The 144179-nt window shown below is 34.8% G+C and overlaps 1 pseudogene across 1 annotated transcript; it reads left to right on the top strand.

Annotated features, from left to right (window-relative positions):
* The first annotated feature begins 31358 nt into the window (after positions 1-31358).
* On the top strand, positions 31359-104345 carry LOC150100113 (transient-receptor-potential-like protein pseudogene; annotated as a pseudogene). Its single transcript, XR_016549292.1, has 4 exons — positions 31359-32035; positions 33433-33683; positions 75484-75645; positions 103655-104345. The product of XR_016549292.1 is annotated as a transient-receptor-potential-like protein pseudogene (transcript).
* Positions 104346-144179: the final 39834 nt, after the last annotated feature.

Here is a 144179-nt window from a genome sequence, read left to right as displayed (position 1 = left end):
ATGCTTTTCTTATTCCCCGTTATCTGTAGAGGATAATGTATGGATAGGGTTTTATTGATCTATAACCTCTGGCCATGAGTAACGGCAATAGTCGACCTCAGTTAACACTTCATTGGATACAGCAGCGTTTACCAAATGGTGGGTCACATTCTTTTTGTTCGCGGTAAAGTAGCTCAAATGATGGCGAGGCTGCCCGGTGGCAACCCCCCCCCACCAGCCGAATCGTTTTGCGGTCTAAAAAAGCAATAAAATTTCGAATGCCTTTTGTCACAACCTATAAGTGTGAAACAGGCTTTTCAACACTGGTTTTTCTAAAAAAATAAATATAGACATTGTTTGGAAGTCGAACCCGATTTAAGAATAAAGTTATCATCTTTTCCTCCAAACCTGAAGTTCCTAGTTAACAAAAGCAGTATCACACTTCTCATTAATAAATTACTCGGCTTTAGTTTAATTTCTTTATACATAGGCTGTTCAATAAGTAATAAGACTATATTTTTACAGAAAACAGATTACCTTTAATCGTCATCATTTACATGGTCTTTTTCGAAGTAACTACCGTGAGACGCGATGCATTTGTCCCAACGTTGCGTCCACTTCTTAAACACATGTGAAAGTTCGTTTTTTGAGAGTTCTTTCAAAACCGCCTCCGCAGCTTTTACACATGCTTTGTTTCTTTCGAAATGGCGGCCTCTTAGTGGTTTCTTGAGCTGAGGAAACAGCCAGAAATCGCACGGTGCAAGATCTGGACTGTATGGACGGTGTGGTAGGATATCTGTGTTGTTCTTCTGCAAAACGTCCACTACACAACCAGCAGTATGTGGCCTTGCATTATCGTGGTGCAATAAGAAGCCATTCTTCAGCAATGGACGCTTCCTTTTGACGTGCTTGATGATAATCGCTGCTGTGTTGATCATTGTCTCTGTGATGGACGTTGAAGGTCTTCCCTCACGTTCAAGATCTTTTACATTTTGCCTTCCTTCTTTAAAAGTTTTATGCCAGCGAAAAACACTTGCCTCCGCCATTGCTTCATCGTGGAAAGCTTCGCGCATCATGTTAAAAGTGTCCCATGCCGATTTTTGCAAACGCACACAAAATTTAATCGCATAACGCTGTTCCAAGGACGCTTCCATTTCGAAGACTGGTTGCGCCTCGGAGGCGCGCCGAAACAAGCTTGCGTTTAGTCACGTGACACTGTGGCACATCGACCCGTATACGCCATCTATCAACCTCTTTTGTTAATACAGACAGCAACATTTCTCTATTCCACAGAAATTAATATTGTAATGAGTGGTTTCGCCACAGTAAAATTAGTCTTATTACTTATTGAACAGCCCACGTATTTTTGTAAGAGTAAATGCTTCTTTATTATAATGATAATAAATGAAAAAAACTCTATGAACATTCAAATCAGTTTTATTTTACCTATTGGCCATAACATTTTTAGTGGTTCACGAAGATGAAGTATTAAAATAACCGTGCCAAGGGGCAAAAAAAGTTTGGGAAACGTTGAGCTGCAGAACTGACATCTGTTACCCACTGGAATTCTGTAATAATGATTTCGATTTACGTCTTACTATACGTAGAACGTTGCTGACTTGATGGGTGAAGCATAAATGCTTTTCATATCCCCCTTTGTCTGAGGGGGAGTTCTTTGAGTGGAGAGTTATTGAGCGTTAAGCTCGCTCTGGAAGGGCAGTGAGATTAGCTGTGTTCAGCTGAGCATAGAATTGACTTAGGTCTTTTTGTATTTGTAGAATTCTGCTTCACTGTAGTCTGAGGCTTGCTTGATCAGCGGGTTTAGATGATTGTTTGTCTTGGTGAAGAACCTTTCTGCTAGGTCATGGAGGAGGGATGAGATGTAGGGAATACAGGGAATGTTAACTTCTCTGTGACCGTCTTACTATAAACTCTTTCCGTGAATTATATTTAAAATCGACCTTTTTTAATAAAGCATGTAGTCATATTAATATATATATTTTAATCTAAATAAAAAAAATATTATAAAATAAAATCATTGATTTCTTATATAATTATATATTACACATTATTTTATAGAAAAGAAGTTTCGAAAATATACTTATTTCACAACGATTGCTTTGCAATATTTAGTGTCCATCTTCAGATTCCACCCCAGTCTTCCTCTCTCTCTCTCTCTCTCTCTCTCTCTCTCTCCAACTCTGTTCTATGCCAAACCCTCATAATGCAGGTTTATGTATCTACCTGAGTATAAGGATGTTTCATGACACGAATTTCTTCATACAAGAAAATTTATATTCAAGTTTTACTGCAGTCTCAAATTCCAGCGGACTGAAGCAATCGATGATGTGTTTGATTAACAAAAACTAGAAATCGGCTGTTCAGTATTTTTAGATCCTGACGTGAAGTGAACGACCGCAAAAACTGGAACTGTCTTCATGTGCATTAAACCGCTCTTCCAAACTGTATTTGTTTCTGTATTTTTTGGAATAAACTATTACGTTGGAGCTGTAGTCCATCATTTTAATCAGTCACCTCTCCCCTCTTCTGTGTTTTCTTGCTGAGTTAGCGATACTTCTGTAAGCTTGAAGGTTGAATTATATTTAGTACGCCTTCCTGACTGAGAGCAGCGTGTCCTCTGTCCTTAAAACAGCGGACAGACCATTGTCATTCAGAAAGGGGAAATAAAATATAAACTAGAGCAAACAGAGATTATTTATTTTCCTGGTGGCATTTAACTAAAAAATCCATCCTGGTATAAGGCAGTATTTCAAAGATAAAGTCCTGCTGAACAATTGATTCTACTTTAAACGGAGGGAGGATCTTCTAAATTTATAATTCATTTAAGGCAAATCACTTGAATCGTGTGTATTAAATAGTTGTTATCGCACAAATAATTTCTCTCTCTCTCTCTCTCTCTCATTCATCCAGAATTTTAATTTCAGATTTAAGTTGATGATATGTTCCAGAACATTATTCGGAATATACCTTCATTATTATTTAAATTATATTCGAGTAGAAGGTTACCAAAATGCTTAAAATTCGTAGTTTTCTGATCTTTTTTTGCGTTAAGAAATTTTGTCATTTCTCCTATAAAAATGTAATCTTGAGGAAGCATGAAGTAAGCCTCATAATGTAGTACAAAATGAGGAAGCAAATAAGTTCTGAAAATATAATGAATCCTTTTCCGGGCTGTCATAAATACTTCACTGATTGGAGAGTCAATTGTTGAGGTGTAGCTATTTAATTTAGAGGGAATGGACTGTATTAAAGATAATTTTTTTAGGAATGAAATCGACTGTATCTACATAGTAATCTATATAAAAGACATTCGACGTATTGTAATATAGTATTGCATAATAAGATCTCGGTAGAACTCTCAAACAATTCTTCCAAGATCATCGGAATTCATAGGCTCAATTGGAGGGTGCTAAGGATAAAGACAGGCTGCCCACCGATTTCCAAAAGGAAGTTAAGACTACAGGAACAGTACCTACCCCCTTTGGAAAAACTAATCGTTTTACAGATATACGAAGAAAGGTTGTTAGATGTAGCTATGTAGTAGAATAAATTATGAAGAAAACTGTGCTGTGGTTTCTGCAAAATTATGATCTCTATATTTTATATTTTAATTAGAATGTGGGGGAATCAGATATTAATATCGATTTAGTGATATTAGGTTCTGATAATGATGGCCAAAAATCGAAGACTTATTCCACAAATATGCTAAAAATCGATGTTGTATATATTGAATGTCTTTTTGAATTCGTAAGAAGGTTTTTTAAGCTAACAATACTGGAAGACATTCTCGGTTGAACTTCATAAGGTTATACGATTCACATCGAAGATTAATTTCGATGTTTGTATTAAACGCTGTAGACTTAAATATTCTAGAAGCTTGTTCATTTGAAGTGGAATACTTTCTTGCAAGAAAGTAATGGGATGTATTGTCATCTGGTGTCACCACTGTTGATCCGTTTTACGGATCAACACTAGAGAGCACACTTGCTGGTTTACTATTTTTTTGGAAGAGGGAAGGCAGCAAACTATAGTTTATGGAAAACCTTTGTAAAGTCGGTATGAAATCCCTGTAACCAACCTTCAGTTGAAACGTTGTTATAGATGGTTTCTTACGCTCCAATAGAATTGAAACTACGCTAAGGAGCCGCTTGTTGAACGAGGATTGAAAATGTTAAGATACTGAATTCAAGAGACGTTCCCAAGAATATTTAAAATAATCTACTCATGAATAATGGCACTCTGCAACTTCTGGTAAGGAAGCCAATGCACAGCCGATACAAATCTGTACAGTGAAATTCTGAATGGCAGACGTGAGGAGATCGATAGAACAACAACGAATTTGAAAGAATGAGAGAAAGAGACATTGAGTCGGAGAAGATAAAATCAACGGATAATTGACCAGTCTATTATCCGTATCTGAGGTTCGATATCAGAATTAATGTATTAAAAAAAGTATATTTTTGGAGACAGTAAGAATAAGATTAGCAGTAGCAAAATTTTGATTTCTTCAGTTATGTAGGATGTTTAATAAAACGAATGCGTGCTTTGCAATATGAGATATTAAGACAATTAATGAGAAGTCATTAGCTTCTATCAACAAGTATCCTAAACGTGAAGAAACTTCACGTGGAAGCGAACTTTTTTTCTTACACTTGGATAAAGGATTAAACAAGAATATGATTCTTGCCATTTTTAATTTAACTTATAACCAATTTGAAATCTTTCTACAGGATCTATATATGTGAATTCTATTTTTTTTTCACAATCCTATCCACAAACCTAAACTTTTAGCATATTAACACTGCAAATAAAATGATAAATAATTTGGAAATATTAATCTACATATTGAAGTTGTTTTTTTTTTCAATCCACTCAGTAATATTCCCACACCATATAATGAATGCTCTCTGTCATATTCATATATTATATCCAGATATTCACATACTTAACTGGATTCATTCAATCCAATACTCCTTGGAGGGTAATGGATGGCAATGCTGTAGCCAATGAAGCTCTAACTGAGGCTCGGCTATTGCTGTTACCCTCCTGCCATGATCAGAGCTTTAATTGCTCAATAACGCCTTATCCCTACACTGCCCTCTACAGATAACGGGGAAGATGAAAAGCATTCTTGCTTCGCCCCTTTAAGTCAGTCCTTATAAGGATAAGGCACATACTTAACTGAGTCCTTTTTAGGACTTCCAGGGTAACGAATGGCAATGCTGTAACCAATGAAGTTTTAACTGACGCCTATCGCCGTTACCCAGCCATGATTAGAGCTTTTTAGCAAAATAATACCCCAGCCACACAGAATTTCTTCATTCAGATGACGGGATAAAGAGTCAAGGACTTAGTCCATCTCCCAGTTCTTTTTAGAACACATACTTAACTGATTGAGGGATTAATCGACCGTGAGATGCGGTGATTGATTTTATATGAGAAACCCATGAAGGGTAACGGATGGCAATGCTGAACCAATGAAGTTTAACTGAGGTTCGGCTGTTGCTGTTATCCTGGGTGATGAGTTCGCTCTCTTAGGTTTTGCCCTAAGGGAGCACTTTGAGTCTCCGGGGAAAGTGTTCTCCGGCACGGCCCGCTGAGGGGTACTTGCCGGTGAATTATTTTCTTCGGAATGAGCGGTTCTGCTCGGTGGTCGAGTTTCACTGAGTAGAACCAACGCGGAGATTTGAACGGTCTTTCGCCCACGAATGAGTGGCCTAGAGATCGTCCGATTTTTTGAGATATCACCTTTACTTAAACAGTCGGTGATTGATTCATTAATGCCCTGGGATGTAATGGATGGCAATGTAATGCTGTACCAATGAAGTTTAACTGAGCTTCGGCTTTTGCTGTTACCCCTTTGGGCGATGAGTTTTTGAGTTCGCTCTCTTGGGGTTTTTGCCTTAAGGGAGCACTTTGAGTCTCCGGGGAAAGTGTTCTCCTGCACGGCCCGCTGAGGGGCTTTGTCGGTGAATTATTTTCTTCGAAATTTGATCGGTTCTGCTCGGTGGTGGGGGGAGCCCGTCACTGAGTGGAACCAACGCTGAGATTAGGACGGTCTTTCGCCCACTATGGAGTGGCCTAGAGATCGTCCGATTTTTTGAGATTTCACCTTTACTTACATAGTCGGTGATTGATTCATTCAATCCAATACCCTTGGGGATAATGGATGGCAATGCTGTAGCCAATGAAGTTCTAACTGAGGCTCGGCTATTGCTGGTACCCTCCTGCCATGATCAGAGCTTTAATAGCTCAATAACACCTTATCCCTACACTGTCCTCTACAGATAACGGGGAAGATGAAAAGCATTCTTGCTTCGCCCCTTTAAGCCAGTCCTTATAAGGACTATTGACTTTATTGTTTAATTTATGTATGCATTCTTTCTGAAATTAAATGCATGTAATACAAATAGTTTGCATATTTTAATCTTGTTGGCAGAAATGAAATATTTTTAGACAAAACCAAATGAGATAAACATGTAAATGTTTCCAGGCAACACTTGTTTCACAAAATCATCGTTACCATAATGAACGGGGAAGATGAAAAGCATTCTGCTTCGCCCCTTTAAGCCAGTCCTTATAAGGATAAGGACACATGCTTAACTCTGCAATCATAATTGTTGTGTATTAGTTGTTTCCTTGAGGTTCGTGGATTTTAGTTGGTGAATACCATTCTTAATTGTTGTTGTTTTTTTTTATGTAATTTTTCAGACATCTCAGATAATCCAAAACTTTCGATATCGATTAATCGTTTTACTGTATTTTTTGTTTACTAATATTGGGTTTATATTTTTCTTCATTTTAAAAGACATGTTTCGCTTGTATAAATTTTAACATTCCTTTATTACTTTATCGTGAAACATTCTGACAGAGAAATTGCATAGTTGAGTTTAGCTTCTTTTTTTTATCCCATTCTGTATGCTGTTATTTCTCCATTTCGTGTTCGTGTGTTTTTCCTTTTAGGAAAGTAGTTTTTGTTTTATTGTTATAAGATTACAGTTTTTCTATAATTCATTTGCTGACCTCAATGGAGTCCACTCGATGCTAAATTACCTTTAACTTTTTCTTATTAAAATGCAGCAAACATTTTACGTTTTCTTAGCAACATTCAATATAGTATTAGAAGGAAAAAGAACAGCATATACTTGGGGAAAAAATTTAATTTTATAATAAAAAATAAACAACGAATGTTTAAACTTTCTGAACTTTAATCCTTGCAGAACAAAAAAGAAGCATCATCAAAAGCATACCGTAATTCACCAAATGAATGTCAAAAAATATTTTTCTCTCCGTATAATTTGACTTAATAATTCTGTATAACGGAATGTGCCAAATTTTAATTTCTGTGTCAATTTCAAATTGTTTGTTGTTGTTTTATATTCCTGAGGGCGCTTTAGTAACAAGCGGTCGCAAGTACGCTATTTCGATGCTCCCATATTTTAAGTTGCAAAGTAGATTTTTTCTTGTGAATTAAAATTTAAAGTATATCAGTGAATTCCGTTCTTCAAGACGAACATATTGATGCAAAAACTGTAAGTTTCTGTTAAGTAATAAATAAATTATAAATATTCAAAGTTCGAAGTATACGTTGGTCAACTATGCCAGAAGAGAATAAAGGAAGTCGCCATATTAGAAATTACAGCAAGAGCGTCAAACAAGAAATATGAAGTGCTACAAATGCCAAGAAGACTTAACGGGGGAAGAAAACCACATAACATATAGGAACTTCCAGAGAAACATGCATTTTCTATGTTCGGGATTGTCCGAGGCTACTTTGCAGCGAAAATCAAACAAGAATTGTGACGAGTGGAAGTCTCCCCATTGCAGAAACAACAAAGGAATGTCGCCTTCGACCACAGGCGGCAAACAGCTAATGCAGAAAACAACCGAAGGCTGTAAACAGCTATCAACAGCAGAGGGAATTAAAAACAAAGAAAACAACAACGGAAACTCAGGTGAGCCAACTTTAAATGCATTACTTGAAAATAGATTACAAAACCTAAAAGACTGTTTAATCGATTTTGTTAGAGAACTATTTCAAAAACATACCGCACAAATTACAGAAAAATTCAACCAATATGCGGAATTTATTAAATTTAATAATAACTCGGTTGAAGATGTATTACAGACAGTTAGAGAAATTAAAAACTGCGTTAAAGCAACAGTACGAACTCTTAAACCAATAGCAGTACAAAAATGATCTCCTCATAGATGGTCTCCCAGAAATTGCTACGGAACATCTAAAAGACACCGTAATACAACTAAGCCAAAAAATTGGCTCTCCCATTGAATCAAAAGACATCCAGTCAGTACATCGGTTACCACAAAAAAGGAAAAGGGAAAATAATTCCTGTCCTTCTCCCGTGGTAGTGAGACTCACCAACAGCCCAACAAAAACTACACTTATAAAAGCTATCAGGATTAAAAAAAACAATAATCAAGGATATGAGAGGAGACAAGGAAAATATCCCAATATATTTGTCCGAATACTTAACGCATATTATTAGAAACTATTCTATTAAGCAAGGAAAGTAAAAACAGAAAAACAATTACCAGTTTATATGGATAAGAGACAGCAAAATATTTCTTAGAAAGACACAAGACACAAAACCAATCGAAATAAAATCCGTAGAAGATCGCAACAGGCTGCCACATTGAAAGGAATATTGACAACTCGTAAAGAACGAACAGCACACACCAACCAACATGAATGCCAAACACGATAATTGCCACATTCTGAAATCAATAACAGAATGGAAACAAGTGACAATCCCCAAAACAGGACTATCTATTCACCACATCAACATCAGAAGCATTCAAAAATACTGGCTGACCCTGCAAGCTTATCTGAAGGAAGATATAGACGACACAGACATTTTAATATTGACTGAAGTATCTATGACAAACGAAGAGGCATCCACCTACCAAATGCCACACTTCCAACAACACAAACACTGCAGACAAACAAAACGAGGCGGTGGTATAATAATATTTACCAAACATAAACTAGAAGTAACAGAAATAAACTATAAATTAGAATACGCAGAAAACATATGCATCGAAATTAAAAACATCGAAAAAGAAAACTTGATATTAAACGCAATATACAGACCACCCAACTTAAGCACCACAAAATTCCTAGAGTAACTAAACAGATGGCTTTCATCCACGGAAGTAGGCGCCTCAGAATACTTGATAATAATAGGAGACATGAATATAAACATTAGGAACATAAGTAACAACACTGAACAATACCTAGACCTATTGTCGGCAAATAACATAATCCCATCCATACAGTCGTAAACACGAGAAGAGATAGTCGGAAATACAACAACTCATCCTGCATTGATCATATGAATATAAGGGCCCCTCCAAACAGCCACACAGCAGCCGTCATAGCATGCAAACTGGCAGACCATTATTTCACAGCATTATAGTTATACACTAAACCAGAACCCATAAAACTCACTGAGACAACAAAACAATATTAGAGCATTCTAAACGAAACAATAGAAACGATGAAATCAGAAAAACAGACTGGATGCAGATAGCATCTTTAGACTCTGCTGAAGCTGTATATAATAATCTTAAACTTGCATTTAACAAAATATATAACAAAGCATTAACAAAAAGAAAAATATTCCCCCAAACGAAACAAAATCCTTAGGGCATCTTTATGTATGTATTCTGTTCCTGTATGTATTTTGTGTGTGTGTGTGTGGGTGGGTGTGGGTGGGGGGGTATGTGTGCGAGTGTGTGTGCGAGCGCGCGAATTTCTCAATCATAGATTTCGTAGCTTCCCAACACAGCACATAAACCAATAAATAATAACCAACTGGTGTCATCCTCAAATAAGTTTACATATAAGCTTCGAGGATGAAAGCTGAGAAATTACTACTCATCCAAGATAAAAAAAAAAAATAATAATCAAATAAAAGGAAAAAAAAAATTAAAAAATGTAAGTATCATATGTAAACAAATGTAAGTAATTTTGTATCATATGTAATCAAATGTATGTAATGTATGTACTGTAATAATTTAAAAAATATGTAAATAATGTGTTTACACTGTATGTTTGTAAGAATTAGGAAATATAATATTTAGATAATCACACCTATTCAAACTTTCAAAAAAATATAGTCAACTACAACATGTAATATTATACAACTTATATAACTCTGAACAATATAATTGTAAATTATTAGGATGATTGTTATTTAAAAAAAAATTATTATTATCCATTATTCAAAAATTCCGTGTAATCTTCATTGTTATATTATAAGAATACGTGTTGTAAATACAGATGCAAAAAAGTATTATTATCAAAATTTTAATTGAAATGCAATGTAGAAAATGAATCATATATGCAGCACTCAGTGCTGAATTTTGTTAAAATTACAAGCTGCAATGTCACTAAAGATGATTATTGTAACTGTGTAAATATTTTAGAAATCAATAAAAAAAATTATTATTATTATTATTATTATTATTATGTACTCTACATTTTGTAGTGAACAAAAATTGTAATAGTATGCTTTATTGTATATATATAAATGCTCTGCAAGATGATAAATAAAATCTTATTACAGTTAAAAAAAAATATTCAGAAATTCGCCAAAATTTCTGAATAATCTGAACAATATAATTTACAAATATATTGTTCAGAGTTACGTAAGTTGTATAATATTACATGTTGTAGTTTACTATATGTTTTTGAAAGTTTGAATAGGTGTGATTATACAACAGTATTTACACATATGCAAAGAAAATATTATATTTCCTAATTCTCACAAACATACAGTGTAAATACATTATTTACATTTTTTTTTAAATTACAGTACATACATTTGTTACAGTTACTACATACATTACATACATTTGTTACAAATGTATGTAATGGAGGTGTTTTTTAAAAATAAAAATTTTTAAATAATAAATTTAAAAAAATTATTATAGACCCTCCGTAGTTCAGTCGTTACAGACGAAGCCCTTTGGTCGGAAAGACTTTCGTTCGATTCCCGTCAGTGACGTGAGGAACCTTTATCTGGTCTCTGTCGACGAAAAGTGAGTTAGCAGGTCTCATACAGAAGTTGGTGGATTTTTTCACCAGCAAAATTGGGTTTTTCATCCCACAGAACAAGCAAACTGGCCCCGTGAACACACATATCTACAGACATAGAACACACCGGGAGGTATAGGGCCAACTACTTTATCCTCGAGACGGTTACGGTTGTAAGAATAAGAAACCTCGACACTGTAAAAGGTAAAAGAGGAGGAGCAAGAAAGATTATTATTTCTATATTCAGTCAAGAGTAACAAGAAACAGCAAAATGAAATCTGGAACTGGCAAATTAGTCCAAATAGGGCTCCCCGTCCTGCCTTTATTTATAATCTGCGTGAGCAATTTTGGTGTAAGAACTAATTAGATGGTCTACTGTTTCTTTTTTTTTATCTCTGCACAGTTGGCATTTGCTATAGTTAAAGAACTTTTCAATTCTCGCCTTTCTTGCATACGTATGCAGTGCTTGTTCTTGAGCAACAAGTATCAAACCAAAGTAATCCAAGCGACAACATATGTGCGCTGTAATCCAGATGTGGCCTTATAAAGGGGAACTAGAACTGAAACAGGGTGATTTCTCTATCCCTGTTTGTCAGTATGTCCCTAGACAACCACGTAATCTGATATTGCTTCATTTGGTCATCTTTGCAATATGACCTCTAAACTTCAACTTTCTGTCCACAATCACCCAAATATCCTGACCTCATGAATTTACTACAATTTAATACAGTCAAAAATATACTACAATGCTTCTAATCTATTCTTTTTACAGAAGCGCATCACCTTATGGACAGGTTTTAAAGTCTAACTGAATGGACGCGAATCTGTAAGAGCAATCAACACAGTGGGCCATCCCTGTAATCAGATACACAACAGGAATAATTACGTGGATATGAGCCGATTTGGTAGCCATTTAATTTTGCCTATACAGACAGCTTATTTTAGTTATCTTACATAATCGCTCCCTTTCTTCATTAACTAGAACTCTTCCCAAATATCCATAACAGTTGATCTTGTTCAATTAAATTTAACCGTGTGTAACGTACAGTTTTATTTAGTCTAACCAGATTGTTCACACAACTTGAACGAAAATACTGAAACCCATTTCACAAGAAAATTTTGCGAATTGCTTGAGGATTTGTGTTTTCGACAATTTGTTATGTGATGTAGTGTGTTCAATTATTTTTGGTTTGAATGTTATAATTACTTTTCGGTGAATTGTTAATCAGGCTAATTGAATTTCGGCTAACTGCCTTTTGACGAACTAATTTTGATAAATGTTCATGCACTCACTCCTGTGAAGTCCGATTTCTTTAGCTGCTAAAATCTGAGCTATATGCCTATTATATAAAAAGAAAAATGAATAAATTATGTTTTGAATTGAAAGCATATAATATTTATACAGTTTTCAGTGTCAGGACAATAGTTTTAACGCTAAGAGCGATGTCACAGAAATCTCAAATTCATTTAAGCATTTTTTTAAACTCGTTTCCTTATACAAGTTAATTCTTTTGGGAAGAATGCTAGAAAAGCCAGTGCAAATAATTCGTTTTCATTTCCATTCATTTTTACTTTTTTAAAACCTGCTTGGGGCAGCTGCTACATTCGATATCGACTTTGGTGTCGGTAACAGTGAACAAAATAAAGCTACAGACAAACACAAATTTTAGATTTTGATATTCCGCACCTTAATTATTAGCTATGGGAATTTATCGAAGCCAATAGAGGTTTATAAACCTTACAGCAATATCTTCAGTAAACGAATCTCAAAATCTGTCTTGTACACGCCGCATATTTCGCATGTTTGCCTCAGAATCCTAATATAAAAAGTTCATTCACATTAGTTGAACTCTTCAGGGATAGATCAGTAAACATGGGCGCAGGTATCATTGTGTAAGGTGACGTCATCTTTCATCCATACCGTTTTCCGTAGACAGGGCGCACTACGTCTTAATAGTCGCTCCAGGATAGATTCTGCTGCCGTCATGTCTTATCTCATTTGTAACAAAGTATCGGAAAGGAGAAAAAAAATCCAATAGTAAGAAATCTCGACAAAGAAAGCGAAAGGTCGGAACCTGATGTATGGCTAGCTAGATCGACGCGTTGAGTCCGATTTTCTTAGATGTTCTGAGAATGACACCCGCGGATCACATATATTTCTGTGAATGATGCGAAAACTTGTTTCTAGTAGTAATCACGTGGGGAATGGAAAGAAGGGGAGATAAGCGCGTTTATGGCAGTACATATCTAGGAAAAGTAATCTACGTTTGTCATAACCTGTTGTATGTAATAATTAACTGGGTGAGCTATTGACAGTAGTTAAAAACAATTTCATGTAACAAATTTTCTTAGGTAGGAATTTAAAATATTTAAAAACCATATTACTTACTCATTTAATGCTAAATTGTTAAGCATTTAACCAGTAGATTTAACTTCAGCTTCTAACTTAACAATGCCGAGAAAGATGCAACGTTGTGCTCGTTATAAAAATACATCGATCAAGGACACATCAATAATTATCATCATTTCCTACCAGCATCTAATTTTATTATTTATTATATTTCATTTTTGCCTCTTTACCCAGGAAACATACAGAAACTACCCTCTAGTTCATTAGTATCAATGGTAGACCATGGATGCGATAATGTGGAGGAAATCGGCTCTTTGAGACTATTCATGTGCTCTTACAAGCCCTTGCGGACTTCTGGTAATCAGTATAATGGTCTAACACATGGTGATGAAAATCATAAATTTATTTTTTAATCTTAAATTGTTTTGCCGATTGGGTTCCACCTCCATCATCTTCAGAGATTAAGGAGAACTCGCGTTGGCATGCCCAGAAGAAACGCAAAATTGAATTGAATCGTGTAGTTCTTCGATCTTTCTGAGTGTGCGAAGTGGAAATCTAAGTTGCTCAGTTTCTGGTTTGAAACAAGCCGAAGAAAATTTCATGTAATTAGTGGCCATAATTCGTTTATGATCTCTTTTTATGATAGTGATGTATTTTTTTTTAAATATTTTCATGCTCAAATAAAGCAAAATAACCATTTTAATTGTTTATTTGCTTCTGCGTGGTTTTGAAGTAACATGAGTTTGTTTTCTAGTGGTTATAATAGACATTCAACTGGAAAGATATTCCAGTGAAATAATCAAATAACAAACTAACCAATCACAAGGAAAATGACTTTCTAAATATCTTCACAATGATGTCAACATCTCAACATTTATTTTGCACGTTCCATCACTCACTCTATTGAGAATTTCTTGCAATCTCCTCTCGCTTCTATCGTGCAATAGAAGTGACTGAGTCGAGCTGTGAATGTGAACATCTTAGGGCAACCTGCTCTACAATAAAAAGACTTCGATCGACAAAGTTCGAAGTTGGCCACCTTCTTGGGAGAAAAAAATTACCTTTCACGTTGGCCACAGCTGATGCTTTGCTATTCAAATTTGAGACGCACACAAAGCTTTAAAGAAATCTCTCTTTTCAAGTGGCTAGCTGCTATGCTCAAGAAACTGCGTGTCACGGAGCTACAATGCACTTCACCTTCGTTCTCTCTCTCTCTCTGAGAAGTAATGCAGACCTACGAAGGATGTTATCTCAATAAAACTAAACTAGCAAAATGTGTTGCCCTGGATTTCTTCAGATTCCCCTTGAGATTAGCGACATTTCTCCTGAAAACAAAAATCACTTTTATTTGTATACGAAGCGCATGTTTCAATGATTTTATTTTCCTTTTCTCTCTCTCTCTCTCTCTCTCTCTCTCTCTCTCTCCCCTGTTTCTATGCTTATCTGTCTACCTTCAGTGTTGGTTTGCCTTTATCTGATTTTAGTGTTGGATCGCAGCTCTTGTTTTCCTCTATTTTATTGCTTTCCGTTGTGTGTATACCGTCCACTTGCTTTGCCTTACTCTTTTTGTTCTTGCTTGTATCCTTCTAAGAAATAGAAAGTGATGATTCTGAAAAACTCCTCTGTAGTTCAGACTCAATTTTTCCAAGAAATACTTTATTTTTCATCAACCAAAATACTTCGTCCCAATATCCGGATGTCTTGTGAAACAAGTGATGATAATTTCGATCGTATCGTGGAAAATTCCATGATATAGCTGCTCTCAGGGATCATGTTCGTGAGGAAAAGATCACGGATTAACCGATCTCCCTCCTATGGACAGCAAAACTAAGCATTTTACAGTAGTTTTTGGTGCACCATCCGATACATAAGAATAGTATTCTAAGGTAGGTGGATTTGGAATTTATAGTATTAGGAATTGTAAAGGTGATTGATAATGTTTTTTATCATAATTTTCGGATGAAGAAGAAGAAGTTATGGATGTGATTTGCGTTTGCTATGAATGCCTACGTGTTTTGAGGTGATGTCCTTATGCTAGGAAAGTACAGAGTGATCTTTTTTGTGTGATATGGGACAGTGGTTTGTTCTGATATGATTGAATTTGACAAATTGTGCTGACCATAGTGAAATAAAGCAAATCGATTTAAATATAGCAATATTCACAAAGAATATTTTATTTTAACGTATAAATACTGGACGCTAGTGATTTCATAGTATCCAGTCTGTAGAATATCATGGTGTCCTGGAATTAGTTTTGGAATTGTGGTAAAAGAAGCAACCAAAGGTTATTATCCAAGTTTATGTCTGTTAATTGTTTGAGTTCCTCTTTGGTATGCTTTTTTTTTGAAAAAGAAAAATGATTATGAACCTGATCAGAACTAAAAACTAAGCTAGAAAGCGATACCGCAACACAAGAGCACCGCAGGACAAAAGATCCTTAAACAACTTGAACAGACAGGTTCCATAAGTTCTGCAGAAACACAGGAATTCCGAATGAGAATCTAAATTTACGGAAATCAACCCAGAAGATAACTTCATATGAAAATTTTTAAAAACTCTTCGTACCAAAAGACAACTCCTTTACCCTATGAAGACGAAACATGGAATTGCACACTCAGATGAAGAAAAAGTAGAAGCCCTAATTGACAACCTGGAAAATCAATGCAGCCAATCTTACAAAAACTTAAATATTAATATCATTTATAAAATTCATCGTCAGGTAAGAAAAGCCTTAATACAGCCTAAGAATAATTCAGATCTCACAACTCCAACAGAAATAATCAATATTATATCCCAAATGTAGAATAAGAAGGCTCCTGGTCCCGGCAGCATCACCAATAGAATAATAAAATTACTCCAAAGGAAGGCCAGAATTCATCTGGTTAATATAACCAGTTCCATACTAAGATTCCAGTACTTTCCCACAGCGTGGAAAACAGCCGTCTTTCCTGCCTCGGCAAAGTAACAGAAAACGTAATCCTAACAAGGCTACAATCAGCAGTGAACAAACATAAAATAATTCCAAATGAGCAATTTGGTTTTCGCAAAGCTCACAACACGGTGCAACAAATTCATCGATTAACAGAACACATCATCCAAGGTTTCAACTGGTACCTCCACACTGATGCTGTGTTGTTGGACGTTGCCAACGCCTTTGATAAGGTCTAGAATCAAGGAATTATTTTCAAACGTATTGAAAACAACATCCCAATTAAGCTAGTAAAACTTATTAACTCGTACCTTAGCGAAATATACATGTAAGTAAAGCTTAACGGAATTGTTTCATCAAGGTGCAACATTCTAGCTGGTGTACCTCAAGGTTCCCTTCTAGCCCCGCTACTGTTCACAATTTACGTATCAGACGTCCCTCTAAATTCAAGAACAACCATTACGGCCCTTTATGCCGACGACACCGCTATACCAGCAAGGTCTCTTAGCCCTCGCCTGGCAATCAGTAGACTTGGAAATCAGTAAGTATCAACGCACAGGAAAAATGGTTCACCAACTGGAGTATTCAAGTGGCAAATACCTTGGGATAATTTGAGGTAATCTGTTTAAGAAACTCCTATTTAACAAGCACATCAATCTCATTGGCTCCAAGATATCCAAAGTAATAGCTCAACTCTACCCAACGATCAACCGCAAGAGTAAACTGAACTTACAAAATAAATTACTACTTTACCGAATGCTTATACGTCCAGTTATTACCTACGCCTCACCAGCATGGAGTCACACTTCACTATAGATCATTTGAAAACTACTAAGAATCCAAAATAAGTGCCTACGAACGATTATAGATACCCCATGGTTTATCAGAATTCACAGATTCATCGAAAACACGACATTCCATACATCTCATCCTTTCTTCGTGATCTCGCAGAAAAATTCTTCGTCAAGTCAAGTTCGCATTCAAACCCGCTGATTGTACAGAATAATAAAATTACTCCAAAGGAAGGCCAGAATTCATCTGGTTAATATAACCAGTTCCATACTAAGATTCCAGTACTTTCCCACAGCGTGGAAAACAGCCGTCTTTCCTGCCTCGGCAAAGTAACAGAAAACGTCATCCTAACAAGGCTACAATCAGCAGTGAACAAACATAAAATAATTCCAAATGAGCAATTTGGTTTTCGCAAAGCTCACAACACGGTGCAACAAATTCATCGATTAACAGAACACATCATCCAAGGTTTCAACTGGTACCTCCACACTGATGCTGTGTTGTTGGACGTTGCCAACGCCTTTGATAAGGTCTAGAATCAAGGAATTATTTTCAAACGTATTGAAAACAACATCCCAATTAAGCTAGTAAAACTTATTAACTCGTACCTTAGCGAAATATACATGTAAGTAAAGCTTAACGGAATTGTTTCATCAAGGTGCAACATTCTAGCTGGTGTACCTCAAGGTTCCCTTCTAGCCCCACTACTGTTCACAATTTACGTATCAGACGTCCCTCTAAATTCAAGAACAACCATTACGGCCCTTTATGCCGACGACCCTGCTATACCAGCAAGGTCTCTTAGCCCTCGCCTGGCAATCAGTAGACTTGGAAATCAGTAAGTATCAACGCACAGGAAAAATGGTTCACCAACTGGAGTATTCAAGTGGCAAATACCTTGGGATAATTTGGGGTAATCTGGATAAGAAACTCCTATTTAACAAGCACATCAATCTCATTGGCTTCAAGATATCCAAAGTAATAGCTCAACTCTACCCAACGATCAACCGCAAGAGTAAACTGAACTTACAAAATAAATTACTACTTTACCGAATGCTTATACGTCCAGTTATTACCTACGCCTCACCAGCATGGAGTCACACTTCACTATAGATCATTTGAAAACTACTAAGAATCCAAAGTAAGTGCCTACGAACGATTATAGATACCCCATGATTTATCAGAATTCACAGATTCATTGAAAACACGACATTCCATACATCTCATCCTTTCTTCGTGATCTCGCAGAAAAATTCTTCGTCAAGTCAAGTTCGCATTCAAACCCGCTGATTGTACAAGCTCTCAATTAGAACGAAACAGAGTACTACAAATACAAAAGACCTAAGGCTATTCTACTCCCAGCTGATCATAACTAATACAACTGCCTCCAGAGGGCAAGCTTAAAGCTCACAGGACTCCCTTTCCCAAATAACTTCCTTTACAGACAAAGGGGAATATGAAAATCATTTTTTGCTTCACCAATATTGACAATAGCGTTATGCGTGATTTTCTTTCTTTTTTTCTTCTGTGTTTATGTTTATCTATTATAAGTAATTTTTCATTATATTCTTTATTTCTATAATTTTATCGTCATCTTGTACCATACTTGTACTGCTTGCTCACGGGGTGGTGAAAAATCATTCCAATGCATATTTTACCTCTCCCATTCCCTCGCTGAATATGTCCACTCTGGAAGACTGAAAACATTAGCCTGATGAGAACCTTTATGCTCAACAGTTTGCGTCTCTAAGAGGGGAATGTGAAACTCCTACAAAACAGTTTTTCTCTTTTCCTACTACCTCAGTCTGTATTACTATGTAAGGTATGCAGCATTCCTGAATCGATGCTACTGTCAGTACAGAGAACATAAATCAGATATTGAGTAGCACACGTGTTTTATAGCTTTGGTGATGAATTCTTCTTAGAGGTTCCAAGGATTATCAGGTCTACAGAAACGTAAAAAATGGTAACAGGATTATTTTAATGACCTAGTTTTCTTAAAGATTTTGAAGTATCTTCTTTTACCGCTTCGTCCAGTTTTATCAATACTCCGGTTCTTCTCAAAAGAAAACGATAAAAATAAATTCTTCGGTGTTTCAACGATAAGTTACGCAGTTTGGAGATGACATTACGGATAATTGAAACGCTTATGATGCTATATATGCGGAGAATTAATCAAATCGCGCATCCCTAATTTCAAAGACATAAAGAGTATTAAAAAAGTAATTTGAAAATCCGTTGGAGGTATTTTAGCTTCTTTAATAGCAAAATCCAATTAATCCCGTCTAAAAAAGGATTATGTTGAAGGTAATTTCAAGTCTGTTGGAGAAATCCAGTTATCAGATAACATCCGGGAACATTTTACGGACCAGACAGATATGTGAGGAAAAATGTTTCGCTAGGTGGCACAGGTGTTAGGAATGACTGCTATTAAATAAAGCTCATAGCATTGAAACGTGCAACAATAGGTAGAACGTGCCTTATTTCATTTTTAGGGAGTCTCGATCAATTTGCTAGATAGTGCTAATTAGGTGCAGCGCCACCAGCTGGCGAAACATTTCAACTTATTCTACGAAATGTATTGCATCTTTCAGAAACCGCATTTCACAGGAAATTTCGTCAAAAATTCATGGTTGTATTTATTAACTTATAAGCGTTGCAGCAAAAGGGATCTTAAGTAATTCTCTCCGTCCTGTTGATCACACAATCACAAAGTAATTAATTATTTTTTGTGTGAGGTAATTTATGACAATCCCAATAGTCTGTTGTAATTATTTTGTCGGTTATTACGTCGACAGAAAACACGACAGATCAACCGCATAGTATCTTTTATAAAGACACTAAAAAGAAAAAAAAAAAAAAAAAGAAGAAAAACGAAATCGACTGAGAAAAAAACAAAAATAAATGAAGCGGAAAGTAAATTTTAAAAAAGAGAAAGATCTGAAGATGGGAAGGAGAATAATCAGGCAAAATGTTAGAGGAAAAAATGTTAAAGAAAAAGATTAAGCATCATCAAAGCGGTTTACGCGATGAGTAGCTGGCCTTTGTTATACTTAATTAACTTCGTTTAGCTTACATTGAAGTCTTAGCTTACGGCAATTAGAGATTACGATCACTTCGGCTAAAGCTCCGCTAACACAATCGATTTACAATATCCACTGTCATAGCTATTCAATAGATAACGGCATTAATCAATTCTTCGTCGATTCGTTAATTATTTTGAGTTCTGTTTCACTGTTAATGTTTCCTCTGTATTTGTGTAATGTTTTACTCCAAAATACAGAAAAGTTTAGTAATTAAACTTATCTTGTGCCAATTGCATTTAGTAGTTCTGTTTTTGTAATTGTTTAGCAAGTATGTAGTACATCGCATTTTATTGTTTTGACTGTTTTGTTTTCCATTGCCTACTCTTGTTTGCCGGCTACGAACAATTAAGCAATTTTCGGAGAGACATAGAAAGAAAGAAAGAAAATACAGAACGAAAGAGACAGTAAGAAAGGTAAAATGTAAATAAAATAGAGAATAAACGACTAATTACCAGAGTGAAAGCAAAGAATGGAAAAGGAAGATAGAACATAATAGATTGACACACACACACACACACAGAGAGAGAGAGAGAGAGAGAGAGAACGATGAAAAAGAAAACAGATAAATAGAGAGAAAGACTAAGTGATAAACAATAGCAAAAGGTAGGTAAAAGAGAAAGAAATAGATTTAGAAATAAAAATAATTTTGAAATTTCATGTCCTTTTCCTTTTATCCTCTTTTACCTTGCCGTGTCGAGGGTTTATTCATCTTCACACCTAAACCATTCACAGGATAAGGTGGTCAGCCCTACACCACGGGGTACCCTATGTCCGTAGTGTTTGCCTACTTTGCGAGACGAAAAACCCCAGGATAAACTGTGGGAAAAACCCTACTGCCCACGCACAAGACGGGCTAACTTGGCTAATGCTGAGGAAGATCCTTCTGCTCCTCACGTCACCTGACGGGAATTGAACTTAGGACACTCCATCCCCAGGGATATGGTTGCAAAGAGCACAGCCAATAGGCTAACCGCGCGGACATTAATTTTGAAATTATGGAGAGAAAATAAGAAATACGAATAGAAAGATAGCAAGAAAGAGAAGGCGCATGAGAAATAGAGAGATGGTTTTTCTCATTTTGTCTTTCAATCTAGAGAGCTCCCACAACACAACTTAAAATAACTTCCACGCTGTTTTAAAAGTTTTTTTTTTTTGTTCGTAGAGTGACCACAAAGGAACTCCAGACGTGTGAAACCAACTTTCAGATTTAACCGAAAAAGAATTGAAGTCACGGAATAAGTCATGACCTTCTTTACAGAAGCAGTAACTTATCCAGACAAGTCACAACGACACGCACCACCGGGCAGCATACCTTAAGAGAAAAACAAAACAACAATACTCTCTCTCTCTCTCCGTTTCTTACATCTATTATTTCTTGGCTTCCGCAGCACGGTTCTCCATTTCCGACAAGCTTCAAGTAGCATTGTACCGCGCGTGATATAATGTTGGACGACATTGTGACAAGTCATCAATCAGAGCCCAGACAGCCAATTTGCTGAACTTCTTTCACGCAAGTCTCTTCGTTAGTGGCCTCATTCATGAGTTCATTTATTTTGTCTACTGAATAATTATTTCTCGTATGGCGACAAAAGTCTTCACCACCCTTTCAGAATACTGTGCCAATAGCGTCATTCTTTTTATCAACAACGAGTCAAGGACATCCCCGGCTGCTACCTTTCCTCCCCTAAGTATCTACCAACTTGCTATTTATTCTTTTCAATAGATTTCTAAAGTTTTCCAAAGAAGTGTTTCATCACAAAAAATGAGTAGCGGGATTTGTAAAAAAACCCTTTCAAAACTTAAGAATTTGGAGAAATTTCGGATACACGAAGATAAAAAAAAAACGCTTCTTTTCTCCCAAACTAACATCATCGAGCCATTTGTCTTCTGGATACTTTGTTATATAATCTGAGTGAAGAATTTGTTCGGTTTTTCTTTATTGTGGCCTTCTTACCTACTCGTATAGAAACAGTATAACGGAGAAAGTATTACACTTGCATTGCCTTATACTGATATTCTAACATTTAAAAGGAGTTCACATTGTATTAGCAGATCAATTCGATGCATCTAGAGAGTAAACATCAATTCAGACAAAAAAAAAAAAAAAAAAAACAGAAGCACAGTCTAAAAAATTGAATCCGCGCGGAAAATATAATTATAGTATACTCAAGAAACTATACTTATATACATACATGTCACATAAGATAAACGAGCTAAAAGAAACCTAAACAACCTGCATGAGTCCTTATCCTTATAAGGACTGGCTTAAAAGGGAGAAGCAAGAATGCTTTTCATCTTTCCCGTTATCTGTAGAGGACAGTGTAGGGATAAGGTGTTATTGAGCTATTAAAGCTCTGATCATGGCAGCAATAGCCGAGCCTCATTTAGAACTTCATAGGCAGCATTACAATCCATTACCCTCCCAGGGTTTTCATCTCCAACCCAGATCCTATCTACAACCTGCATGAGTTCTTAAAAAAACTGGGAGATGGACTGAGTCCTTGACTCTTTATCCCGTCATCTGAATGAAGAAAATCTGTGTGGATGGGGTGTTATTGAGATAATATAGCTCTAGTCATGGCTGGGTAACGTCAATAGCCGAGCCTCAGTTAAAACTTCATTGGCTACAGCATTGCCATTTGTTACCCTGCAAGTCCTAAAAAGAATTTATCTCTAATCCCTGATCCTATTCCATAATCTGCATGACCTTATCTTTATAAGGACTGGCTTAATGGGGTAAAGCAAGAATGCTTTTTATCTTCCCTGTTATCTGTAGAGTACAGTGTAGGGATAAGGTGTTATTGAGCTATTAAAGCTCTGATCATGGCAGCAATAACAGCAATAGCCGAGCCTCAGTTAGAACTTCATTGGCTACAGCATTGCCATCCATTACCCTCCAAGGGTATTAATCACCGCATCCCACGGTCGATCTTCCAAAATCCACCACAACCTGCATGAGTTATTTCAATATATTATATATAAAAAGGAAAAGACTTTTTATGAATGGTGTATAAATATTAGAATTAAAAATTTTGATTTTAAATATATTTATTCTTAATTAAACACTACTATATATTATTTAATATATATTGTTTAATTTATAATTTACTATTAAATATGGTTTTAAATTTAATGATTAATATTTTATTATATGATACTTTACCAATACAATTACATTCGTTTCGAATAATCATTTCATTTATGGTCATGCTGGAAACAGCCACATATGAAACTCGGAGAAAGGTCTTAGAAATTGTCATTTCAAACATTACGTAATTCCGTTAGAAATAGACCCTGTTATTAGTGGATATTCTACATTACAAAAGAGAACGGAAACGTCTCTTTTCATCATATCACATGACGAGAGTAGATTATGAATTCACAGATGTGCGGTTGTCTTCTGCTATGCAAGATTGATTATTCGTAGTTATTCGAATAACGAAAACGACTAATGACCGAAATGTCTTGTGTGGGCGACCAAGAATGTTTTTAGAAGGAATAAAGAATAATTATTAATGGAACGGTAGATTTTGATAGGCAACAGTTTTTGTCTGTTTTCAGAGATTAGGGTTGCAAAGGACTGTGGGAAATGACAGTCATTAACGTATAGATCATGCTTACTATAAGAGCAGCAATGGTTCGAGAGTATTTCTATTCTGCCAGCTTAATAATGAGAACTTTTTAGTATCAGGTGTAGTTCAGATAGCTGTTTCAATAAAGATAAACGGTTTACTCATTATAACGCACTGCGGATTGAGCAGAAAAGTTATAAACGATGTCAAAAGAAGGTAAAAAAAAAATTCATGAGATGAATTTATTTCAGTTCGAAGCATATTTTCCTCTTTAAGATAGTTCGCCTTTATTTTATTCAAGAAAAAAGTCTTCGTGTTTAAGAAATATAAGATCATAATAGATTTAGTACGATTTGATTGTAATTGACTAGACTCAGACATATATAAACCGAAGACTCTTTCTTTATTTTATTTTATGCTTATTTATTTATTATTTTTATTTCTGGCCTTTATCAAGAAAAGTTAAGTTACAGTCACAGAGTGAATCTTGATAACTCACTCTAATTTATGAAGTCATTTTTTTTGTAAAAAATTCTCTAGTTTTTATTTTTATAAGTCACCAAATCATGATATAGTTTAAACCAATTAATAATAATAAAATTAATCCTGCATTAATCAAGTATACTTGACTTTAGACCTGTTTTCCCATCTACTTGAAAGTGTTTTCATGAAGATTTTTCTCATTCTCGTTTACCTTGATTTATAAGATTATGATCGAATAAACATATCTGGAAATTATATATTGTATAATCTTCCTTTTATGTTGGAAATCCAAGTGACTCCCTTCAGCAATTCTACTCACTCACCAGACTATAGAGAAACGGAAGTATTTGCTTAGCTACGTACCAGAATACCCAATAATTTTCTCCACTCATCAAATGTATTTTTTTAAACTAGTCCGCCTTCTTCCAGGTGTGCTGTCGAAGTGACCTCTCCTCTTGCTGATTCGGATGAGAATCTCATCCAAGTGTTTCATCTCTAGTGGAAAGCCACCCCTCAAAAACATGCCTTTTATCGTTTAGCGCTGCAACTACAACAATTGGGAAGATCTTGGAGGCGTTTACATCTCTATATCCATATATCTGTTGCATTACAGAAATTATATACACTGGAATGATGGCTTTTGTGTATGTGTGGGGGGGGACTACTGAGATTAAAGCATACCTTGAATGGTACCACTTTTTTTAATACCAGTGTACAACATTTGAAGCTCAACGACTAGGTTATGCTATCAAATGTATAATGATCATTATGAGACTTTCAGAATAAATTGTTTAATTCTGCAAACAGACAAACTGGCAAGAAGAAGAACAGACGCAGCAGAGATTTCATGAAACTTGAGTGTGGAAGAAGAAAGTAAGGGAATGAATTAGTGCATATACGGAAATATTTAGACTATGAGATGTATAATATACCGAATTCCTATGTGGGAAGGGGAACTGTATGCATTTCCACATATAATATGATATCATATTAAGGATATCCCAGAGCGAAAGTCAGCGCAGTTTTATTAAGGAGTGCTCGAATATAAACATACCTACACATTTTTTTATAAAGAGATCAAGAGGTCATCGATCGTGGTAATGACTTTAAGGTGATTTAATCAACTTACATGAGAGCTTTTGATAGCGTTCAGCTATCAAAAGCACAGTTTTGTTAAGCTGGCACTTAACGTTTATAGTTGGCACACAGATTGCAGATGTAATAGTTGTAACCACTTGAGAAAAAAAATGTCACATTACTCACATTTCTTTGTCAAGTGTTTCGCGTCTTATGCTAAATACTGCTTTGACTGCATTAAAAGCACACAATGCTGTTTAATATACTAATACCCTCATTAAATACTGAATCAAACACATTTCAATCATTCGTTCTCTTTTTACGTAAACTCTCTCGTCTGATGGCATCATATTAGAACTACTCAAATTCATCCACTTTCCCGTAATAAATAAGAATGCCAGCAATGTCAGAATATACCAAACATGAATAATTCTCAGGTTAATTAAACCATAAATTATATTCACAAAAGCGTTTGCAGTTAAAATCCTTGATAATTGCATTCGTTTATGTTAAGAGCCTAATTGCATCTGTTTCGCATTGAGGTTTTCATTGCCAATAAAATATCTTCACGACGAAACAGCAGTCAGAAGGATAAAATTAATTGGATTACGTCTAAAAAACAGATGGTTAGATGGAGTAGAAAGAACTACCTTCGCTATTACTAAGAGCTATTTATTCAAGAGTACATAAAGTGTAGAGTCATTTCTTGTTAATAATTAGTAATAATCAACTGTACTGCATTAATTAATTAATTAGGCAATTATTAATTGATATTTTCATTTTTATAGGCTGGTCGTTGAAGCGTTTTCCTTATATTTTCTCTTTAATTCAGTCAAGTCAAGTTAAATTACAACAAACTCGTTTTGTGAGAATCCATCTTGGTTTTAAAATTTTATTTAAATTTATGGTAGTCTGTCTCTCTGCAATAATCTCGTTGTAACTAGAATTCTAATAATATAGTCTCAAAATATCTCGAGCTGTGCTGCATTAAGAATGAACATGATTATGTATCTAATATTTAATGGATTTGTGTATCGGTCAGACTAATTATCTAAATCGAAAGCAGAAAATTACGAAAAGAGAAATGAAAAATATATTATTCATTCCATATAAATTAGTAGAAAAGCATTAGTATAAGAATATAAATGTGGAATCCCTTGTGTCTGGAACATATACCATGATCTACAAGTCCTGATTTGTCTGAGTTATAATATTTGATTTTTGTGGATCTTGATTCACTTATCATTAGCAGACTCTAGAGATTAACGAGTAGGCAAATGTGAGGGAGCTACATATAGAGGGTGAAGAGCAGTTGTTAAATGTAGTGGAGTGGTATCAGCTGAGGTTTGTAGCATTCAAAGGTCTGAGTCAAGAATGTGGGATGTAACCGACTCTGTTTTAAGATTTACCTTGATGCAGTTCTGGTAGGTTGGAATGTTTCATGTGGATCTATGAGAATTGAAATTGGAGACAGTCATTCATACACTATTGTTTGCAGACCATCAAGTTGTAATTGCACAAGATCAGGATGACTTTGATTTTATGATGAGGAAACAGAATGATGTTTACAACATGAGCTGTACATTTGAATCGCTTACGACGAAGTATGTGTGTTTCTCTCCTTCAATGAATTCGGAATGAGACCGTCATTATGAGATTGAATTTGCAAGAAAATGTGATGGACGCTTGGAACGTCGATTTTTACTGTGTCATGGACATGTTCAACGGAGGATACAGAAGAGATGGCCCAAGAGAAGGATGAATGGTTACCACCAGGAAGACGGAACAGAGACGGCCTTGACTTACATGGACAGGAGGAATTGTGCAGGTGATGCGAACTAGGGAGTTGACAAGCAAGCTTCTGGGATGACCGTTCGCAGTGAAGAAAGGGATTGCAAGGCAACTGCTGAAAAAAGTAAAAATAAAAATATTTAAACCCTGATTTTATTAATCCAGAAATATCAGTTATTACTGTAGGGATATATGCTAACCATCATGTCATTCCACCCAGGATAGACAGTGTCCAATAATAAAATTCAAAACATTATAATTCTACTGACGTAAAGCGTGAAGCCTTTAACTATTAATCATATCAGATAAGTCGAGAACTCTGTTCTGATAATAAAATATGTTGTTCTCATACCACTTCAATTGCATCTGGCAATGGAAACGATTTGTAACTGAAAGTCAAACACAAACATCAGTGCGATAGCCAGAAGAACAAAGCGATACTGGTAAGAATGAAGCGATACTGTCAACTGGGATAACATAGTGATTTATGCACAAAAGCCTCTTCATTTCAATAATGACAACAGCAAGATATATATTATTAAATATATCTCCTACATGTCTAAAGAACAAGGAATTATATTACATAAAAACAAATTTCTTGTTCTTATCTACGGATTCATTCTAAAGATGCAATCCTACACGTTCATTTATTTTTAGAATGCTACTAATGTGATATATATATACAGACCGATATGGTCTGGATTATTTTCAGCTTCCTGTTACATTTTATTACCAATGCCGTCACCACAAAGCCTACATACTCTCCGATATGTATATATAGTCAATACCATGCAGCAACAAGAGACAGTTTTATTGATGGTTGCATGAAAAATCCATCGGAATTACCCTCGTTGATGTCTGTGCAATATTCAAGAACGTAGCACCGAAACTATTTCCACTTGCAGGGATCATAGCATCTATTCAATCACCGCTGTTTAACTCGATGCGTCCGAAGTGTTCCTCTTCAACGCACGCGCACTGACGTGTGCTATTCTTACCTATCGAAATCAACAGGAATAAGTCGAATAAGAATACAAACATTACCGTATGCCAGGTGCGCTATTAGAACTATTTTTAAATGCATCCTTCCCATAAAATGATAGGCACGTGTCTGACATGCTTAGCGAGAAAGAATTTACTGCAACAGTAAATATAAAATCTAAAACACTAATAAATAAAGGGTGAAACGCAGCTATTTTATTTTTACAAGGCGTTCTCTCGGCCCTCGAGTGTTGATGGTAATAAATATTCCTCAGGAGAAATAATGTTTTGAAAGTGGATACGGAGAGAAAAGCTGTCGTTTTTGAAGCATTTGAATTATTTTTCATGCTGTTTCATTCCTAAAAGTGAAAAGCAGTTTTATATGTATGATGGATTTTGTGTATTAGTGCTTTCTTTTTCCTTTTCAAGTTTTTAGAAAGTATTTGATTAATGGAAGACTGTTTTTCAAAAATAAGAAGTTGTTTATTTTCTTGCAAGTTACGTTGGCTGCCTTTCCATTGAACCATAAAGGTTCTTATTGGCAGTCGTGACTCGTCTATTTTGATTATGGCATATGTGAACTGTGACTGTGAATTAATTTTGGGTATTAGACTGTGTCTTGAGTATTCATCCCTTTATCCGAGTTCTTGATTGCGGGTGAGGGTTTTAGTGTGAGTATTTTACCCTGTTTTTGTGAACATTTTGCGTAGTTTCAGCTTTCTTTTGCTATGAAGGATTTCGGTCTTCTATTTTTAAAGCGGTCTGATGACGTACTCAGCTGCCTGTCGAATCAAGTGATTTGAGAGATTGTCTGTGAACAATTTTTCTGCAATGCCTATCATGTGGGTCTTGATATCTGGCAGGTTAGCTCTATGTGCCATAAGTTGTAGATAGAGCTTATGACACTTTGTGTTTGCGTGTGTATGTGTGGGGGAGGGAGAAAGAGAAAGAGAGCGAAGAATGCAAACTATATTATCAAGATGCATGTCACAAAAGGAAACACTGTCCAGGGAGGACTTACACCCATCAGTTTGCCTTACATAATACTAAACCATCACCAATAGAAAAAAGTACATCTAATTCTCAAACTTAGCAGATCAAAAAAAAAATAATAATAATAATAATAATAAATAAGTAAAATAAAATAACAGACGGTAACTGAAAGTTCTCCTGATTTAAAAGGTCATCTGAAGAGATATGCACCGCATATTGAAGAAACTTTTTTCCGTGGTGACATTATGGATACTCAAGTAAGTTAATCGTCTAGTGATGTTTCGATGGCTACGTAGGAAGTGCTAGCAGAGGAGAGAAAATATTGACATCTGCGGAAATAAATAAATACACTCCTGATATCTCCCCTTTAGATAATGAAAATGTTTAGGGTAGCATCATCTTTACAGTAATACATTTATTCCAGGAATGATCGAAATGATGGAGGAAATCTATATCCGGTCTTCTATCTACAACTTCTAAAGTTTATTGTTTTGCACGAAAGATATTCAAATTTCTCGTCCCCTCAGCATTGCAACGATCAGAAAGTACAAAAAGAATGTGGGTGCTTCCAAGTGAGATCAAGTAAGCGAAGGTTCCTCCAGAACTAATGGATAATCTACGATTTGACCAAGAAAATTTCTGCCTTTTAAGAACCTAAAAAATCTAATATAAAATCCAAATTCAAGAGTAACATGTCTTAGGGAAAGTTTCTCACTTGGTATATTTACAGAGTATTGCTGATGTACTAAGTAAAGAACAAATGTACCCAGAATCATCCACTAGTTCTTTGATGTACTTAGAAAATTAGTAACTATGACGATAGATAAACAAGGCCTCATAAATGTGGAGACATCCTGAACCATTAAGCTGAATGATGCGAAAACGTTTGGGGATCACTGGATTACGAACTGGATATTTCCGATCATCCAGCTTTATAAGAGAGAGAGAGAGAGAGAGAAGTGAGAGTATTGCATAATGTTTAGTAACCGTCCGCGTGCGAAGTGCAAACAGCAATTTCGAAAAGTATAAATGATCTCACCCATTTTGGGAACGTCTGACTTAATCCTTCTCCTTATCTCAAAGTTTTAAATTCTTTCCACCCTAATAAATATGGGAATCATCATTACAATTACGAGATGAATTGAGTTTTAGTACCTTCCATGCTATACGTTGAAGTCTTCAATAAACATATCTCAAATTGAATAATAGAATTCTGTTCCTACTCTGCACGTGAGTGAAAAAAAAAAAAAAAAAAAATTCCAGAATAGCAATTTATGATTATGCAAACTAAATCATTGTTGTGTTTAACCCATATAAACATATCTCAATGTTCATTGACATCATTTTTCATATCGCTGTCTTCTTGCTAAAGGAATATCCCGAATCGTACAGACGAGTTTTTTTTATTCCTTTTTTTTTATTTTATTTTAAACTGACACACGATTTGAGCTCAAAATTAGATACTGCCATAAGTTTATCTGATACAAATACAATTCAATTGTAATTGGCTCTTAGATGTAACTTTGAACTATCTGTAAGTGGATTTCTCACAAAAACGAAATGTCTTAACTTTATTTATTTATTTATTTTTAAAAAATTCAATTGTTTCTTGCAAATAAAATGTCGGGGAAAAACTCCCAGAGAACTCATTATTTTTGTCATTTCGTATAACTCGCTAAATGATCAGGAAAATATTTATAAGAAAATAGCTGCCACACTGATGGAATGTTCTCAGAATACTGTGGTAAACAGCGATGAATTAAACGCTGGGTAATTCCTTTTTAAACAAAGGCTATTAATACTATTCCTACTAGTAATTAAGATCAAAATTGATTAAATAATCGAATGATAAAAAACAACAACTGAGAATTGCATTCTAGGAAACTTTTCTCTTTTTTGAATTTATTTAATTCTGTTTTCAAAATAAACACCTGTTTAAAAAAGCATTTGTTTTTTATAATACTGCGCATTGCATTTCTAACATAATATTACTTTCTAAGAATCACATCGTTGAGTAATAGCATCTGTAAATTATAGGTCAAAATTCTTAATTATAATTCATTTTTTTTCTTCTAGATGAATCCAAGAAATAATTTTTACACTAGGTGGAATCACCCACCAAAGCGTCTTCCACCTTTCTGTTGACCACACTGCAAAAGTTTCGAATTAGTTTTGTTGCAACTTCATACGCTCAGCAAAGTGCACAGCTGATGCGTCCCGTGGTAGCGGAGGGGATTGTCACAAGATGGGCAAACAAAGTAATCGAAGTATGAAGACTACCAACCAGTAACGAATCCGAATTCCTCGAGAACCCCTAAAAGACGGTCCTAGTATGGATCCCAAAGAACAAACAGTCCTTGAAGCCGCAGAAAGAGGCGACAGGCCTACTATGGTTAGGTGCCTCAAACAACCCAATCCCATCAACGTTAACTGTACCAACATTCTGGCACGCAGCGCCATCCAAATTTCCGTCGACCATGAAAACGTGGAGATCGTGGAGTTGTTGCTCGAACAGGAAAGTGTCAAAATTGGCGACGCGCTTCTCTATGCAATTCGCGAATGTGTTTTATAAAATCTTCGAGATACTCATCAACTATCCCAGTATAACCAGTGAAATGTTAGCCAACGACTAGGCCAATACCCGACAACCAGAAGAGGAAAATTCGGACCACTCACCCGATATTTCTTTCATGATTCTCGCAGCCCACTGCAATCAGTTCGAAATTCTTCAACTGCTCTTTTCTAGAGGGGGCCATCATCGACAAAACCCATCAACTATCTTGCGCGCGTCAGCGATGACAAGAAGGCATTTATACAGGTTGTCTCCGGTATTCCCTCCGCAGAATTCACACCTACAGAGCACTTTCCAGTCCAGCGTGGATGTCTGTAACTAGTGAAGATCCCATCTTGACAGTGTTGAAGGTATGATTAATTTATCTGTATAAATTTTTATCTTTGTATGTGTTAAATTATATTTGTTTAAATTAGTTTGAAAATTTACTATTATTCGATAAGTATTAAGTATACTCAATTATTTTCTTTCTTCTCTCTTTCTGTCTCTTTTTGAGTAGTGGCGTGACGATTTCATTCCGATATAAATGGTATATTTCTTAATTCCTCTGATTTGAGGCTTTTTAAAACAATTCAACATAAACTATGCTTAGATTTACCGTTTCAATATCTCAATAATGCATTTTGATAATTTTTTGCGTGCGGTTTTCTATAAAAGCTGAATTACCACGCATTCCAAACTAATATGATCAATGATAATCGTTAGGATCAATAGTGGATTACGAATAAAATTCAAATCTAGTTTAGGTAGTTACTCGTTATCCATTTCGCACGGTATATTGTCCATTCTGCCCTATAGAGAGTAACGTAAGTAATTTTGTCAGTTAACTCTCATTGCCGTTTCATAACTGAATACGAGTCTGTCTCCTTTGAACTTTTTAAGCTCAAAGGAGACAAACTCCATTGATGAGATACTCAGGATCTTGGACATATCCGGAACTTTCAGAATATTATAATAGGTTATAAAGACAATGAGACAAAATTTTCTTTAAAAAATGGGATGTCTCCCAAAAACGCTTAAATTTTATAATCTTTTACAAGGATTAGGCTAACCACACATTTTTTCAAGTCTCTAATTATAGAACCGTTTTACTCCTACGAATATGATTTATCTCTAAATTGCATCTTTGTGATTTAGCAGGTATTGCAGCTACTACAATAGTGACAGCTTTGCTTGCATTAGGCGTAAGTGATAACAGTCGAATGTTAGATGGAGCAGGTAATGTGTTGCCGTTCTGGACATTATTATATAGTTTCTACAAAGGCCATACAAGGGTCATTGCGGTACAAGCAAATACTGCGAATGATAACTTGGAGTCTGAAGATTTTTATTCAAGGCGAACAAATTCAGTGTGAGGATGATGTGTAGCTCTGCATGTATTCAACTTTGAACTTAAATATTTGCGCGCATGCTCGAAAATAGACTACGTAATGTTACAGGGTCTTCATTTTTAAACAGTAGATTCGAAGTTTCTCACATTGCTTTGAATTGAATATACCATCCATTGCTTTTAGAAAAATGGTTTGTTAAAATTTTTACTAAAAATCTTTACATAAAAATTTAAAAAATTACTAAAAAACTTTTACTAAAAAATTGTTTAACAAAAGTTTAGTTAAAGCGCCATATTAAAATATAGACTTTCTGTTTCCCTCCCTTTCTTTCTTGCTTTTCTTACTCTCTTTTCTGTTCCAGATATAATTTCTCTTTGTTGTCTGCATTTATGCACCTCTTTTCTTCCATCACTTAGTTGTCATGGAAACTCGAGCTTCTGGCTATGCGGGAGAACGAATTTAAGGAGATCTATGTGGAACTATCGAATCAATGTAAAAGGTATTTCTGTGATTTGCTTGACCTCTGTCAGAGTAACGAAGAGGTTATCGCATGCTCAACACACGTTCAGACTCCGACTCAGAAGAAGATGATGTCGAACATCACGATGACTCAAACAAATTAACTTTGTCTAGGTTAAAGCTGGTTTTAGAGTATGAACAAAAGCAGGTATGATCTTTAAAAATGTCATGAAATATTTTTTTTTAATTTAGCTATTAATATAATAGGAGATGGGGGAAAAAAATTAATATCAAGTAAAATATTAATCACAATGGTCATTTACTCACTAGAGATGCTTATAAGGCTTTCCAGGCCACCCAAGTATGTTTGGCTTTCATAACCATCATTTTAATATGAGATGGTTTTATAGAAATTTTTGTATGTAAACTGAATATGCTCCCTTGGGCAGTTTGTCTGATTGCCAGATGAACAACATCAGTTTCTGGGAGGAGGTTAAAATTGCCTAAACAGAGAAGACAGAAAAATTTCACTTAATCAAATCGAATTGAAAACATTTGTTGTTTTTTTTCTGGGGGTACCAGAAAAATTGCTACATGATAAGCATTTCTCAGTTTCATTCTCTTAATATTTGAATTTTAGTAAAATATAATAAGCTTCTTGATTACTTAATTACACCCTGAAACGTCTTTCATCCCTTAATTATAATATATTTACATAAACAGTTATTGGTAAGAAATATCGCAAAAATTTTTATAGTTTTTTTATTATTTTTTTTAATAAAGAAAGCTAATCTTAACGATTTAAAGTGTTTGATTATATGCGATGATTTTATTATTTCTTGTTGAAACTTAGTGTTCGAAAAAAAAAAAAAAAAAACCAGAACTCATAATTAATCCTGGGAAAAGGTAAAGCGAGAATTGGAAGCGGGGATTGCCTGTATCATATCATTGGATACATTAGCTTAAGCATTGTTAAACTACAATATATGCAGTCATATTAAAAAAAGTCTTAGAACACTTCGTTCCATCTATTAATATATTTATCTTGAGCCCTTTGCGAAACGGCCGCAACTTCATCTCTGATCGTATGTATTTGGCTTCCTCTCTTTAGATTTTTCTATAAATACAGTGAAATTCTAAGATTCCGTGATTTTACCTACACTCTTCCTCCTTTATTTTAACGACATACAAATGCTATCCATAGTGACAATTGGTGACAATAAACTTCATTCCATTCCACTTCTTCATTCGGCAAATGATGCAGCACTGAAACAATTTAGCTCCAAGATATTCCATAACGATGTCTTAAACTGTGATCTTCGTACCATCCTCCAGCGTTGGGAGAATACTGGCATGAATCTCAATTATGGTCTCCTAAGCTTGCTAAAAATACTTTTTCGAGACAATACTTTTCACCTACATCTCCTAACACTGCATGAATCCTAAATCCGCTCAACTTTAGAATATTCTTCTCAGATTTGGTATATTGTATTTAAAATATCCCTGAAATGATTGAATACTATCCAGAAGAGAGCCTCCCGCTTAATAAATGTCTCTCTCTCTCTCTCTCTCTCTCTCTGTCACACACACATAATCATCTTCTCAAAACTCCGTGCTTCTTATTTTGATCATTTAACTTCTAGAACACATGGATATAGTTCCAATGTTTTGATTAAATTCCACAATGGGAATATTTATTAAAATATTATTCAAAATTTTTGAAGATATATCAAAGTCTTTACTTGCCCTTGATGCCATGTGATTACAATGATAGAAAAGTCCGAAAATATCCAGAATTATATACGTTTCATCATAACTACCAACTAATTATGTAGTGTCATTGTTTTATTTTTTTGAATAGTGACGGTAAATTCATTGAATATCATACAAAATTTATGCTGTGAGGCTAGTTGTCTTTTAACTCTGTGTTCTACGGCGAGTTTGTGCGTTTTACAGCATTAAAATCTCAACTTTCTTAGAGGAGACATTCTGATGCTTCAATATACCTCTGGCTGATGCCACCTTCAGATGATTCAGAAGAGTCCTTATATAAACATCTCGTTGAAAACGGAATCTATATCTAGGTATTGCCATTCTCAGGCAATTAACGCATGCCAGTAAATGTCAATGCTCATATTTATTTTTCGTTAGCGCATTCATTTTTCCTCGATGAGGAAATACGAATGACAAAATTAAAAAGATAGATTTAGGAATGTAATTTGAGAGTTTTGTAATTAAGAAAGCACCCTCGTAGAGAGTAGTTGGGAAGATGTGCCTTTTACTTGGAAGAGCGTGGTTGTCCTCCCATCTAGTACGTGAAGGAATATTTATCAGGTCTTTCAGGTTAAATCTAATATTGCAGAAGATGTTTTCTCGCGAAGTATTGAGGACGACACGGCCATTTCTTTTCGGATGTAAAGCCCGAGATGTCTAACCTCTTTAAAGGAGTTAGAAATAGTTATAAAGACTTTTCAACTGAAGGCGGGTTAGTCAGTCTCATACGAATGTGGCAAAGGTCTCCTCCAATAGAGTGTGATTTTTCACACTCTACTGGAGGAGACCAAAAACACGCAAACCAGCTTTAGAACACACGCAAAGAGATATAATGTGTTACAGAACCTTGAGTTTTTCATTCCTCCAAAAAATATAAAATGTAAGGATATACACGTTGGTTCTTTAAGAAGATATTATTGCAGACAATCACTTGATGATGTAGTATTATCGAAAATCCATAGCTCTCTGTATGCAAGATAGTCACATGATTACTTTCTGTGATTATAAAATCACTATTCATTTATTATTTATTAATCTAAAATAATGCTTTTTAATATAGTCTAAAATATTTAGTCTAAAAATCATTAGTCTAAAATAATTTTAATATATTGCATTTAAATGAAAAGGTAAACAAAACAAACCATAATTAAGTATTTGCCAATTTCCTTTAGTACTAATGTCAGTTTATTCTTAATATTCCTAAAATATTTTACCATTGTTGAATTTAACTATGAAATTCCATTGAGACACGTATTTTAATAATACTAAAACATATTAATGACAAGTAAATTCGATTTTTATCGTCTGCAATTATTGTTGCATTTCTTTTTAATTTTCGTTTTTTCCTATTTGCTATAGAGAAAATATTTTCAAATATGCTATATTTGCTAAAGTATGGTGTTTATTTTTATTTTATATATATATTTTTTATAAAACATATTGTAAAATATGTAGAAAAAGTCATTATTTTCTGACTAGACATTTGAAATATATTTGTATCAGGAATGACTTGTTCGAGATTGTAATAGACATGAAAATGCGATCCATAGCAATGAGGAAGCCTTTAAGAAAAGCCCAGAGGGGAACAAATTTAACAGAAAAATATGAAAGGCAAAATGCTGCATTATTTTGCGGGTTAATAAAAAATAGAGTCATGAAATTAGCATAAGAATAAAATCATAAAAAGATAATTCTCAGTGCGAAATTCCCAGCCAGGTATTAATCGGTATTCAATCAGTAAGCAGAGTGCTAATGTAGAGACACCATCTATCACGAGATTGACAGAAAGATAAAATTTCGAGTTTATTTTCATAGACAAATTTCAATGTCATTAATACGTGAACTGAGATCAGTTAATGTAACACATGAGCCAAATTTAAAACAAGATCCAATTGAAGAAGCATCTTTTGTAAGTTCGAAGTTGATGACGTCACCATTTCTAATTCTGCAAAATGTGATTTTAATCTCATTGATTCTCAAATATTTAACATTGAATTCCATGCATTCGTTATATTCAAGCCTTTAGCTAATCTAGGAGAGATAATTATAGAAAGCTATACTTGGAATTCACGATAATTATCGCTGAACAAGCAATGGAATTGAAATATGAATTGTAACCATTTTTTATTTCAACAATCTCTCAGCAGATAGCGCTATACGTTATTGGGCTTTAAAGTATTCCGGGCAGTACAATTTAAATAACATTCCTGAAGTGAATTAAATTAACTTCCATGGTTGCTAGAGATAATGTTATTCATTTATGAATGATGACGTCACAATTAAAACAATTATTTTGCCATCATTCATCATTTAATGTTCGTCATTCTACTGATGAGCATTAAACCTCTAATAGGACCACAGTCCCATACCAATTCTAATGAATTTTGACGAAGATGGCCTTCTGACAATCGTTTCCTCTCAAGTCTCTATCTACCTCAACACTAACTTTGGATAAATAACACAAATTATGAAAAGTTTGTTTCGCAGGTTGAGCAAATTATTTTAAGAAATTTACATAGATTATAAATAATTCTACTTAATTTTATTGCAAAAAATAATCAAATTTATATTGTTCTTATATAAGTTTAATAGAAATTAAAAAATTCTTTTTAATATTCTAAAAACAATTAATACACCTTTAAAGTTTTTATATCATATTCTTATAATAAAAATTTCATGAAATTTTATGTTTTGTGGTATCAACATGAAATTGAGAATTGACCGTGAGATGCGGTGACGACATTGCCATCCATTACCATTGGAGGGTAATGGATGGCAATCACGTAGCCAATGAGGTTCTAACTGAGGCTCGGCTATTGCTATTGCACTCCTGCCATGATCAGAGCTTTAATAGCTCAATAACACCTTATCCCTACACTGTCCTCTACAGATAACGGAGAAGAAAAGAATTCTTGCTTCGCCCCTTTAAGCCAGTCCTTATAAGGACTTATGTTTCTTCATGATCCAGCAAAGTTCTTCACCAAGACAAGCAATCATCCAAACCAGCTGATCAAGCAAGCTTCAGACTACAATGAAGCAGAATTCTACAAATACAAAAGACCGAATATTCAATTCTACGCTCAGCTGAACACAGCTAATCTCACTGCCCTTCTAGGACGAGCTTAAAGCTCAATAATTCTCCACTCAAAGAACTTCCCTCTCAGACAAAGGGGAATATGAATAGCATTTATGCTTCACCCATCAAACCAGTAACGTTCTGCGTTATCTTCATGAAATCTTATCATTCAGAAGAATGAAACAAGGTAGTCGAGTTTTGATTACGAATTGTGAATTCGGGTTTTGATTATGTTTTCACGATGGTTAGGCGACGGATTTGACTGGAACGATTTTGCTGATTGGATTCGTTCAGCGCAAGGTAAGGTTCTGGCTTAAATGCAACTTTCCCAGACCCTCTCCTGTTTCCTACCCTGTGCCGGTCAGTAGTCGTCCGCCTGTAGTAGGAGATTTCGACTGCCGGTCTACACTTGGTTGAAAAAAAAGGTACAAGAAAGGTGCTGAATCACACAAGCCCCCATTAAGGTTGATTTAATTTAAATCATTGCCGCTACTTTGAGCGTTTTGCTAACGCTCGGTTTTGCTGGCAGTCCTTTGCGGCTGCGGGATTCTCTCTGCCAGTAGACCATTGATTGAGTCTACGGGACGTACGCGGACTTAAGTGTAAACAGTCCTTTTTAGAACATCATTTCTCAAAATGAGTTTCTCTGACAAAGTTATTCTTATCAGACTCGAAGCCTCCGTATACAAGTTAAACATTATTCCTAAAAGAGCAGTTGTTTGGATTTGGTCAATTCCATAGTACCACAAAACAGATACATAGACTACTCCAATACATATTCATTGGATACAATAGGCATCATTGCGCTGGGGCTATTTTCCTTGACATACCTGTGCATTTGATAAAATTTGGCATTTCCGATTACTGCTTAAACTGATCACAACTGGAATATCATTGGAAATGGTTTATCTAATTAAATCATAGATTTGTTTGACAGGCGTATGCAAATCAAGATCAACGGCATAGAATTAGCACAGAAAGGTATTGTAGTTGGAGTCCCACAACGATCCTTACTAGCACGGATTCTGTTTTTCACATACATGACTAATAACACACACAATCCATTATTATCTATTATGGCCCTCTACGCCAACGATACAGCAATATTAGCCAGATCTCTACAACCATATCTTGCCATCAAAAAACTGCAAGAAAACCTACTATTGATTGAAAAATGGTTCTCGTAATGAAGACTGCAAGATAATCCCCAGAAGATAATAGCCATGTTATTCACCAGAAGACCGATGCTTCCTAAAGGTGGACATCGTCCTGTTTAACACAAAAAAATCTCATGGCAAACAGAAGTCAAATACCTTGGTGTATCTGACCTGATTTGGTGTATTTGATCTGATACTAATATTCTCAAATTACAACGAATGCAAAATAAATGTCTACGAATGATCCTAAACGGTCCATGGTTCGTATGAATTATGCAACTCCATTGGGACACAGATGTCCCCTATATTTGCACTTTCCTACAAATTATAGCAACAAAGTTCTTTTCAAAAGCATCTGCACACCCCACAAATTGGTTCAACCAGCTGCAAATTACGAAGCAACGGATTACTTCAAACATAAAAGACCAAAAGCCATCTTAAACTCCAATTTTGATGTTTAATCTACAAGCTCGCTCAGGGCGAGCAATTGGCTCATAAATTTTTCCACTCACTGTTTCCCATCAGAAAGCGGGGAGTATGAAAAAGTATTTTGCTTCACCCTTTATGTCAGAAACGTTAATCTTATCATTCAGTTGAATGTGGCTGTTCTGAGCTCCCTGGATAACAGATGGCAATGTTGTAGCCAATGAAGATTTTAACTTAGGCTCTGCAATTGTCGTTATCCCGCCATGACCAGAGCTTATATAGCTCAATAATACGGCATTCATAGATTTTCTAATTCAGATAAAGGGATAAAGCAAGCTTATCAAGGACTCAGTCCATATACAATTTTTTTTTATCATTCAGTTACGCTACCAACAGATGAATTTCCAGTCAGTCTCTTCCCATACACACAGCAATGCGATAGCAAATACGTTAAATGGTAACAACTATGTCACAACTGATGTAAGGATGTTAATTTTTCTACCAAACTCAAATGTGCTGAATTAAGAAAAGTTAATGATTCTTTCTCTCTAACGATATTAGAAACATAAAAAAACACGATATTACAACCAGTATTAATTTTCGTCTAAGAGCGATGTGTCTGATGATGTCACAAATAGATGGAAAGAGCGATATAAGACATACACGAAAATGAAAGCCATATCCGCAATCAACCGTTCTCCGCAGACGAAATTAATGAGAGACCATATTGCAATGAACCAATGAAATGTATTAAAATGACTTGAAGAGAAACAGCTGTATGCGTCACTTGTAAACACGTGAATATGATCTTAGTGCAATGAAACCGAACATCAAAGTTGCTCGAAGTATTCTTGATTGCGGAGTGAGAAGGGGAATGGAGAATATCTGTGTGAGTCTGTACAATGCGTTTTATGAACGATTTATGTTTTAACATTCCTGGGGCGATATTTAACGGGAACATAAATCAATCAGATAGTGGATATTGCATATTTTATGTACTTTTTAGTGATAATAATAATAATATCCTAACGAGGTAGGGTAAGGGCAAGAAAAACATTTTTCGAATGGAACGAAACCAGTGTCGATGATTCGAATGAATGTCTTGTCGAAGAAGATAAAGATGCTCTGAGCAAGACATGAATGTCGAAGGTCATGTCAGCGTAACTATCCACATCAAATGAACATCAGTCTCAAGGATCAAGAATTAACAGTCTAAAGGACGATCCTTTTGATGGTCTTGGAAAGATCAAAAGGCAAACTCACCTAGGAGTCAAAGGTCAATGAGAATCGATGCATACGAATCATAAAATACTCGATACTAAAGGTCAGCGCATGACAGATTATAAAAAATAGGAATTTTATCATAATAATAAATTAAACAGCTTGTTACAAAATAATGCTATCTCTCTCTCTCTCTCTGTGTTTTCTCTCTTCTTCCAACTCTCTTCTCTATTACTTATGTTTTTCACAGGTTTTAAAGTTTTTTCATAAGAAGAAAGAACTGAGTATTAGAAAGAGAAGGCTTTCTTTTTCTTCTGCGATTCGGAGTTACGCTTGGCCGGTGTTAGTAACACTGCAAACGAAAGGAACACGTGACTTCCAACGCCAGCTCGAAAAGCGGATTTCTTGCGTAGATTAAAAGTGTCACAACGTGGTATATCAAAGTGATTTCCACACAGCAGACTGGATAAGCATCCCTGCAGGGGCGTCATTTAATATGAAAATGCCTCCTGTTGCTTCTCTATTATCCCATTATTTATTCTCCAATGAAAACAATGATCGCTTGCGGATTTTCGACTTCTCGTTATTCTTGGACCATGTCAGCACTTTTTTTTATCAGAGATAATAAATATATGAACATTACTAGCCGTTTGGTGCTCTAGGTTTATATCGAAAATTCACAAGCGATCAAAAGCTTTCATTGGAGAATATATATAAAGATACAAGAGTAATGTTTTCTATAAATAATTCACTGTCTAATATAAAAGGAGAAGAAATAGTTGTAATACGGGATGTAATACATCAATACAGTCCTACAATATTTCCTATATGACCGCCGTAGTCGCACTGTTAAGTACATTTTCTGTAACGTGATTGTTACATTACGAAATCAAGAACTGCATCGATTTAATCTCATAATTACCAACAACAATGCGATGCTAACCAGAGCTTCCCTCTGGGACAATGCGCACTGTAGTAAACAACGTTAAATGACATTTTCATTGTTTAGAAATATTCGTTTGGAATATTGAGCACAAGAAAGTTGAATTTAATAGTTTAGTTAGAAGGTCAGTGGCCCTGTTGAAAGATGCTTCTGTTTCGTTAATTAAGGGACCGCAAACTGACATTCGGGGTTAATCCTTTTGTGATAATGCACTGATTTAATTGCATCACATGAAAACAACTGACCGATAGAATATGAATTAAGATGCAGGCATTGTTTCGAACTGTACGTGGTCTCGTTTTTTTTTTTTTTTTTTCCTCATCGGCTTCATAATCTACCGTTAGTGGTAATCGAATAGTTTTGATTAACTTATTGTTCAACTGAATTCTGTTTAGATTTTTTTTCTTTGGATTCATGTTTAATTTTTTTCCTTCAAAATACTTTATGGTAATCTAATATATGTTAAGCATTTGTGGTAATTTTCATTTCACTTCTAATATGTTTGCGTTTCTTACCACAGCTTTATGGACTTTGTGGACTTTGGTTTATATCCTTTTACTTCATATTTCATTTATTTCATTAACATTTTCATTTATGGACATTTTTATTACATATCTGCATTTTCTCAGTCGCTACATTTTATAAACTTGCACCAAGCAGCTTTATTTTAATTCTCTTGTTAATACCGTGAATGGTATCGGAAACTACTTGTTACGGAATACATGATTTTTAGATTTCTTGTTATTAAAGTTTGTTATTTCCTCCTGGTTGCTATAATTTAATTATGATAGAAGTAAATTACAAATTCATTTAGTTCTTTTTTCTTGAACTTGCGAGAGCTGCGAATGTTTCTTAGCATAAACACATCACTTGTGTAGAGCCCATGGATCGAAACATCTGAACTTTTTTTCTGAGATTATTTCTCACGAGAAAAATTATTTAGTATTTGTAAATGAAATATCGTCATTCTATTAATACACTATCGAATCGCTGCATTTTTTGCTCTCTCTCTCTCTCTCTCTCTCTCTCTCTCTTGCACCGTTTGGTCTTTGTTTCCATTATCTTTCCTTCTTATTCACTATTTCTATTAATATATCAAAATGACTTTATTGCCATAGTATGTGTGAGAGGAAAAAAAGAAAGAAGATCTAGAAAGGGCAAGGGGAGAGAGAGAGATAGACTGATAGATAGATAGAGAAAGAGAGAGAGCATATTATTATCCCTTCATTCCGATTTTCTCTTAGTTTTTTTTTTCTTTTCTGTTTTTTCTTTCTTTAATATCAAGAATAAATGAAAAGTAAAAGCATTTTAAATTAAATCTAGAAAGATGAATCTCTTATGTTTTTTAAAATAGCTTTCTTGTTTTTCCAAATGCTAGGCAAACTGGAAGAGCAACCCTTGATCGCACTGAAATATGCGCTGCTCTTTTTTTTTTTTTTTTTTGAGAGTACGAAAATGGAAAAGTGCAGTCACATGGCGCAAGATCTTAACTTCAGGAATTCAGAAGTTTAAGAGAAATGTTAGACACACTAATATTTCTCTTAAACTTCTTAGCGCTTTGATAACTCGTAACTACAAAAAAACAAAACAAAAAACTGATGACATTCATCCCTTTCGACTGAACGAGACACAATGAACACAGTCAATTGGGAAGACATGTTTAAACATTGAAAATTTGGTAGTTTCCTTAGCGCTGACAAAATGTAACATTCTTACAAATAATGTGTCTTTATGTTTTTAATTTCTCTTTATATGTCGCCATTTCTTCACTATTTTCAGCTCTTTCTTTCTTTTTTATTTCCAATTTGATAGTTTTCTTTTCCTTTTTTTCTTTTTTTCTTTCTTTCATTTACTCTTCTTTCCCTGTTTTTCAGTAAAACACGAGTAATTCTAGCTGTTCACGTGATTAAACTTACAGCCAATCACTTCAAATTATTGTTTCTTATGTATTACGTATAGTATATTTGTTTTTCGTAGTATGAACAGGGTGCGCATATGTTCACAGCCATACAGAAGTGTGTCATTAACAACGAATTGGGGTTTTTGTCAATGCATATCCTAATGGATTTTGTTGATCTACATCCTAATCGATGCTAATCCGGGTTTTGAAGGCTAGAATGGTCCTACACGCACGGACGTACGCGCTAACGTATTAAGGGGATAATTACATACAAGATGTTGAGGATGTTGACTCAGTTGCGGAATTTCTTATATTAAGTTTTTATTTTTCTTTACTTTTAGCTCAATGCGTCTTCAACATCTGACATTCTTCAACGATCTTTTCTTCATCTAAACTCGTTTATACTTCCTCTTCTCGATTTAAAACTGATAGTATTTTATGATAGTTTAGTTCCTAAACTCCAATATCCACTAACAACAGACAGATTTTCCGCCATTTTAACTCAAATTTACGACTGAATCCTCCAACGTCACCAACCGTCAGAAAAAAGTGTCGGAAAAATTCTCCGCCTTCCGTTGCATACTGCACCGCATCTTCCATCTTTCCCTCCCTTGTACATCACCATCCTGGCGCGAGCGTCTTGTTTTCCGATTGGGTGCCACATTCGGATTCGAGAGACAGAGCGGCTGTTGTTGCAGCTGGGAACGAAGGATGGAGATTCTCCTCGTGCGTGTGTGTGTCCGATAGAGGAAAAGATAAGGTGGACGTCACTGAACAATCTATTTTTGGTCCGCACCTGCATTTTGTGTTCGCTTCCTTAAACGGAAGAGCAAAGCCACGAGTTGTACGTTTAAGTGATTGCGTATTGCTACAATGAGGTAGTGTTGTTCCACGTGACACTGTACTCGTGTTGAGTATGATATTTTGATATTTGCTTGTTCTTTGAAAGGATGCACACAGCGAAGATTGACAAAGTAAGGTTGGTTTTTTATTTATATAGATACAATGAAGAGGTTTTTAGCATGAACGCGGTAGTATGGTTACAATTATGAGAATTAAAACATAAAATATTAAAACATACGACTTGCGTAAATATGTTTGTCTACATGCACATTACACGCCATTGTTAAATGCGGACAATAATTATATATATTCCAAAATCAAAATGTTAATTTCAGACATCGTTCAGCGATTTGTATTATTATTATTATTATTCAAACAATACATTGTATTTGAGTGCTTTATCTTCAATAATCAAATGTTAATTTCAAACATGGCACTGACATCTACCTGACTATTCCAATAATGCGTTGTATACGAACAACAATGTAGGGTATTCGATTGTATTTTTATTCCTAGATATGGAATTTGCAGTTTCTGCATCTTCTGAAAATACCATATTACTATTCTTGATAATGTCGTTGTCGTCTTCCATAGTACTCATTGTTTGTCCACTTCAATATGAGCAATTTATTTTTATTTTTATTTTTTTTTTTGTTTATTTTCATCAGCAAAATTTGAATGATAAATTGGTCAATTTAATTCGCTGCGTGATAGTAGAAGAATAATTCGATTCCATTCTTATGACAGATAGCTTTTAGATGTGTATTGCAGATATCTAATTTATCTCCAACTGGAAGTTTGCTTACCCGTGATCCCAACTTATTAGACTGTTTGTCAAGATTCGATAGCACTTGCCAAGCGAGTCCGAATGTAGTCATTTTTATTGATTATTTTTATTCCAGTCGTGTTGTCTTATAAACTTGACCAAACATTTATTCCATAACGAAGTTTGGTATTAGTTTTATTTGTGTTACAAAGTCTTTCTCAACATTTTTGTTCTGGATTTAGCGAAAAATCAGACTGTCCAGAACACATAACACAAAGAAAATGTGAAAGAATATAATTAATGTCTGCTACATTAATTATATAATGTACTCAACAATCGAAAAACCCCATCACCTAGACAACAAACATGGTACCAGCTACGATTACATTGTCTGCCATTCTTATTCAATTAATTCATTTTCAACTTACAGCAATAACTTCAACAGACAATAATGCAAGCCCTTTAACAATCAAAATATTCTACTGCACAACAATGTGCTACTTTTATAAGAAAACATCAACCGCTGAACATCAAATTGACATTCTCGAGTTAATTCTAAATATATGCAATAATATATTCAACGATTTTTGGATACTTAATCATAATAGCCGAGATTTACTGATTTTCTGGCATATGCACTTCTTAAATAATTAGTTACCTCTAGTTAATTATAGTGATTTAATTCAGCTATGCTAAAATATTTGAATGCAGTCTGGTCTCCACCTAAATCTAAACTATATTCAATAGCCCTAAAGGATTTAACAGACTGACTTTATTTAGCCTTAACCTAATTAATCGTTTTCGTCAAGATGAATCCTCCCTTTTTAGCCTTAAAGGAAGCCTAAACCTACTTTAACAGTCTGAAAGTATTTTGATAAATGCCCAACTTTTTTAAATCTAAGAGTGTCCTTTCTAACCCAGTTGCTCCATTTTGTGTTGAAAAATACATTAATGTAAGAACACTTCCTTATTATGAATGATTAAAACATTAATATTTTGGACCGTCAACTTTTCTGCTTAGCACATAAATTGTGTACACATTTTTATGCATTCTGATTAAGAAATTATCGATTGGTCTTGTAAAAACGACCAATAATAATTTTTAACTCATGACCCATCGTTACAGTCCTCCAAAGTGAAGACTTTCATAATTATTTTCCCGGTCTAACAGTTTTTCCTTTGTCAGGAAAGTCCGAAATTTATGCAAAAGTGCAGCCCAAAAGTTGTTCTAAACTCTGTTGGCAAGTGTTCCGAATTTCCTTTTACCAACAACAACAAGTAATTAGCCTCTTATTATCCTTAGTAAGGTTATCTTGTAGCTGATAATTCTCGAAGTCACTTTCATAAAAACACAGATTCATCGTAACCATGGTAACGAGGTTAATTGATAGCAACAATGTAATAAACACTTGAAAGATGATGTATCCTTGTAAGAACCATACAAAGGGTAGGGGAAGAAATAAATTTTGAAATCTATAAGCGAATATTGACGCATGACGTCAGTGAACCATTTACCATCTGCTTGATTCCCCCCCCCCCTCTATCAATTTTCAATTATCTATCATTTTTTTTTTTTTTTGATGGGTTATTCCTTGAACCAATGTGAGTGCGGAGATAAACTCCGTATCGTCTCGAAAATCTTTATGAACAATTGCTTTCCATCGACGCGCAAGTCAGTCTTAAATTGTTCGGTTCGTAAGAGGCTGTTTTTTCCATACCGTCAATCTGGATTTAGCGTGTCAAGGCAAATTTGGGATGCGTTTATATGCGGGAGAGGATTATAATTCAAAGATTCTCTAATAAGAAGATTTGTCACTTTTTACTCCGAGATTTTTAAGGCAAATACAAGCGCTAATAAGATGATTTTTCATTGTTGCGTGATGTACGATCTCTTGACGAGCCATTTGTATTGCTAATCCTTCAAGCAGCAAACACCAAATGATTTTCTGTCTCTTGAATGTCAGACGAGCTGAGATTGAGGATGATAAGAAAGAATGAAAAATAAACGGATAGTGTCCTAATATTTTAAACCACTTCAAAGTTTAGCTTTGTGATAAACAGCTCACATTCTGTTGTGTTCGATCGTGCGTGAGTCCATTTGCATTTTTCAGTCTCCAGTCTGTCACATTCATCGATTTCATTCTTTCCTATGCGTAAAGGAGCCGTCGTAAGAAATCTAATGGGAGGATTTCGTAGACAGTTGATTAGCCATAGGGATTGACCCAATTCATCTATGTCAAGAAACTACAGGATGGCACATTAGTATTGTGTTTGGGCAAGGGGAATAGAAGAAAGGACGAATCTGTTCAAAGTTTGCTTGAACAGCTGAGGGTTGTAATCTCTGGGGAAGGCAGAGTAGGGGGGAGATTGTTCCGAACGACAGAAGTAGATGGAATAAAAGAGGAGGCAGTGAAGCTGGGTCGGTGAGTTTCAAGATGAACTGTGAAAGGGATTTGGTTAGCAGTGGTTCTTGTTTTAATGCTTTTGGAGAAGAGTGGAGGAATAATAGTGGCCAATTCAGCACAGCGCTGTCCATGAAAGTATCCATAGAAGAGGCACAAGGCAGAAAGTGAACATCTATGATAGAGGGAATGAAGTGGGTCTGTGAGAGAAGGATCACAGATTACCCGGATTTTCCTCTTCTGGATAGAATCGAGCAATCTTAGAAAGGATTTTGATGCACATTCTCAAATACGGGAGAAATATTCCATGGCTGGATGGATTTGGACTTTGTATAAAGTTATCAGCTGTAAAGGTGTGAAGTAGTGTCTTGTGCAAAAAAGTACAGTACGTTTGTTTTTTGGTGGCTGCAGAAGCTACACTTGAAATGTGGTTGTGCGCGGAGAGATCGGAGGTGCAGATCAGTCCAAGAAGAGAAATCTGATCATGCTTGGATATCTCAGTATTATTGAAGGTAAGGGGTTGGGATGCGAGAGATCAGACAGAACCGAGTTTTAATGGAATTATAGTTTACAAGGTTGTCCATGTTGCACTTGGATATAGCTAGATCTGAGTTCAGGTCCTAGGTTGTGGTAAATCTTGAAGATTCTAATATTTGAGCACCACAGTTTTATCGAAGGAAAAGGAGGAATGGAGTCTACTTTCGTCAGCAAAGTTAGGGATAGAATTGGAGAAAGATTTGGGTCAAGAGGAAGAGAGTGGCACTTCTTCATCGGTGGGGAAATATGAGGAGAGTACACCATCCTTCATGACACGTAGCGAGCGAAAAGTGAGTGAGAAAGTTGGCGACCTAGTTGTAGAGTGGGGAAGGCATAACTCTAAGATGCCAGTTGGGTGAGTAGTCCCTTGTGCCAAACCAGATCAAATGCCTTTGAAATGTCGAGGGCAACCACGTGAGTTTCTCCAAACTTCTCCATGGCCTGCGTCTATAGGCTGGTTGGTGGTAAAAGCAAGATTAATTGTAGATCTCGAGTGTCGAAATCAATACTGCTGGTCATTTATTTCTTTGTATGTCTCTAGATAGTTCAAGAGTTGGTTGTTGGTGACCTTCTCCATAATTTTTGAGAGAACAGTAGTGTGAGAAATAGTAGGTAGCTCGCTGGTTGACTTTTTCTTTTTCAGCTTTCTTTGGGATGGTCAATGTGATACAGGATACGTGTTGTTTCTGGGGCACAATTTTTTTAACACAATAAGTTGGATACCACCAGGACCAGATGCCTTGTTTGTGTTCAGGTTATTTAAGATTCTTCGGATTTCTTTTTGTCGTAAGATATGGGCGACATGAAGGAGGCCGTCCTTTGTGAAGTGGAGAGAAGTTTGCCCAGGTCATCAATGCAGGAATTGGAAGAGAAGACTGATGCAAATAAGTTGGGCTTGTCTTTTGGTTAGGTGACTACAGTACCAAATGGATGTGAGAATGATGGAAACCTGGATGCAGAAGTTGCGACAGTGGCCTTGGCAAGGGACCAAAAGGAGCTACTTCCATTTGGGCAGGAGGCGAGTTTTCTTTTTGGTAATCAACTAGTACTATGACTTAAAAATCTCGTGAAAAAAGTAAATCTCACTGAAGCTTATATGAGCGTTCTTGCGCTAAAGTGATATTTTTTTTATTCCGAAAATGATTTCTTCTCCCTCAACAAAGATTAGATATGGATCCTTGTGGTCTTCGCTATATACAAGCCAACCATTAAAAAAAAATGATTAACAAGAATCCAAAAATAAATAAATAAACTAACCCAAGGCATAACATGTATAGACTCTACAGATATTTAGAAAAATATGACATAAAAAAAGATATTACAAAAAAAAAAAACCTCTTATGATATTCCAGCAGTATAAGTGATAGTCTGTCATGGTATTTTTATATTAAGTATTATGACAAGGGAAGGGCATTTTATTTAATACAATACCAGGATACTTACCACTAAGTACCACGATAGTTGGTGAGAAATCCTATGGAATTGTATTAAGATTATAAGAGTACCATGGTACTAATTAAGTTAAGGGGGATAATAAATCCCTCATTATTTTAAAGCCGGATACGAAACTCGGAGAGATCGAAATCTAAGAGTTTCATGCCGAAGAATAACTATCGGCGAGTCCAAACATAAGTCAACACCTGGGGTTGTCGGGAAAATAGTCTCTTGGCTCTTTATAGTACCATGGTACATTTAATATATCGATACTCTTAAGAGTATCTCAATAGATACTCTTAATAGTACTTCAAGAGTACTATTAAGAGTATCTATTGAGAGATATTTTTGCTTACACGAATACTAACGCGTTTCTGTTTAGTCTTCAAGTTTATTTGATTTCTGTATTTGAATCTTCATTTTCATGATCTCCAGCGAGTCTCTGTCGATCGAGGTGATCTTCATTCATCTCGATCTTTATGACGTAATCCTTCATGCTTATTCGTTTCGGCTACGAAAATTGGCTGGCATCGTTGCTATTGTCCGACAGAATTCACCGCTGTGAATTTCAATTTGGGTGCACACTCTTTCCTTGTCCGAACACCCAAACATGAATCTCTAATTGTACAAGCGACACACCAACTCTAACGCCGATCGTACTGATAATTGTCCTACTGTCTCTATGACATTTCCGCTGAACACTCCATAAAGAAGAGTGTTCGCTTGTACAGTAAATAACAATGTTTAACTGGAACCTTAAGTTCTCTATTACAACCGTCAAAAGACTGTTGCGAAGTTACAAGAGACAATAACTACACCACAGCGCCAACTGTCAAAATATTTGCATCCGAATTACAAAGTTCATTTCTCTTCTAATTGTACGATTGGGAATAAGTCGAACTATCGTCCAGAAGGTCTCCAGATAAATATCCAGAATTTTCAGGAGACCTACCGAAATTTTCTTGCTGGCAATTGTTGGTATCTAATATATTGTAGGCTACTATAAATTTAGTTCACTTGCAATTTATATTCAATAATGTGATCGAAATTGCTATATTAACTAATATTACAAGTTCCTTTGTTAAAATAATGCGCTTTATACAAACAGTTTTAACATTAGAATGTTTTCTCATTCTTTGCTGTAGATCGAGAATTTATGACGTCACCACCCGAAGTAGAAAGCAATTTGGAGAACGAAAAACGATAAGAAACAAAGAAATGCAACGCGTTAAAAGACAATGAGAAAGATATTATCTGTAGAACATAGATCTGACCTCTTAGAAGTCATAATTTATCAGGAGATAATCCGCATGTCAAACAAATTGAATAAGAAGCCTGCGAGGAGTGCAGTTCTGAATTGGGTCAATTATACGATATTTGTAATAGAATATCAAAGTTTAGAGAAACAATAATATAGTAAGTGACATAATAGTGTCTGGGTGTTTTTTTAAAACGAAATGATACGCAAAATATGTTAATTTTAGTTTTAATAATCATTACCACTCTATTGTTGAGCGCATGCTTAGTTGTTGACATGTTGGTAGCGTGAAAGTTACACGAGCTTTTAGCTTTTTTTAATGTTGAAAAGGGACTTCAATTTAGGTTGTTAGATTTATGAAGTCTTTTCATTTTAACTTACTTTGTAGCTTGTGAAGTCATCACCTTACCGAAGTCTCGTAAATCCTCATTTCTTTTGTCCGTAAAGAAACAGCTATTATCTCCCGAGTTTTGGATAAAATGGCAGCAGTTACTTTTCAAAATTTATCGCTACATCAAAATACATTCATGAGGTAGTTATTAATTGCAGAATGACTTTAACCGCCCACCGTCTAAATGGTGTAAATACTTTAGAAAAAATTGTTGTTGTTTTTTTTCAGGAAGAATTACTTGGCGTATACTCAATAAACCTAAATTCATATAATTCGACTTTGTATTGCTTTCGCCCAAGAGACCCAGAAGGCAATAAGATCATTTATAATTGAACGTATACAAAGAAAAGAGGAATAAAAGTCTAAGAAAAAAGAAAGAAAAAAAAAACTTAAGACTTCGTGGTTATTTCAAAACAGGAAAAAGTGCGCACGTTATGAGAGCCAAGGTTACTCTTTCATAAATTAGAATGTGGCAGCAGTCTGTCTTCTGGAAGAAAGCCAAATGCTCGCTACTCGTGAGAAGTTTGTCATCCAACAAAAGCAAGTGGAAAATCTCTGTGATTAATTATCAACATAGAAAAGCAAAATTTTATATATGTTTTTGTTTTGTTTTGTTTTCTTTCTTTCTTTCTTTCTTATTTTATTTATTTTATTTTTTTTTGATGTTATTGACCGTAACCATAGTGGGTGAAGAAATGTTTAACATATTTAGATTTTTTTCGTATTATCTTTGTGTATGTATATTATCTTAATATTGCTACTATTCTTATAGTACTACAAGAGTATTATTAAGAGTATCTATTGAGAGATATTTGTGTGTGTGCGTGCGTGCGTGTGACCACTATCAAATTTCAGGAATTTAAATTCGTGCAATACAGTACGAAAACGAACACAAAATTGTATCCAGTGATTTCTTCAATTTAGCAGTTTGAACTTTCAATGAAGTATTTCAATGGTAATTTCTGGTACTTTTTCAAGAAAGTGTCCTTTTCTACCTTCTTGTAACCTCACTGAGGGACAGTGCAGACACATTTTCGTCTAAAACAATAATTACTACACTGAGGAATAGCCTACGTCTCCATTACTTTTTCTTGGATAAAAATAAAGACAAACTCTCAAAACAGATCAATGAACTCAATTGTCGCTGAACGTAACGGGAACATTCCCACCGAGAACGATTAACTGACATCTTTTGTAAAAGATTATTTTTTTAATTTGCTTTCAGAACGTCCCATTTACATTCAGTCGACGTTTTTTCGATTGTTTAGAACAGATCGTTCTGTTGAGTGATGACGCCAGTATTATCGTATTGTGATTATTAGCTTTGTTCGTTATGGGGGTTTTCGTTTACATTCTTGTCCAAATGAAGCATTCAGTAGAATAATAATGATGCTGAATTCGGATTTAAGGATTGAAGTCAGGTACGTCATTATGAACTGGCGATATCGATGATAACATCTGACCAATCGCTTATTGCTAATCCATATTTATTATGCTACAAATATCGAATATTTTAGTAGCAAACATAACATTTAATTTGTTGCTTGTTTTTTAATCTATCATGACCAGATTGTCTTTTTATTGGTCATTTTCATTAGTCGATTCTTAGAGAAAAGATAATACGTTTCTACAATAAAGATATATTTATTTCATTTTTATATTACTAACCGAATTGATTTGACCTATTTTGGATATTTGCATAAAAATGCAAAATAAAATAAAAAAGCTCAAAGCAAATGAAAATTAATCGACACATTTTAAATATTATTAAAAATACCAACTTTCATCGAGATTCTTTTAGAATGATTCTCTTACAGAATAAGATAGATGAGTTGGCATAACTAATTCATGGGATTTGTTTACACACACCTACTGATCCAGCATGATGAATTTCACTAATCTACGCCATTTTGTTTATTTTTGCGTGTTGCAGATCTAATTTATTTTTATCGTGTGATACATCAGATATGCTCAAAGGAAGAATTTTAAAACAATGGACAGACAAGGTTTTAGCTTTTTCTATGAAACTTAACTCAGGTTGATAATTTAGTTTTTAATTTCATTTTATTTCTTTTAACAATAATAGTGTAAATTATATTTAATTTTAAATTTTAATAAACATCTTATATATAAATTTAAATTTTTAAATCAGCTAGAATAAACTTAATATACCTTTTAATATTTTATATTAAACTATTACAATTAATTCGAAGAAACTACTGTTAAATTTTGAGAATCCCGTGTGGCGGCCGGGCTAAGAATAGCTCTACTGCAGCCCATGCATGTCGTAAGAGGCGACTAAAATGGACGCAGAGTTTTGCGCTCTCTTAGGTTTCTTCCGGAATTTCGCTCCCGGTGAGGGGGGTGGCTTAGATTTCGGTAAGGGGGGGTTTGCCCTGAGAGAGCATTTTGAGTCTCTTGGGAGGGTGTTCTCCGGTGTGGCCTGTGAGAGGCCTTGTCGGTGGATGCTTTTCCCCTGAATATGAGCGGTTCAGCTCAGTGGTGGGGGTGCCAGTCACTGAGTGGAATCAGCTCTGAGTTGGAGACGGTCTTTCGGCTACTCGTAGGTAGTGGTCCGGAGGATCGTCTTAATTTTTAGAGGTGGCTTTACTTAAAAATCCTCACCGTAGCTCATGTATGTCGTACGAGGAGACTAAAATGGGCACCCACGAAGGGGAATGGTTGTCAATGCTGTAGCTAATGACGTTTTAACTGAGGTTCGACTATTGCTGTTACCCTCCTGCCATGATCAGAGTTAATAGTTCTATATTACCCCATCTATACATTTTCTTATACAGATAAGGGAATATGAAAAACATTCTTGCTTCACACATCTAGCCAAAAAAAAAAAAAAAAAAAAATCTGTTAAATTTAATGCTGCAATTCAAATACCTGTTACAATAAATTAATATTTATGCAATAAATATTACAATAAGTACAGCGGATTGCAAGCAAAATGAACAACACAATACCATGTATTGTGTTGTTACTGTGAAATACTCGTTTTTTTTCACTAAATGAGAAGATATGAAAACTACCTTTAGGTATTACATAAATACATCGCTGTGCACATGCATTCAAAAGATATTCATACTATCCAAATCTGCATTTTAGGTGCCATGGCAACTTTCGACCCATTTTCTACTTGGATGTCCAGATAATCGCATGCTTTATTTTGAAAAAAGTCTCTATGTAGTTAAGCTTTACGTCTGTATTTATAAGATATATTTGTATTTATATATCTGTATTTATCATTCTTGGTCCCAGAGTATTCTTGGTCTAGCTCCCACTGACAAGACCTCAAAAAAGGTCGAAACCGGTCTGGGTAGTGACCTCCCCCATAATGTATAACATCATACATCTCCTAAGAGATGTGTTTTACATTATGGGAAAATACTAAGGACAGTAATCGGCTAATGGATGCAATGATCGTAGATGAACGCAATGTAAAACCGCTAAATTAACACGTGTACGACAAATATGAAAAAAAAAAAAAAAATTCAAAACTCACTTCACTCTAGTCATCTATGAGTCTAAGAGCTACAGTTGTCAATCATCATAACGGAAGTCCCAATTGCAACTCTAGCACTTAGCGTGTGTATTAATTTACCATATAATTTTTGCCTCAATTTAGTGTTTATAATGTAACATTAAATTTTCAGTTATTTAATATGCTATTTACATATATACGGGGGATTCCCAAACAAGAAAAACATTGGAAGTATTTATTCATTATTTTTTAACAGATTTTGCTAAATTAATTAACTCTTCAGAAATAGTAAAATTTATTAAAATAGTAAAATCTGTAGCTGATAAATGTTTCAATTTTTCTTTTGTCAAAAGGAGTCCATTCATCAAGGGAGTTTGTAGTTGATTTCGAATTTTTTTCTTATTTATTTTCCCAGCTCAAAATATTCTTTCACTTGCTGCTGATGAATGAGGGAGGCACAGTACAGCTTTAACTAATGTTCTTAAATTAGGAAACATTTGTTCACCTACAGCATTTTTCATTTCAAAAACTTTATTCCAAAAACCCATGAATTCTTGACCTTTTTTCAACGCTTTTACACTCTTCAAAGTTGCCATTCTTTATATACATTTTCTATGTCTAAAAACCAAACATTGTTGGCTGGATTTCTCTTTTCAACGGGGTCCAAATTACGCTGTGAATCAATAAAAGGTGGTTACTCATATTAAAATATTTAATTTTTCCACTTCTTTTCATTGTTGTAATGCTCTTATAACGCCGAGAAGTATTTGAATAGCGAATAATATATTTTCATTCGCTAATACCAGTCCGATTGCGTGAGTATGGGATCGGAGGTAGAAGGTTAGTGAACAGTGAGAAGGGGAGAAGAAAAAAAAGCGAAATCATGCTTGTGTCACTGAATGTCACATATGGGGAAGTAGGAGAAGAGAAAAATATTAAACTCATATGTCTAACTCTCATATTGTTATTTTAATTATTATTATTTGGAAGGAAGAAAGTACTAGATCTGTTGGAAAACGTACTAGAACACTAAAAATTTATAAAAAGTACTAGATCTAGTATGGTACGAAAGTACTTGGTGAGTTCCAATTTCCAAAGTCACATCTTATAGTCCTTATAAGGACTGGCTTAAAGGGGCGAAGCAAGAATGCTTTTCAACTTCCCCGTTATCTGTAGAGGACAGTGTAGGGATAAGGTGTTATTAAGCTATTAAAGCTCTGATCATGGCAAGAGAGTAACAGCAATAGCCGAGCCTCAGTTAGAACTTCATTGGCTACAGCATTGCCATCCATTACCCTCCAAGGGCATTAATCACCGTCTCACGGTCGATTGAACCCTTCCAAAGTCACATAATTAATTACTCGAGAAATATAATGATTCGTATTTATAAATTGTGGAAGGTGTGTAATGATTTTTGTGTAAATATTGTGATATATACAATTTATTCTCATCTCTCACTTTAAAAAATCAATATAATTATATTTTTCATCCAATTAATAATATAACTTATATTTTACTGATACTAACATTCCTTGAAATAAATAAAATATTTTAAATATTAAAAAAAATAATTCTATAACCATTTCATAACATATTACAATAAAATTATGAAAATGCTTTATTTAATTTAATTCAATGTATTAACGATATTAAATAATACAATCAATTATTAGTTAATTTTATACTTTAATTGAGCTTGGCAAACATGAAATAATTTTAATAATCCTTTATTCCAATAGGGTTGTGTAAGTTTGTTTTTATGCACCGGATAAAAAAATCAGTTGGTTAGAAACAAAGATATGTAAATTCCATTTTTTTGTAATTCGTTAGTTGTATATAACGAATAAATAAAGGCATTTTTTCCCTAAAAATTCAGTTTGCTTTTGTCTATAATGAACTTAAATAAAGCATGGAGTGGCTATACTTAGTGTGTACGATCGTAATATTGAACACAATGTGTTACTTTAATCGACAATTTAGTTGTTCAAAGAAAATCATAATACACTGAATATATAAGGGAGACTTCGTAGAGGAAGATGCACAAAGAAAACACGAAGGTATCAAAGCTGGAATTAATAACCCAGGTGTTCGGAGAATATTCAGGTGAGAAGTGAAGGATACTATGCAAAGAAGGGCACACTCCATTTTGTTGTCTGAGGAACTTCAAACTATTCCAACATGTAGTAGTCTTTCTATGGTATCTCCATGATATTGAGCTACAAATCACGCTACAAACCTTTACGGATGAATAGACAGATGGAAGAAATGGAGATGCCTTTTATCTTTGTGCACAATCTCAAATATGAATTTTAGTGGTGGAGATATGATGGTCTGGAGATGTCTCTCCTTATATCCCCCCCCCCTGTCTGGTTGTTCTTCATGGAAGGATGCTCTCCTACGGATGTTCAAACGAGAAGGGGCTACTTGCAGAGGAAGAGGAATTTTTTCAGCGAGTTTGAATTTGAACTGACTGCTGAGGAGTGTTTGACTAATTGCTGCGTTCGTTTCAATTGATTTGGTAAAGAGTGGGAGGAACTGTCGATACAAATTCAGATGGACAACGAATATCTGTTTCTGCTACTAAATGGAAACAGAAGTATGTGTGAAAGTGGGGAGCACGTGTTGGTGATGGGGCATTACTCACTCTAACTGTTCTCTTCTGTGGATGCAGGCAGAGAATTGTGCAAACACTTAACTCAGATTATCGCTTATTAGTGGAGGAGAAGCTTTGAATAGTGAAAAGTGATCTGAGTTAAAAGAAGGCGCACGTACTATCCGTGCGTGTGTGTGTGTGTTTTATATTTGCCCTCTGTTATCCACTATATATGTTGTACCTAAAAATCTAAGTTTGTTATTTCGTAACAGAGCAAAAATTACCGTTGCAACATTAATCATGGATTTCATTTTTGTTTTTGTTTTATTTATCGAACTCTTGAAGAACTGAAAATACTCGCCGCAGAGATAATTGGGAAATAATCTCATCTCTGTTTTCTGTTGCTGAGCAACTACATGTACAGTACATTTTGTAAAATGTTAAAGGATTGCTTCAAGAATAAAAACGGATATCCATTTGTTACCGGGCAACAAATGAATACAATTCACAACGTTTAAACTATTGTTTTGGAAAAACAAAAACGCGATATATTCGTTTCTTGTTGCTTGACAACAATTTACTCTAACAATAGAGAAGCGTTGCCAAGTTGATGGACACGTTTGTCTATTTCCTGTCTCTGGTCAACCAAGTGCATGTTAACAATGATGAATTATTGCAGTTCACAGATCTTTCCAAAAGAAAACTGAAGAACTTCTTGAGATTCTCTTTTTTTACCCTACGTCCCCATAACGATATATCTTTTAGCAACGTTTCAAATAAGTAAAAGAAGTTAAAGATGCGGTTATTGCTTTTTCGTGAACTCAGTTTTCAAAAAAAATTTTTTTTTCCATTAAAAAAAATGATTACCTAGAAATCCGTGCATCAACATACACCACAAAAATTCCTAATAGTTACCGGATTGATTTATCGATCAGTAGTCTGTAAATTCATGTATGCTTTGCAGATCTGCAACCTGCAGCATATACCTGAAGGTTTCAAGACGATGCAGCATCTTTCGAAAGAAAAGGAAAGAAATATATAACCATTTGAATATCGACTTATAAGATCCCTTTTAATGATTTTAAAAATGTGCAGTAACTGACTTAAATTTAAATGTTTAAAAGTCTAAATGTGTTTATCACTAAAAAAAAACTAAAATTAATTTAGAAATAATTAAATAAAGCATTTATAAACGCAATAAACACATTTTATTTTTTAAAATAGAAAATTAAGTGATATAAACTATTTGACAGTTAAATAAAATTTATATCATTCTATTTAAAATAAGAAAAAAAAAAAGATTTTAATTTGAATTTTCCGGAGAAAAAATTGTTCCACTTATCAAGAAAGTTGCACTTTTTAGTTTTTTTTTTTTTTATTAGGAGGCAAATATTTTAAATCTCTTGCGAGATTATGAAATGTGCATCGCGTGTCTGTTGTATAATTGATGCAGGAGAGCATTACCAGTGACGTCATATCCTCTCAGAAGACCCTTTCACAACTTACAAATCTTCTGTAGTTTGTTGCTAACTTTTAAATTGCTTCTTTTCAAGTCACATAAAGATTTCTGCGAATTTTATCTCCTCTTACAATTACTTTTAATCAAGTCATCGTCTCGCTTTCTTCCTATCGAAGATCCTTTACACGATCTGGTTTCTCCATTTGATGCTGCAAGCACCAGATTTCTAATGAAACTCAACCGTTTTCCGATTCTGTCACTTGACAGTTTGCTGTGGTCGTTCTGCGAGACGACTTCCGTCTTCGTATTGATTAGACTACTGACCATGAAGGCAAAATGCAAGGTGATATGTCTCAACCACAAAACACATGTTAGGTGCGATGAAGAGAAGGCAATGTACACCAGAGCAGCAAGATGACCGATGCTAGATTTAATCACTTACTTTGGTTGATGATACACATGGCATCGTCCAATAGTTGATCTTTTAATTTCACGAAATAAGTGCGTGCGCTATCCAGAAATAAATTATTTCCCATTATTTCCACATGTAATGAAACAAAGATGATTTTTTTTTACATCTTTATGTTGAAATATGTTTTATAAATGTTTAGTCCAAATCTTGAAACAGACACTCAGGATATGCTTACATTAGCGGAAGGAGGAAAGCAACTGATAATTCTTTTTCCTTTTTTTTACTTACAGTTCAACACAATTGTTGTATTACTTCTTAGATTAACAGAACATCAGCGAGTGTCAAATAAAACCTAGTAAAATGCTTTATTTAAAAAGGTCACATGGGACAGGGACAATCGTCTCGTGCTTCAGGACGGACACTGGAATTTGCTGCATGCTTCTTGTTTATGTATCAGATATACACATAAAGGACAGCCAATTAGAAACCTTTATGCAGATGCCCGTATACGACGTCGCTTATGTGATGCCTATGCAAACTACGTGGTCAAAATACTTGTTCTAGCCCACTATTATTATTGTGATTGCTCACAATAATAACAGCAGAGTTGACTGGTTTCTCAAAAGATAAGATATCACGGGTGTTTAATGGGTTGAAAACTAATGCACATTATTTGTCTAAGAGGTTGAACTGTCTGTCAGGAACAACATCTGTGTTGTCTGACAAAGCTTACGGACAAACAGAACTTTCTGTGTTCAGCAATTAACCGAAGCATTTAATGAAGGCTGTTCCCTATTCATACCTCACCGAACTATGCGCTTGGAATTGGAAAGGATCGGTATTGCAGTCGCATGTCTCTACGGAACCCACTGATATCTGGAAAAGAACAAGAAAGTTTGTCTACAGTGATGTCAGGTACAACATAAATGGACATCGGTAAACTGGAAAAAAGTTATGTGTCAGATGAGTTACTGTACACCTTGTCCTGTACCGACAGGGAGTTTGGAGGGAGCCCCATGAAGCAATGAACCTAGCTTGTGTTGTAAACACACAAAACATGCCCTGTTCTGTGTTTATAACACAATGTTGGCATGTTCTGTTGGTACGGAACAGACACCCTGGTATTTATGGAAGGTTGGGTGACATCCAGTATATATCTAAAGATTATTGCAGATCGAGTCTATCCTGCAATATTGATTTTTATCCAGCAGCTGACGGTCGTTTCATGGATCAAGAAATCCGGGAGCAAAGTTCTCTTCCGTGGAATCGGAGCCAGTTAAAGGACTGTCTGTTGGAGACGTAGATTCAATCCAACACCTTATGGAATCCATGACAAACCGCATGTGTGCTGTAATTCAGACTAAAGGACGTGGAACATGGTATTAAATAAAAGTTTCTAATTCGGTGTCATGTAGTTATTTATAACTATTTAATTGGGATTTTCACCTATTTATATTACATAAGACATAATTCTGTAAGCGTGATATAATAATAATAATTGTATCACTCATATAACGTTCACGACATGGTTATGGATCCAATTTTTATAAAGTATTTAATTAAGAAATTACGTGAAAGTTAAAATTATTTAACAATAAATTTACATTTCTTTATTACAATGTTTCTTCTAGAAGAGTTAAGTGGCGATAGGCGTTACTATAGATGGAATACGCAATTGATTTTTATTGGATCTTCGCTTAAATAGAAGCCCATTTTAAATAATCTCACAAATTACCACTTTTCAGTGTGTTCTTCTGATGGCCAAACTCACGAAGAGCACATCACAATTCGAATGTAAATTATAAAAAAAATTATATCACAGCAGTAACATGCGTAATATGAATATATGATATTTTAATTAATGATAAATTGTTTGTGAATGTTAAATACACTGGTTTCCATAAATTAAAGAACAAAGAGGAAAAATCGTGATAATTCAAAAACTGTATGACTAATTTTTATGCAATTCGATGACAAGCAGTATTATACGATATGTTAAACACCCATAAAAATAGGAAATAAATAGTTTACTTCAGTAACAAACAGGTACATGAAGATAATGGTTATAATAGTCAAAATTAGATTGTCAAAGTGCCTCAATAAAGGATGTGGCCCCCCTCACAGAAATACTGAACTCGCAACGACGTTCCATAATGTTTGGAATGGTGGCCAGGAGCTCCTTTGCTAATAACAATTATTGCACCTGCAAAGTGCTCCGAATTCCTCAAGGTTTTTTCCGATCATCAACAAGCCCTCCAAGAGCATCCCCCACATGCTCATTACGGTAGTAATCATAACGTACGATAGTCTCGTCTTGAAGACATTGGTACATGAGAATGCTCGATGAGGACGAATATTATCATCTTGTAGGATAGATAAGGATGAACATTATCGTCGTGATGGATAAAGGATTCCCCTATCGCAACCGTACGGACAAACACAGGGATGCAACACTTCGCTTCCATTAAGTTGCAGCATTCATGGTTCCGCTAGGAAACGCGTGACTATCCGCCTGAATTCATCGGCTAAACGATGTCCGGCAATTGTATGCAAGAATTTTGTTGTCATAACATGTTTATCTAGATTTTTTTATGGAAAACAGTAGAGAATATATTCTGTTTGAGATTTTAATTTTAATTGTAAAATGGATTCGAATCCCTCTATGCCAGGGGTCGGCAACCTTTTTAGACTCACGGGCCACATTCATCTTTTATTTTTAATAATCGGGCCTCAAGCGTAGCACGAATAACGGATTTATTATGAATAGTTTGCATCTTAAATATGTTTTGCTGAGCAATCAAAGAAGCTTGCACTTTATTTATTTGATTTTTTTCAAGCTTCACAGTTGAAATCCTTGTATTGGCTTTCATGCTGATTCTCGTACTGACGTCTGATATTATATTCTTTCATAACATCATCATTGAACCTTCTTCCTTCATCTGTAATTTTACATTTTCTTGAACATATTTTTGAAATTATTTTTAAGAACTATATATCTGAAATTAAAAGTTGTTGTTATTGAACTGTATTTGATCTGGATCTGGCAACGCGACTGCAAAAGTGGGACAAAATGTTGGCTGAAGTTACATTTGTTATCCCCACTCATGATGACTCACATGGTTGACTCGCGCCAAGTTGCACGACAATCACGAAGTATAGGTATAAAATTTATTTTTAATTTATTATTCATATTTTAAAATGTATTATTTAAATAATTCAACATACAGGCCACATGCCATATAAGTATGGTCAACCTTTTATGGGCCGCCAAAAATACACGTTTGGGCCGCATGCGGCTCGCAGGCCGGCGGTTGCCAACCCCCTTGCTCTAGGCCATTAAATCCATCTGCTTTTGATAATGAATATTTATTTCTGTTAAAATTACCAAAAATTATTTCAGTTAAATAAGTAATGCTATATTTTTTGTTTCTTACATATAAAATAGATATTTATTATAATATTTAGAATTATATCTTATAAATAATAGAATTTAATATAAGTCGTTATAAACTTTTGATGTTATTTTTATAAATGTTTAAGTATTTTAAATATTTAGTAAAAGTCAAATACACCTTTATTTATTTTATATTAAATAAATATAAAATTTTTAGTAATTTAGTTTTAAACTTAGGTAAAAGATTACTTTTTTTCGCCTCTAAACTCCGCCATCAAAAGTGTCATTTACCGAACAAATTTTAGTATTTTAATTTATTTTAGCATATAGTAATATATATATATATATATATATATATATATATATATATATATATATATATATTAGCATATATATATATATATATATATATATTAGCATATAGTATATATAGTATATATGTAGTCCTAAATTCTTGATGACTGGTAGCCATTCTCCATCTCTCAGATTTCAATATATAGTATATATGTAGTCCTAAATTCTTGATGACTGGTAGCCATTCTCCATCTCTCAGATTTCAATAAACGCATGCGAAACGGCAATTCCCGTTACATCGTGGCCTATGACTTTTATATTTTGAAATTCAGGATCTCAAACTGCAGTTTCCGAAGCATAATAAAAACCTTGTTCTTGCTAAAGACTGACTAACACGGAAACTCGGAGAAGAAAAATTTCCTCTAGTCGACGACTTGAATTTAATCTATAACGTTCTTTCGTCGGTAAGCGTAGTTTAGGCGATAATATTTATTTTCCTAAAAACATTATGCAAATAACTATTTTAGAAATTATTATAGCTTCCCATCAAACTATTAGTTACCATGGTAACTGCTCAACCCACACAACACAGATAACATATTTAATGTTCCTATTTTCACACGTACAAACACAGTTATTTTAACGAAAGATCTTTAACAGTTACTAGTATTTATTTATATCTACGATATCTGAAATATCGTTTTCATTATGACCATAAAGCTACAGTCTTTTAAATTTGACCATAAAGGGCTCCATGAAAAATTTTAACTTACACAACGTTACGCCTAGTAGCAAAATCATTCCAGATCGACGAGTCACGCATCTGTCACCATAGTATGGCAAAACACGCCGTTTTTTTTCAACCTCCAGGTCATACCGATGTGTGAGTACTAGACGATATATGAAATTTATGAAGCTCTCGTCTTATATTAGCTTTTGCGAAGCTATAATAAAAACGTCGAAGAGAACAAAAGCACGGTCATAATTCTAGAAGTATCCTTCTTAAGTCACTGGCCTTTGTCATAAAATTTTTCATGTAGAAACATCCAAGATAAAATGAATATACTTTTTTTTTTTTTTTCAATTGTGGCTTGATTTTTAATGAGGGAAATCTCGTTAGCGACAGTTTCGTACTCATAAAATGTTTTCCATTATTATTTTATGTCTTTTTTTTTTTCAGAGGTGGCTTTCGATAGATATTTACATCATTTTCAGGGTTGCAGTTTATTGTTTACATCACAAAGTTAGATAAAAAAAAATCTGCCGTTTTTGCAAATCACACATTTCAAAATCCGAAAACAGCAAACTCCCTGAGTTAAACTTCATCGGCAAGAAAGTAAAGCAGACTGCAATGGCAACGATCAGCAGACTAATGAAACGATACTACCACATCTAAGACGAATCCTAAGAAGAAACTATTTTTTTTTTATTATTATTATTATTTGATTTATCAGGTTTAATGGTATATTGAAAACAGATTTGATTAGAAGGCCATCAATTATTTTTAGCTTCTCATTTCATCCGTGGATTAAACGATGTGCGCACGATTTTCAGTTTCAACTAATTAACTAATTCAGTTTCAACTAATAAAAAGTGATTCTGGATGTTACAAAACTAATTAAAAATAAGGGAGCATATAAGGAAAGAAAATGCTTTTTTTTGTCTACGAAAGTAATCAAAGATTTGCGTTATTACCCCCATCATTTATAATTAAGGAAAATGGTTTGTAATTCATGCGGTCCAAAATGTATTATGATATGCTTTAAAAGCTATCAATAAGTCATATTTTTTGTTGCCATCAATTTTCTTGTTATTGAAATTGTTTCTTAAGCATACCGTTAGATGGCTCCCTGTTATTTGAAATTAACAACGTTTGTGAATTTTTTTCTTTTTCTTTTTTTTTGTCACATTTAATTTAGCTAATTGTTTGAAAGAAGAGCGTACAAATTCTTATATTGTTCCGCTTTTATGGATAGGCGCATCTTTTTAGATGATTTAAATACAATAAAATCAAATAGCAAGGAATTGGTATTGTAACCAGGAAATGAAAAACGAAGAAAAGGCTTTACGATTCATCACAACAATGAGTTAAAAGAAACAGGAAGTTGGGAGATTTGGATCAGAAAAAAAAAAAAAAAAAACATTCGCTTTGCTAACGATTGACTGCATTAAGCTAAAAGGACACATTCTTCTTTTTAAAAAGAAAAAGCGGAAAATAATTACTTTAAAAATTATTTAAATTTCGATTGGAATATACGTGGGCTGTTCAATAAGTAATAAGACTAATTTTACTGTGGCGAAACCACTCATCACAATATTAATTTCTGTGGAATAAAGAAATGTTGCTGTCTGTATTAACAAAAGAGGTTGATAGATGGCGTATACGGGCTGATGTGCCAGAGTGTCACGTGACTAAACGCAAGTGCTCATCGGCGCGCCTACGAGGCGCGACCAGTCTTCGAAATGGAAGCGTCCTTGGAACAGCGTTATGCGATTAAATTTTGTGTGCGTTTGCAAAAATCGGCATCGGACACTTTTAACATGATACGCGAAGATTTCCACGATGAAGCAATGTCGAGGGCAAGTGTTTTTCGCTGGCATAAAACTTTTAAGGAAGGAAGGCAAAATGTGGAAGATCTTGAACGTGAGGGAAGACCTTCAACGTCCATCACAGAGACAATGATCAACACAGCAGCGATTATCATCAAGCACGTCAAAAGGAATTGCTGAAGAATGGCTTCTTATTGCACCACGTTAATGCAAGGCCACATATTGCTGGTTGTGTAGTGGACGTTTTGCAGAAGAACAACACAGATATCCTACCACACCCTCCATACAGTCCTGATCTCGCCCCGTGCGATTTCTGGCTGTTTCCTCAGCTCAAGAAACCACTAAGAGGCCGCCATTTCGAAAGCAACAAAGCATGTGTAAATGCTGCGGAGGCGATTTTGAAAGAACTCTCAAAAAACGGACTCTCACATGTGTTTAAGAAGTGGACGCAACGTTGGGACAAATGCATCGCGTCTCGCGGTAGTTACTTCGAAAAAGACCATGTAAATGATGACGATTAAAGGTAATATGTTTTCTGTATAAATATAGTCTTATAACTAATTGAACAGCCTACATATTATAGAAATATGTTGTTATTGTCCTACTTGGACAATCTCCACTCGAGAAACCAGATTATCTGTCTCTAACACCGTAATATAATTTGATAAATAAAATTATATCAGTCCATTATTATGCTAAACAATAAATATATAGATATATCCCCCTGTGATGGCCGGGATAAGAATAGCTCCACTGCAGCCCATGCATGTCGTACGAGGTGTTATAATTGGGTACCCTGGGAGAGTAATGGATGGTAATGTTGTATCCAATGAATTTCCAACTGAGGCTCGGCTATTGCTGTTACCCTCCTGCCATGATCAGAGCTTTATATAGCTCAATAACATCCTATCTTTACATTGTCCTCTACAGATAACGGGGAATATGAAAAGCATTCTTGCTTCGCCCATCTAGCAAATAAATAAATATATATATATATATATAATCAAATAATTGAAGTCACTTTATTTTGGGTTGTGTTATATATTTAGTTGAAAAAAAAGTGCTAACGTCACAACACAGAGTTATTTTTAAATAGCTAATGGAATTTTTTCATTAATTTAATTTCTGTCGGTGCCTAGGTTTCTGTCTTCAAATGGCAGTTTGCTCATATGTCAGTTATGTAGAAGCTTCGATTGGCTCTTCCGTAGTGGTTATTATACTTATATGTTATGTAGTTTGTTGATATTTGTAGTCATCAAATGAACAAAGAATCATAAATTTTCAAGAGAATAAGTTCAATGACAACCCGTTATCATTGAACTTGTTATCTGATATGTTGTTCTGGTTACTCTATAGGTTGGACTGCAGTAATGTTTTAGCACGACTGTGTAGAGTGGCATAAGTGTTTCACTTTAAATATTTTCTGTTCTGTCCGGGCTGCTTTGTTCCCAGAATATCAGTTTTACCATTTTCTTTTGTAATGATTGCAATCTGTTAAGTTTGTAGTCTGCGCTTAGGGGAAGATGGCTAATATCGGGTGTGTATATATTAAACAGAGTAGGAGATAGAATAGTTCATTCTCCTCCTCCTCCTCCTCCTATTACTACTACTAATAATAATAGGAATAATATTTGTTATATTTCCGTGATTTATTCTCATTTGTTGTAAATGAAAATCAGATTTTGTCAACCAACCATTATTTGGTCTGATCAAAAATTGTTCTTATCCAAGTTTATCTTCCAATTTTTTCACTCTTTTCAGTATTATTTTTGCGTAAATCTCATGTGAACATTCTTTTACAGAACCTTTTTTATTTCTTTTTTTTTTTTCAATATCCTTCGGTACATTTTGCCATAGTCGTGATATTTTATCTTTTCTATTTCTGTTCAAGTGTTACCATGAACTCTACGGTAGAAGATCAATTCGGTGATCACTGTTGTCTGTATCAGCATCCCAATGCTACCTGCCATAAAGCAAGGACTGTGAGGAAATGGTTTGTGGACAATAACGTTCCAGAAATGGACTGGTCGGCCCAGAGTCCTGACCTGAATCCCACAGAACACTTTTGAGATGAATTAGAACGCCGGCTTCGCTCCAGATCCCAACGACCCGCATCACAAACTGCTCTGGCTAGAGTTCTTCAGGAAGAATGGGCTGCCATTTCTCCAGAGACGTTCCGACACCTAATAGAAAGTCTCCCCAGCAGAGTTAGAGCTGTCATAGAAGCAAAGGATGGACCCACCACGTATTAATGTCCACTACTGGAAAGTGTGTCACAGGGAAAAAATCTGATTACAGTTTCCAGTAAGTGTCCGGATACTTTTGATCAGACAGTGTAGTACCTAGATAAAAGAGGTAATAATAATAAGAAGAGTCATGCTAATATAGCAAATTAAGAAAGATAACAAAACAAGATAATAAAATAACGAATTCTTTCTGTTAAATTAGGGTTTCCGTTGAATCATATGAAAGTGTTTTTTTCTTTGTTTTCTTTTTACCTGGAAACTTGGGTTTTTAACTTTCAACACACACACACACACACACACACACACACACACACACACACACACACACACACACACACACACACACACACACACACACACACAATCAAATACGTCAGCTTGAAACCTCTCCATCCCTCTAACGCTTGACACAAAATACAGTCCAGGGTGCGATGGGGATTCATCTTTGTCCTCGTTATCAGTTTCAGGCAGCTCTCAGAATCCCCCCCCCACTACCCTTTCGACCTAATTAGCGATTGGTGTGAAATATAATTAGCCAGTGGGCTGCAGATAAAAGGAGAAGACTGACTGGTCACGTGACGGGTTGCATACACACACATGATGAGAAAATTAATGTTTATAGTAAAAGAATGTTGCCAGCAGTTCAATAACCCTCCACAAGTTGAGAGGAAGTAATCTCGGAGGTGTTTGTGATTAATTCTGAATGGGTCAACTCTCCATAATTTAATTCTGCTAAATCAAATGATTACAAATAAGCCCGATAATAATAATCAATTTAAAGGCGTTTATGAAGTTCACAGAAATCTAAAAGTAATTTGGCCATAAAATGAACAACGTCATCAGTTAGGCAAAACGCTATACGAATATTACATTTTCCCGTGTTTGGTAATAATAAACATTTAGTTTTCTTCTTACTTATTAAAATCCTGTTGCATCTGTGTTAAATCATAGCTTTTGAAATTCTTAATCAATCCCTTCTTGATAGCATTGAAACAAAGAAGAGATGACGTCATTCCTTCAATAACACTATACGATTATCCTTTTCCAGTCAGAAATCGAGTAATCAAAATGTTTATTTATGTTGCCTAATGTTGCTGTATGTAATGTCAGGCCTAGGGTGGTTGTGGTCTCATAAAGGGCGATGGAATGTGTTTTTCACGTAAATACTTTTACAGACACCTATGCCCAAAACACCCGCAGCCTGTTGGTTGGAGAGAGAGAGAGAGAGAGAGAGAGAGATGCTAGCCACTCCGACAACAGGCCGACATTTATTTATTATTATTAATTATATTAATAATAATAAATAATAATTATATATAACAATTCCAAAAAGTTTTAAATGCCACTGTTAAGTGTCTTAATATGGTAAGTGATTTTAGTCGATATACCGGCTTGTCAAGTGCTACTTCCACGTGATATGTTTTTGACTTTCGGTGTCCTTGTAAATATTTCTTAATTATACGAATTGCTCACTAAGAGATGAAATGTAGGCAGTGGACGTGAACTAAGTCCTTTCATTTCTTGAATAGAGGGATTTTTGTGATGTATCGGATTTTATGTGCCTCTTTATTTAGTGAAAAAACTTATCTTCTTGATAAGTTTTTTCTTCTATTTCTCTGTGCGAAGTTTGTCGTGGAGACGAGGAGTTTAATGACAGCGCGAAACATATGTTAAATGAGGGGTCATCCCCCATCATGTTCTTTTTGTTGCTGACAGACAGAGACAATGCTGTCTCTACATGTATCTGGCCGCCTTCCAGAATTGTGAGAATATTTATATGATTATTAGTGAGTCGTAGACTTTTGGATAACAGACAGATAAGGAATGGAAGGAAATTATTGATACTTATAATGTTCATGCTTAAGAACAATCAAGTATAAAATCACTAGTGAACGTACATACTTCTTGCTTTCTATTTCTTCGCAAGCCGAAGTAATTTTTAGATGTAATTAATTAGGCCAATTTTGTTTTATTAATTTCCTTGTACTGTCGAATGTTAGAATGTTATACGTCCTACCGGACGTATAACATTCTAGCATTCGACAGTACAAGGAAATAGACCAATATCTAAATCTAAAAAAAGCTTTCATGGAATTATTATTTTTTTTCCCCTTAGCTACCATTTGTATACAAAAAATAAAATGGTGTATTAAATTATTTTAAATAAACCCAAAAATTTTAGAAAATAATAAATAATTTTTTAAAGATTTTATATTATATTATTATATACATAAAATTCTTAATAAATTTAAGAAAAATAATTATTTTACATTATTACATTATCCTGTTAAATGATTTAATTATCAGAAGAATGATAAAAAATGTTATCAAGGGCGGGGAGAAATTATGATATTTCTTTATTAATTTTTATCATTAATTTCTTATAAACAACTAATTCAGGAAATAATATAAAAATGATGTGAAAAAGGAACCTTGAAGCATTTTACAGTATTTTGTAGTTCGTTTGCAATGGCATTAAGAAAAGCTATTTTGAGACAAAAACTTCATTTTGACGTTAATTTTCAGCAAAGATTTACTTTGAAGTAAACGAAAAAAATTCGAAGAAAGATTAAATCACCTGAACAAAATAGATAACTAGGAAATGAGAAACTAATAAATTAAAATTGTTTTTCATTTGTGAATAATTTAGCACTGTATTTTAAATATTTATAAAACGAAATATATAGAAATGGACAGCAGTTTGTATAAGTTCTGTATGTTTGATTGTACAAAACAAGAAAGTAATCTATTTTATATATATATATATATATATATCAGGTTGTGCCTTGCTTTTATTAAACGAGATATCTCAACTCCAGAATTAAAATTAATTAAAGCATCTATTATTAGCAATTCACGCATTTAAATAGATCTCTTTCTGATTGGTCATTTTCTGAGATGCGCGAAAGCAAACTTTGTTTCATTATTTACCTTGCTCTCCATTGGCTGCTTTACTTCATTGTGCTCCAGATATTTGACAACATTCATTTACAAAGGCTTGGGACAGTTTATTATTATTTTTTTTTAAATTTATATTTCTTCAGTTCTTGAAAGACTACAGGAAATTTCCAGCTGGACTTTTTGCTTCATTCAAATGTGTTTATTCTTCATGGCAGATCTTCCTGTCTTTTCAAGCGATATCAACGTGCATTTCACAAATTTTTGGTCGTTTGGAAAATTCAATTTTCACATCCACCGAACACGTGCTAAAACAGAAATGCTTCAGAATTTTATATTCGTCTCTTTGGATGTTGTTGGTTTCTCCCTACTGCAATAGACTTTTAAAATGCGAACGTAACATAAACGTGATTTATACACAGCTTGAAATATTTTGCATATTTCAAGTGTCGCATAAATTTTGCATATTTTACATCGTAACTCGACCATCACTCGATTCATTTTCCGTTCCTAGCTGTAGTTTCTTGCTACTCATTCTTTGTTTTTTTTTAAGTTGCCAAAAAGAGCCTTCTTTGCATTTATTGTGTATTTTTATTAAACTTCCTTCAAAGTGCTTAGAGTTTGAAGGACGTTTATAGGTTTTTGGGCAGCAAACTTCTTTTCTGGCTTTTGGCCATAAATGTAGCTTAATATTCAGCGGAATTGTAAAACGTTATTTGACAAATAACGTTTTACAATTCCGAACGTTTTACAAACATTTACAAATAGTGATTAATAGTGCTCAACTCAGATAAATAAGTCATATCAGATAAGCCAATGAAATAACAGATAAGTTGCAATGAAAAACGAAAATTCGGAGAACAAATATCTCATCATACTCATTTATTCCAACTATGTAAAGAACTTAAATTCCTAAAGAATAAAACTGGACGTTTAAAGATATTTTTCTATCTTTCGATATGGAGAAATCTCCAAAAATCGTAATGAAAATAAAAAAAACTTAACAAATTTTAATTTCAATTTATAAAAACAATTTGAATAACAGATAATATGACATAATTATAAAATATACATTTAAATATTATAAATATTTAAATGTGGAACTCAAATATTGATACGAAGGCATATTAGTAATAACAGAATAATTCCTACTGGACTGTATCGAGTGTTTTATTTGTGAATGTTACAACAATTACTGTTGATTTCATTCGTGTGAATAATAATTTCATATTCTCTGGTTGTAAACAATCGATTCATAATGCGATTTGCATCCATTATTTAAATATCAGTAGGTCGAAGCTTTTTAGAATATTCTGATATTATATTAAAGTTTCTGATAATCTCATTAATGTGTTTATCAGATAATACTAATAGTGTATTTGAACGTGTAATCGTATTATAACTCGTCATGATTTAACTATGTGATGGAACTAGTTATAACTAAAATGCATGACAACTATATATAAAGATATATTTCGGTGATTACACCACATTTTTTTATTATTCCGTTATACAACATACTGAAATAATAATTCCCGACAAGTTTCGTAAATCGTAGGATTTACATCTTCAGGGGTAAATAGTATAACTTAAAGTTTAAACTAGAGAATTAATAAGTACAAATCATAACCGTCTGGCTATTCATAAACTCAAATAACAGAATGCAGATAAAAAACTTTATTGACGTTGAACAATACTCGACGATGTCACGTGTTCTTGTTCTCGTTCATACAGTCCGAGCTCAGATTGAGGTAGATTGATTTTTTTATTAGAGCTGACCACACTTGATGGAGAATTAAACCTTGATTTTTATTGCATTGGGTTGGGTTTTTTAGCATATTAGCAGCTTCTTTAAATATTCTTAAATAACTGTTGTTTTCTATGTATGACATCGTCGTTTTTTGCCAGAGTACATCGTGTCCAGTGGAAGTGGTATGGAAAGCAAGACCCGTTTTTTGTTCTCTTTTGTATTGTACGTCTTTTTGGTGTTCAGCCATGCGTATTTCTCCAGATCTTCCTGTCTGTCCTACGTAGCAAAATCCCGCAAGAGCAATGGATTTTGTAGACTCCTGGTTTTTTAAGAGGATGATGAGGTGGTTTTGGTGGATGTAGGAATCTTGAGATTTTTTCCATAGGAAGGAAGGCTACTTTTACGTTGTGTTTGTTCATTAATTTGGCTAGCTTATCTGTAACATTGTTGATATAAGGAAGCGAGATTGCGTTTTTGTAATCCTGTTTAATTGTGTTGTTAGATGGAGGCATTTTAAGGATTCTCTTGATGGTTTTTGTTTCATATCCATTCTGTTGGAGGATTTGTGTTAAGTATTTTAGTTCTACGTCCTGAGACAAGAAATTTTGAATCTCCTAGAAGACCTCTTCCCTCCGGACATCTTGAATCTTTTTAAACATTGTATAAACAATACTTTTTTTCACCTATAAAGATAGAATCTGGTAACAAAAAGAAGGATTTGCCATGGGTTCATCATTATCACCGGTATTAGCAAACCTATTTATGGAAAAATTTGAAAACAATTCTCTTAAGAATTACCATAAAAAACCAAAAATATGGCTACGCTAAGTGGACGATATTTTCATCGTATTCAATGGAACAACAGATGAACTTATCAATTTCAAAGATTATCTCAACAATTTGCACAACACCATAAAATTCACTTTAGAACAAGAAAAAAAAAAAAAAAAAAAAAAACTTCCTTTTCTGGATATTCTATTATTTCAATGTTTTATATAACTGAATCGTAAAAAAATGTGGTGTAATCACCGAAATATATCTTTTGAACCAATTAGCCATAGAAGTCTACGCCTGCAACTATATATAAGTTTAGTTTACGATGTAAATACTCATTATAGAGAGTAACAGGATAAATGTTTGGGTATCCGAGTACACATACTGGCCACTGAATTAAAAACCTTTCTGAAGATGTAAGTAAACTTCACTTACCCAGCATTATGCAAAATATTTGGTCACGTGCATCATCATAGGCAACTATTGAAGAATGCTGATGGTCGATAATCGTCAACAGTGTCGATCACAATCGGGAAAACAAAGGATCTTTTGCAATTCGATAAAGGGCTTATTGGGTATTCGTCTGTCTGGAGCCACAATTTTGAAAACAGCTGAGAACTGCTTTTAAAAATGTGAGATATCAGTGGGTGTTTAATCAGTGGAAAAATAACCTCCGTGGAAGCAATGAGCAATGAAGCCAGCTTACCGAATTGAATCTAAGAAACACAAATAAGTTGTTAGGATTAGTAATATCGCTTCTTAACTAGTGAGACCGGGAAATGCGCTTAACCTAGATGATAGCAAAAGGAGAAGACAGACTGTTTACTTACTTCCAAGAAAATAGGAATAAAAGAGTGTTGCATACTTCATTTGGGAATGGTAGATTTATTAGTTATTTATAAAACTTGGAGATAGTCTTCAGAGAGAGATAAACCATGGAATCAGTAAATCTGCCTAATAATACGAAGCACATGAAAAGAATAGCATAAACGAATACATTGCTGATTACGTTAAAATAATGAGTAATAGATATCGAAGTGATTTTAACTCAGTCTAGCTCTGGATTGGCTTGTGAGTTACAGATTATTGATGTACCAAACTTAATCATGCATTCTGACAACCCCATTTTCACGAATAACGTATCAGTAATTCCGTGTAGAGTATTCTAGACGATAATAGTGTCCAGCTGTTGTAGAAATAATCGCCTTTTCTGTTCGGTTCAACACGTGGCCCTAATGTATAGAAAGTTTCATTCTCACTATCCATCCATCAACGATTTCTCATTAACCATCCTTTAATGTGCACATTATTAAGACTGTCTAATCTTATTAAGCGAAAGAAAGAAACGTGCATTGCACTTAACCCCCCACCTCTCTAAACTTTACCCCCAAACGCAGAATCATTAAACACAGAGCTGGGCACTCCCAACTAATTAAAGAAACCAAATATGATGTTATGCACAGATATATTATTGTTTATATTGCTTATGCGTACAAGTGCACGAGATACTCGAGAATTGAAATTGCTAAACGTGGTCATTCGAAAGTTTTATCTTAGAAGCTGATTATTTTATTTATTTTTTTAAAAGCTCTTGTTTATCTTGCGATTTCGCTAAAGGCAATGGAAAATGCAATGAACTTTTTTGTTTCTCTGATCGTACCAAATGGGACAGGCACCATGCAGAGAATTCAGTTAAGCAACTGTTTCTTTTTGACCACATAATTCCGCATTATTAATCTTATTTCCTGCTTCCATGAACTTATTTTAGTAGGAAATTCCACTCTGCGGTTTTAATATTTTCACATACGGTAATAATTTTTTTTTTATTTGGAAGGATGACTTTTAAGATTCCCAGCGATTCTTACTTATTGTAAGACTCTCCTTACTGACAATTTCTTCGTGATTTCTTTTTTTTTTGTCAATATTGAATTGAAGCAAATTTGAAAATTTGAACTGCAAATTGAAGCAATTTTTATGACGTTACCGCCTCATAACGTGTTATTTTCTTTTCTTTATTCCAGAAGCCTGCACGCAATGTTGGGCCCGTTTAAGATACCCAGTACACTAAGGATAATGATAACTGCTTCTCGTGAAAGGTTAAAATGTTGCCAGGCTTGTGTTCTTTATACGGGATTTGATGGCCATGGATCTCTAAGGATGACTTGATTTTGGCGAAGTTAGTTGTGAGTACTACAAGCCAAGAAAAACTTCTTAAGGAATCCGTAACAGTAGATTTGTCATACAGAATTTTTTAAAACAAACATCATAATTAGTTTATAAAAAAAAAATTTCATATAAATAAATGTATATAAAACTCTATAATAAATTTTATGAATAAATTAAGCTGAAAGCTATCATAATACCAATGCACCTAAAATATATTAGTATAATAAAGATATTTATTTCTATAACCTCTCCAAATATCTCGCGGGGTTTCTACGAAACCTTTCTGGAATTTCCTGTATACGTACATATTAAAAACTCTGCAGATTTTGTTTCTAAAATAAAATCAAGGATATCAAACTTAAAAAAACAGATTTAATGGCCAGTTTCGTATTGTTTCTCTTTTTACAAATGTACCTGCTCAAGAAGTCCTCGATCTTCTCAAGAACAAATTATCAAAAAACTCTTTGCTTTACTCTCCCATTGCATAAAGTCAGGATACTTCAAATATGACAATAGGATCTACTTACAAATCTCAGATCTGGCCATGGGCAGCCCGCTCTCTCCGATTCTCGCAGATATATTTCTGAACGATTTTGAATAAAAACCTATTAACTCCTTCCATCTTAAACCAAAATTCTGGTATCGCTATATTGATGATATTTTCCTTATCTGGGAAGATGGTGTAAATAACCTCAATTTTTTAGACCACCTAAATAAGAGCTATGGAAAAATCTCTTTCACCTTCGAACTGGAATCCGATGACTGCCTCCCCTTTTTAGACCTGAAACTTACCAGATGTGCTGAGAGTATTAACATCTCAATTTTTAGAAAGCCTACTCATACTGACAGATACCTTCATGCTTCCTCCCATCTATCCCCCACAAAAATTTGGTATTATTTCCACTTTAGCTCACCGAGCCAAATCATTACTTACAGAAGAAACAGAAATTGAAAATGAACTCTCTTTTCTTAAAACAAACTTTTATTAATAATGATTTCTCTCCTAAGAAAATTGACAAATTTCTTTCCCCCAGTCACTCAACTACTTCTAAAGATCCCTCTTCCCCAAGAGCCTTCATCTCTTTGCCTTACATCAGCTCTATTTCACCAAAACTGTCAAAGATTCTCAAGAAGTTTAACTTCAAAACTTGCTTCACTACGCTTCCAGAACTTCGTTCAATACTTAGCAAACCTAAAGAGAAACATCTTCCCACTCAGTTTCCAGGAGTGTACAAGATTTTATGTGATTGTGGAAAGCCATACTATGGCCAGACTGCTAAATTCATCCTTCTACGTTTGGAAGAACATCGTCGAGACATCTCATATAACAGGACAATAGCTAGCGCTCTCTCTAGCGACGTTCTCTTTTCAGCTAACTCAGACGAAGACCGCCAACACATTGTGAACTGGACTCAAACTTCTAACATCCATGTGTGCTGTGATGAACTTGAGAGAAAGATTATCGAATGTAGGGAAATTTCTCTAGATTCCTCTCATATCAACAACAGCCTGAGTTTTAATCTCTCTGACGCACACGTTGCCTCTGTTCAGTACTGGCGCACTCGCGACAGCGCGTAATATACGTTTGTTTGGAACCGAAACTCGCATTATGTTTTCAAACACGCTGCTGTCTTTTTGTACTTGTTCTGTTATTACAATTTTAAGTCTCTGTAATTCTTTATATACTTCTTTGATTGAGATACCTGAAGATGTCGATCAATTCAACGAAACTAGTAAACTAGTAGTATTTTTTTAAATATACCATGTCATCTTTTTATCTCTCGGTTACAGTCATTAAAGCTTTTTGAATAATATTCCAACCGAGTAAAAATGAATTCTGAAAAAAAAAAAAAAAAAAAAAAAAAATATATATATATATATATATATGTAATGAATGTTTCGCTGATAAAGGATGTTTTGAGTTTCAAAATTAAAATGATTAGACTAATAGTTCCTGATACTCCTTAACATGTTTAAAAATATTATAATCGTGTCACCTGTGTGCTATCAGGAGGTGTTAGCATTCTTTATATATATTTAACTTCATACACAGGCTTATGGATTTATAGTTTAGAAAAAAAAAAAAAAAAAAAAAAAAAAAAAAAAATATATATATATATATATATATATATATAGTTTAGAAATTAGCTTTAAAACAGGATTAACTTCTTGTGAATCTGAAATTGAATAACTACCTAAAGAAACCAGAAATGTAGCTCCTACACGTTCAAAAACACTAATCCACAATGCATTATACGGAAACATCTCAACATATACTATGACATGTATTGTGCACATACTGTAGGCTGCACTGAATAATATCATTATGTAAATGATAAAGCTAATTTTGTGGGAGCAAGAGATTACATCAACTTTATTCGCATCACAATGAACAGAACATAATATGTTAAAGGAAAAAAAAAAAAAAAAAACTGAGCATTTCATAGAGGTATGCTAATATCCTCCGTCTCCAGACGTATCTCCACTGCTCGTGTACGATGTACGTGGTATTGTCATCCATAAAAATGAATTCTTTGCTTACAATACCACGGAACAATTGAACATGACGATGAAGAACTTCGTTGCAATATCGTTCACCAGTCATAGTCCCTTTTTGCAGTATTTGTAGCTCAGTGCATCCATTAACCTCAGTACCGCCGTATCTATCCTTTTCAAGAACATGCTCGCGATGGTAAGTACGAGAAGTACCATTTTCACGCCAGTTCAAATATGTCTAGAATCTTAGTAAAAACTATAACGACTATTATCTGTGAAGAGTACATTATCCCACTGGTGTCGAGTCAAATTTATATGGATAAAACGTTACCGAAAACGTGGTCTACAATGAGGTGTAGATAAAGGGACGCAGACTACAGGCCTCTAGGAGTATAGGCCTATCTGTCGCAGACAACCTGCCACAGTTTGTCGTGATATCCACGTACCTGTGCTTATATGGAGCTGAGCCTGAATACAACGCCATGTAAGATACAACCTCTCTGTAAATATTAGTAATCCTGCAGCCTTTTTCAAGCTTTGCCGTAATTCTTCCCCGATTGAGATCATCTAGATCAGGCGTGGCCAACTTCATTCTATACGAGGGCCAATATATGATGAGTGGTAGCGTCACGGGCCGCACACTTTTAGACAGAACTTAAATGAAAATAAACTCTGGATTTTTTCAAATAAACATTCAATACATGTATTGAATTACTATATTTGTTAAATCATTTTACTACTGGAAGAACAATATAAAATACTTTATTGATTTAAATATAAGTTGTTAAATTAAATTTAATTAGATATTTCTGTTTTTTTTTACATGTAACAGAACTTAATGAGAACATTGTGGGCGTTCATGTGCGGCAATAAGCTCATCAAAGTCGATTTTCAACAATGATAACGATATTCGTAACAAATGCTGAAGGTGGTCATCAGTCAGTCGGCTTCTTTGTAACGATTTAACTGCCCTCATAGTTGAGAAAATGCATTCACATATGTACTTCCAAACACAGAAGATGCAATTCTCAAGCTGAAATCACTCAATGCAGGAAATGTTTCCCTTGGTACTAGTTTCTACAAGTCAATGACGATCTTCACCCTTGACTGGAAAATGGGGTCACTTTGAAGGTCACACAACTCCAATCGAATAGTGTCATGCTACTCTGAAATGTCGCATTTCATTGGGTTGTTAAATAATGTCAGTTGTGGCCGTATGTCACTGAAGTCAGAAAATCGCTTACTCAATTGCTCCAAAGGTTGGTCTAACATTGCCACAGAAAACTTGAAGTCAATGTCATGGCTCTCCTCCACTCCCTGTAGGAAGGGAAATATACCAAGTTTCCTCTGACTAGGGTGAATTTAAAAACCTCCAGTCGACTTATGAACCCATCTGTGTGTCCAACTAAATCTGAGATTGTTTGGTTACATCCCTGTAATTTCACGTTGAGCTCATTCATGTGGTGTGTGATGTCTGTTAGAAAGTTAAAATGAGGATCACATAGTTTATTGATTAGTTCTTTGTTTGTCTTCTCGTGTTCCTCTAAAAAGTGTTTAATTTCCTTTCTCAAAGCAAAAAACTGTTTCAAACAGTTCCCTCTGCTTAGCCAACGTACTGTGTGCAACACTAAATCATATTCTGCCTCCATTTCTGTTAGAAAAGAAAGAAACTTGCGGTGTGTCAAAGCCCGATTTATGCCCTTAATTAGATTCACATACTTCATTACAGTTTTCATAACGTCTTCTATCTCCAGAATTTTACCACACAGAGCTTCCTGATGTATAATGCAGTGCAATACAGGGCAATTAATTCCAGCCTTAATGAATCACATGTGGCATGTCCACATGTGATTCATTAACTAATGAATCACATGTGGACTTGCCACATGTGATTCATTAGTTAATGCCGTTTTAATCCTAGTTGTCTCTAATTGCACTATTTGTTGAGAAATATATTACACAGGCTATAAATGTCTCTGTACCTTATTCAAGGACATAATAAAACTACTTGTTTTATTATGTCACTGCAGTAAACAACAAAACAACTGTTTTGTTGTTTATCGCAGGCAGCGAGTTACTATCGCCCCGACTTTCGTTTAAATTAATTAAAGTTTAAATCAATTCTTTTTTTTCCCCTTAATAATGATTTCATGCACGTGCCATTTTCACAGAACAGTGTTTTACAAATTCACCATCAGATAATAATTTTTTTGCTTTTGCTATCTGTGCGCTTACAACAAACGATGTCAAGGGTGAGCTTTTTTGTATGATGTTGGTATAGTAAAAATAGATTACTGAGCACTAACCTTTCTCTTCAAATTACGTACAATTTTAATACATACTTGTCTAACGGATTCTTGGTATTTAGCGGCATGGTGCTGTATAGTGGCGTTTGAGGTTATATTCCTTGTGCACAGACAATACTTACAAACACGCAAGGCACTGTGGTTTGTTGTCGTTATTGTTTACAAACAGAAATTCATTTTCCCATTTCTCCTGAAATGACCTGTTTTCTTCTCAGATCTTGACGTTTCTACTCATAGTACACAAAGGCTGAAGTAACTGACCAGGGTACACATTTAACACACTGTTAAATGTGAAACTGAGTCTCTGAAATTGATCACTGTAACCAGAGCAAAGCAAGTGACTTTCAGCGATATATTACTGTGGAGCGCACAGAAATCTACCACGCTCACTACTACAACTCGCACACAGAAGCAGCAGATTTCATAAATTGAGTAATCTTTTTAACAATTTTGATTCCGTGTGGAGAATATAAATTGTTTCCATCATCAGAAATAATGAATATAACTAGTACATCAATCATAAAATCTGCGGTCGAAACTAACAGTTAAATTGATTATACATATAATTATAGTTTTTATCCGGCCGCGGGCCGCACAAAATCACGTTGCGGCCCGCGGGCCTGCTGTTGGCCACCTATGATCTAGATAATATTTTTGAGACATTAGAAGACATCCAAGTTTGTCAATTTATTCCTTCAGGAAAAGAGCTTCCTTCAGCACAATTTATTTAGCGCAGCCTTTTATACTATTCAGTGCTACTACATGATCCCTCGTGCACGATTCGAAAATCTGAATGTGTACACGCTTTCTATTAGAAATCATCAGTTTATAAACATTGCCAAGCGGATTCGCTTAAATTTGTTAATTTTTATAAATATTGTATATAAATATTATTGTCATACACAAACAAAATTTTTCAGGAAAACTAATTTTTAAGAAAAATATTTTGAAATATTTTTTAGGAAAAATAATTTTTTCCTAACCAACACCTAAATCTTTTAGAATCAATTTGTAATTAACCTTTTCATCCTTGGATCAATTTTTATCCCAAAGTTTCATATCATTTACGCACAACAGAAATAATAATACGAGAACATGCCTGCAGACTGCGTGATAATTTATTATTAGTTTCTTGTCCATGAACTCCGCCCAGAGAACCAACACCGCCATCAGAAGATTATTCGATCTGTAAATGTTCGGATCAGTAAAACTGCCGAATATATTATAGGTAAGTTTATTTTATTTCTCATCAATATAAGCTATAATGAGCTTTTTAGGGTCTCATTATTTCTCCTTTTTTGCGATCTACATTAAATTAAGCGAAATTATCTTTTCATAGTTTGTTTCACAAACAAGCGTTTAAACGAATATTATAATATTTTTAAATATTAGGAGAATCCCAAATTGAGGTGATCTAAAACATGATGGATTTGTACATGCTTTCATAGTAATAGCAATAGAGAAATAAAATATCCAGTGGTTTGTTTTCTTGTTATTGGTGAATTTCGTGTTTAGATTATGGTCAACAAAACAACTCAACAGATTGATTAATTCTAAATATATCTGTCCTTTTTTTTAATTTATTTGTTTACATGTCAGCATGTCTGATCTCTATCTGTCTCTCAAGTTATCTATTTCTTTCCTTTTTTTTCTCCCTGGAATGTTCCCCCTTCTCAGCTGATAAGACCTGGGTTCGAATCCCGTCTAACATGCTACCTAAGACTGGTGTGGTTGGCTGAGTGGATAGTATACTCGCTCAACAGGTTGTGGGTTCGAAATCATGAAACTGCTCTGATCGAGCTTGTATAGCCCCTTTATGAGGCTTGTCTTTTTTTTTGTTTTAAAAAAAAACGATTATTCAGACTACAGATAATAATACATGAAATCAGGACAAATTACTCGATGAATCTCACGGTTGACAAAAGTTTATCCAAGCGGCAGGTTAATCTTTAGAACCATTGACTCTCAAAAAGTTGCACAATTAGTTAAAAGATATCTGCTCATTTCGAAACAAATTTATAGCAGGCATTTTCAACAGTGTTACAAGTGATTTCTAGCGAAGTGTGTCATGTCTCGTGCTCAAGATTCTTGTGTAACACTTTAACAACATCACCATAGCAATTATTCTTGGACGTGAACTGTTGCAGTTAATTTACAAATAGGATTTATTTCGTTCGAGTTACAAGCATTCCATGTTGGCTATCAATCACTGCCCGTTGGAAGCAACGTTGCCTGATATTATAAGAACTTCAGAATACTCGGCGCCCGTTCATGCATTGGCGATAGGAAATGCTTCAGAATTGCAGACGAGATGCTCATGTTGCCGTTCCCTCTTCGAATGGTTATTGAGAACAACAGTGATTCTGTGGAAAAGTTATTACAAATCGGTGAATAGGTTGACAATATACCTGGAATATTATATAGATGGAAGTGTCGTAATTACAACGAAAAATGGACATCCATCTTGGACAAGAGATTGAAAAAAAATAGGAAGTCAGAACTAAAAGAGAGGAACAGAAATTATAGTTCAAATTGTACTTTGTAAATGGAAAAAGGATACGACTAAATATTATTTTGGTTCAGTACAGAAGTTTTCTGGTTTTCTTTCAATAAATTTAAGCAAACATTATAGAGTTAAAGTGAAAACAGAAGATTTTATTAAATGTTAAAGCAAAATATGAATTTAAATTTTATAATTTTAAAATCTAAATTCAAAATAATACACCAAAATGAAGATTGCATATAAAATATTCATGTAATCGTATATGGAATGCTTATGTGTTCATTTCCCCAGTGTGGTGGTCGCCGGGATAAGAATAGCTCCACTTCAGCCCATGTATGTCGTACGTGGCGACTAAAATGGGTACCCAGGGAGAGTAATAGATGGCAGTGCTGTAGAAAATCTCAAAATTTTCTTCACATGTTTCATGGCTCACTCTATTGAGTATTTCTTGCAATCTCCTCTCGCTTCTATCGTGTGACAATGAAGTTCTAACTGAGGTTCGGCTATTGCTGTTACCCTCCTGCCATGATCAGAGCTCATAGCTCAATAACACCCTATCTTTACATTGTCCTCTAAGATAGCGAGGAATATGAAAAGCATTCTTGCTTCGTCCATCTAGCCAAAATAAATAAATAAATAAATAAAAATTATGTGTTCATTGAGGTGAGAGGAATATTTCAGATGGTAATGTTATAACCAATGAAGTTTTAACTAAGGCTCGGCTGTTGCTGTTACCCTCCTGCCATGATTACAGCTTATAGCGCTATATTACCCAATTCATACCATTCATACATTTTTTTTCTACAGATAACGGGGAATATGAAATGCATACTTGCTTCACCCATCTAGCCAAAAAAAAAAGTGTTTACAGTGTCTGCTTTCTGAAAATTTAGAAAACGTTAAAGAAAATGATAATATTAAACTGTACAGATTTGTACTTTTGAAATAAAAAAAAAAAAAAATGAAGACGTGCATAGCAGAAATAAGTAATTATTCAAACCAATAATTTTGTACACCAAAAATTCAGACGTGAAGATGAATTACTCACTGCAAATTACCTGGTACAAAATGGTTCATTCACATTAGCTTTCATCTACAAGATTTGATCTGTAAACATGAGCGCAAGTATCGTTATTGTAAAGTGACGTCATCTTTCATCGATACTGTTTTCCGTATATATGACGTACTACGCCTTAATGGTCGCTCCAGGATAGAGTCTGCGGCTTTCAGGGCTTATCTCCTTTGTAACACAGTATCGAAAAGAAGAGAGGGGGGGGGAATTCAATAGTGAGAAACTGGGTAAAAAAAAAAATGCGCGAGATCTCAGAATGTGATGTATGGCTGGCTAGATCGACTGGCTGAGTCCGATGTTCTCAGATATTCTAAGAATGACATCTGCGGACCACAGATATCTCCGTGAATGATGCGAAAAGTTTTCTTGTGGTCATTATGAAGAGATAAAGAGGATAGCATGGGGGAAATAAATCTATTATGACAGTAGATATCTAGTGAAAATAATCTAGGTTTCTCTTCATCTGTCCACTGTTTGCAAAAGCAAAGAAAAGGTATCTCCACATTCATTGAATCAGTTTCGGTGTGAGGAAGGTCTGCTAGTCAGGAAAAATACAGCATATAAAAATTACTTGTGTGAACTATGTATTGACAACAGTTTAAATAACCTGCATCTTACTGAATTTTCTCAAGTAAAAGTTTAAAATATTTAAACTATTTTACTAGTAGATATAAACTATATCTTCTTGCCTAATTATGCTGAGTACGTTTAACATTTGCTGGAACACATTACGCAAGATAAAACTATCAGCGATGATCATTACCTTCTACGAGCATATTTTGTTCTTATCGTCATTATTGTTTTATTTATTTATTGCATTTAAACCTAATACAAGTTATAACTCATCTGCTAGCATATTAGCATCACATTTTCCAGCTTTGTCATTGCCGGCACAAATAACCCTTATCTATCTTTTACATTCATAGACAAAACAGGACATTGTATGGAATCGTGCGAATTGTGCGTACGACTTTTCCGAGTAGGCAGGGTTAAGACTCGAGTTTCTAGCAGAGCAAACCCTAATTACCTGCGCCAACGTTTGACTAATTTGAATCAGTTTGAAAAAAGGGTTAGGAAATATCATGAAGTTACTAACCGACTAGAGTCGAATCTCTAACATCTTTCTCCTCTCTATTTAGATCATGAAGTTACCATACGTACGCACCTATGCAATTATCTGTCATCTGAAATGTATTTCCTGTGGTACTTTCATTCCAGGTGTTTGTGTTTTTGTCATTACATTAATGCGGAGAATCACAATTTTGGCCAAGCGGATAACGTCTCTCGATTCAACTAACAGATACTGAGTTCGAGTGGCATCGATGTTTGTGAATGTTTTTAGGTGAAAGCTGATTTTCATCGGGTGTTGTGAGATTACCATGTGGCTTGTATGAGGCCGAAGTGGCGTGAAATAAATTCCAAATTTGGTATCTAGAGTAAGGTTTCCGAACTATTTAACCCATAAAAAAAAAAGAAATATTCTTAGTTAGACCCAAACCTCTTCATGATCCACATAAAGAGAATGTTCTGAAGAATTAATGCTGAAAAAAAAAGGGGGGGGAGAAAGAGCCAAAGTAGCCTCAGAATGATGTCAACGTCTTAAAACGTTCTTCACATGTTCCACTGCCACTCTATTGAGTATTTCTTGCAATTTCCTGTCGCTTCTATCGTGCAATAAAAGTAACTGAGCTGAGCTGTGAATGCTAACATCTTAAAGTAACCTGCTCTACAATAAAATGACTTCAATCGACAAAGTTCGAAGTTGGCCACCTTGTGGGGAGAAACAATTACCTTTTACGTTGGCCACAGTTTATGTTTTGCTATTCAGATTTCAGAATGGGACACATGCACACAAAGCTTTAAAGAAATCTCTCTCTTTTGAAATGGCTACCTATGCTCAAGAAACTGGGTGCCATTATTTTATATTTTATTGTCTTTGAAAATAATATTTTCAAAGACATTAAATTTTATTTTATCCTTTTTTTTTTTTTTTTTGCTCTTGTTATTATCTTTCTCTATCAAAGTAGAAACAAATATAAAGTGAAGATTTTGGAAAATCTCGTCTATAATTTCGACTTTTCTTGGGAAGTTTCGACTAGTATTTCAACAAGTACTCAATAATCATAAGTCATCGTCCTCATACACTGTCTTGAGAGCAAAGGGAATAATAATGTCTATCTTGAAAAACTATGCATCATGTAGTTGCTCTCATAGACATGCTCTTCCCACATCACGGATACAGCTGAATGGGAATCAACTTCAAGGGACATAAAATCGCTTCTACGTATCGCTGTGATTACCCGACTATACATAACGTAACTAAAGAAAGAAAGAAAGAAACTTTGTATACAGAACGTTAAAGCGTTATGGCCTTCAGCATTCTCATGGATTTAAGTCCTATAAATACAGCTGTATTAACACAAGGAATATTTTTCTTTATGAAGGTGATCTACTCTTAAACATCTCTTAAATGTATAGAAAAGTAGTTTCGAAGAAAGAAGAAATCTGCTGATGTGTGCGCTTTGAGCAATTGCAGGAAAATGATGATGATTCTTGTTGGTTTTGATATTGTAGCATCTGTTGCAGAACTGCTACCGTGAGACGAATCTCCACGGATAATGGACTGAATCATCTTCCTTCTCCTGAGTGACATACTGGACATGTAGTTGACGTTGCTGATCATGTAGCTCATCATTTCGTGGCAGAATAGTAGTAGTAGTAGTCACTCCGGATACATTCAAATACATCGCCATGGAACACTGGTGGATACAGTATGACATACCTTAGAAGGAAGTTCAATCCGAAGAAATATACCTTCATATATATATGAAGAACGAATATATATAAGACTGACAAAAGGTGACACTGGAGATCCTTCCAATAAGACTGAGACTCCCGGTTCAGTATCTTGCATTATACTTTGAGAAACTTGACTGGATGTGGAAATCCGTATAGAGCGAGGTAGTAATACTTCACCGTCTCCACTTAGCCCTAATTCTATGTTCTGGGATAGAATGTCGACTAGTAGAAATGAGCGTCTTATTTGTAATTGGAATTAACATCGGATCGTTGTGAGGACTGTCAGAAGATTCAGATAAACTATCTGTTGTCTCTATCACTGACTGAAAAAAACGGACGGAATTCGATGTTCGTTGCTTAGAAAGAAGATGTTAAGTGAAAGAGAAAAAAAGAAAGAAAAAGAAATAAGATAAACGATAAATAAAGAGAAAAGAAAAGAAGATTGAGTAGCATAAGCGAAAGTAATGACCAAAGAAAGAAAGATAGAACAGAGAGAGAGAGAGAGAGAGAGAGTAGCAAAACAAGGTACGAAGAGAGAGCGAAAAAGAGAGCGACTTGAGGCCAAAGCCGAAATGTAAGATAGAAAAAGGCAAGAAAAAAAGGAATGATAGAAAATCATGAATGCTAAAAAAAGAAAAGGAAACAAACGAGAAAGATAAATAGAGAGAGAGAGAGAGAGAGAGAGAGAGAGAGAGAGAGAGAGAGAGAGAGAGAGAGAGAGAGAGAGTAAATTCAGAAAAAAAGATGAACTTGAAAAGAAGGTAAACGAGCGAGAGAAAAAGAAAGAGAGAAAAAAGGGAGAGCGCTTGTGATTTTCTCGTTAATCGAAAGAGCTTCTTGGACTCAGCTTAAAATAACTTCCACTGCTTTTTAAAATATTTTTGTTCGTGGTTGTCTATGAAAAGAATTGATTCAACAATTCTTTTCATAGACATCCACGTAATTACCATTCCTGCATGGGAGGTAAACAAAGCACGCACTGCGTACCTGCAAGAGAAAGCAACATCTCATTTTAAATACGAACAAGCACTTACTTTCACTAGCGATTTTTATATTATTCTCGATAAAAGGGATTTGCAGCAACGATATGAGAACCGCAGAAGAATAAGAAATAACGAATCGGGATAATAAAAAAAAAGATGAAGAAAGTTCAAAAACTAAGAAAACATTTGGGCTATTCAAAAACAGGATCCTTGTTCACTTTTCCCATGCAGCCTTTCACGGCTAAAGTCACGTGATGTTCATTTCCTAATGTATTTCGAGGTTCAAAGGAAAAGGAAACGATGCCATTTCCGATAGACAAAAGAACTGGTTTCTTGGGTAGAAGTTATGTTCCTTCACTCTCGGAAAACAGGAGATAATAAAATGTATGTAGCACAACGAAATCGCTCTACAGGGAAAATATGCTTATTCGAAGTAATTTTTGCTTACAACAAAACCGATAATCTCCGATGAAAGGTCTCTGCATTTGAAATTTATGAATTTACCGCTAATTTATGACGCTCGTAAAGTGCACGTGATTAACGATACTTGACGCTCAACTGTTAGACACTTATCCACCTATTTATTTTATTTTATTTTATTTTATTTTATTTTTTATTTTTGGTTTGATGATAGACAAATTGAATAGAAAAAGGGCTTGGTTCTGGGCTCATCGCCAATCCCTAACACTGGTGAACCTTATTCACAGAGTTCTTTGAGAAATAAAGTTTCGTTGAACTTGCAGAGAAACATATCCTCTGGGCAAACCTACCAGAACAAACGTACATCTCTGTCTACATGAAAAAACAACAAAAAAGCGTATACCAGGAGATATCTGTCCATGCGATATCCCACACTAATACCAGCAGGGCATAAAAACAACAGTTGCATCCGAAAATTCAAGACGAATTCTAAAATGTTATGATCCCAACCCCACATAATATAAATGAAGGATTTATATGCAATCAGATTTAGTTCACACTGTCTCTCTCTCTCTCTCTCTCTCTCTCTCTCTATATATATATATATATATATATATATATATATATCATCAAACATCTAAACCAATCGGAGTTACGCTATTTTGAACGTGAACGAATGACAGATTATAAACTGACACGAATCCATTCAGTACAAAAAAAAAATATATCCTAAAGTGATCCTTTCCTGTGGAGTAACTGTGGAAAGGTATACGAGCTGTTCTTTGTTCTTTTTCGGAACTAAAACATCCTATGGGGTATAATCTACCTAGATTTGCTGACCAAATGGTTACTTCCCACAGCTAAAATAAGATCATGGATAAACTACGTACTGGTCTGGGTGTAGTGCTTAGAAGAGCAGTCATACTTCGATCTATTGAAACTTATCCTCTGACTGATTAATAGATCGCAGTATGGTGGCTGCTCTTCTAAGCACTCAGTCCAGTATATAGGTTGACTGTGGACGATTTGGTGCCCGCACATCACACCTGAATGGTGCAGCGTAAGAAGCAGCTGCCGCATGACCTCAACGGCTGCTTTGATGCTTCCGTGCCAGTGGAGTCATCGGCAGAGCGCTCGCACCGTAACAGTGTATCATCGACAGTAGTCTTCATTGCCTTTGATGGGCACACAGGTACGTCAGGGCAGACGACCAGTTCCACGTTTGTAAGGGTAGTACTCTGCATTCTCTCTACGGGATCCTCCAAGGAGTAGTGCGGGACCTCCCTCTGATGACAGTACTCGCGATGTAAGAAATACTTAGAATGAGAAATCGACTAGTTTATTAGACCAGCATGAGCAGAGCTCCATCAAATGTCTAGAATCGTCTAGCTCAATGAGAATAATGTTACCCTTACCGTTTACCCCCCCCCAGCTTCACTGATATTCTTTCACTTAAACATTCAAAGAACTGGACAGAAATCGCATTTGGCCAACACTTCTCATCGGCCATTACAATGCTTTGTTTCAATGAGACAGTCAGATTCCTTTTGTCAGTGCCAAATCAGAGTCGGGTGTTAGTTGCCGGTCGAGCTCGGCGGGTCATCCGGCACACCTAGCATCTGAGGCATTCTACGAGAAGGCCCAACCTTTGGTCCAGGGCTCAACCGTTCCATCCTTGGACAGTTTTGCTCATTCCCGGCGCAGTGACATACCTACTTCGGACCATCCACGACGCATCCATTCCTTAAAACTAATCGATATCCGGAGGGTAAGGATCCGTCTTGCTGACTTCCCTTTACCTGCATTACTCTATCGACTAGAGGATGTTCACCATGAAGATCTGATGCGGATACGGGTATACGGTCAGCATGAAAATCACACTCTCCTTCATATTTTCAAGTGCTGTCAGGAGCGCTACGGTTACCGCAGTAGCTTTCGCATAAAGATGATACTACGTCACCTTGTCATCTGCAGGTGCAACAGTTTTTGAACTAATCTTTTACATCGCTGAAATGATCGAGATAATTTCCAGAATACTCAACCTCACTGCAATGGATTTATTTATGATTTCTGTGGAAGATGTGCAATGCCCCGAAGCCATATGTCACCCAAAACCGACACAGATACTGCAGAAGTGATCGCTAAAGAGATGAAGTATGGGATGTGTGCAGAATTTAAAGTATCTAAGTGTGTGTGTGTGTGTGTGTGTGTGTGTGTGTGTGTGTGTGTGTGTGTGTGTGGTCTACAAAATATGTGCTATTCAAGAATAAAACTGCATTCTGTCAAGGAAATATTTCTACTTCGAATATGACATATAAATGCATCAAATATGAAAATCAAGTTCTGAAAATTTTGCTTATTAAATATAATATTAAAAATATATGTCGGTTAGTGGGTTACACGTTATGGCAGCGAAGACTATCCCCAAAAAAATCCCAATGTTGGCAATTGACTTCTCAGCCTAACCATAAACAATTTGACGTCGTAGAATAAAACGTGACCTGTTTACAAAATAAATAAGAAATAACTTGTCCAGGCAAGTCACAACGCAAACCAGACAGCTTAGTTCAATATCAAAAAAAAAAAAAAAGACACACACACTCTCTCTCTCTCTCTCTCTCTCTCTCTCTCTTTCTATGTCTTCGTTTCTGATATCCATTATTTCTTGGCTTCCGTAGTATGGTTCTCCATTTCCGACAAGGTTCAAGCAGTATTGTAACCGCGCGCGATATAATGTTGGGCGACATTGTGTGAAGTCATCAATCAGAGCCCAGACAGCCAATTTATTGAACTCCTTTCCCGAAAAGTCAGTTCATTAGTGGTCTCATTCATGTAATTTTTTTCTGTCTACTGGATAATTATCTCTCGGATGCTGACAAAAGCCTTCACTACCCTTTCAGAATAGTATTTCAAAATGTGCCAGTAGAGCCATCCTTTTCACCAAGAACGATTCAAGGACATCTCTGGTTATCACCTTTATTCCCCCTAAGTATCCACCAACTTGCTATTTATTCTTTTCAATAGATTTCTAAAGTCATTCAAAAAAAGTATTTTATCACAAAAAATCAGTAGCGGAGTTTGTGAAAAACCTCTTTCGAAACTTCCAAATTTGGGAAATTTTAGAATAAGCAAAGAGATAAAAAAACGTTTTTTTTTTATTTCCGAAACTAATGTTATCGGACCATTTGTCTTCTTTTGCGAACCTGGAGTTTTTGTTATATAACGACAGTTAAGAATTCGGTTAGTTTTCTTCATAGTGAACTCCTTATCTACTCCTATAGAAACAGCATGAGGTATAGCATATGACAACACTAAAACGATTTCGACATTGGACTATCAGATCTGTTCGCTGCATTCTTGGATTAAATATCAATGGAGACATTAACAAAAAGTGCAATTTAAGTGTCTATGAGTCAGATTAAGAATAAGAGATTTTAAAAATAGCAGTAAAAGATCTGGATGTCGATTTTATTATCGTTATTATTATTATTATTATTATTATTATTATTATTATTATTATTTTCCATCTGAGAGCTATGTTCATTCAAAATTAAAACAACATGAATTCCACCGAAGTTTCTACTTTATATCATTGTAGTGCATGTGTTCGAAGTGATTTTTATCTTTGAATGGAGAAAAACCAACCCTCTATTCAGATATCGACTAACTCAGTGCTGATAAAACACTAAACAATTATATAAGGACTAAACATTATCCAAACGATGAACGAGACTAACTACATCACGTAGTTAGTTTTAACTGAATAATAATTAACGTATTTAAATAATAATTAAATAATTAAACAATAAAATTAAAATTAAAATCAGTCATTACAATTAAATAATTAAATTAATATTATAATTCATATATATATATATGTTGTTTCATTTCTTTACTCAATATCTCTCACATTTTAAGACCTTTCTTTGAATTTCTTTCTTTCTTACTTTGAGTTTCTTTATCTTGTTCAGTAAAAAGGTACGTAATATGATCAATACAGCTTCCACTAAGGTAACGAACTCCAACCCTCATATGTACAGCCTCTATGCTTGTTATGTACGACGATTCCAAATATGAATTGGTGTATCATAGATACTGTAGTCTAAATCTTTCCTGGTAAGCAATAACACTCTCCCCCTCCCCAAACACAAACTTCTTTCCATAATTGTTGTGTTGTGTTGAAATCTCGATTGTGCGTGTTCATTCTGTCAGTTTGCATGCTTTCCAGACTGAAAAACGATTTCTTCTCAGAGCATCATAATCTACTTCGATATCATAACTAATTATAGTTTAATGTTCACTTTTCCCTAACGTTAACTAGAGAATTCTTCCTACTATGGCATCAAATTTTTCTTCACTCCCACATCTAGTTAGTGATGTCATAATCATCACTGAGTTACCCAGATTCCTCAAATTAGTGGATGCACTAGTATTTAGATGGACACCTTCCACCCAAATAATGTGGTAGCCAATGGTACTCATGTTGTTCGTTAATAATCGAAAGTCGTTCAATCTATACAGAAACAAGAAACTATGACCATAAATTAATAAAACTGCAGTGATGTTTATCTCGTAGCCTTCTTAGAATCCAATTAGTTACAATTACTCTGACTATAGATCCTTTTGAGAAATCTTCGGAACAATACTATATTTTTTAAAAAGTTTCGTATTTATCGTCTTAGTTTCAAAATTGCTATCGTGCAATAAGTTCTTTGAAAGAACTTGCATTGAACATCAGGAGTTTATTAAGGGAACGTCATGTTTAAATAACTTCCTCACATTTTATAATAATGTGACGGTGGGGATAAGATAAGAGGAATGGGTACATCATGATACTTTTGGACTTCTTTTTGGAAGTCTTTTGAAAGAATATGGCATATAAGGATCTTTCATAGTTGGGGGATATGGAACTGGATTAAAATCTACTTCTGGTTTGGATAACAAGATGGTTGAGTAACATAACAAAAAGTGCTTTATGGGAGGATGTGAGTTTGCACAATTAAAGATGATTAGTAATGTACCCTAGAGATCAGTCTTTGGCCCTTTGTTATTCTATCCGTACATTAATGACACTGGAAGGATTTAACAGGAGATTTAGCTGTTTGTTGGTGATGCAAAGATAGGTAGAGTAATCAGAAATGCAAGTAGTTGCAGAATGTCTGCCAGTTCAATATTAGTAAATGTAAGTTTATACACTTTGGTGTAATGACGTATTGTATTAGCGAGATTATGCTAGAAGAAACTGAGCAGACCAGAGATCTAGTTGATTGGAGTTTGAAGTTCATGGGCCATATAACATGAAGTTCATGGGGGCCATATATACAACTCAAAGAATAATTTCGCAATGCAGAAACGAAACGAACCTTGACATGTAAAGATAAGGAAGACATTTTGCCTCTTTACAAGAATTTGATACGACCTTATCTGGATTGCTGCACGCAGATGTGGTCTCCTGATTTCCAACATGATGCAGATACAGTGGAGATTGTGGAAAGGAGGGTATTACAGGTGGTATTCGGACTGTGTAATGTAGATTATGAGGGGAGATTTAAAAATTGTGGAATCTGTGTACTTTTAAATGCCAATAAATAAAATACAGAATAGATAATTCCATATTTGTCTCATTCTGTACTAAATCTAAAATTTCGCTAGATTCAGTATTTAATTTTCCCAAGGAAATCTCTTGAGTTAAACAATTTCTTATTGAAATAATCTGTAAAAAATCTTTAATAGTCATAATTACTATACCATGAATGTTCTTCACTGCCTTCCCCCAATTTTAGAATTCCCCTATTTCTAAGACGCTATTTACAAATTAACCTACTATGGTCTTTCTTCTTACTCCATATGAGCGCCTTTAACCCTAGACTTGATTGCTTGTGACAATTATAACAATCAGTTATTCCTCCCGGCTTAAAGTCCAATTGTTCAGAACTAGCTTGCCTAATAATTTTTAACTTTGATTTTTTTACACGTGTGTCAAGAAAATTATAACAAATAGCAATATTATAACATGCTAGAACCTTATTGTGAATTTGTACTGTAAATAAGACACTTGGAGAATTTCCGAAATACAGTAACGATATGACGGAGTCAGGGTATACTTCGATATTCATCTAATTTAAATTTCCTTATAGTTTAAACTGCGATAGCCAATATATTCATGGACGTATACAACTAATCATGTCCTGCGTTACTCGATTACTCAATGACGATATTACGTTACGGAGTCAGGATATACTTCATATTCATCTAATTTAAATTTCCTTATAGTTTTTAGACTGCGATAGCCAACATTATATGTTAATGGACGTATATTCATCTAATTTAAATTTCCTTATAGTTTAGACTGCGATAGCCAACATTATATGTTAATGGACGTATATACAACTATACAACTAACCATGTCCTGCGTTACTCGATTACTCAATGTACCCTTGCTCGCATAGTTATAATGTAATATTATGATGATAAAATCTTAAAGGTATTTAGAATAAGATAGTAATTATATAATTGATTTTAATCTTTTGAAAAATTTTTTATTAAAAATTAAAGAATAATATAATTTTCCATATTTTTATATAAATAAAAATAAATCTTTTATTAAAATTTAAGAGTCATTTACAGATCAATGCGTGTGAGTATTGGCAGAAATTAAGAACAAAGTAGTCTATTGATTTTTAATTCTTAAAGAAATTGGAAGTTTTAGTATTTGAGGAATACTTCGCGATGAAAGCTATTCCGTGTTTTATTGTTGTAGTCTTAGCAGAGGTGGAGGCATATTTCTAGTTCCGCTGAATAACACTCATGAAAATATCAGTAGAAGAGACACAATGCTTCCACTGACTGCTGTAAGATAGTGGAGTAGAGAATCTGCGAGAGATTATCGGTTGGATGAACTGTATTGCTCTGAGCATCCAAATTCTCAGGAGTTTTAGGAGCTCCAAAGCAAATGTGAGAACAGTATTCCATGGTTGGATAGATTTGAGATTTGAAAGTAAAAGCAGCTGCTCAGAAGAAGCTACGTACTGAATTAAATTAAAATAAAAAAGATATCATCTAAAATAAATTAAAATAATTTAAATAATTGCTTTAAATAATGTTTTTGCCCAGAAATGATAGAACAAGAGCTTGAACTTAAGCAGCACAAAGTTTAAACCCAGACTTTATTAATACAGGATTAATCTCATTATTATTAGTTGTTTTAAAAATAAATGAGTAGCTGACTTGCAGAAATAAAAACAAGACTTTTCCAAGAAAAATGACTTCATAATTGAGGGTGATTTCTTCATTCTCCCTCTATGATCTCAACTTCACTTGATAAAGACGACAAAAATAATTAAAATAAAAAACGAATCTACCTGAGTTTAGTCAAATAAAATCGAATTGCATTAAATTGAATAAGATCTTACATTGTTAAGCTAGACAGTTTTATTCTTAAAAATAGAAGAGAAAAATATTCTTCTATCTGTAATACACTCATGTAATGATTGGTCAAAATCGAATTCCCACAGCGGGTAACATTCAGCAAGTAACATTCGAGAGCTTACTAATCAGAATGATTAGTAAGCTCTCGAACCATTGCTGCTCTGATAATAAGCCTGTTGAGTACGTTAATGACTCTCTCAATTCCCACCGTCCTTTGCAATCCTAATCTCTTAAAAAAGACGAAAACTCTTGCCAATCAAAACGAACTGTTCCGTTAATAATATTTCTTTGAATTTTTTTTCTTCTAAGAACCTTCTTGGTCGACCACACAAGGCATTTCAATCTTTAATTAATTTCTATATTCGAATAACTAGGCTTAAATCAATCTGACATAGCACAAGACAACCGCGTTCATTATTTGAATCTATAATCCACTCTCGTGAAGCGATGTAAAGAGATCTTATCGTTCTCTTTTGTAATGCAGAATATCCACTAAAACGAATTCGTCTGTAATGGAAATATGTGATGATTCAGGTGACATTTTCTAATATCTTTATCTGAGTTTAATGTGTGGTTATCTCCAAGATTACGGTAAGGGAAATGATTATTATAGTATGTTGACATAATCGAAGGACAAACATTGGTTAAATATCATCTTACTAATTATTAATTATTTAAAAATTTATATTAAATATTAAATTAAGAATAAAATACTAAGTTATGTTTTAATAAAATAAATATAACTTAAAAGATTTAAAATTTTTGACTATTAATTCCATACACCATTTAATAGAAACTTTACTAAAAATATATTTAATAGAATATATCTATAATAATATTTCTGAGACCAATACCCTTGGAGGGTAATGGATGGCAATGCTGTAGCTAATGAAGTTCTAACTGAGGCTCAGCTATTGCTGTTACCCTCCTGCCATGATCAGAGCTTTAATAATAATAGCTCAATAACACCTTATCCCTACACTGTCCTCTACAGATAACGGGGAAGATGAAAAGCATTCTTGCTTCGCCCCTTTAAGCCAGTCCTTATAAGGAATAAAAAATAATATTTCTATATGATTCAATCCAATACCCTTGGAGGGTAATGGATAGCAATGCTGTAGCCAATGAAGTTCTAACTGAGGCTCGGCTATTGCTGTTACCCTCCTGCCATGATCAGAGTTTTAATAGCTCAATAACACCTTATCCCTACACTGTCCTCTACAGATAACGGGGAAGATAAAAAGCATTCTTGCTTCGCCCCTTTAAGCCAGTCCTTATAAGGACTAATAATATTTCAGGGTCAGCTTGGAGAAGAGGGAATGAGAATCAATCGGCCGTGAGATGCTATGATTGATTCATTCATTTTTCAGGGTCAGCTTGGAGAAGAGGGAATGAGAATCAATCGGCCGTGAGATGCTATGATTGATTCATTCATTCCAATACCCTTGGAGGATATACCCTTGGAGGATAATGGAATGGCAATGCTGTAGCCAATGAGGTTCTAACTGAGGCACGACTATTGCTGTTACCCTCCTGCCATGATCAGAGCTTCAATTGCTCAATAACACCTGACCATACACTGTCCTCTACAGATAGCGGGGAAGGTAAAAAGCATTCTTGCTTCGCCCCTTTAAGCCAGTCCTTATAAGGACTATAAGGACTAATAATATTTCATTCAACAATTCTCATTTTGGATGTGATTGCAAGATGTCATATCGCAAAAAAGTATATTTCAAGCTAACCGATATTCGAACCGTTTAGAAGACTCAAAATGAATGTTTAATATTTGGCGTAGCCCTCTCCTTTCTTTATAACTTATAATAAATAAATTTACTCTCAATAGTCTCTTAATCTCGTTCCAGAATTTTCTCACGTTTCATCTCTTCTTCGGTTTCTCTCTTCCAGTTCATCTTGGGGGTTCCCTGTGGGTTCCATTTCATGGCTAGCTTTGCTCTTTCTTGATTTGGGTTTCTGATTGTGTTCCTTATTTACTTCCATTTTCTTCTTGATATTTCCATTTTGATATGGAATTGATTTGTTTTGTCCCATAATGCCTTGTTTGGAATTCTATTTTTTTAATTTAATTTAGTCATTTTCAATCTCAAATCCCCATGGTTTGTGATATCCAGATGATTTTTTTTTTTTTCAGTAAGAAGTCATTTACAGCATTTAAGCCATATTCAACTAAGTATGAGTACGGGAAGCGCAACAGTATTTTTTTTTTTTTTTTTTCCAAAACTAGTTGAATTTTGGTATTTCGTTTCTGTCTAGTCAGAAAGCCATGTCGTTGTTCCTTTTATATCAAATAAAGTTCTAATAGACTCATCATTTTACTTTTCTGAGAGTTATTCTTGATACTGTATTTATGTTGACTGCTACACTAGTGATCTCAGCTTTTTTTCTTGGATAGTCAGGGTTGCAACATCGACAACTTATCGCCGACAATGGTGAGTTTTTTGAGTACATCAGTGATGAGGTGGCGAATGCAACATCATTTTCTAATTGCCCTCTGTGTGGCGTGCGCCCCACGTTGAGAAACACTGCCCTAAACAAATCAGCATTTCACTTTTTTTTTCTTTAATGAGCAAGCGTGAATGAAATCAATACTTCAGTAATGGAAATATTGTTGCTGATTATTTTACGAATAATCGAAGTATTTCGTGGTAGATACGCGTACTGTTGTTTAACTAAAACAAGTGATTAACATTTCACCGATAGATGACACTGATTGAAGTTATAATTGTTGTGAATTAAAAAAAAAAAAAAGTCGCATAAATGAACAATACTTCATTTTACTAGTAAACGTCATATGCTAATACTTTTAACCAAATACATTTCCATTATTCTTTCTGTTTTACGTAAATTCTCATCTCATCTAATAGCATCGCATTAGAACTGCGCAAATCAATTCATTTTCCCGCAATAAATAAGCACTCCAAGAATATATCAGACATGAATAATTCTCAGGTTAACTGAACCATAAATTATGTCCATGAAAGCGTTTGCAGAAGCCACGATAAAACCCTTGATAATTGTAACAATTTCCGCTAATGTTCAGAGCCGATCTACATCTGTCTCCTATTGACGTTTTCACTGCTAACACAATAGTCAGAAGGATAGAATTAATTTAATTATGTCTGGAGAACGGATGGGTAGACAGCGCATAACGAACAACCTTCGCTATCAGTAAGAGTTAGTTATTCAGAATAAAGACAGCTTACAGTCATTTCATGTTAATAATTAAAAATTAGTAATAGTGTATTTAATCAATTCAACTGTTCTTTATTATTTTTTTTATTTCATTCCGTTCGCTGTAGTCATCACAACGAACGGAATGAAACTTCTACTCAAAATGAAATGGTGATAGTGGTGATCATTTTCAATTCCCTCTCTACTGTATCTTGAAGATATCCCTGTCTCGAGAATAACGTAAAATGAAAAACACATCCGAATTATCTCCTTTGATGCCTTTGCAATATTCAAGAATGTAGCACTGAAACTATTTTCCACTTGCAGGGATCATAGCGTCTATTCAATCACCGCTGTTTAACTCGATGTGTCCGAAGTGTTCCTCTTGAACCCGATATGAGCAGTATCGGGTTCCTCTTGAACTCCAGACTCGCCGATATTCAAACGAATATCGGGGAGTCTAGCCATAACTGACTGAACATGATAATTCCGATCGTTAGATAGCTGTGCATTCTCAAGCGTAATTAGTAATCTAAAGCGTTAACAATTCCAATTATTAACTATCCAATCAATGTCGAAACATAAGCTGTAACCTTTAACAGGTTGTATTGCATTTATATAATGTTGTAACCATTGCTATTATTTATAAACACAAACAAAATTTAATTTTTTGGGGGTTTTTCCTTAGGGGGTGCTGCAGTGTCGCAGTTCATATGTACGAGCCGCCACTGCATCCTTCTCATAAAATAATAGGCACATGTGTGACATGCTTAGTGACAAAAGAATTTACTGCAACAGTAAATATGAAATCTAAAACACTAATAAAGAAAGAATGAAACGCTGCTATTTTAGTTTTACAAGGCGTTCTCTCCGGCCTCGAGCATAACTCAAATATTTGATGGGAATAAATATTCCTGGGGATAAAGAATGTTTTGAAAGTTTGTACTAAGAGAAATTGTCGTTTTTGAAGCTTGCGAATTATTCTTCACGCCGTTGCATTCCTAAAAGTGAACAGTGCATATTATGATGGATGTTGCGGTTTTCCTATATATACATATATACATAATTTTTTTTTTCAAGTTTCATAAAGAGAATATTTAATTTTTAATTCATATAAAATAAAATAAAAGTGTCTTTAAAAAAGGCAAGGCAAGGCACACTTAAAGAAGTAATTGAGATGCTTAATCAGCATGAGGTTCCTTTTTTGGCTGGCTTATATAAATAATATTATATTCAAATAATAACGGTGTGTAAACATTATTTGCAACTGTATAATAGTAATTGGTAAAATAAAGGATATCTATATTTTTAATTACTTTATATTATATATTACTAATGATGTAATATTAAATATTAGGTATAAATTGATCTATGCAATAATTTCTAAAAATATAATAAATATTCCATATGCTTCGCTATATAATATAGTAACCTAGTAAGTGTCCCTCTCAGTAATATAAATTAGGTGTGATCATTGTTCATTACATAGTGAACAATGTAAATTTCAGAGATCATCGGCTATGGGGAATGTATTAAAATTAAATTATATACAAAAAAAAAGGAAATAATTATAAAGACACATTTGTGTTTAACAAAATCACTGAAAATTCTTTTTTCATCACATATTGTGTGCCAGAATTGGTCTAGTTGAGTTGCGACAGACCCTAATAATTGTTCTGTACTATTCGACTACGAACGATGAGAGATGCTTCCAACAATACATTATGCTTATGTTTTCAAGTGATAGTGGAGGGTTTTAAATAAACTTCGATATTACGACATTACGAAACAATTTAAAGAAAATTAGCGCTCAAATTGGTTCTCGACTTACAAATTTAATTATAGTGACAATAAATTTAATGTAATGTTATAAAGTATTTCAGAAAACTGGAATGCTATAAATTTCTTCAGAATTTTAACTAATTCTAAAACAACAAGTTCATATTCTTGGTAAAATTCTATAATTTTAGGAGTTTTAGTTATTAATCTATTCTTCAAATGAGGTATAATAAATCCTGCAAAAGTTTAATTGGAAAAAAAAAACCTTGCAACTTGATATTAATATTAATAATTAATATTAAAATAAAAATCGACGTTTACTTTTTAATCAATATTACCAATTAATATTATTCACTGCTTTTATCTGATGTTCCTTTTTCCCTCTTTTACATTGCGGTGGCGAGGGTTATTAATCATCGGACCTCAAACCGTTCACAGGATAACGTGCTCAGCTCTACACCCCAGTGTATCCTATGTCCGTAGTGTTGAGTTCTCAAGGCCAGTTTGCGTGATTTGCGGCATAAAAAACAGCATGATAAACTGGGGGGGGGAAACCCTACTCTCCACGCCCAAGACCGGCTAACTTGGCTATGGCTGAGGAAGATCCTTCAACTCCTATACGGGAGGAGCTGAAAAAAAAATATACTGCAATACTAACCAAATTCAGGTAATTGATTTTTAAAAAGAAAGGTATATCTTTAAATACCCAAACCGTTTTAATGTAAATATATAATCTCTAATAAGATTTAGATAGTTGAATATGTGCACATTTTTATTTCTTATATTTAAAGTCAGATGCATTTTCTCTCTCTCTCTCTCTCTCTCTCTCTCTCTCTCTCTCTCTGTGTGTGTGTGTGTGTGTGTGTGTGTGTGTGTGTGTGTGTGTGTGTGTGTGTGTGTGTGTGTGTGTGTGTGTGTGTGTGTGTGTGTGTGTGTGTGTGTGTGTGTGTGTGTGTGTGTGTGTGTGTGTGTTGTGCACGGCATACAAAATAACAATAATAACATACGGCAGCAAATACGTAGGACGTGATAGCAGAACAAGTATTAAAAGGTGTGGAAAATTGCGTGTTTTGGATTTACTGCAGAAACAACTAAAGTTTAACTAAAGACCAGTGTATTATATCTAATGTGTATTTTTTTTTCTGGCCAGTTTGAATGTTTTATGGAATAAAAAAAGAGTTTATGGGATTGGGAAAATCCTGCTGCTACCACAGTACGAAACCACTAACTGACCTATAGTTGGAAAGACGCTACTAAAATTTTTCGGTTCCTCTATTGCAGCGTTTCCTAAATGGCGGGTCACGACCCGATCCCGGTTACGAAAGCTAAATGCCAGGTCGCCTAAAAAAACTTTCTAAAGCTTAGGCGTTTCGTTTTTTTTTGTTTTTTTTTTCACGAAATACATGTAAATCTACTCATAATTTACTTGTATTTTTCTAAAATACAAGTAAATTGCGTTTAAGCGGGACTAATGAATAAATAATTTAATTAATAGAGACGAAAAACACGCTACGTCAGCGTCGCCATTTCACAGTTTCTTTGTTCGTGGTAAAGTAGCTCAATTAACCTCCCTACCGGCCAATGTGGATGAAATAGTGAAACCAAATTGCACTTCTTATCTATGTTATTCAATGGGTTTTAGAGCTTTGTATCCAGATTTATCTGGACGTCTATAGACGTCATGGCCAGTTGGGGGGGGGGGGGAGGCTACGCGGCGGCAACCGCGCCATCAGTCGTATCGTTTGGCGATCTGGCGTTCGTTTTACTCGCCCGCCATGTACTCACTCTGCTTGTTCAGCTTCAGTAAAGCATCGAGAGAGAGCGTATTTTTATTTTTTTTTTTTTTTTTTGTATTTACTGATTACGTGTACCTTGCCCGGTGGGTTCGGCTGAACAACCATAATTATAATAATTGCTTCTAAATAATTTATTTCATTCTTTCTTCATCTTGCTTACCATTACCCATTTAACGTTGGATAAATAGGTAATAAAACAAGAAACAAACAATGTACCGGTTACAAACTCTTCGATCAGCACCAATGAACAATCGAGTGACGTGCAGACGGGCATGAGTCCAAACCTTCCTTCAAACCTGAAGTTTCTAGTTAACAAACAACAGTATCGCACTTCTCATTAATAAATTACTTGGCTTTAGTTTAATTTCTTTATATTTTTGTAAGAGTAAATGCTTCTTTATTATAATTATAATAAATGAAAACTCTATGAACATTCAAATCTGTTTTATTTTACCTATTAGCCATAAAAATTTTACTGGGTCAAGAAGATAAAGTAATAAAATGGATAAAATGGCCATGGAAAAAAAAGTTTGGGAATCCTTGCTCTATTGGATTGGAATCTAGATCTTTCGAACCAAAGAGTACCGTAGATACCGACGGAGCTTCGAAGACCCGAAAGATGTGGAAACAAGTAAACATACTCCAGATATCCATTCTCTTAGTATGTTTACGTAACATACGTCATCTATGCAAGAATATATTTACTCCGGGTATGAAATGGTGAGGGAATGTTATGATATTCTAACCGATTGGTTGCTCTACCTGGGAATGGTTATGGATTGGGAAATTAGAATATTCTTTACATTTTTTGACGGCTTGTATATTGTATTCTTTGAGAAACACATAGTGGGAGAGACTATTCCATAACACAACAACAGTAGCAGCGTGAAAGAGGAAAAAATAAAATTAGTCTTTGAGTTTTGGGGTTATACAATGATGGTACCTTGGGTACCTCGTAGTTGCACGTGTTCAACAGGATTTAGAGGAGAGTAGAGGAATGATTTATGTTATTTCATATGAGCATTTGCTATGGAAATATTTATACAAAATATACATTGCAGAAATCGTACGTCAGTGTGAAACACCCTTTTAATAAACCCGCTTAGTTTTTATAATAGTACACATTAGCAGTAACGTAACATTCCATTTTATTAAATATGCACTGTTGATTGATGCATTCTATTCATCTTGGATTTATAGCAGTGTTTTTGAATTCTTATTAATTAAATTTTAATTATTTTCTTTATTCTTCTAGATGAATTCAAAAATGAATCTAGATGAGAGTGGGAATTGCAACAAAATAAAATCGGACCACTTCTTGCCCTGTGGTGGCGATATCGCCTATCAAACCCTCTTCCACCTTTCTGTTGACCACAGTGCAAGAAGTGCTTCGATTTTATTTTGTTTCAACTTCGCACGCTCAGCAAAGTGCACAGCTGATGCGTCCAATGGTATCAAGAGGGGATTGTCACAAGATGGACAAACAACGTTATCGAAGTATGAAGACTACCAACGATTTCAAATTCCTCTGGAATCTCTAAAAGACAGTCCCAGTATGGATGCCAAAGAATGAACATTCCTTGAAGCTGCAGAAAGAAACGAAAGGCCCACTATGGTGAGTTGTCTCCAACAACACAGTCCCATTAATGTTAACGGTACCAACACTCTTGGCCCCAGCGTCATCTAAATTGCCATCGAACAATGATAGTGAAATGTTAGCCAACGGCTATGCTAATACCCGACAACTAGAAGAGGAAAGTTCCGACTACTCATACAATATTTATTCAACTATTTTCACACTGCACTGCAATCAGGCGGAAAATCTTCAACTGTTCCTTACTGAAGGGGGCCATCATCGACAAACTTCATCATCTACATTGTGCATGTGAGCAATGCCAAGAAATCATGCATATAGATAAGATGCATGCATTCTTGGCATTGCACATATCTTTAACTAGTGAATAATCCCATCTTGACAGCATTTACGTTGTATTTAATTTATATCTATATTAATGTATGTCAGATTATGATTATATTGTAACGTGATTTTATAAAATTGATCAACGCAATTTTACACAGTTTATTTTAAAATATTTATTTCACATAAAATAATAGTGTAACTTTTATTTTAATTACATTTTCAATTAAAAGTTTAAAATATTAAATTTTGTTTTTAAAATTTTTAAATATACTTCATACACTTTTAAATTATTTATATCAAAACTATATAATATTTTCAGAAAATTAAATGAATTTATATGATCCCTCCCCTTATAATCTCAAACCACGGCCTAGTCCACACAGATGCAGATAAGGCAGAAGCCATACTTAAAAATCTTGAGGATCAGTGCAAACCTTCTTATAACAACATTGATTTCAATCATCTGTACAAAATCCACAGACAGGTTAGGCATGCACTAAACCTCCCGGACACCAGTGCTGATCATATTGCACCCGCATCACCTGTTGAATTATATGATATTATTAAAAAACTTAAGAACAATAAAGCTCCTGGACCAGACAGCATCTCAAACAGGGTGATCAAGCTGCTGCCTCGAAAAGCTATAGTGCATCTGACCAATATAATAAATGCAATCTTAAGACTTCACTATTTTCCTTCCACCTGGAAAATGGCTGATGTGATTCCTATACATAAGCCAGGCAAAGACCCACACTTACCGCAGAATTATCGTCCAATCAGTCTCATCTCCAATCTGGGTAAGGTCGCAGAGAAGGTCATCCTCTCACGACTCCAAACCTCAGTAAATGACCTAGACATCCTCCCTAAAGAACAGTTTGGATTTCGACAACACCATAGTACTACCCAGCAAATCCACAGAATTGTGGAATATATCACCACCAGCTACAACTGGCGCCAGTGCGCAGGTGCGGTATTCCTAGACCTATCTAAAGCATTTGACAAAATCTGGCATTTTGGACTCCTGCACAAACTTATCTCACTAAAAATGGTTCATCTAATCCGTTCATATCTTCAGAATAGATCAATGCAAGTTAAAATTAACGGTTCTACAACGTCCCAGCGCCATATCTTTGCTGGAGTGCCGCAGGGATCTCTACTGGCTCCATTGCTGTTTTCTGTATACATGTCAGACATCCCACACAATCCGATGACTTCCATTTTAGCACTGTATGCGGACGATACGGCAATACTAACCAGATCTCTCAGACCCCACTTCGTTACCAGAAAGCTTCAAGAAAATCTTCTAAAGCTGGAGGGTTGGTTCTCCAAGTGGAGATTGGAAGTCAATCCCCTGAAAAGCTCAGCGGTTCTCTTCTCAAAAAGGCCAATGTCTCCTGCTGGAGATGTGTTACTATTCAATACTAAAATTCCCTGGAAGAAAGAAACAAATTACCTGGGTGTGATTCTCGACAAAAAGCTATCTTTCAACCAACATATCAAGTCTGCATGTGCAAAAGCATCTAAAGCCATAGCTCAGATCTACCCGCTAATTAATAGAAATAGCAAACTCAGCAACAGAATCAAATTGCAGCTATACCAGATGTCGATTCGTCCTATAATCACCTATGCCTCTCCAGCCTGGAGCCACACCTCTAATACTAACATTATTAAGATACAGCGAGTGCAGAACAAGTGCTTGAGAATGATTTTGAACGCCCCGTGGTATGTTAGAAACAGCCAACTCCACAGAGACACAAATATTCCCTATATTCTCTCTTATCTACAATCCTTAGCTTCCAAATTTTTTCTAAAGACGTCCACACATCCCAACGATTTGGTTCAACAAGCTGCAGCATACGAGCCAACGGACATATTTAAATATAGAAGACCAAAAACTATATTAGCCTCCTATAGCGATACATAATCTCCATGCCCATTCAGGGCGAGCAAACTGCTCGTAAATTTTACCTTCACTGTAACCACGACAGATAGCGGGGAATATGAAAAGCATCTTTCTTCACCCCTAAAGACATAAATGTCAATTGTCAATTGTCAATTGAATTTAAATATTTCACATACTTTTGATGATTTCATCGAAATATGCTGTTACAATGATCAGTAACTTGCCAAATGCAGAAAGAAACGGATACCTCATCTTGAAGAATTTCTTCAGAATTATCGTAGCACAGAGATGATAAATTGCAGTTTCATTTATTATTTTTTTTTTATTTTGAAGTTGTGTAATTGCTGTTTTCCATTGATAGTGATATGTGTTGGATAACTATTATATTAAACGGGAAGTTACCAAGACTATACATTTTCTTTAAGAGTCTAATTATATATTAATCTTACTAATATGAGCTACAGTAATGACACATTCACTTGCATTAGCCAAAAGGGATAGCAGAATACTATACTCTGGCCTTGATAGAGTAATCGGCAGGCAGAATAGAGTAATAAATTTTCCTCAATTTCTGTTGCAATGACTCAATTTTGAATAAATTAAAACCAGCTCAACTTTTTTAGTTGAATGAAATGTCTCCATTAGAACGGAATGGAATAGACGCGCATGCGCACTATTCCATTCCATACAGACGCGCATGACTATATTTAGCTGATATACAACAGACACTAATATGAAAATAAATAACCTATTAATTTACTTCGTTGCTAAAATTTCGCTACCTTTGTAATCATATTTATCCTTCTCTGTTCATAGTTTGTATTCTATCCGCTGGTGTCTTCTTGCAATCTCCTTTCATCAGTATCACTATGAACTTTGAAGATATTTCATGGAGTTACACGTTTCCGTATTTTTGGTATCTTTTTCCCTAATAATTTTCGAACGAAAATATTTTAAGCGACATCATGGTATGAGTGATTTTCTGGGAACATTTTGGGTCTTAGCATGATATTTTCGTATGGAAAAATATTCAAGTTGGTTCAGCACTGCTGTTTCCATAACAACCTTACTGTATTCTACTGTATGCATGGGTTGATATGTACGAGATGCATTGTGAAGCAGCTCATTTTGCAGGTGGTAAGTGAGATGCATTAGATTAAATATTAAAATAGATCTATATTGTATGTAAGGTATTTTCATTTCCAGATAATGCAGTTGTAGAAATGGAAATATTAAGTGTTTTTACAGCATTTCTTCAACCAAAGAAGCAATTTGAAAGATTCTATGGTATAATGCTACTGAACCACGATTATTACAGTAAGCGGAATATACTCATATATATATGAGTATATTCACAGAGTCTTGATCATCTATCTACAGTCTATGGCATTCTGCTTTCGTTTTTTTTTTTTTTTTTTTTTTTTTTTGTCTGAAGTATCCTACTAAACATTCTGCACGATTGTCAAATTCTATACAATTCTATTTTATTAGAATGGTAAACAGTGTTCAGTTGGTTTTTTTAAAATTTCATAAGTTTATATTATACTACTGTGATTATTTCAGTCTTCCACGACGAGACAAAAGTCTATTAAGGGCAGCTATGACATTAACTATTAACTTTCAATTCATTTTTCAAAACGTTTTAGACTGCATTCGTGCTTTCGTATTTTGGAGATAAAAGTAATCATGAAGAGAAAATAATTACCTAAAATATCAACAGCTGAGTGACATACGGTCTTATCACCATGGCAACAACTCAGCACATAGCCACTTTTTTAATTCTTTTTTTCGGTTATGAATAGAACGGCTTACGCTTTCTCTCATTCATAATGTCTCCCTTTTAAAGATCTATGTTTGCCTTTTTTTTATTATGTCTTTTTTTAATATGTGTATAGAGAAAGATACTAGTGCTAACTACGTAATTTTAACCCTGCGAAGGTCGCACTCGAAAAAATTGCGGCATAGGTCGCGTGGATCTGAGCGATACATCCAGGGCTTTTTTTTTCAGCCGAAACGGTCTGGAATGCGTTCCAGTAAACTTTTCCGGACGGTTCCGGTTGAAAAAAAAGCCCTATATATATATATATATATTTATTTATTTTAAAATTTATATATATATATATATAAAAAACGTATTTTTTAAGTTGCTCTAACTGGCGCACTATTGTTTATGGCGTTCACGAGAGCCTGCACGTGTGTGCGTGCAGGCTCTCGTGAACACCAATATTGAATAACTGCAGTATGGCTATCTGGGATGTTATAACTTAAATTGCTGTTTAAGTGTTCAGGATTCAGGATGATTTCCCTGGATTCTACAATTTTTCTTTCGAACTCATCATCACAGCGAAAACTATTTTCTGATTTATCCCAGCAAACGTAGTGACTTTGGAGATCATCATTAGGTTTGTTTGAAAAACGAACATGACTGGACAACGCAATTGCACTTGATCTTTTATAGGAGATGTCTCTCTTATGCTCCTCTATACTGTTGTTCAATAGATTTGTTGGTTTGTCCAAAATAAGGGATATTGCAATCGCACCATAATATATATACACCTGGATATTTTAGGTTGTGATGAGTAGGTTTTGGATGGCTGATAAGAGAACGGATTTTTGGAAGTGTGGTGAAGAACGCCCTGATGTTTATTTTTTAAGAACCTTAGCCTATTTGTTAGAGACTGTGCTAATGTATGGGATGGAGATGCTACCTTTAAAATTATTACTAGTTTCTGTGGTGCACTGCCTAGGAGGATCCAGAAGAAATTTCTTAATCGTTTTTTTTTCGGAGAATCCATTTTGTTTAAAGATAAGAGAGAGGTGATTTATTTCTTTTTGGAGTTCATCTGGTTCATTCAAAAGAGAGCGCGCTCTGTGTCCTAAGGTAGGTATAGTTGCAAGCTTCTGTGGTGGGAAATGTTTGGGAATGAATGTGTAGATATCTATTGGTATGAGTAGGTTTCCTGTATATAGAGATTTTTAATCTTTCAGAGCATCGTGTAATCATTACATCCAGGAATGGTAAGGAATTCTTTTGTTCTAGATCAGCAGTACATTTTATATTAGGATGTTGGTTGTTAAGATGATGAAGAAAATCTATGAGAGATGTACGTCCGTGACTCCATCTAATGAAAATATCATCAACATAACGTTTCCAAAGTTTTGGTTTAAATGAGAAGGAAGATACGGCTTTCGTTTCAAAATCTTCTAGGAAAATGTTAGCTAGAACTGGGGACAATGGGTTGCCCATTGCCAGGCCTTGTTTTTGTTGGTAAATGGAGTCCCGATATCTAAAGTAACCAGAATGAATGCAATGTTTTAATAAAGCAAACATTTTTTTGATAATTTTTCCTTTAGTAATGTAAGTACTTCGTCTGTAGGAACATTAGTAAATAAAGAGATAATGTCAAAACTTGCTAAAATGTAATTTTCATTAATGGAAATATCTTTGATATGAGAAACAAAATCGGTGGTGTTTTTGATGAAAGATGAGGATTTATTGGAGAAATATTTGAGGTATTATTCTCATTAAAACTTTATAAGTTATCTCGGTTTAAGTCATTAAATCTTTTTTTTTAAATGTATCACAACAACCGAGTAGAGGTCCATGATTATATATATATATATATATATATATATATATATATATATATATATATATATATATATATATATATATATATATACATATATATATATATATGTGTGTGTGTGTGTGTGTGTGTGTGTGTGTGTGTGTGTGTGTGTGTGTGTGTAATTATTTTTTTTTTAACTTGGGGATATTGTATATTAGTGTTACCAAGTAATTTTATGAGTTTGGTTATTTTAACTCCTAATCCCAAGTATGCAAACAATTAAGTTTGCGCCTGAAACAAAGCAACACCAGGGCAACTCATTGTAAAGGTGGGTAAAGTTCTGATCACTGTTCTTAGTATTTTCCCATAATGTAAAGCACATCTCACTAGAAGATGTATACTGCAATGCATTATGGGTGGGATCACTACCCAGACCGGTTTCAACCTTTTTTGAAGTCTCCTCAGTGAGTAGATAGACCCTAAATATATATACCAATACCAAGGTTTTAGTAATACGGAGCCTTATCACCTTTACTTATAGAAGTTGCAACAACGTGTTTTTATTTTTAATAAATATTTCTGGAGGAAATATAGATATAATAAATTTTTTAACTTGGGGATATTACATCTATATCTCCTCCAGAGATTTTTATTAAAAATAAAAACACCTTGTTGCAACTTCTATAGGTAAAGGTGATAAGGCTCCGTATTAAACCGGTCTGGGTAATGGCGATGGGTCAATCCAATACCCTTGGAGGGTAATGGATGGCAATGCTGTAGCCAATGAAGTTTTAACTGAGGCTCGGCGCTATTGCTGTTACCCTCCTGCCATGATCAGAGCTTTAATTTAATAGCTCAATAACCTTATCCCTACACTGTCCTCTACAGATAACGGGGAAGATGAAAAGCATTCTTGCTTCGCCCCTTTAAGCCAGTCCTTATAAGGACTATAAGGTCTGGGTAATGAATCGACCATGAGATGCGGTGATTGATTCATTCAATCCAATACCCTTGGAGGGTAATGGATGGCAATGCTGTAGCTAATGAAGTTCTAACTGAGGCTCGGCCATTGCTGTTACCCTCCTGCCATGATCAGAGCTTTAATTGCTCAATACAGGACGATTATTCCGTAAATTTTTTAACATGATCGTAAAGATGAGCTGCTTATATTATGTTCTTTCTTCTTTATTATCTTTTCATCATATCCTCGGTAGATCTAAACTCGGCCATTGCAATAGCCACTAGATGTCTACATTATATTAGTGTGTACTAAGTTAAAACTTCAGGAAAGTATGCCTTCCATCTACTGCCAGTTAAGCTCGACAAAATTTATTAACCAAGTCTTCTAACTTTCCTTGTTTATAAAAATTCTTAGTGCAACCCACCCTTTAAATCTTCGTGGATTATTCTAGCATTCATTAGAAATTTGAATGATGAAACTTATAGCCATAATTCAATAGTGACTTGAATCACTCTTGAATTATGAAGGATATCTCTTCTTTCTTTAAGGCGAAGGCTATTTTATTACACCAACAATCTACAGAAGTTTATTAGTTGTCTTATCAATACAATTCCCGAAATTAAATTACTTTTGCGCTATAATATCGAAATGCTTATAGTCAGTAATCTCTTTTCAATCCTTGTCATTCAATTTAGAATTCGTCTGATCCTACTTTATTGCCAAATCGAATATACTTGCATTTCTCCGTGTTGAATTTTAAACCTCTCTTCCTTGCCCATTCCTTTAGTTTTTGAAGATTATTCAAAAGAGACTTCTGAGTCGTCTGCACAGTTTATTATTTACTCGAATGTTGTGGAGGAGTCTCGTCGGAAGTATTCCGACTCTTGTGTTCCTCAAAATTCAACAATTACGAGATTAATCAAACACTTTAGAAACTAGATTAGTTTCATACAAACAGCAAAATGGAAGACATTCCATTTTGACTGAGGCTGAAGTGAAAGTGACTGCGATACATGACGACTTGCAAGGTCACCTTCTAACAGTCTCAGAAAACGCTCTTCAGAAACATGTATGTAATCTCTCAGTACTTGGAGAGCCACCAAACAATTAAACCTTCGTCATTACCGTGTTCACTCGGTTCATGAATTGACACCACAGGATAAGAAAAAACGTGTTGTGTACTTTAGGTGGTTTCGATTATTTGCTAAAGAAAATAGAGTTCGATAACTGGGTAATGTTTTCTTCGGTGACGAATCGTGATTTCATCTAAGTGGATACGTCCGTAGCCAAATTAACACAATTTGGCCACCATAAATCCCTCATGTTTTCCATGAAACGCCCTTGAATTCTCTGAAAATCGGAATGTCTATGCAATATCAAGCCATCTCATTGTCGGACCCATTTTCTTTGAAGTGACATTTAATAGCTCACTGCAACAAGACATCATCACCTAATTCGTGGTTCTCCTTGAGATTGAAGAACGTGATTTGCTGCCTTTCAGCAGATTGTTGCCACTTGCCATACATCAAATGAAACAATGCAATTTTTGCAAGAGTGTTTTTCGTGACAAACTGGTGTCTAAAGGACTGTGGCCCCAAGGTCGCCGCCATATTTGTAACCTCCATATTTCTTCTTATGGGGTTACCTGAAAGGTAATGTGTATAAAATAATCCTCACTCAGTGATGAACTGAAGACGAACATTACTGAAGCAATCAGCGCAGTCAATAATTCCATACTTCGAAGAGTTGCCTCCAATTTGGTAAAAAGATCACGTGCCTTCGTTCAAGAACGAGGCGGCCATTTTGAACATTTGCTTTAGTAATGTTATTTATTTTTGCCTTTGTAAAGATACGGTTATAAGCTTTTTCCCTAGCAATTTAGTTCGGTAAAGCTTGTCACTAATATTAAAAAAATTCAAGTTTATATTATGTTGTGCGCGACTTTTTTTTTATCACCCTATATACGTGTACATTAGAAAACAGGTTAAATATATGCAAATAATACTCGTAACGAAAAACATATACTCATCCCAGACCCTCCCATTTTTAATCATATGTCCAGTAACTTGATCAATAGAGTTATATAAAGTGATTTAGTGGTGATGTAATATTGTTTGGAGAATTTCTTTTGTGTGAGGACCATTCCAAGAAGAAATCAATCAATAAATAATAAAAATAGGAATCATCACCTAATTCGTGATATTAATATTATTATTAATAATAAATTATAATATAGTAAATATATTATTTATTTATTATTACTTGTTTTTGGATAATATAGTTAGTTAACGTTTGTTACTAATTATGATCCTGCATAGTGTATTACGCATATCATATTTTGTGTGTTCATAAATCTAGATAGTTGTTTAGGAAATTATTTTTCAAAAATACTAGCGTATTTTATTCCCTAAAAGGAAGCCTGTTTTAGCCCAATCTAACTTTTGGAGACCAAAGGGTAGATACTCTCCACCAGTAGCCAATCGGAGATAACTGGCACAAACTCTCAGTGAGTTTATTTTTTATTAAATAAAAAATATCGTGTTTTGTCCAGTGGGTAGGTACTCACAAACTGACAAAATATACTAACCATGGGCGAATGTATATGTTAAGCCCTGTGGTGTGTGGGGGGTATGGGTGCCTGATTTCTTCGATACTCTTGACTTGCCTCTGCAACATGCTATTCAGTAGATCATTTGAGCGTATATAATGAGGTATCATATCATAGTCATACCAAAGGTCATATACTCTTGTATTCTTATTCTTAAGGTATTCTCGAGGCCATGGTTAGGTTTAACAGAAAGGATTCTAATTTGATAAAAGATGGTACAATTTGTTTGGTTTTATATTGTATGAGAATCGTATCTGATTTAATAATAAAGCAGCAATGTAGATTGTCTAACTATAATTATTTATATTATAGTTATAATAATTGTAAAATGGTGTATTTTTGAAACATTTATAAAAATCTAAATTCTTAAAATTCAGAAGTATTTTTTCAATATTTACTTCTAATATCAGATTTTTCTTTATATCATATATATAAAATATCAGAATTCTATATTTAACTTTAATTTTTTACAAACTTCATTGTTTTATTTATACAGTTGATCACAACTCGCTCTCATCTCCGATAACTACATCCATTCCCTTCCTTTAGTAATATTATAAATTGTATGTAAATAGGCAATCATTTTTTTAGACGGAATTTATAATTTTATTAATTGGTATAATTCAGGTAATGATATACTATATATAATTTCTCTTTGGATTCTATAATGAAATAAACAACTCCTTGACGAACGAATTCGGTTGTTTTATTTTTTTCAATCGATCACTGCGTCCTCTTACGTCCATATACCTGAAACAATAGCTTATTTTTACATGACCCTGTTCATGTTATGTTTCTCTTTTCTCTGAAAGCTTTGCTATGGCATTTCATCTCTCTTTTTTTTTTTTTTTTTCAGGTCGAAAAGTAATTTCCACACTAAATTCACAAGAATCTGAGATGTATTCATTCAAAAAGAAATAATAAAATGGGTTTTAAATAAGAGACACTTATTTGAATACATTTCGATTTGATGGAATTTGAATGACTGATGAGAAAAGTACGTGGTGAAACGCGTGGCGATGAAGCCAGATTGAAAGTTTAGTCGGTCGAACAGAGCACCCCTCCCAAATTCTTTTATATATCTTCCAAAGTATTCTTTCTTTAAGTTTCAAAGAACAAAATACTCCAGTAAGAATTATATAAGTATAAATTATTTAAATTAAAATAAATTTACAAGTAAAAGAATTAAATACTTCAAAGTAAATTATTTAAATTAAATAATTTATTTAAAGAATTTAAAGAAGAATTGTCATTTTTAAAACTACTTTAAGAATCACATAAGAAATGTGCACTAAATGACTTGGAAACAAAATAAATGTTAACTGTTTCTTACAGAACCTTAACTCCTGGCGATTGAATCTTCTGCTTGTGTGTCTCCATTTCGGGGTCATTTGTTGGGACGCTGTCAAAACTTTCTATTATACGATAAACAGCGATGTGCATAACGGTGACAGTTGCTCATCCATCACACTTGGATACGAATTCCAGTGATCGTCGACTGTCATCGCTTCCCTCCTTCACTTCTCTGTCTTGATGACGTTTTCATGGCGGAGACTCTTATCTCTTCGCTTCGAGTTTCTTATGTCTAATGACCGGCGAAAAGAATTTAACTGTTTTCTGAGGATAATGGAGTCACTTTTTTAAGTGGATTTCAGAGCACAGTTCCGGACAGATTCCAGTCACACACCTTGATGACCTGATGTCAGGCAGCTAAGATTATATCAGTTGCTCTTAAATGCTTGTTTTAATAGCTATTATGCGGTGTCCAATATGGTTAAAAATACGTTCCTTTATTTTTAAATTCTTTCCTCCTTTCTTTGCTATCAGCTAACGAAGGAAAGCACAAATATGTTATTGATTCTGAAAGCTATCAAATAATTCTTACTAACTGAAATAAATAAATAAATAAATGAATAAACTTTAATAATATGTTAAACACTTTATTTTGTTTTAAATAATGACGAAATATTTAGTAAATAAAAGTAAATCAACATAACACCAACTGTTTAGCACTATACATAAAATAGATATTGAACAAACAATGTACAATGAATAAAGAGGGATTAATAAAAGGAAAGAAGGTCAATCGATCGTGAGATGCGGTCGATTGGTTCATTAATGCCCTTGGGGGTGATGGATAGCGACGCAAAGCTGTACCAATGAAGTTTAACTGAGGTTCGGCTGTTGCTGCTACCCCTTTGGGTGAGGAGTTTTTGAGTTCGCTCTCTTAAGGTTTTTACCTTAAGGGAGCACTTTGAGTCTCCGGGGAAAGTGTTCTCCGGCACGGCCCGCTGAGGGGTACTTGCCGGTGAATTATTTTCCTCGGAATGTGAGCGGTTCTGCTCGGTACTCGAGTTTCACTGAGTAGAACCAACGCTGAGATTTGGACGGTCTTTCGCCCACGAATGAGTGGCCTAGAGATCGTCCGATATTTTTGAGATATCACCTTTACTTACACATTCGGTGATTGATTCATTAATGCCCTTGGGGGTGATGGATAGCAACGCAAAGCTGTACCAATGAAGTTTAACTGAGGTTCGGCTGTTGCTCTTACCCACTTGGGCGATGAGTTTTTGAGTTCGCTCTCTTAGGGTTTTTGCCTTAAGGGAGCACTTTGAGTCTCCGGGGAAGGTGTTCTCCGGCACGGCCCGCTGAGGGGCTTTGTCGGTGAATTATTTTCCTCGGAATTTGAGCGGTTCTGCTCAGTGGTCGGGGAGCCCGTCACTGAGTGGAACCAACGCTGAGATTAGGACGGTCTTTCGCCCACTATGGAGTGGCCTAGAGATCGTCCGTATTTTTGAGATTTCACCTTTACTTACATAGTCGGTGATTGATTCATTAATGCCCTTAGGGGGGTGATGGATAGCAACGCAAAGCTGTACCAATGAAGTTTAACTGAGGTTCGGCTGTTGCTGCTACCCCTTTGGGCGAGGAGTTTTTGAGTTCGCTCTCTTGGGGTTTTTGCCTTAAGGGAGCACTTCGAGTCTCCGGGGAGGGTGTTCTCCGGCACGGCCCGCTGAGGGGCTTTGTCGGTGAATTAGTTTCCTCGGAATTTGAGCGGTTCTGCTCAGTGGTCGGGGAGCCCGTCACTGAGTGGAACCAACGCTGAGATTAGGACGGTCTTTCGCCCACTATGGAGTGGCCTAGAGATCGTCCGTATTTTTGAGATTTCACCTTTACTTACATAGTCGGTGATTGATTCATTCAATCCAATACCCTTGGAGGGTAATGGATGGCAATGCTGTAGCCAAAGACGTTCTAACTGAGGCTCGGCTATTGCTGTTACCCTCCTGCCATGATCAGAGCTTTAATAGCTCAATAACACCTTATCCCTACACTGTCCTCTACAGATAACGGGGAAGATGAAAAGCATTCTTGCTTCGCCCCTTTAAGCCAGTCCTTATAAGGACTAATGAATCAATATTGAAACATTCATTCTTAATAATTGGTTTGGTTTCTATTAGCTCAGCATGAAGAGTTTCCAGCTCAGTCAGTATAGACTTTGGGCGGAGAGATCTGGGTTCGATTCCCGTCAATGAGATGAGGAACCTTTATCTGGTCTCTTTCGACTAAAGGTGAGTTAGCCGGTCTGATACTGCAAAAGAGGGTTTTTTTCACGAGGAAACTCGGGTTTTTCCGACCTCAAGAACAGGCAAATCGGCCCGTGAACACACGCAAGGATCTACAGTCAAAAACGACGTATTTAATCCCTCATTAGGAGGGCTCAATCAGTGCTAAGGGACGGTGGAGGAAAGGGGAAACCCCTCACACGAATAAATAAAAGCTCAACATGAGAAGGCGAAAAAAACTTCTCTAAGAGGAAACTTATAAATTAATATATAACTTATAATGTACTTAAACGATAAGTAAAATCAACAAAAGAAAGTCTTTGAGAGGTTTTGATTTCTTAATTAGTGCTTATTTGATGTTACTAACGGAGACAGATAAGAAATTGTAGAATCATAAATACCAGTAAGGGTATTTATTAATATTCAGAAATTAGAAGAATGCAGATTTGAAAACAATCTCCAAACAGAACAAAAGGTGTGTGTGTGTGTGTGTGTGAACGCATTTCTAGAGTTCTAAGTCCTATAAATATTGCGTGTACAAGCTGTATATATATATATAGCTTGGCTGGTTGTTTAAATGTACGTCTGTTTATACGTCAAAATGCAAAGAGATGCGATTATGCTTCAATGTTTCCATAGCAAGCTCCCAGTGAGTAATTTATGGTGCTTGATGTAGGAGTTCACATAGTCAAAAGCGAAAAATGGGATGACCTTGCATATTCATGTTCCAGTCAATGTCCGGAACTTCGCATTACCCTTCGTATCACCATACGATCACGTTCGGTGAGTATGATGGATCGTTCTACGGGTACCATTTCTTGCATTTGACTCCCTGCCCTTCCATCTCAGTATGGTATCACTGAATGTTGACCTGGTCTGATGTAATTTGTATACTTTCATCATGGCATCCTATCATAATTGTCCTTTAAAACTCCATCAGTTTGAAACTTAACTCTAAGTGTAATGGCTCCTTAACGCGGACATTTCACTTTATTTGAAATTTCTTAAATAAATTTTGACAGAACAGCCACACGTTGGTTCGCTTAATGTAACGAACCGGGGTGTTGACATGGCAGGATAATCGTTAAATTCCCGAATATTCAAAAAATTCTTAAAAGTTAAAGCAAATTTTGACAAAGCCACTTCACTTTAATCGTTGAATATAATGATACAGGGATTATAGCCTTCTCACCGACCCGAATCGCTAACAAAATTAAAATGAATTTTAATTAAAGTTAAAATTTATTTGTACTAAAGTTTAAGAAATCTTTCATTTTACAAGTTAGTAAATTCTTAGTAACTTGTAAAAAATTTTTAATAATTTTTATAAGTGGAACTATGTTTTAGGAAAATAAAAGAAACTCAAGATAGATAAGAAACTAAGAAAATAATTCAGAAATAATTAGAACATTTAATATAAGTATTCAAAAAATTACATCTCTACAGAATAACAGAAAATAAATTAAATTACATAAATATACTTGAAATTTTTTAAATTAAAATTTTAGGGTTTTTGATTTAATATTCACAAAATTAGACATAATGTTCTTAACGTCTAATTCCGCACATAAATCATTTTAAATAGCTATTAACGACAAACTAACAAGCATTTTTTGTGACATACTTGTTTTAAAGTAGGTTTAAATCAATTTCAACTTGGAAAAGGAACGTTCACCGCACGCTACACTAACAGGAAAGGTTAGGTATTCTTAAAGCAATTGAAAAGCTAGGAAAAGATAAATTATTGGACACAATAAAATTAAGAATATCGAAAGGGTATTGAATATTTAAATTATCCTTCCTAAAAATATCCAAGAAAGTACATAACTCGTCATATAGTTCTATTGCATTTACGTCTTTATTGTCACCGTCCTTCAAGAGAATCTCTAAATCGTCACAATTTTTTCGTAACATGTTTTATATCATATAAAACATATCATAATATGTTTTTAGTTGTTCAAAAGGTTCTATTAACGAACACATTGCATCGTCCAGAAGTGCCTAAAACACATTCACTCTAAATTTGTCTTCTGGTGATTGTGGCGTTTCGTCATGATGCTCGTAGTCAAACTGTCATGTATTCTTTCGTCGTCGAACTTCCGTACCAGTTTTAAATTCTTGTTCTCCATCTACCTCTTCACTCAGTTCTTTTGCTGTTTTTAGAACTTCTTTAAAATTTGTATCTGATCGATACTCTTGTAAGAATATTTTTAAGTTTTCGATAGATTGTAAAGCAAGTGTAATGTTCATATTTTTGTTTTGAAGCATTTTACTCACAGGTTTATTATGTTAAGTAATCATGCCAAGTTATAGAGAGCAAATAAATTTGTAGTCCTTTATTTCAGGACATAATCTTTATTCTTCATGCTGAGTTTTTTTATTAAAATTTCAAAAAGTGCATCGTAAATTTCTCCTAACTGATATCGTAGAGGGCGGATTGCATTAATTTTACTTTCCCATAGCGTTTTTGATGGCTGTTTCAATGTTAAAATTTTTGTAAGAGAACGAAAAGAAATTGTATATTTCTTGAATAATTGCAAAGAAACTAATTGTATCTGCATTCACTTTGGCTGCATCGTTAATGATTACATTTAGAGTATGAGCAGCACATGGCACGAAAGCTCGAGGATTTTTGATCAAAAGGAAATTTTGGAGCCCATATTTTTTTCCCTTTCATATTTATCGCATTTTCATACCCTTGACCTCGCATGTCTTCAATGGGAATGTTCCATTTTTCCAGTTGTTCCATTATTGTTGCACATAAACCAATTCCTTTGGAATCTGATATATCTGAAAAACCTAAAACGTTTTCTCTGATCTTGACAATTCCATTGTCACAGGAAACAAAGCGAATAATAATGGTCATTTGTTCTGTTTTGCTTGCATCAGGTGTGCAGTCTAAAATTATGGAATAATATTTAGATTTTAGAATTGATAATAAAATCGTATCCCTGATTGCGTTACTTAAAGTTTCCAATAGTTCATTTTGTCTCTCTTTACTCAAATAGTGTACACTATTATTTCGATGTAGGGTCCTTTCAACATGATTTTTCCATAACGGGATCAAACTTCGCAAACAGTTCGACTAATTTAAAAAAAAAAAACTGCCGTTATTCCTTTCATATAATTTATCAGATGATCGCAAAAAGCTAAATTTTGGCTACCAAGGAATTTTATAATTTCAATCGAGCGTTCTGAAACACTCGTCCAATGTTTCTTTTCCATTTCATACATGCTTTGAATCTGGCAATCAATAGTAGTTTTGATTATTAAATTTTTATCAAGTTCCTTCCATTTTAAGAAATTTTTCATATGAATTAAACTAGTCTCATGTCTATGCAAAGTTGTACTTACATTTCTCCAATCGTCATAACCTTCTGCAAGACTACTTGATTCAGTAGGTGCAAAACGTTTGCAACAAAAGCAAAAAACAGAATTTAAAGTTTCGGAATGAATGAGCCATGTTCTTGGCATGAGCTCCCCGTTTTCCATTTTTCTATTATAATACGTGTCGCCAAATTTACGACCATATGTATCTCTGGGATATATTATATTTTTCTTTTGAACAGGCCCCATTTCAATTAAAACAACTCGTAATTTTTGATCAATTTCATCAATTCCCCATTCACCTGGATCTTCTAAATTTACAGAGACTAACAATGTGTTAGTTTCGTAGTCAACTACAACTAAATCTTCTCCTAACTGTTTTTCACTTAAAACATGCGTCTTGTTATCTTGTTCAATAGTTGCAATAGTACTTTCATGCAAACTGGATGATGTGCACGGTTCGTCAACTCTGATTTTTGATGTATCGAGTAGGTTACAATCTGCATCAGAATATTTTAATATTTTAACAAATTTTTAAGAGCCCCAGTTTGTTTTTTAATAACTGCTTCTTTCGCAGCATGACTCTTACGATTTTGTGCACCGGATAACTTTTTTTAATTTTTGATTCCATTTCTATTTTATACCCACAAGAAATTATTACACAACACGACACAGAGACGAAACAATAGTCCGCACTGCGCTACTTCGCCCTAGGCTACTGAGATGCGTACCATATGACTGGCTAACTAGGAACAAATATTTTATACGAAAATTCGTTTCTGCGCATAAAACCGTTCATCGTTTCATTTTAGATAGACTGCAGTAGACACATCAATCTGCAAGCAAGTTTAGCCAGCACTCGCTGCAAAATTGTAAACAGCCGGCTGATCAAAGAGGCGGTAATATACAATTTTTTTTTTAAATTTTCCTTACTTAATTATTTTAATATTGATCATTCTAAGAATTTTTTGTTTTTATGATAAAAATTTTGTTTCTTAAAAATGAACTTATGAACCGTGACCCGGTGGCGGCGCCCGCGTGCATCGCATATCCGTTTCCGTCGGCCCTGACTGTACTGCAGATGCCTTAGATTCTGAGGCGAAAATTTATTTTACATCTATTCAAATGTTTTTCACCAAAGTTTAAGTTTTCAGTTTTTACTCTCAATAAGCATGTCAGCTTACATATCTATTATGAAAGAAAGGGACCATCTTTTACCTCAGTCAAGTTCAAATCATATTCTCTACATACCCCGCCTCCTTTTTTTCTCTTATACAATACGCTATTAAAATCAATAAATGAACTAATAAAGTTTTGTCTAATACTTTAATCTCCACTGTTTTTGTAAACCTACCGAATAATCAATAACCTATTCTATTAAAGAATATATTATTACTCGCAGTAGCTTCCTTTTCCACATTTCTTATAACAAACTTATTTCAAATTATTAGAGGTGTTTTTTTTTTTAAAAATCTATTATTAATTATAATGAAGAGCCAAAGGCTTGCACTACCCTCAAGGGTCAGTTGCTGCTCTATCCAGGTATTTGCTTATGCTTGGAATCGCCGAACTTTATATATTTCTATATTCGGCATGAAACTCTGAGTTTCTTATTCGGCTAAGAAACAATATGGGATGCAATATCCCTTAACTTAAATAAATTCTATTATTTGTTAAAATTTAGAGGAAATTATTATTTCAATAATCCTATATTATTTTAAATAAAAATTCTAGCCAATATTTAGGCACATAATAATATTCAGCTATAGGGAATTTGGAATTTGTACTACACGTGCGAAATTTTTTACTATCTACAATTTTAAAAAGTAACCATAATTAACTATTCATTGCGAGATTATGATGTGAGTTCATCATGAAAGAATAGATCTAAATTTGTCATGACTGCAGGGTGTTTTGGGGTGCACATCACTGACAGCCACTCCACCAAACAACAAGTCCTCAAAATCACAGGGCACATCATCGTAGGATACAGCTGATGGAGGTACACAGGTGTGGTTCCGTTGAATGCTTTAGCAACATCTAGGAACATCGTGTCCGTGTGCGACTTCCAGCGCTGTGCCTCCTATGGTCGAGTCGAATTCTCTTCCAACTTTCCACCGAATCTGGTCCTTGTCATTATGACATAATTCAACAAATACAAACTCCAAGGGAAGCTACGGCGTATCAGCCAGTCCGAAAGAAAATCACAGCAGGCTCCCTGCTATCACTCCTGCTTTTCACCATTAATGTGGCTAACATCGTATACGCCGTCGCTGTCCCAACAGCCCTCTTTGTAGAAGGCACTGCAATTATGACGCAATCGCTCTCTCTGACCTAGACCGTCCTCTGAAAACTTGTGGAGAATCTGATGACTCAATCCGACACACATTTTAATGTTTGTTAAATTAGGTGACGTATGTATGAAGCAATCTAATACGAAGTGTAAATTGGAATAAATAAACTAAACGTCTTTGATTTCTTTCTCCCCTGTTTAATGGTAGTGTAATATTCAAAATTTCTTTTAATACTCTATCGTAAAATGTAGCTTACTGTTATAATTCAATTCCTTTGACTCCACAAAGAACATAACATTTACGTTAATAAATCATTATATAAATTTTTATAGTTGTTATTAACGTAGTTTATAAATTTATGTTATGGCATAACTACGGCAATATTTCGTAATGGCAACAAGTTAAACGTTTTCTAGTTCAAAGGATCTGCTGAATTTGGCAAAATATTAACTTAAATAGACTGAATCTGTAGAATAGATTTATCTGAAAGCAATTTTTTCAAACAACGAACGAACACTAGGAGAAAATAAATCAAGATTGCCTCTTAGGTTTTTTTTTCTTCCTTTCCTTTTAAAGGATAAAGAATAGCAGCACAACTTGAAAAAAAAATTCTACAATGGGGTGAGTGTCCTGTTTGTTTATTTGTTTACGCCTGTGTTTCCTTGTTAGAAAACCTTTTTTTCATTTAATCCTAAAGTGAATTTTTGTGAGTGCGAGATATAAAATGCGTCTCTTATGAAATCGTTTTGATTGGATATTTTGTAGATGATTATATTTTTTTATGTTATTTTAAATTAAGCAATATTTGTTTTGCTTTACAAGTTTGTCGTCTTACTTATCCGACTAAGATAAGTGAATATGAGATTTATTTTAAGGTTTGGGTAAAGAAGTACTCTTAAATTAAATATATTGGAAAGCAACCAGAAATACTAAAATAATACTCGTGGCATGAAACTAACCGTTCATTTGCGGGTGAAATCAGAGAAAGTTTCAATAGCCCGTTTCAAATTGGTTGGTCCTATTTAATGAAGGTTAGTGAAATCAGGCTAGTGAAACCTTTAAGAAAATTATAGGTATTATTTCTGATAAAACTCCCATGTTACTCCTCTAAAATAAACTATTATTTGGGAGGGGGGGAAGAAGAGGGATTTAAGGGAAAAAGCCCTGAATTTTCCCTTAAATCTCTCCTCTTCCCCCTCCCCCCCAAAAAAATGATTTCTATCTTCTCTCACAACCCCCCAAAATGCTCTCTACCCACCCTTAATAATAATAATAATAATAATATTTATACATATATTAAAAAAACCCAGGTTTTTTCAAATAATTCCCCCACATTACTTTCCACCCCCCTCCCCCAAATAAAAAACAAACCCTTCCTTTAAAGGCTTAAAAACGTATGAAGGCGCACGCCGGATTAAGGAGACAGAAAACAACATCCAAAAAAGTTTGTCCAAAATTTCTCTTATTTTTTATTCTTCATATATTAGTTTTATAACACTTCAGTAATGCCCTAGAATTTTGGGTAAAGAGCCAATGACATTGTAAAAAAAAAGGGCACTCCTAAACGAAAGTAGGCTATATTAGCCGCTAAAATAATGCTTTATGAAAATGTCTAATAAAAGACAAATATACGGACGAATGGTCAGCGATCATGTCTTTCAAGTTATGCAAGATAAGACATTTTCGATGGCGACGATTGTATTCTCATAAGATCTCTGGTCAAACTTTCGAAACTTTCAAAGCTTCTACGTGTATTTATTATTGAAATAAGGTTGGATCTTGAATATCACCTATTTTTATTTGTTTTTATATATATTATTTGTTAATTTTCACAAACTATGAAAGGCATTCTCAGAACAAGAATAATTGTTAAAGAAATTGAAAATTGATGTCACCGCGGACAAATAAACGAAGATGAGAATCTCCAGAGAGCAAAGCGGTGATATTTGTCACTCACATCCCATCAGTAGCCAAGTACTTAGGGGGGGGGAATCCAATCTAGATAAAGACCTTCATGACCCATGTCAGTTGCAATTGTCCAAACAGTAACAAAGCAATAGGACAACTGCACTTACTATTTAACCAATGATACAACCAGCTAAGAAGGGAACTCAAGATGATTCCATACAAGCTGATCAGACCAGTTATTATGCACCACTCACCTACTTAGAATCATACAGAAGATTCAAATGTCACCAAAGCCCATACCATCCAAAATCGATGTTTAGGAATGGCATTCAATGCACTATTCCTAAACAGAGGCATTGTAGTGGTTCGCAGTGGCATTGTTATGGCCATGTAGTGGTTCGCAGTGAGGTTACTTGTTAATACATCGCTTTGGTTTGCCAAAAAGCATATACTCTTCATAAAAATAATGTAATTCATTTGTTTATTTATTTAAAATTAAGACGACTAAGACCTAATTTAGATAAATTATGTAGTAGCTGAATATTGTACTTGCATATCTCGTTCTTTTCCATATATACTCCGTTTATCAATGTGTTGGTTTTGTTAATGCGTATCAATAAGTGCTGTTTATTCAAAGGCAAGCAGTAAACTTTTCTGTCTGCTTCATCTATTCTATTAAGTAGTTTTCAATAAATGCAATGTTTAACAATGAACTTTTAGATTTTCTCATTTTAAGTATTTGATTACTTTCAGGATGTCGATGCATTACTGAATTCAACAGAAACATCTCTGAAGAATTTTCACAGAAAAACAGATGAATTCTTCTAAAATAGCTCCAAAAATAAGTGATGATCGCACTTCACTTGACGAACTGTTTCATCACCAAGTACTACACTTTCTGTAGCGAAACCAAATCATCTCCTCCCTTATAGTCCTGTTTACAAAAGTGTAATTCAAGAGTCTCCGGCCATCCTTAATCCCAAACGCAACTGACGCAAGTTAAATCTTGTGAGCACTTAATTATTTCACGTACAACTCCTGTAGATCAAGACTCAGAAACTGAAAAACATTTTTGGGAAATGAAAAGCCTAATAGCCTCGTAGAGGGATATACTTTTGGTGCTTTTTTTCCGAAATTAATTCTTGAAACTGCAGATGCAACACACACAGATCTTTGAAATCTCCGCAGTTAAATGCCAGTGGGAAAAAAATAGTCACCAACTGTGGATGAAAAGATGAAAAAATCTTCAGAATGAAGAGCTTCCTTAGGATGTAAATGTGTTTTAAAAAATGTATTCATTTGTATGTCAATGTTTTAAATTTTGTAACATAATTTAAATGTTATATTGTTTATTTTCTAAGATTTATTCTTTATAAAACAGATGATGTTATGTCTGTTTTGTTTGCTAATTCCATGTATAAAGATTATTTCAGATTAAAATGAATAACCGAATCAAAAATAATAGTAGACACATCAGCTCTCTTGTTAATATATTCCAGTGGGCATTTTGATCTGAATAACGAGTATTTGATAAATGACGAATCTTGTGGTTTCAACAAATATCAATTATTTTTATAAAAGTAGACAATTTTTCCAAAAATAAGTTTTAAAAAATATTTATTTAAATTTTATTCACAGTTTTTTTAGGCTAAATGGACGAAGCAAGATTGCTTTTCATATTACCCGTTATCTGTAGAAGAAATTGTATGGAAGGGTGTTATTGAGCTATAAGCTCTGGTCATGGTGGAGACGGCAATAGCCGAGCCTCAGTTAAAACTTCATTGGCTACAGCACTGCAACCTGTTACCCTCTGGAATCTCATTCACCTCATCCCTGTTGTTGTATACTTGTATATATATATATAAATATTAGTGAATTTATGCAATAAAAAACATGGTGTTAGATGCAGTACTGTATGTATTTTATATTAATATAATATTATAAATAAAATATTCATTCCTGAGATATATAATATTTACAGGGTGTTCGGGATAAATTTGACAGTTTCGTAAGGAAAAAGAAAATCTTCTTTGTATCTATTAAATTTAATGAATTGACAAAAAAACATTACAGGCAGAGTTAATTACAATACTATCAACAAGATTTACTCAAAATAACCACCATTAGCATCGATCACAGCTTCAATTCTGCTTCGGAACCTCGAACAAGCTGATGCTACAGTCTCCCTGGGAAGGGCCGCAAAAACTGTTTTAATTTTATCCATTAACTGGGCTTTTGTATTACTGGAAGTGCGATTGGTGTCTTTTTCAACTGCGCCCCATACAAAATAATCCATGGGGTTAAGGTCTGGGGAGTTTGGAGGCCAAACATTTGGACTGGTGAAGTCGTAGAAATTTTCAGACAACCATTTTTGACTTTTCCCAGAGGTGTGGCAAGGGGCCGAATCCTGCTGCCATACATACGGCCTACCATTGGCTACCCTTGTTATCCAGGGCTTGACTACAGTTAGCAACTCCACGAACAAAGCCCGAATTCCAATGCCAGGGTTCTTCAACACCTGTTCCTGCAGATTTGCGAGGAATTCTGCTGTACGAACGCAATCAGATCGTCTGCTAGGGATCTTTCTTCTTGCTACATCCTCGTAGTCACCATTGCAAGTCTCTAGTTCATGCCTGATTGTTTTTACTGTATTCAGGGAGCATTGGGCAGCAGTCGTAATATCCTTATTTTGATGGCGGGCACGAATCATCATGATACAAGTTATTCTCTTCCATGATTCAGGTGGGTTCCAGCTATCCATCCTTTCTGACATCTTGTATATGAATGAAGAAGGGTCCAAACTTTTAAATGAAGAGAAGTGTGTGTTAATACATGTAACTTACGGAAAATTATAATTAATTATAAATATGTCAAATTTATCCCGAACACCCTGTATATTGTACTACACGTGTTGTTTATTTAGACACATTGGCATAATGTTAAAACACTTAACAAAACAAACAACGAAAAAAGAACATTTTTTAAAAAAAACATTTGCGATGTTTTAAGATTTGCAATAATCAATGCCTTAAAATACTGTTGTCAACTTACTGAGTATTAAAGAATTGTGTTGAGATCAGTATTTTAAGGCATTGATTATTGCAGATCTGAAAGCTTTGAATATTTGAATATACTGCAAAGTTTATCAAAGAAGTAGAAGGAATGGAATGTGCTGTCAGTGGGCAAAAAGACCAGAAAGACAACCGGCTACTGAATTACAAAGGGTGGAATGCAGATCATAAGATGGTCATTTTCTCATTCGATCTCCTCCTTTCCAGAGATGCTCGAAATGTCAAAAACGATCGCAAAGGTTTCTCTTAACATTACGAAGGCAATGGTCCAGAAGTACATGATATAGGAAAGCGATCTGTTGAACATGCATTGGTATTGGAGTTAATCAATGTCTCTCCACCAACTGGTGGTCATTGATTATATGGTGGGTGTCCATTTGGTGTAGAAGTTTACTGTTAATAACTTTTTCCATTATTTTATAGGACCAACGTGGAACAATGGACTGAATATTTGTTGAAGGCAGACTTTTTTTGTGAATGAGTTGAATCTAAGCTACCTTCAATGTAGATGCCCACTGAATCTAAAGTAGCTTACTAATGATGTTATATAAATATGTCATACGTAAAAAAAAAAAAATTGAGGTAGATTGTGCCAAGTACTGAAGAAGCATGAGGTTGGCATCACTTTGGATGCAGCTTGATATTTGTATGGTATACTGCACTAATTTCAGAGTGGAATTCATATTTTTAAAACAATAATAAATGACCTTTTAAACTGCAGCTGATTTCCTGCCTGTTTCCTCAGTGTACTCGGCTTGTTTTGTTTACATACGAGATGCTTTTGATCAGGTGAAGCAAGTCTGCCATTCAAGTAGATTATCGAAATAATTAGTTACGCAATGCGACCTATAGCATTCCTTAACCGGTTTCCGATATTTTACCTTTCTTCTCTCTGCTTCTTTTATGCCATATATTACATGCCATCAGCATGTAAAATTCTTAAATTTTTTCGAAGGATTTTTATATTCTCATAAGTGTTAATAGTACGCTAGTTCTCTCTTCGATCCATAGATGGCGGTCACGTTTTTATTCAAAGAGAACTTCTTTACACATATTAATTTAAAATAATCAAATTGATTATTGATGATTTAATCGGTGTTTGATTTTTTCAAAATAAATTTAACATAAGCAATTTTTCCCGTGAAGTTGCAATGCTTTGTTTCGCCCATATAAGCATAATATATTCTTTAAAATAATTTATTATCCAAATGTCTCTATGTAGACGATGAATTATGGACATGTCAAAGTAAAGGAGATATTCTACTTCACAGTTCGGATATCGAAAAGTGCATTCCATCAATTGAGAGAATGTTCTTGTCGCGCTGACTCCAAAATGTCATAATTCTTCTGCGACTGTCAGTTTATTCTCAACCTGCTGTAGGACACAACGTCATACAATACTTACATGGAAAATCCGGATGACGATTTTAAGTTACATAAATTTATAAAGCCAATTTGTACGCCACATTCACAGTTATCCCTTACATGATTTATAAATCATTATTTTAGTAACTATTATTAAGTAATGATATCGAATTTTTGCATCAAAAAATCAAGTTCCTCCCCTAAGATGGGTGTTTGATAGTGGACAATTCTTGTGTCTTCATGGGAGAGTAACGAATTGCATCAAACATATCACGATTCCAGGAACGTCCTGTTGTGATGAAACTATTGACAAAATACGGCCAAGTTCAGAAATTCCTTTGATAGGAACCCACCAAGCTGTAGTGGAAGACGATTGTCCTCACCAGATGATAATATCAACCATAACGTGAAGATTAAGAAAGAATATTTCGTTCATATAAAACGCTTACTAAGAAAAAGATATTTGACGTTTTCCTAATGTCCACAATTCGTGATAACTCTCACCTACTAGAACCCTAATCTTCATATGGCGACAAACTTTTAACTTGAAAAATCCAATAAGCAACAATAACTATTTGCGAAATCTGTTCTGGGTTTCGGAGAAAAAAAATCAAATTAAGTCGAATGATAAAACTGCAACATAAGCGGGATTTTCATTAGACTTTTCTTCCTCTTCAGTGGTTTGATAAATCACACATATACACTTTCTGTCCAAAAAGAAACCGATCTTTTCAAAAATAGAAGAAACTATTGGCGTTACCTGTTGTATCTTTTTGTTGTCGAAAGAGGCAACCTTTCTTAGGGTTGTGTCAACTGTTTATGACATTTGTTTCATTAGAAGCCGAGTTATAATGCCAATAGTGACAGTGTGTTTTGACGAACGGTCGGAAAATGAGTTTCAAACAGAGGGCTGCGATTGACTTTTGTGTTAAACTTGGTAAATTTGATGCATTTCGGTAAACGTTTTACCAAAATGCATCAAATGCTTCAAAAAGCATACGGTGATGAATGCTTATCCCGTACTCATGTTTACTAGTGGTTTAAGCGATTTCAAAGTGGTTGTGAGACGCTTGAGGACGACGAAAACCCGGGCCGTCCAAAAACTGGACTGAGCGAAGTTAATATCCAAAAAGTGCGTGATTTCATCAAAGAAAACCCGAAATCATCCGTTAGATGGATTAAAGATTAATTGGGGATTTCAAAATCAATGCACAACATTTTGATCATGAGTTTGGCCTTCGTAAATTAAATTCCCGATTTGCTCCCCACAAGCTGACCGACGACCAAAAAATGTAATCGAATTGAATACTGCAAGGACCTCATTAAAACCGCTTATAAGGATTCAGACTTCCTTGAAATGATCATTACTGGTGACGAAACGTGGTTTGAGTATGAGCCCGAAACCAAGCGTCAGAGTGCTGAGTGGACACCACCAGAAGAGGGGCATTAAAAAAAAAGTCGCTTGGAGAAGTCAAAAGTAAAGACAATGCTGATTTATTTCTACTATTCCAAGGGCAATATCCACAAAGAATTCGTTCCGCCTGGCCAAGCGGTCAATGGTGAGTTTAATCTCGAAGTTTTGAAGCGATTAATAGTGAGAATTCGTCGCGTACCGCATAAATATGGTGACGACCGACCGTTCGTCAAAACACACTGTCACTCTTGGCACAATAACTCGGCTTCTAATGAAACAAATATCATAAACAGTTGAGACAACACTAATGAAGGTTGCCGCTTTCTACAACAAAAAGATACAACAGGTGGCGCCACTTGTTTCTTCTATTTTCGAAAAGTTCGGTTTCCTTTTGGGCAGAGGATGTATATATGGCTATAACGTATATTCCGGCGTATAAATCGACTTTTCAGCATTGAAAAAAGTACTAAATTTTTTAGGTCGACTTATACGCTGGGTCAAAAATTGATTGCTTTCCAAGAAAAAACTAGTACGTATCATACTCTGTTAAATTTATTAGCATATACAAAAAGGGTAAATAAGTAAAAATATTTCAACTTATATCAAATTTATTTACAGAAAAAAATAATTAAATGTTATATAGTTATTTATATACAAAAGAAAATAGGTAGGTAACTATACAATTAAAATTTAATCTTCACTGTCTGAATGTATGAAAAGTTCATTGTACTCTGGTTCTGTAATTTCCTCCGGTATATCGTCATATAAATTGTATTCGTTTCCTCCATCAGATTTAGCGTCAATTTCGTCATCATTGTAAACAAAATCATATTCCGAGCGAACTAATTTGTTGGATATACACATTTTTTAAAAGATTTTATTACTGTATCTGGTTTTATTTCATCCCATGCTTTCGCTACCCATTCACACATAGTTACCAAAGACGCATTTGTCCTCCTTTCGTGTAACTTTTCTCTCCTTCTTGCATCCACGCATTCCACTGTTTTCGTAAACTGTCTTTAAATGGCTTGTTTATAAAAACATCCAATGATTGCATTAGTGAAGTTATCCCACTTTGAATCACTGCCATATTGGTATTATTCTCTCTTAATAAAGATGTTATGCTCTCCGTTAAATGGGATTTGAACATGTCCCACACTAAAAGTCTGTTTGGATTTTTCAGTGCACCTTGTCGTGTATTCCAAATATTTTTTATCCACAACTTAACTTAACATACTTCGTCTATCCAACCATTCTCATGAACATGGACAAAAACTTTTCATGGGATTTTGATCTTTGGCATTGTTTTTCTTTTAAAAATTATCATAGGTTTTAATTTAGTATCATCAGCCATACAAGGAAGTATAACTGTAAAACGGCTTTTTTCATGTCCAGTTGTTTTTACAGAAATAGTTTTACTTATTATTTAACATATTAAAAGAAAGACAAATACCAAATAATATCCTAAAAGCTGTCACAAGTATATATGAAAATAATCAAATACAAATAAGATTAATCATGAGCTATCATATACAAGAGAGATAAACCAAGGGGTCCGACAGGGATGTCCCCTCTCAGCAACTCTTTTTAATATCTACTTAAATGAAATAATAATAAAATGGAGTAAAAATTTACATCAAGGAATTAAACTTTCACCTACAGTTAACTTAAACACTCTCCTCTTTGCAGACGACCAAATAATAATTACAAATTCTGAAGATAACTTACAGAAAGCTATTTTAAATCTAAATGAGATATTCAAAGATTATGGTATGATAATATCAACGGAAAAATCAAAAACTATGGCCTTTAAAGGACAAGATCCAGCAAGAACTAAAATAGTATTACATAACAAGATCATAGAACAGGTGAATTCATTTAACTACCTAGGATGTATGATCACTTATGAAAATGAAAAAGATATAAACATAAAAATTGCAAAATATTTAAAAATAACAGGAGTAATTAACTCTATATTTAAACCAAACCTAGTTCAAAAACAAACCAGGCTAAAAGTATACAATACATTAGCCCTACCGGTCTTAATGTATGGAAGCGAAATCTGGACAATAAAACAAAAAGACAAACAAAGATTAATAACAGCAGAAATGAAGTTTATGAGAAAAACTGCAAAGTATACCCTATTTGATCACAAAAGAAACGAAGATATTATGAAAGAACTAAACCAAGAACCAGTAATAGAAAAAATTAAAAAATATAAACATAAATGGATGGAACACGTTCAAAGAATGAAAACAGAAAGATTACCAAAACAAGCCTTAAAGTACAAGCCATTAGGAAAAAGAAAACCAGGACGTCTTCTTAAACGATTCAACGATGACTTCTAAGGCCGGAACAGGCCATACTAGGCCTAAATCCTTAATACGTATGATGATGATGATGAGTTTTTCTTCCTTTCAATTCTACTGTTTTATTCCCGATCATGTCAAACATAACTGGAGTTTCATCCATATTTCGGATTTGAGACAATAAATAATTTTTTTTGCTTTCTTTTAGCAATTATAAATCTTTGAAATCTTAATAACTTATCATCCAAATCCTTTGGCAGCTTCTGTGCGATTTTCGTTTTCAGGCGAAGCACTAAATTTTTCCTTTCCATAATCCGGCTACACCAACTCACTGTAGCTTTGAAGTTTTCGCTGTCCTCTTTGTTTGCTTTGCGCCACTTCAAAGCAAATAAACGAATATTATTTCTCGTTATAATGAGTGCATTTTGGCGATATTCTGGAACCCAATCCGTAACATTATTTTCCAGAATAAGCCACTTACAAATTCCTTTCCGTAATGCGCATTTATTTTTTGGCATTTTCATTATTAAAGTTTCATTTTTTTCTCCAATCGCGAACTAGTTTTTCGTTTACTCCGCGAACTGACGTGCAGCAACACAGTCAGTATTTTCTTTTGCAAATTTAATCACTTTGCACTTAAAACTCGCGTCGTATTTCATTCTTTTAAAATGAGCCATTGCACTTTAGTTCACTATTGGTCAACTGGTCAATACGAAATAAAATTTCTTTTGTCAACTAGGTATTTTATATCTTTTGCTAAAACAAAGAATGGAAGGACTAAAAAGGAAGTTATGATCCTAGTGGTTGACGCCTGTATAAAACGTTTACTTAAAAACTGTCATAATTTTTATTTTTAAAGAAATTTTTCGAGTCGACTTATACGACGAGTATACTATAAAAAACTCAAAAAATTCCAATATGGACTTATACGCCAGGTCGACTTGTACCCCGGAATATACGGTAATTAGATAACTAATTTTTTCTCTCAACTTGGCATTTTGTCTAGAAGGAATGCTACGTCGCTGTGATCCAGGGTATTCTGCCTTAAACTTGTCAATCCTAATAGCTGGATTAATCGAGAATTCCTAAGAAGCGTAATCACCACTGAAAAGCCTACATTACATTACAGCAGGCTAGAAACCCTTAATGTGTTTTCTTTATTGATGCCATACACAAGACATTTATGTTACTGTTACTATATATTTATTTATTCGAAATATATATATATATGTAATAAATTTTTTAACTCGGGGATATTGTATATTAGGATAATCAAGTTATTTTATAAACTTGGTTATTTTAACTCCTAATCCCAAGTATGCAAACAATTAAGTTTGCGCCTGAAAGAAAGTTCAAGTCTAAAAACGATACAACACCAGGTCAACTCATTGTAAAGGTGGATAAAGCTCTGATCACTATTCTTAGAATTTTCCCATAATGTAAAGCACATCTCACTAACATTCCCTAACTACAGATAACATTCCCCGTTATCTGTAGAGAACAGTGTAGGGATAAGGTGTTATTGAGCTATTAAAGCTCTGATCATGGCAGGAGGATAACAGCAATAGCCGAGTCTCAGTTACAACTTCATTGGCTACAGCACTGCCATCCATTACCCTCCAAGGGAATTGATCACCGCATCTCACGGTCGATCATAGTTCTGTCAAGGTATATTTTTAAAATTTATTATTCAAATTGTAATTTTAAATATACGGAAATATTTTGATAAAATTACTTTTTTTTATATATAAGTTGTCCTTTTATTTTATATCAAATTAATACTGTTTTAGAGAAATTAACTATATTTTCCATTTTTAAGTTGATTATAAAGGGGGAAATTTATTTAATCGATCTAAACCTATCTAAACAATCAACGATGCGATTGTTTTGATATATATATCATTAAACTCTTGAGAAAAAAAGTTCCTAAAAATTATAAGAAAGATTTGTCGATCTAGTTTTAATGCACGTTTCTTATTCACACATATTGTGCACTTGCGATCTGACTTAATTGGTTTAAGATTGCTGTAATAATATCATATCATATTGTGGTACGTTCCATGATGCTACGTTTCGAGAAGAATGGCTCGCTGCAGGTTGGATTATAGTTCCCTCACCACAGGAGGACGTTTACCAGTTTCATACAGCTATACGAGTTAGGATAAGGAAGACAACATGGAGGGAAACAACCAATGGTATTTAGCGTTACCCATGAGCTGACAGATAGTCGGTAGATATTAACTATCGATGATACAAAGGATTCAGACTGACTGCCTATGATTATCAATTTCCAAGCCGTTAGAATTAAAAGTGTTCCCACTAATCCGTGTGTGGAATGGAAAGGGATTTAAAAGAGGAAAAGAGGGTTAGATAACGAAGAGGAAAACGAGGAAGATGTACTAATGTTAGCAATGAAATTATTTCACTGTGAACATTAACGCATCTTAACAGCGTGTGGCGGCTAGGAATTTATAATTCTCTCTGTCTCATTTGGTTCCCAGTGATCTGAAAATGTCCGAATTTTGCATTTCCCTTTTAAGCCCTATAGATTGTAATGCTAAATCTTATAAAATTCTTTTCTGACACACCACAACTGAGCAGTAACTCTAAAATTCAAAAATTAAATCTTTTCTTTGCCACAACACGTACGAGTCCGACGATCTGTCCGCAACTGAAGGCTACAAAAGATGCTCTTCGCCTTCATCTTTCGTGATAAGAATGTGGTGACAGCTTTATCGTTATCTTCCATCGTCAGCACCTGAACCGTGAACTCGTCTAAGAGCTGCGTCTGTCATAACCCGACATGAAAAGTGAAACAACGTGCCTACAGCAAAACTGTCCCCGTGGAATTAACAGCATGTGGCGCCTGCGAGATAGTTAATAATTTCTTTACGCCGTAGATGATGAGAGCAGATAATATTTGTCATAGTTCGCCTTGCTTCTTTCTTTCTTTCTTGGGCAATGAAAGGCTGGACATCATCCTGAGAAACACGTCACTTCTGATCCTCTTCTCTGTTCATCGTCGACAAGCCCGCCTGGAGCATTGAAGAAAATTTTATCGCAACTTCAAATCCGCAGTCTGTCCCTCGGTAGCAGTTAGAATAGACGCGCACTTGCCTTCCTCCTCTTCTCTTCTTCTGTTCGTTTAGGTTTTTTCTTTCTTTCTCTCTCGCTCTTTTTCTTTTCTCATCTACGTTCTTTTTTTATTCTTATCTCAAGTTTCACTTCTTCGTTTCTTGATTGCTAGCTCAGATTTTCCTAATATCTCTATGTGTGTCTTAATTTCTCCATTTTCGTTATATTCTCTTTGTTTTTTCCCTTCGTTCTCCCTCTTTCTTTCTATACTTATATACATCGAGATATTCCTTCTGTTTTGTCTTCATTTCTTCTTTCTCGCCTCTTTTTTCTCTCTTTCTATCATACTTTTGTTAGAAATATAGAGATGCTAAAAGAGTGTTCAGCCGAAATAGCTATTCCTTTGATCAGCCTATATAATTCGAGTCTCAGAACAGGGAAAATTCCATAAAGACACCCTTATGCAATGGGTGTTGCAAAGACCGATGTATCCCACTATCAGCCAATCAGTATCGCAGAAGTGCTGGTGAAGATTTTAGAAAAGTTGGTAAGGACTCGAATTTAGACATGGTTATAGAGAATCTCTAATTGAACTAGACAAGGGGAATGGATGCACCATGATACTTCTGGATTTTGCTAAGGCTTTTGACAGAATACAGCATGCTGCATAAACTGGAGAATAGGTTTGGCTTATAAAATAGTAGTGCGGATAAGAGGGATAGACAGATATCAAAATGTGGTATTAACCAGTAGTGTACCACAAAGATCAGTTCTTAGTCCATTGTTATTCAGTCTTTACATTAATGATATTGGGAAGGATTTGACAAGCAATATACAGCTATTTGCTGATGATGATGATGCAAAGATAGGTAGGGTAATCAGGAATGCTGCTGATATGCAGTCTCGTAGAATGATTTGAATAGGCTGGAATTGTAGACTTGGGAAAATGGATGTTAGTTCAATGTCAGTAAATGCAAAGTCATTCACTTGGGTATTATTAGATATCCAACGTCGTATTATATTGGTGGGATTATGCTAGAAGATGCTGATGAGGCTAGGGTTCTTGGAGTGTTAATAGATAGAGTTGAAGTTCAGGGGCCATGTGGGAAAGGTTTCAAATACAACTCAGATAGTAATTGCAATGGTGAAACGAACCTTGACACGTAAAGATAAGAAAGCCATTTTGCCTCTTTACAAGACCTTGATAAGACCTCACTTGGACTATTGTGGGCAGGTTTGGTCTCCTCGTTTCCGTTGTGTTTCTGATTGACTAGAGAGAGTGCAAAGGAGATTGTTGAAAATGATATCAGGATTGCCCATTACGAAGAGAGGTTGATAATTTTTAGGATGCAGGCACTAGTAAACAGAAGAAAGAGGGGTGATATGATTGAGACTTACAAACTTCTGAAAGGATCATACAGGATTTCTGTTGATGAATATGTTTTTCATTTCACGGAGTGTGGGGAAAGGACGCGGAGGCATTCTTGGAAGTTGAGAATGAATGATGTTAAAAATGGGATGAGAGTTAGATTTTTCTTTTATTGAGTGGTGCGTGATTGGAATGAATTGCTGTTGGATGTTGTGTGTGCAAGTAGCGTGAATGAATTTAAGAAAATAGGTACGACAACAGGTGCGAATAGTATGGCCTTCCTGGATGAGTTTATGACTCTCTGGAGGTTTTTAGTATTAATAATAATAATAATAATAATAAATCAGGGTGTGCTAGGTGCACGGTGCTCTTCCACGGAATAGCAGTATCAACGATATTATATTTTCACATTTTTTCCTGTTAAAGAGCACCAAATTGTTTTCAGGATTCGTAAAGTTAAACACAATATACTGATGTTTCATGAAAAGAACACTTTACACTTTATGTAAACATTGCATAGCATTCGCGTTATTAGCCCGATTGTGCGGTCACAAATACGGACACCTCTTTGAACAGGCATACGGATGGCTCAGCGGGTCAAAATCTTAAAGTTCCAGTGGTTTAAAATCACCCAGAAAGTGAAGCAGTGTGCGCTAACACAGTAGCACACGGAAATCCGTGGTTATTGTGTTAACCAATACAATTAAGAGTTGTCATTTGTCAGAGGCTGCTGTATTTGTTTTCTGAGTTTCATCTGTTTTGCGTGTATGAAGTGTGAACTGACGTGTTTAGGATACCGATATAGACAAGTTTTTAATATATAATTTTCTATAAATAATTTATCATTTTTTTTGTCCGTATTTACATTTGGAAACAGTTTTGACGATTTACTTAATGTCCCGTATTCTGCCAGAGCTTTCTCGGATTGTATGATTAATAGTTGAAGAAAGTTGGCACTTGTGTATAAATAAGTTAAATGAGTTATTTCAGCATTTCTTTGGTTCAATCTGGAAAATAATAATTTCTCAATTCATCACTTTTTACAATTTCGGTGCGTATTAAATGGTATTTAAAAATTGTATAAAAATTCAAATTATTCGTGTTTCATTCTAGTATTAGCCAATGATAATCTAATCTCATCACGAAGCGTAAACCTTTTGTGCTTTTTACGTACATAACCGGCGCGCGGGAAGCATAGAAAGTCAAAGTTCATTTGACCGTTATGCTTTCCACATTTAAAATGATATTAATTAATAAATTAAAGGTATCCTACAATTAATTGCACTGGACCAATTAAGATGAATCCTGACGTGCTAGGCACTCTTAAAACTTTCATACACCGATAAAAATGCGGTCAACTTGAGGTGAAGTTTGTAGCGCGGGTTGCATATCCAAAACAGCACATTCAACCGAAATGGGCACGCGAATCCATTGATATATGTATATACAGTATATATTATCCTCAAAATCTGTCTATCTTTCTACTTAATTTCAACATGATTTCAAGTATGTCACAATCAATAGATTTATCCTCCCCACCCCCTTTCTCTTCGCTTTCTTCTTTGTTTCCTTCATCCTTTCTTTCTTTCGTTCTCTTCTTTCTTTCTTATTTTTCTTTCTTCTTTTATTTCCTTACTTATACACCAGATTTTATCCTCTCTCTCTCTCTCTCTCTCTCTCTCTCTCTCTCTCTCTCTCTCTCTCTCTGCCTCTCTCTAATATCATAAAATCTGTTCCTATTTCTATTTCTTTCTTTATTTTTTTTTTGCTTTGATTAATTCTCATTCTCCCACCTTCTCTCCATTCCCTTTTCTTCTCATTTCCCCCCTCTCTCTAATTTTTTCTTCTTGGTTAAGCCCCAGCTTCCTCTTAATTGGTACACACTGGTTTGAACTCCGGAAATTTAGAGAGAGAAGGAATATACGATATGATTCTTAGTTCAATCCATTCCGTGCTAACAGCACGCACCAAAAAGATGGAAGTTTTCGCAGGTCTTAATCTGTCCAGAAGGAGTTAATAAATCAACAAAGACGTTGGGAACAAATAAAAAGATGCGAGAGCAGGCAAAGTTCCTGATCAATTAATCACTTTGACTAGCGATGCTATAAACAGCAAGAAAGGAAATCTAAGTAAGGGGGAGGAATCGTCAATGAGAAAATGCACACGAGAAGCGTGTCCGTTAAGGTTCGATCGTTTCTCATTAACCTGTGGGTAAGCCATCAATCAATCAACCTGGTCGACAGAAGTTAGGAACCGGCGAAAGGTACACATTTCAAAGCACCAGAATTCATACGGTGCATTTAAGAAGAATAAAAAAAAAGAAAGACTTCTGTGTTTCTGGTTAACAACTTCGTGCAGTTCTTAATTTGCTAATACACGTACGTAGAATGATAAACGAGTGGCATAAATATTCACAGGACAACAAAGAATTATTTTCTTAGCACTACTTTCCACGTCACAAATGAATAAATAGAAACAATAAACTAAACATTTCCTTCGAAAGTTCAATCAATTAAAAAAAATGGACACTTTTGACAATTATCCCATTGTTGCCAGGCTTACTACTGCAACAATGCATTATTTTTTCTATCCTTATAAGAATAAGCCAGTCCTTTAAAGATAAGGACTGGCTTAAAGGGGCGAAGAATAATGCTTTTTATCTTCCCCGTTATCTGTAGAAGACAGTGTAAGGGTAAAGTGTTATTGAGCTATATATATATATATATATAAAGCTCTGATCATGGCAGGAGGCTAACAGCAAAAGTCGAGCCTCAGTTAGAACTCCATTGGCTACAGCATTGCCATCCATTACCCTCCCAGGGTATCCATTTTAGTGTAAATCGCTTTCCATTATATCCTTATAAGGACTGGCTTAAAGGGGCAAAGCAAGAATGCTTTTCATCTCCCCAGTTATCTCAAGAGGACAGTGTGGGGATAAGGTGTTATTGAGCTATTAAAGCTCTGATCATGACAAGAGGGTAACAGCAATAGCCGAGCCTCAGCTAGAGCTTCATTGGCTACAGCATTGCCATCCATTACCATCCAAGGGTATTTATTAATCACCGCATCTCACGGTCGATCTTCACTTTCCATTCAGCTATATATATACACTTTCCATTCAGATATATATACATATATTGGTAAAAGTTGTTAAAAGGACTGGGCAATGGACTGAGTCCTTGACTCCTTATCCTATCATCTGAATGAAGAAAATCTGTATGGATTGGGTGTTACTGAGCTAAAAGCTCTAGTCATAGCTGGGTAACGGCAATAGCCGAGCCTCAGTTAAAAATTCATTGGCTACAGCATTGCCATTGTTACCCTGATAGTCCTAAAAAGAACTAAGATCTTCCTCCTAATAACCATTTGTGTTCTTAAAGTTCTTAAAAGAACTGGGCGATGGACTGAGTCCTTGACTCTTTATCCCGTCATCCGAATGAAGAAAATCTGTATGGATTGGGTGTTATTGAGCTAAAAGCTCTAGTCATGGCTGGGTAACGGCAATAGCCGAGCCTCAGTTAAAAATTCATTGGCTACAGCATTGCCATTGTTACCCTGATAGTCCTAAAAAGAACTAAGATCTTCCTCCTAATAACCATTTGTGTTCTTAAAGTTCTTAAAAGAACTAGGCGATGGACTGAGTCCTTGACTCTTTATCCCGTCATCTGAATGAAGAAAATCTGTGTGGATGGGGTGTTATCGAGCTAAAAAGCTCTAGTCATGGCTGGGTAACGGCAATAGCCGAGCCTCAGTTAAAACTTCATGGGCTACAGCATTGACATTTGTTACCATGGAAGTCCTAAAAAGGACTAGGATCTTCCCCAACCATCCTTATAGTCCTTATAAGGACTGGCTTAAAGGGGCGAAGCAAGAATGCTTTTCATATTCCCCGTTATCTGTAGAGGACAGTGTAGGGATAAGGTGTTATTGAGCTATTAAAGCTCTGATCATGGCAGGAGGGTAACAGCAATAGCCGAGCCTCAGTTAGAACTTCATTGGCTACAGCATTGCCATCCATTACCCTCCAAGAGTATTGGATTGAATGAATCAATCACCGCATCTCACGGTCGATTGATTCTTTTTCAACCTCTTTATCCTTATAAGGACTGGCTTAAAGGGGCGAAGCAAGAATGCTTTTTATCTTCCCCGTTATCTGTAGAGGACAGTGTAGGGATAAGGTGTTATTGAGCTATTAAAGCTCTGGTCATGGCAGGAGGATAACAGCAAAAGCCGAGCCTCAGTTAGAACTTCATTGGCTACAACATTGCCATCCGTTACCCTCCAAGAGTATTGGATTGAATGAATCCCTGTTCTTTTTCAACCTTTGTGTGTGTATATATATATATGTTTATTTATTTATGAACAAAATGGGTGTCTATGTAAATTAACGTTTTTCATTTTTTAAATTGATTTTAATCAAACCAAAGTACATAATTTTGATTAATTTTATTAATTCATTCATAATTTATTTATTCATATAGTTTATCTGATTAACTTTTATTTAGTTCTATAATGCTTGCTATTTTGATGATTCGAATGTCAGCAAGATTACAGTGATATATTTATTTATTAACTGGAGATTTCCAACTTCGGACGGTTTGATGTATTTGCAGGTGAAAACTTAAAAGGAAAAAAAAATAGTCCTTATGATATCTTTTAATTATTGCAACCCTAAGGCAGCTCGGGAGAATAAGAAAAAAATGCTGATTTTCTTTTATTTGTTTCAGAAGCAACAGTACAAATACACATAGATGTACCAAAAATCGATTACATGTTGGAATTAAAATTAGAAACAACACAATTTACAGCATTATAAATACACTAAGTAAAGGTACACTAGAAGGTCCATCAAATTTTAGTTGCTCAGAATTTGGCCAGAACACATGCATTAGATGTCCCACTAATCAAACCGTCCCTTGTACAACTAAAGGAACATAACCTACAATTCAAGAGGTGAGCCGCAGTTTGCTCCTCCTCATATATACCGGGACGATTCACATGAGAGTCTCTACCTTTTTTTTTTACATTGTCGTTGGATCTTCCTACGCCGCATCTCAGCCTATTTAAATCTTTCCAAATAGTCCAGTTTTCTCTGTGACTTGGTGGAAGACTTTCAGATGGTACAACCCAATCTATAAGGTGATTGTTTCTTAGCTTCCATGAGGATACTCTTGATTTTTGGAATGGTTCAGTAAGGCTTTCAGTGGTATCAAGAAAACGTTTCCTGGATTTTAACCGTTGATGGGCAGGTTGATATCCAAATGCAGGATGGTCTATAGACACGGATGCCTTTAAGCCTCTCATTTCTAACCGCCATCTCGCGACTAATATCTGGAGTACTATGCCAACCAAACAATAGATTTTTTCAGGAGGTTTCGGTCTCAAACAACCAGTAATGTGTCTATATGTCTCATTTAAGGCGAATCCACCTGTTTGGCGAGGCAGGATCTATATTATACAAGGCACACGTATTCTGCAGCCGAGTAACATGACCAGTGATCCTTATTGTTTGAGCTTGTGTTCCCCAGGTAGTGTTGGATAGTTTACGGAGAATACTATTCCTTGTATTATTTATACTATTTTGTATTATTTATACAATGTCACTGATACGTGCGAACACGGTCTAAAGTTACCCTCTAAATATTTAGGTGTTGGACAATGATCTAAATGGGTGCTTTCCCAAGTTATTTGTAGTTTCCTTGTTGGTTATTTATTCTTTAGGAAAGCACAGACTTGGGGTTTTTTTTTAGGGGATTAGGTTTCAACTGGTTTTCACTATAGTGAAGGCTGAGTTCAATCAGTCCGAAAGCTTTTGTTCTACACCCTCAAGGAGGCCGTACTTCGTAATCCTCCAACGACCACGTTGTCCTTGAAATTCAACAAAATACAGTTATTGAGAACTGCAATAACTCTAGCTCTTCTTTAAACTTTGGGTATTTTGCAGGTATTAATACATTTCTAGTTAATAGAAATCGGAAATAGAAAACGGACAAAAGAAACCTACTGACAGATGAAGTTAGTGCTGCTTGCTTGGCCTTAAAGTGAACAAAGTTACTTGCACAAAGTTTGAGGTTAACACGTTCGTTGCCAATCACGCGATATCGCGCGATGTCAGTTCTCACCAAACGGCCGATCACGCGTTATCGCGTTGACGTCGCTAACTAAATAAAAAAAAAAAATAAAAATTTGGCCACCACACGAAATTCCAATTTTCAGCTTGGCAATGAAATTGAATCAAAATCGAATGCAATGTGCTCCATTTTTTTTTTTCAGTTTAATACAAAATTACTATTAAAAGTAGGTTGAATAATTAAATAAATTATTTAATTAAATAAATTAATATTTAAATAATTGTTTCTCTTTTGTTCTGGGGGAGGGGAGGGACACTCCAGCAGAGTCAAGTTTGGCATTTTCCTAATTTTGAACGACGAGCCTAAACGGTTCTCCATCACTTCTATTGGTCACCGTATCGTATAACTATAATTTTTTAAAAACTAGTAATTGATATAGAATATAAAAGCAACTTATAAACTTATTGAAATTTTTAAAAATTTCTTTACAATTTTTTAAAAATTTAAAATTATTAATTATAAAATAAATAAACCTTTTATTTATTTACATGATTTTAAAATATTAATCTGAAAGCTCAATATAAAACGAGAGAGGGATTCTTGAATCAATCGACCGTGAGATGCGGCGATTGATTCATTCAATCCAATACCCTTGGGGGGGTAATGGATGGCAATGCTGTAGCCAATAAAGTTCTAACTGAGGCTCGGCTATTGCTGTTACCCTCCTGCCATGATCAAAGCTTTAATAGCTCAATAACACCTTATCCCTACACTGTCCTCTACAGATAACGGGGAAGATGAAAAGCATTCTTGCTTCGCCCCTTTAAGCCAGTCTTTATAAGGACTATAAGGATAAAACGAGAGGATGAATCAATCGACCGTGAGATGCGGTGATTGATTCATTCAATCCAATATCCTTGGAGGGTAATGGATTGCAATGCTGTAGCCAATGAAGTTCTAACTGAGGCTTGGCTATTGCTGTTACCCTCCTGCCATGATCTGAGCTTTAATTGCTCAATAACACCTTACCATACACTGTCCTC

This window comes from Typopeltis vanoorti, chromosome 13 (genome assembly GCF_054136105.1).
Source record: "Typopeltis vanoorti isolate ZY-2024b chromosome 13, IOZ_Tvanoo_1.0, whole genome shotgun sequence".
NCBI lineage: Eukaryota > Metazoa > Arthropoda > Arachnida > Uropygi > Thelyphonidae > Typopeltis > Typopeltis vanoorti.
This window is presented reverse-complemented; position numbering and strand designations above follow the sequence as displayed.